This window comes from Brienomyrus brachyistius, chromosome 24 (genome assembly GCF_023856365.1).
Source record: "Brienomyrus brachyistius isolate T26 chromosome 24, BBRACH_0.4, whole genome shotgun sequence".
NCBI lineage: Eukaryota > Metazoa > Chordata > Actinopteri > Osteoglossiformes > Mormyridae > Brienomyrus > Brienomyrus brachyistius.
The window spans coordinates 3718572-3832042 of NC_064556.1; the positions used below are offsets into that span (position 1 = coordinate 3718572).

Genomic DNA, 113471 nt, shown 5'->3' on the forward strand with positions numbered 1-113471 from the left:
CATAAGGTGTGAGAACCGGCATCCGTATTAGAAATGCTCTTTGCTTAGCAGATATATTTCAGACTCGCGGGCGCACAAAAAATATGTCTTAGGTCATTGCTATGCCATTTGCAAGATGTGCTCAGATGGTTGTACATACATATGTACACACAGGGACGGATTATGGGTTGTGTGGCCCCTGGGCAAAACGTTCACGAGGGCCCCCCTCCCCCCCCCCCACCACCAGCACCACCACCACAGCCACCACAATTCAAGGGCCCTTGGCAGCCAAACGCCCTCCCTAGAGGGTCAGGGGCCCTTGTAGGCAGAGGATCAAAGAATGTAGGCCCTCTAAAATAGACAAACGAAAATACATTGTTGATAAGCGTTGCAAATTGTTTTGGGCTAGGGGCCCCACGGGCCCCCTGCACCCCAAGGGCCCCTGGGCAGCGGCCCCGCTGGCCCGGTCCGTAATCCGTCCCTGTGTACACATGCAACACACATGCAACACACACAAACCTAAACACCTGCATTTTGCACTTATACATACATATGTATGTATGTGTGTGCGTGTGTATGTGTGTGTCAACGGCTGAAAGTTGAATGGACACAAACATGCAATGGAATGATTTTTTTTGGTGATTTAAATATACATAAGACAGCAGTCTGAGTTACTAATTCTAAGAAATCTTTATAGCGAATGTAGCTTGTAGCCATTACTTTTGTGCCCATAGCGTTTCGCGCAAACTTGACTAGCCTACAGTAGGTCTCCGCCGCAATCACACAAGCATCTGCATTTTTATTAGTGCCAGAAATCCAAAGGCATCGCTTCTCAAACAACATGAAACAGACTGATAGAGGGGAAGCCGGAGCCTTCAGTTAGGGGATTTCATTCACATCAGGCAAATCCTCCCCTTGTAACGGAAAGGATTCGTCAGTGTGCTATATTAAGGCGCTGCCTCTGATTCGGTCTCCGTTCGTATAAAGTATACATGCTTCAGTCGTAGTCATTCAGTCCCTGTGATCTCCTTAGACGCAGCGCTGTCGTTTATTCAGGACGCGAAGGGAACTTAAAGAAAGACACGGTCTGCGCCACAATGAAAGGATAATCTCTTACGAGCGATGAGATGCATAAAGATATTTAAAAAAATGGAAGAAAGTAACAGAAAGATTAGAATGAATGATATTTATACAACCGTTACAACAGATTTTAACAGATTTGTTCATCTTCTATACTAATCGTCCACGCTGAAGCAAGTTTTTAGGATTAGTACAGAAATTTGTACTTTTGCATTTTCACCTATATTTGCAATTTCGACGTGTGCACTTTTAATTAGATTTTTTTCCGTCCAGTGGAAAAGTTTCGAGCATTGAACAGACCGACTTAAGTCTTATTTTACGGTGCGTGGCGTATCCATCTGGAACCATCTCCCGCAAAGTCTGCTGACTTCCAGCAGTCTCTTGATAGAAAGATCACGCTTCAATCTGTGACACGGTAGTAATAGCATATTTGCCAGGTCCCTCGTTGTCTGCCCGTCTCTCTGGGGAGTGTAGGTAGGGCTTGCAGTCACGGCTCTTTAACAGCTAAAGATAGCGCTGTGAGGGAGAGGAAGGAGCGCTCCAGTGTGTCTCTTGCTGTTCGGGGGACGCTCTCAGCGGGGCGATCGCAGAGAGACGCAATCCACCAGCAGATCTATGATTGCAATTCGGCTCCTTTTTTCTTTGCTGATGGTAGAGGAATCATGCAGCAAAGCTTTGCCGTGCTCTGCATCAGTTTTCTTGGGGTGTGTCTCGGTTCAAGTTTCCCAAGTAATATAAATATAGGTGAGTAAAACGAATATTGCGAAGACGAGATGCTGGAAGTGCGTTAATTCTGAAGTGTGTTATCGAATTGCATGGAGATATGCACGTGTAAGGAAGTTGGAATGATTTGGACGCTTAATGGATCCCTGCGTTTGTTAGTGCTGATTAATGGCTGTTTCTTTGTGGAGTGTGTAGTCGTGTTTGTGTAATGGTGGATTTGTTTTTTGTTTTCCCACACAGGGGGATTTTTTCCCAGCGGCTCACACGAATATGAGGTTTTTCGTTTTGCGCTCTTGCACCACCAGGATATACCTAAACTGGTACCTCACGTGGATATGGTCAATATCTCCGACAGCTTCGAAATGACATATGCTTGTAAGTACGCATAATGTTTGTTTAATGTTATTTCGCTTATTTTATTTTTATTTCAGTCTGGACATTTTATGATGGGAGGCGCGTCGACCGCTCGCCGAAACATTTCCGAAATGTCACTTATTATAATCTGTTGCGTTACCTGTGAAGTGAGGAAGAGCCGAGACTCCAAACTGTAATTTTATCATGCAGGCCTAGGATATTGTGATGTGTACTTTCTTGTAGAAGTGATCTCTGTAAGTTTAACTTGTGTAGTCGGCTTATTTTCTCCACATTAATATTTTAATTATTAATGTTTGTACTGACCTATTTTATACGTGTTGTTCTAGTCAGTCTTTTGTCTAATCATTTTCCAGTCAGTGCTTTCTGTACGGAAAGATTTCTGATCTGATCTGTTACGATCAGAGCACCTTAGTGTCAAAAGTATGAGTCCCCTTTGCTGCTGACTACGCCGTTGTGTAAAACTGTTGATTTCCCTATTTTTCCCTGAATCTCTCTGGATAATAGGGTTAGGAATGGCCGTGGATCGTGTTTTCGTGATGTATATCAGTAGGAGAGTAAGAGCAAATTAAAATATATGTCCTGTAATACCCGACTGTGACACAATCGGGCTGTATTTACGATGGAGACGCGCGGATGTACATTCTGTGCTCCTTTCCCGTTAAGTGCGGCGCCGGACTCGCATTTAACACTTAATAGTTTGTAAACCGCGATTTTCAGTCGATCGTACCACAGAGCCATGCAAGATTTCTCATTTCAGTTCCTGTATCACCCACTTCATGATTCATCTTGATTTATTCCTTGTTTATTTTGGGGGAAAACAGATAAAGGAATCATCCATTCGCGCTTATCGGCTGTTTTTTAAAAATGTGCTTTTAATAAAAGCCTTTTATACATATTTAAAATGAACTTGTATAGAAATACTGCAAGTATTTGGTTAAATATACCTCATGAGCCTTTGATATTGGTAACGCCGGCCAATCGCAAATGATACTGATTTGCTTTTAAATTGAGAAGACGAGTGTAACTTGGATGTTTAATTTGCTCTGCTGAAAAGAATGACATGTTTATGGGATGTCATCACAGTTCATTGCTGAGATCACCACGGGGAATTGTGCGTGTGTGACCGCGTCCTCGTTGGGTTGTCTGTCTGCAAATGGACTTCCCTGTGTGCAGATCTGGCTTAATGGCGTTCAGTCAAACGGGGCTTTAAGCGATCGAAAGAAAATCTCATAATAATATCCGTGATATTCATGCATTAGATGACTGTGCTAAAGCGGATGTGTCATCTGTTAATGTGATTTAACCACTGACAGGAAGTCCCTCAGCCGCTAACTGATAGGACGTGTACTGATTAGCCGTATGCTCGTGCCAGGCAAGAAACTCTTAAACACTAGTGCTTAGCAAACCACGAAGCATTAGTTACTGGCTGTAAGTGGGTAATGTACACACATTCAAATAAGCAGAGAGGCATTGGACCTGCACAGTAATTACGGCAGCGGTGGATAGAACCAGGGAAGCTGATGCTTATTCGCGCTGTATTGAGTGTCTGTGGTACCTACTCATGTGGTACATCGGTGTGGTGGAACTCTGAAGTTCTGGAAGGTCTTCCCATTGTATGATCGGGGTCAAGACGCATGAAGATGGTCGGGTTGGTGTATGATGGTGTCTTGGGGTCTCTTGGTGTAATGTTGCTTTAGAGGATTCTCAGTGATGCCGTAGGGTTAGGGTTGGAGGTGGGTTCTATGCCGTAGTTCAGGCCTCACCTTTACTCCAGGGATCATCCCACACCTGGTACCCGGCCTGATCTAACCGGCTGTGCCTTTGCTATTCTTAGAGCCACAACTCTCTCTTTGTCTGGATCATGTGTGAGACGCATATCTCACTGTGGTCCTGGCCGCTGGGCCGTTAAAGGGCAGCGGAGAGATGAAAATGAATTACTGCAAGTCCGAGTGTGACACAGCACTGCGTCACTGTCCTGGACACCGGCCTTGTCTGTGCGCAGCTCTGATATCGAGTCAGTAGACTGGAGGTCTTCACGTCTACAAATCCAGAGGCGTGAAGTAAATAATATCCCCCAAAGCGGCAGTAACTGTACTGGCTTGACACCCCCATCATGACAAGAAAGCCCTTCTTTTTACACCTGACTGGTTCTCCGCCAAACCCATTGCATTTAATGACCATAGAGTTCAAGGTGCTATCAGTCAGTGATGGCCATGCTTTTTGAGTTGAGTGTATTAAGGAATACCTCCATATGCGTTGAATGACAAGGATCCCGTCTCAAGTCCTTCAGAGTCTTTATTGTCATCAAGAAGAAGCCATGACAGGCGTTTGAGTTTCGTGTACGGCAGAAAAATATTTCCCGTCCGCCTGTGTGGTGTCAGCTGGTGCAGAAGTATGGCTTCACGACTTGCAGAAGATGCAGGAAAGAGATCTTCGCTTACGCCACTGAGAGCTAAGCTGTGCACTAGCATACTTAAAGCTGTATGTAAACCTAAAAGATAGTTGTATATTTAAATAAGCAGGGTAATTCATGTTGTGATCAGCTAGATAGAATTGATAGAATATATTCTATCTGACACTTTGACCAGAAGTACAGAAATGTGTTTAATGGCAATCTATGTGGCTCGTTGGGTTAGGACTTTCTGCCCATGACCAGAAGGTCATTGGTTTGAATCCTAGGGTACCTAGTTGGGCCCTTGAGCAAGACCCTTAACTCTATCAGTTCCTGGGACTGACTGACCCTGTTCTTTCAACTCGATGTCCCTTTGGATAAAATTCTCTGCTCAATACATGTAAAAAAACGTTTGTTATGTCGACTAAAGATGTACTGTAGGTACTGATTAATGATTAATCTATGGGTCGAGATTTCGGGAATGTGCATTTGGTCGCCACTGTGTCGGGATTGGGGGGACAGTTTGTATTACAGATCGTGTTTGTAGATTATAGAGTCTTTTTTTTAAACTTTATTTCCTGGCACCATTAGCTGCTAAAGAGGGCTGTGTTGGAGCCCTTATGTAAATGAAGATATCAGTGACAATGCCCCCAGTGAAGAAAAATTACATTACCATAATCTTCCAATGAGGGTGATTAAATTAAAAAAAAAGAAAAAAAAGAAAGTCAAATAAATTCAATGCCGTCCAATTTCTCTGGGCTCCTTACAGTCTGTGTCTGCTCTGTCAGATTTGGAATTTCTATACATCTGTATTACTTGGATGTTATTAGTAGGGGGTAGGGTGTGGTGTAATTAGTCGAGTACTTAATGCTTTTATAAGCATGCTGGCAAAGGCATATGAATGGGAAATGAACGTGAATAATTGTGCAGTGGAATCGAACGGCTTGAGGTTCGAGCAGCTGCTCTGGAGCACTCACACCGAAGGTTACGCCAAGTTAGCCGAAATGCTAAAACGGCGACAGCCAAGGATGGCGGGAGCGAGGCGCGACTTGGTGCAGGACGTATTCGTTTCTCTATGCTACCTGTAACCTTGGTGCTAGACAGCAGATTGGGATTTGCATTTAGCCCGAAATACATCTGTGAATGTTGTTACACGGCAAGCCTATTCAAGGGCTACCTATGACACACTTACACGGGTCTCTTTCCATAACCACATCTGGCTTGAATTTCAGTGTCCTGGTGTCCGCATTCTGTGTAGGCTTGGGTGTTACTTAATTTTTCGTACTGTCCAGACATTATACCACTGTATGCAGTGTTTTGATGGTGTTTTCAAAAACATCATTCCAGTAATATGCCCAAAATACTGCGATATACCCAAAACACTGTGGTATATATTTTAATACCTCCCAAGCCTAATTCAGTGTAAGAACACGTAGCAAAGAGGGTCAGTGACACATCTGCTCAGTTGTGTGCTAAGAACAGTACGGAATTTGTAATGTTTCATGCCAGTGTAACTTTGCAGTGTAAAGCAGAGTGCCCAGTTCAGACCCTTGCAAGGCTAGAGACCAGTTGTGCTTAGAATTATTACAACACAGCTCGACCAGGAGACCCCGTGAAGGAACTGCAGACAGGATTCACTCAAGAAAGCTGGTTATTTTTGTGCTTGTCTGCTTCTGAATTGTTTACACTTTCTGACAATGAGGTCACATCACCCTAAGAAACTTACCAGCCTAACGCAGAATAATCAGCGGCAATAATAACAAAGTTTCTATGAAAATATATAATGAGTTCTGGTTCGGTGATTGTCTCTTGGCAGCTCTGTTCATTCCAGCGGCTTCGGTTGTCGGAGGGAAAAGCATTCTCACATGTATGGAGTCCGTGTTCAAAGAGCATGTAAACGAACGTTTTTAAGACGAGCTGTTCCCTGATGTACTCTCGACAGTGACAGGCCTTTCGTTCTGTCCTTATGCGGCCAAGAAGTAAGACGTTATGAAATCGTCACATATCAGGACGTCCAAAAGAAATGGATTGATGCCTCATCCGTCATCTTTCAAATGTGCTGTCTTCTCTGTGACTTGCATTATTCAACGTATTCTGTGACAGATCTGTTGAACTGGTGTCTGTTGGCATGATCACTACTGCGCTGGTTCATCAGACGATTAATTTTTTATTTGCTGTTTTATGGCTGGTGTTACGGATATTTTAGTTGCACCAGAGTTTTAGAATCTCATTTAATTCTGTAAAAAAAAAGTTATAGGGGCTTGTGCAGAAGTGCATTTAAGTAAGTTTGGCACTGACCATTGTGAGTGGAAAATCACGATTCCGGGCTCAGCGAGCAGCCAGCATTGCTGTCCGGAGTCTCTGATGATCTTCCAGGGTCTTTGCATGCCCCAGGACAACTTCCAAGGCTGGGCGTCCAAAGCAGGGGAAAGTTACCAAAGTGTATATGCTGTAATATTTATTTTTTAAAATATTTTTTAAAATGTAGTTGATTGCGTGTTTTTTTTTTTTTCCGAGGTCAATTTTGTTTCCCATGAATGAATATAAAAATTGAGAAAAATATTTGCTGTCATTTTCAAAATTACCGTGGGTGGGTCGTCTCATTATGGCAATGCAACCTTTTACCAACATGCTGGAACGCTGAGAAAATTGTTTTGAGAACTTTGGATAATGAGTTCTAGTGATTTTCTTGCGGTCTTAATGAGCCCACCGTAATACATCCGGTTAAGTGTTTCCTGTATTTTTTTTTTAATTTCATTTACTGTTTTTGAATCATTTCATCATTCAGGATTCCATCTAGGCTCATTTTACCTGGGACACTCTGCCCATATTTTTCTGGAGAAATATTTAGTCAACTGGTTTAAATTGATAACTCAACCTGTTTCAGATAACTAGAGCAAATTTTAATAGTAATAAAACCGACTCGAGGATTATTGTAGCAGTTTTAGTTCCATGTTGCACGACAAGTCATTTTAAATATTTGTTCTATGAGTAGAAGTTCTGTCCTGCTGGGCCTCATGCATCACTGAGCACCGACATCGCGCCTGATTTCCGCGTGATCAATTCATCATGGTTGTGTTTGGTGTGAGGTTGATTAGTAATGCCTGGCTAATCACGGTTACATTGTTACATTTCCCGGTCGCCATGTTAAAGACGTGTACAGCAGGGGGGCTGTTAATGCTGAGGGGTTAAAGTCACCTTTCATCGGAACCTTCTGAAGGCTTCAAACTCCTTCGTAGATGTTGACACTCTGACAAAGGCCCCAGGAAGGAACACCCTCCACGGGACGGAAAACCACATTAAACGGTAATGATGCGAAGGTACATTCATGATTCAGTTAGAGTTCCCTGTCGCAGTTATTAATAAATGCGGTAATTACCTAATTGAGGCCCAAATTACCAATTAACACTTAAAGACATATTGAATAAATGTTTGTTAAGAGTATGTTGAAGGGCTCATAATAATGGTAGTAACAGAGGAAGAAAAATATGTTTTATTACAAATATTGTAAAGCAATCCTTGGGGTAATATTAATATTTGATGATGGGTTTAAATACTTGTGAATTAGACTTTAATCGAGATACAGGCTTATGTCTGGGTTTGATCCGGGAAGTGAGAATGTAAATCAAGTGGACGTATGTCAGTCCTGATATGGGAGAGGTCAGATATACTGTATAAAACCTCTATAGTTACAACACAATTGTTTGTTTTGGTTGTTTGGACACACGAATGATGAAATGTGTACACTAACGTCCATTATGTCTGCTTTGGACACGATGAATTTCATTATGGCTCTTATGGGTCGTAATCGGACATTGCTGGAAGGAACGCAAGTCGAAGGTTGACTGTGGTGTGATTTGGAGACAGGCCTATTGTGTCTATCGCTGGTTTTTCTGAGTAGCTTGCTTTCATGATTGCCTATTTCACACGGTGGAATGACAGAGAAGGCAGATTAAGAGAAAATATTCAGGACAGGCTCTCAAATCTCTCCAGCTTTGCTTTAAATGAACATTTTATCCTGTGTGGTTTATCCACTCATCCATCCATATATTCTTTTTCATTTCCAAGTATAGTTATCGCAAAGCACCTAACATCTTCCCGTGCATTATAGCTTGCATATGAATTAGTAAACTTCACTCTTAGAGCGGGGAACCATTTCTGGGAACGGCAGGTAAAATATGCTAGTCTTTTGCATGAATTTTAGCACTCCTACCCTAAAAGTCCATTATCACAGACGTGATCATTTATCCGGCTCTGATTCTTGGCCAGTAATGGTGCCGCGGCTGTGTAATTACACATTATTCCGCCCGTTCCGCTGTCTCTCTCCTCCTCCAGAGAGCGTTCTTACGCGGCACTAAATTTCTACAGCACCTGCGCCTGAGCCAATGTGGATGGTACACCAGACGGGGGGGTGGGGATAATGGTTTTATTGGATGTGAGGCATACTCTGATATTAGCCAGCGAGTAGCCAGAGCGGGGGTTTTCGAGTTATGCGCCAGTCCTCCCGCCCGCCCGCCCCACGGCGGCCTCCAGAGGTGCCCCCCCCATTCCGTCTCAGTGACACAGGAGCGAGAGATAAACACTGTTTTATTTGTCATTCCAAAGGCTGTTCAGATCTCCTAGTGTCTAACATTTGCTCACGGTTTCCAAAAACCCAGAGCCGTCTATAGAACGGGGGGGGTGACCAAAAGCCCCCAGGTGTAAGACATCGATAGAAAACCCCAGAACAGCCACTCCTGAGACCTTCCGGTGCAGCTCGCCAGGCAGCACCGCAGGGGACCGGCTGTTGTACCTTAAGCACTCGGGATGTCAAACGCTGCTTATGTCATTGGGCCGGACGCCACGGCGTGGGGGGGGGGGGGGGGGGTCCGGCTTGTTCAGGGCAGTTCGGCACCGATGATATGTGACAGTATCTCATTATCTTTCGACGACTTGCCACCTAGAATGAGAACAGCACCCGAGGGGAGGGGGTGCGTTATAGAGAAGAGCGTTTGGTCTGATATGGGCTGGGGAGGGATGAATAATGGGTAGGCTGGCATCGGTGCCAGAACGATCCGACGGGTGGGCCTGAGATTTCCACAGGGGGGCGCCAGTGATGTTACGATCCTAGGGTGGGCATCTGGATGTGTTGGGTGGGCAGCAGTGTTTCTGTCAATAGCATTGGGGGGGGGGAGGGGGCACTTGTCTGGAGCTGATGTTGCAATTCACAACACACTCTGGCTCGCCTGACACTGGTGGTCAGCAGACTCCATGCTTCAAGCTGATTGGTTAAACTGCGAGCCATGTGACCTGCTGACACACCTTTTTTGGAGAAGAAGCAAAGTAATGTTGGGAGGGAGCAGACGGCATTGGATATCACTTGTCGGATAATAAGGCCAGCCCGCATCTCGAGTGCTCAGGGTGTATCTGAAATCTGCTTAACACCGTTTACCTTCAGGGTTTGCGAAATTAGTCGACTTCAGGATCATTTTCCCTTATTTACACTCTGCCGTATGTTCCGTCTCCATGCCAGACGTTTCCACATAGTTGTAGAACTGCACTTGCGTATTTGCATATTTCGGCGATCTTCTTCAGCCAATTTTGATCTTGTGCTGGGTTTAAGGATGATTAAGGTTTCATGTGGGAAGTAAACCATGAAGATGCTGCTCATATATGTCGCTGCGTACGTGCAGAACCGACCTGCACAAGTCAATCTGTCTCTTTATGTTGGAACAATTTGCCCGTATCTATTCATCTCTGCACGCTGCGTCTTTTAACACTTTGGCCTTTGTAAGACCCTTAGCCCTATGCCTGAATACTCTTGACATTAAACTTAAGTGCCGGTCGCTGTGGTTTGCGGAGCTCGGAGTCACGCAGCTGCTTAAACGCGCGGAGGTGACACTCTGCATGTAAGTCGTGTTTCCCGGGGTTCCTACGTGCTTCCATGTGCCCACCATGCAGGAAGAAACCAGCTCATTCGAGGGGCTACTTCACACTGCCCACCCTGTCACCAACACTGTGGTGGGACTAAGGCCATTTCAGGCAACACTGTACATGGAGCAAAGATGTATCCTGCATCCTCTTTCAGAGGAATTAGCCAGCTGCTTTTAAGGGGTTTCTCCAATTTGAATTGGATCAGTGTTCAGCACCGTGGTCTCACATCTGAGTCGCGTGTTTGGTGCTTATGGCAGTTCTACTAATTGTTCTGAGGGGAGAACAAAAAAAAAAGGATTGGTTCTCTCTCTGGACCAATCAGATTGTAGCGGAGGTGGGTCCAAGCAACCAGAGGAGGTGGGACCAAGACATCTGACTTGTTGGTCCTGCCTCCTGTAGTTGCCTGGACCCACCTCCTTTACAATCCGATTGGTTCTCTCTCTGGACCAATCATTTTTCGTTCTACCATCAGAACATTTTTTTTTTTTTGTAAGTAGAACTCCCATGGGCGTGTTTGATTGCCACCTGTGCATGTGTGTGCGCACTTCCCTTACTTGCGTTTAGGACCTCAAAGTGGACCGATGGTCCTCTACAGTCTAGAGGCATGAATCACTATTTGTAAGTTGCCCTTAGTATACCGGAGTGGGTGCCCTCTGCTGTGCCCTCTGCTGTGCCCTCTGCTGTGCCCTCTGCTGTGCCCTCTGCTGTGGCTCCTGGGATTCACTCCAGCTTTATTGTAGCCCTGTAATGAATAAATGATCCTCAAGATGACTGATGATATATGGAATAATGACATATATAATGTGTGCGTGTGTTTTAAATGCCAGTGCTTACGGATTAGCACTCATGAGAATAAAGCACCCAGTGTTTTAGGTGGTAGGTATGGCTATTTATTGCATTTTGTGACCAATTATGTAACAATTAAAAGCGCATTATTGATATATAAAACACTTTCCCTGCATTAGCTGGTGACACATACATGATCTTATCTAGCTGTCAGCACTGAGTATCACTTAATTGGCTACATCATGTTTCATGCATGCAGATTAATGTGAGCAAAGTCTGACGGTCTTCTGGTGACGTTTAACACTGAGTGAAGGAACCTTCATGTTGTGGTACGTGTAGCTAATGAGAGCAACCTTCATGTCACAGTGCATGAAGCTAACGACAGGAACCTTCATGTTACCGTACATGTGGCTAACGACAGGAACCTTCATGTTACCGTACATGTGGCTAACGACAGGAACCTTCATGTTACCGTACATGTGGCTAACGACAGGAACCTTCATGTTACCGTACATGTGGCTAACGACAGGAACCTTCATGTTACCGTACATGTGGCTAACGACAGGAACCTTCATGTTACCGTACATGTGGCTAACGACAGTAGTATGAATAAAATGACTTTCTGTTCGATGCTTTTGGGATTGCAGAGTCTGTTGTGACATTTTATTTAATTTTTCATTTAAACTCAGTGAACCAATTACTGGTGGGGTGGGCCAATTATCGCTGATGCGTATTGCTCCAGATTCCCATTATATATTCTACTATGATATTCAGTTCAGGATTTGTATATATACACACTGTACCCTTGGTTGCATAGTTGCCCTGGAGTGCTTCATCTAACAGGTAATACTAGCATTTCACTAGGAACATCATTACAGTTATGTAATTAACGTTATGCAACTGTAAATGTGTTCTGGAAAATTCCAGATGGTCTGTGGGACAATAAACAAACTTGACAGTAAAGGTGGGGATTGTGAGAAGTGCCCAGCCTCCTAACACACCCAGGTGTGCTCACGCCAGTCCAGAACTCACCCCAGACCAGCGTGTTACTATTAGCTGAGCACGTCAGAAGCACTGTGGCAGACTCGCCTGACAGGTCTGTTTCTGAAGGCGTGGAGATCCCGAGGAGATCTTCCTTCCGGGCACAGAGGTAACCAGGGACCAGAGAAGGTCAGCGATATGACAGATATATAACGAATCGTGGGGAGCTGCTGTGACTGAGCCAAGCTTGACTAAAGCAGTAGATCTTCAGTCCTGATTTCAATGCCTAGTGCACAGAGGCTGCCCTGACGATGACCAACCGAGTGTTTTGTGTTTTAAGGACCTTTTCAATGAAGGATCTCCTGTTTACAATCGTATTATTATTCCCTTACTCATTACAGACACAAACATCAATAACAAGAAAGCTAACTATGCACACAATTAAGTTAAAGGTCAACCTTTCTCCGGCTGGTTGGGAAGAGGACTAACGGGCCAGGCGTCTTTGCCAGTGTCTCCTGCCTGTTCCAGCTGGCCAGCATCCCTCCGCAGCCTCTCTGAAGTTCTGGCTGGCGCCACCTACAGGAGCTGTTCGGGAGTAGTGGACGGTGCGAGTTGTACTCCGGCAGGTACCGGCGGCTAGTGTAGCATATAGCATAAAAGAAAAACGCCGCAGGTCTGAGTTGGAGTAGAAACTACCTTCAGTGCTCAAGGTGTCGGGGCAAATTTTGGGGGGCAGGCTGGTCTGAGTCAGAATTGGGGTGGAAATGAGTAAAAAATAACCCTCTGACGATGTACCATGATCGATCACTATGTGGTTCTTATTAATGGAGGCTTGATCATGATCCATTTATCTGTTTCAAGGTCGCACTTAGCTTGTCCGTAGACCCTTTGCCGGATACCCCCCCCCCCCATCTGAGTCAGAGAGCCTCTTTCTTTCTTCCAAGTTACACCGCTGTGGTCTATCCTGTGCGTAAGCCTTAATTTGTTTTTGTGCGTAACTTTCCCGCACTTTGTTCTACAACTTAGTGGAAGCAGGGAAGTGACCTTAATTCCAGCTCCATACATCCGCGTGTCTCCTGAGGACTCGACTCGCCAGCGTTCATGACTATATAGAGCACAGCTATTAAGGCTGTTGTCTGGCCCTTTCATTTCAAGCTAAAAGATGGTCAAAATGCTAGTTACATGGAAAGCGGTGAAGCTTAATTATCCCCCGTGGCAGTGAGCAAGCTAATTCTATACATTGACCTACATATAGTGTTTACACATTATAAGAATTTAAAACTGAACTAATTTAACAAAATATGGTAAGTTTATAGCACATCTGTTGTCCACATGGCTAGCTGACACTGGCTAACAACTTTAGCTTACTGTCAATAATGTTTGAGGCTGTCAAGGCATAGAACATAGTGATATAAAACCACAAATGATTTCAGACACTTCATTGCCGCAAGGAAGCCAGTTATGAAAAAAGGATTTCAATCTTAATTTGAACATTTCGCAGTGACATCACCCCCACATTTTCAAATCCTATTTTCTCATTGTTCCGCATTAGCCATTTTAACTGTGGTACTTATGTAAACACAGTGAAGTTGTTGTCAATTTTCCATGCATATGCAGGCCCTGTGGATCAAATGCTGAGTGTGGGTAGTATAATTTCTTATCACTTTACGGTTTTACTGTAATAAAAAGAGCATTGAGGAGAGAGGGAGTTGGGTATTTAGCGTGCGCTAACTGTGAGCGGAACAGCCTTGGCGTTGATGACCGAGACCCAGCTGTCGATGTGGGGGCCAGCGAATCGCACTGAATGAAGTCATTGACCTCCTCTTCCCGGGATGCCCCCCCCACACACACACCTTACTCCTGCACAGAATCCAATTACTGTCTTCATGTTTATTGTCTCCGCTACTTCCATGTGGTCTGACACATCGGAGCCCATTTGCACGCGCCCTGCTGGTGTAGTACCACTTCCACGCATGCGCAAAATTAATATTCCACGGGGCCCTTATTTAATAGGCCGGCGGAAGAACGCGTGTTTTTTTTTTATATATATGTATATAATGTGTGATGCGGAATAATAATTAGATTATTTGGACTATAAGCTGTAACTGGAACGTGAACAAGTGAGTCTCGTAACCTTCAGACACTTATGGGTGAAGTAATGCGAGAATAGCGTGTTATGGATTTTGTCGACAGTTTTAATTAGTTTATTAAAGGGATCCACTTTAAAAACGAGGTAAAATCACTGCCTTGATGTTTTTAAAGCTCTACTGAGTGAACATTGCATAGAGCACAGAGCACTAGGGGTATGCATCGCATAATAACAGTTTTTTTTGTATTATTAACAAAGGGCTGAATTAATTTAAGTCACTTTTAGGAATAATACAAAGTGTGTGTGCTTTTTACCGGAAAATTTGCATTTATTAATATGATATTTTGCCATTAATATGACAAAGTTTATTGCATAAAATCTCATATCAGCTCGTTCATCATTGTCAAAAATTCCAAACACTAATCACTGCCTTGTTATCAGCTACTTAATTTCTGCGAGCAATGTGTCATGAGCTTGAAAGGACGCGGGAATCTCTCCCGCACGGATTTCTCGTCTGGCCAGATCTGAGCCGCCTGTGAAATGTGCTGTTAGTTCTTTCCCTGTATTGGTACGTTGCGTGGATCGAGGCTTTCGGCAGCCTCCCAGCTCCTTACATAATCGGAGAGATGATGTCTGCATCAGCTGACTCCGCAGTGACTCACCTCCGCGTAGGTGTAACCCGACCACAGTCAGGTGCGAGCAGTCAGAGGCAAGGGGGTCGATCTGGGCTGCAGGACGAAGTGTGCCTTCCTAATGCGGGGGGGGGAGTTCTGACCTGTGCCTTCATTCCTGCACCGAAGATGCTGGATGTCGTTGCTTGTTTCTTTTTGCATTCTTGTACTTTATTTTTATTATTCCCGAGAACTCGCTTGTGTTATTTAAACGATGCACTGACCTTTACAGTTGATGTATAGAAGGCCCTAAGGTCAGGCCTGTGACGCACTGGAATGCCATCCATGGTGTCCCTCTCTGTACCCTGTCCTTCCTGGGATAAGGTCCCCGGCTGACCTCCACTATTTACATCAGTGTTTCCCAATCCAGACAGTTCACATTTTTGCTCCCGTCTGGCCGGGGAGCAAAAACATGGACCGGCTGTGGGTCCTCGAGGACCAGATTGGGAAGCACTTATTTTTCATGAAGAGTGGTGACGGACGGTGATATTGATACAGTTTCCTATATTTTCGTTACATTATTATCATCATCATCTTATTTATTATCGTGCTGTACTTATGATTATACTTTACCAAGGTTTTTTTTTTTGTCTTAAGTTTGTTCGCAGTTTTCCAAAGGAGTGTACGCCATCATCGGCCTCTACGACAGGCGGACCGTGAACATGCTGATGTCCTTCTGCGGGGCGCTGCACGTCTGCTTCATCACGCCCAGCTTCCCCATCGAGGCCTCCAACCAGTTTGTGATCCAGCTACGGCCCGAGCTGCAGGACGCCCTGGTGGCCATCATCGAGCACTACAAGTGGAGCAAGTTCGTCTACATGTACAGCTCACACTCCGGTCAGTGCGAAGCATCCCAGCCGGCGTCGCTTCAGAAAGCCGCGCGTTCCGCTTTATTTAGCGGACGCTATTATCGGAAGCAATGTACAATTGAGAGAGGATGGTGAGACAGATTTATCACTCGGCCAACCAAGGGATTTGAACCAGCAACCTTCCGATCACAGGCAGCACAACCAGTAGTGTAACCATATATAAAATATAACACGTACCATGATTAAACACTTGTAGAATACAGAACGTTCCGAGCCTCCTATTGCTGAATTTTTACTTATATTACCATAGTGTACATATTTCCTACAGGAAAATACAGGGCTAAGTGAGTATTCACACATCCTGGGTTTTTTTTTTATCACATTTTCTGTGAAATGTTGTGCAGATCAGGGGGAAAAAAAACAAATTAAATGCATCAGTAGATTTCTGAAGATGGCCAGGTGGCCGTAATGGAGGAGTGCTTCTGTCTGGCAGCGTGTGTCGGTGACGTCGTCCATTGTACTCTGCTTTTCCAGTGGCTGCCTTGTGTAATTAATTAATGCTCAGTCTAGAGCGGCAGCCTTCGCAGGTATGAGGAATTAAGTGAATGCACGGCCTCTGGATTTAATGAAAAGCGGTTTTCTGAAGTGTGCAGCTGCCAAAGGACTGGAAGTAGTTCGGGGTGTGTTCTCTTACGTGACAGAGAGCCGTTTGTGTGTGAGAGAGAGAAGCCACGCTTTACTGCTACCGATATTCAGTTTTCAATTATATCTTTGATCAGACTATAATCATTACGGAAAAGCTGTATCAGATAATGAAAGAACGGGACTTTCTGTAACACGGAAAAATCAACAGCTGATGACTTGCTTATGTTCATATTTCATATTTTTTCTTCTATACTGTGGTCCATTTGGCAATTTATACTGCAGTTCCATCCATCCATCCATTTTACAAACCACTTATCCTACTGGGTCGCGGGGGGTCCGGAGCCTATCGCAGGAGCAATGGGCACGAGGCAGGGCACGACCCAGGATGGGGGGGGCCAGCCCATCGCAGTACTGCAGTCCCATTGCACATATTTCTTACTTATTTGTTTACTCTTTCTTATAGTTCTTGAAACTTGGGAACTCCTATGTGAAATGGACTTATGGTTTGGAGCCTGTGGCCAGATTATTAGGTACAGCTGTTTGCGAACACAAACAGCCAGCCACTGCCTGCAGTGAAGCATGTGGCTGACAGTGAACACATTGAGCACAAAGATGATGTGCAGAAGTGCAGTTACTCTTAGTCTACGTCGTGGAATGGATGAGACTTATGATTCTAAGCAATCAGAATGTGCGATTGCTGGTGTCAGACGCAGCGGTTCTGGAATCTCACAAACAGCCACCATCCCGCGGTTTTCACCCGCCACGGTGCCTGGAGTTTACAGAGGACGGTGCAATAAACAGAAAACATCCAATCAGTGGCAGTTCAGTGGGTGGCAACCTTGTTAATAGGGCCCGGGAAGAATGACCAGCCTCATGAAAGCTAACAAGTGCAAAAATAACAGCTCAGCTCGACAGTGGCTTTGCTGAAAGCTTTTCTTAATACTCATCTTGTCTACCCTTGAGTGGCCTGGGAGGCACAAGTGGGTCCTACTCAGTACTAGCTGGGTGAGACTAGGTGGTCACTGACTGGATTTGTGTTAATTGGACGCTTCTAGCCCAGAGCTAGTGTGGTTGGTTGCCTTTTAGTGGTATTTCAGTATGTACTGGATCTGACTTCACGTGGAAGAGAATCGCATCTTAAGAGAAACAAAGAATAAAGCTGATTGCGGTAGTAGCACTTTACTTTAGGGGACTCAAGTAACTTAGTAACTCAGTTACTACTCAAGTACAAATCATGAGCAAATATAGCAACTGCATGAAATGCATGAACCGTCATGATTTATTAATGATGAACGAACATGGGATCAGTATGTAACTAACACTTAGTTACTGGTTAATTAATTCATTAAGTTGAGTGTACTGCTACATTATTTGTGCCCCCTTAAGTAAGTGCCCCCCCCCCCCCCATGGTTTAAATCATCTCTTCATCGACTAAGTCACATATCACGCACGTTTCTGAATTCCCTCTTTGCCCCGGCTTGTTGTTCATAGACTTGGTCGGCCTGTCATACTTGTCCACCATTGCCTCTCTTCCCCACGTTCCCCAAATTGAGACAACTGGATCTCCTAATGGACTCCATGTTTCATCGATCCCTTCGCGCCCTGCCGCTCCGCTCCACACTCACACTCGGGCTTGAAGGTCATCGATTCGCGTTCAATGCACCTGATCTATAATGCAGGACCAGACACACACCCTGCTGCGGTCTTCATACAGTAATGATCTCACGGCGCTCAGCGAGAAGGCAAGAAATCCTCTCTTTACGGTTTCCATAAACATTTTAATGTGTTTTTGTATTACATGGTCATGACTGATGAGGATTCACAACACTGTCCTTGTACTATGCACGTCTCACAGGATCTTATTACCGCCATAAAGCTACCTCAAACACAAATGCAGATAAATCTCCAGCCAGACTTTTATTTTTTTTTCTTCAATCTATTGTCCAGGGCACTTAGATTCAGGCAAATTGAAATATTCCTGCGGTTCTGCCCATGCTGGGTGGAGAATTGGTGTGGCCCCCCCAGGAGCTGGCGGGCACCACGTCAAGAGGAATAAAGCCGGTCTCGCACGTTTCGCCATTTTTCACACCGTTCGCAGGCTTCTGTGGCATGTCACGCAAACGGATAGTGGCTTTTGTTCTGCTCCAGAGGCGTCTATGGTTAGACTCCTCCGGCGGTCGGTTCATATTTATTTTTGCCCGCCTGAAACTATTGCACCCCAACAGCCTCCAGGAAATAGGTAGCTTTAGCTGGTAAATTATTGAAATGGCCTAATTTAACATGATGATGAATGGAGAGCGCTGACTGGATAACAATACTCATTAGTCACAGAGCAGAGAATGTTTATATATGTTAGGGTGGGGGGGGGGGGGGGGGGGGGCACCAACGCCAGAAGCATGTAGGGGAAAATGTACACACTCCGATTTCCCCAGCATGTTCGACTGAAGCGCCGACCAGGGTCGATTGTAGGATTGGTGCTGCTTTACGATAAACCCTTTATAAGGGTTAGGGTTATCAGTAGTTTATAATCAGACTGTTAGTTATTTTATAGCGCTTTGTAAATCATGAATAGACAATCATGAACAAGTTATAACAGTTTCCTTTTTATGAATGTTATTATCACAAGGGAGCATTGTGGATGGATGGGTTAGAGTACCCTAGGATTTAACCAGTAGGGTTTACACTCCCATCCCCACCACCCCCCCACCAATAATATTTGCGGAGCGGGGTGGGGGTGGGGGGGGGGGGGGATTCCCCGACAGTGCAGAAGGGTCCGGGATGAGTCCCATTAAGAAGAGTCTAGAATCTGAGGGATGTTTGCGGACCTGGGTGCTGGCAGATCATGTGACCACGCCGACCCTCCTCGGCCCGGTTGGCCCTGTGCCTGCGGTACCCGTCGTGCCCTAATAGAACCTTCTGAACCTGATTGCCGGCACCTTCCGATTTCCCAGCGAGCCGCAGCGCTGGTGCGTGACCCGCGCTCTCAAGGTGCAGGCGACGGCTTCCAGCTTATTTTCGAGATTCTGCTTCAAGAACGAAGATCAGTAATGTGGCTAAAGCTAGTCAGGTATGGAAGCCAAATTTCCGTTGAGGTGATTAACAGACTGACGGACAGACTAACACCCATGAATCAATCGTTTTCAAAAAACATGTAACATCAGACTTTTTGCTGCGTGCACCGTTTATTCTTTTACAAGATGATGATTAAGTGACTAAACAAATTGAATTGGCATCGTGACCTCAGCGCTTGATAGAGTAGCACTCGGAAGGTACATATGTGAATTATTTAATTGAGAAAGGAAATGAGAAAGAATAGAATATTATTATTATGTAATATTATAAATAAATCAGTTTCATCCTTAAGTCAGCCATCCGTTCATCTTCCGTCCGGCAGCCTTTCACTTAAACTATAAAACATAGAAACGTGACTATAGACAGAAGTGATTTTCCATGACTGCACGAGTTTTTATTTTTATTATAATCCTTTTTAAAATTTCTGTACTTGCAGTAAATCACAATATAATATGTTAGAAGGTAGATGGCAGGAGAAAGAGGCTGATATTTAAAAATGGATGATTTTCGAAAGCGTACAGACCTGTTCTAGTTTGTACTTAATGCTCTGAAATGACTGTTTCCTTTAGATACGTCTAACAGCTGTGATTGATGTATATGACAGGAGTAGCGTTCATTGACTGTAATGAATACTTTAAACTCTAGGAATTTGATAGATGGGCACTTAATTATGAAGCATATCAGTGTTATGAAAATGAAAAGTGACAAGTAAATTGGGCATGAAACAGCTTTTATTCCCCCTCATTCAAATGCAGAGATTTTGTAACAATATGCAAAAACATGGTTGCAAGGCAGAGCAAAATTGGACACAAACAATGGAGAGAGTGAAGGAGGTGGACAAACCTGGGTTTGTGTCGACAGACCGAGACTCAAGGCTAGAGTGTTCGCTGTGCTCTGTCTGACGCAAGAACAAAAACAAACGAATTATATTAGTAAAATAGTGTCATGTGACACGAAATCCCTACTCTATGAAATCAATGCTTTTCCCAAAATCTTATACGTGTAGTAATTTTTAAAAAGGCACCTCTCTTAAGTGTTAGACCAGACACATGAATGCAGAAGGATCAGGACTATTTGATCTATAAAAAAAGGTACAACCTGTATTTGTTTCGATGATAATTATGGATGACTCAGACTTATATCATCTTGTCTTGGCTCCGGCTAAGTGTAGCGGGGGCCGGCTGTGACTATCGAAGGGAAAAAGCCAGGTCTCAGGGTAAGAATGCTCAGCTAGGTGTAAGTGGGCAGTAAATTATAAATAATATGTGGTTTCCCTTTGGAACTCTGTGGTTCTCTGACCCCCTGAGTGAATCTTTGACTGGCTTGACTGGGTCCCCTGGGGGCTTCACAATACTACCAGTGACTTCCCTCCTGCCTGGCCTGCTGCTGTACCCCCTGTTCATCCTGCTGACACCAGCACCTGCCTGACCTCTGCGTTGAGACTCGAGTCTTAAATTTTTGGACAGTGTGAATTGGAACTTTGCCATCTTGCTCACTTGACTTTAACTTCCTCTGCTGCCCTCTGGAGGATGGGCTTCCCCTTTGAGTCTGGTTACTCCCCATGTTTCTTTTTTGCAGTTTCCTTGCCACTGTCGCTTCTGACTTGCTCACTGGGGGCTTTGGGCAGGCATAGTGTAAAGTGCTTTGAGGCGATGTAACGTTGTGAAAATGCGCTATGCGAATTGAATTGAATTAAATTGAACTGAACTCGACTCGACTGAACTCAACTGAACTGAACAGTAGTGACTGATCTGCTGGTGTGAAAACTCTGCTTCTATTTACGGTTGCTGGGAGCCGGGCCAACATTAACCAAAACACCGAAACATGACATGACGAGCAGTTTGGCATATGAATAAAGGCAGACCTCCTCCTCGAGAGGATGCAGTTGGCGGTCTGTATAAAGTGTGCCGGTGTTCCGAGGTTGGGGGGGGGCCCCCGTGGACCGCAAACTGTCGGCAGGGACCCCAAAAGTTACTTTTTCCGTGAGGCCCCCAGAAAGGGCAGACCCACCCCCGTTTAAAATCCGCATGGGCGTTTGTCTGCAGCTGGCTTCCCAATGCAGTGATCTGAGCTTGAGTAACACAGCTCATTGAGGAAACTGCGGCCTTTTGGCAGATTCGTACTATATTCCCTTTATGCTGCTGGATGGACACTCTCCGGTTACAGTCGTCTTTTGATGCCTTTTGTTTTTGAAGAAGAAGCTAATACTGTCTGAATTCTCCACGACCCTGCAGACTTCAAAAATTGTTGCAAACGTTTCGAAAGTAAAAGTGTCTTCTGTAACATTTTCTTGTACGATAAAAGTATTTCTCATGATAAATCATGGCTGTTATTTGACATATATATTAATAAGAAACTCTGTCCTGTTTTATACTGTCTTCATACTGCTTATGCATTTGTGCCTGACTGCTGTGTTTTATCTACTATCGTGCCTCTTTCAGGCATGACAGCTTTGCAGAAGGTTCTGGACACAGCCGCGGAGAAGAACTGGATGGTTACCTCCATAAACCTGCTGACTATGACGGAGGCGGCCTTTCTGAAGGTCCTCCAGGACCTGGACAAGAAGAAGGAGGGACAGATCATTATGGACTGTGAGCTGGAGAGGCTTTCCTCCATCCTCAACCTGGTGAATATCTCTCTCACTTTCTCAGTCGCTCGTTTTCTGTATCTGCTTCAATAGAGGCATGTGAGCCAGGGGTGTGTACAGGGGCGGGGTCGCAGGGTCACTGAACCCATCTGAAAGCTGATTGGCCCCTAGAGTGCCCCCTGACCTGTCAATCACTGATTCAAAACATGTCATTGGCTAATGATAAGGTTGACCTCCCAGTATGAATTATGTTCCCATTTCTGGATGGATGGATGGATGGATGGATGAGGAAAAGAGCCAAACATGTTGATGAACATATCCTTCCTAGGCCCATTTTTTACATTTTTTGTAAATGAAACTTGCACAAAGTCCCTCAAAAGCATCTATTCTGCATTGTGCTTTCAAAGTCCATAATTGCAAAGCAGGAACAGAACTGTTTCCAAACCACTTATAGCGTTTAGCAGTCAGGCGCAGGCAAAGGAAGTGGTTCCGCCCTTATACCTCTCCAGGTTTAATGAGGTTCCCTTCGGGTATCGCGATTAATATCGCTCGGAAGTATCAGCGTGTGTCCGGGAAGAGCGGCAGCGGGAGAGAGCGCTCGCGTATTCGACACGCTCACGTGACGCCAACCAGAACCAGCCTTTCCTCTCCTGTGATCTTCATGCAGCATAAAAACCCGGATGGTTTCCTTATGTTTTCATATGTGCGTCCCTGATGCGCACTGTCATTGTCGATGCCTCTGCAGCATGAACAAGCGATGATCTCAGAAACTCTGTAGGACATTTATTATGTACAAACACACAAGGTGTCATTTTTTTAAGCCCGGTACCTTGTGGAGGAGATTCCTTGCGCTTAGCTGTTACGGCCTGTGTCATTGTATTTCCTCTTTGCTTTTGACTCGGCCGCTGCCGGGGTTTTTACGGAAAGTACCATCCACTGGGTTCTCTTTTAATAATGAGTCTTCTCTCCTGTTGCATACGGCCACCTCATTTCTGGCCCCGAGGGGTGTGTCATTCCCGACTCCCTGTTAGTACTAGGTTACTAAGTGGTCTAATGTCAGTTTTTTTTGTGGTTCAGTGCTCAGGAAACTTTCTGTACTTCGTCTGCGGGGAAAAATGGGTTTTAAGTGAAATTGCCATTTAAACATTTTAAAGGAAGACCACCTATGACCTACACTATCAGGAAAATAGTACCAATTTGTGCCTTTAAGGGGACAATCACTGGGGCTGTACCCTCAAGAATCTGCCATTTATACCCTAGCTGTAGATAAATGTACCTTTTAAGGTACAGATTTAGACTCTGAGGAACATTTTTGTACCATTGGTGGTACATTAATGTTGTTTGTACCATGGGGAACATGACAGTTATTTGAATAGCTGTACAGGACTCTGGGTTTTAGTCTGTCATTATAATGAGTTTTACTTCCTACGCTGGGCCGTGGGCGTGAGATATTAATTAAATTTCTGATCAGATGTAATCAAAAATGACCTTTCTGTCACCGAACCATCCAAAATGATTGATTATTTAAAGGTGTTAAAGGCATCATCCATGAAGGATAATGTGTAATTATCTCTATTGAAACCCTGTAAGCTACAACAGAAGGGAAGAAGTAAGATGGAACACGACAGAATCGCTGTCTGACACAATTACCGTAATTACAGTCCCGACTCACGTGGGGGAAGTCGGGCATTCGCAATCGCAGGTTTGTTTTTGATCGCTGCGCGGCACCAGCACGCAGTCATTAAACCACAGAATCGCTGCCCCCTGGGTGCAGCGGTCAATCCCGCTTTTCCGTTCTGCGGCCAAACGTACCGCTGACCTCAGGCCCATGGGAAATATCAGGTATGGACGACTAGGTATGGAAAACCGCTTAGTGAGCGTGGCTCATGTGCGGCACAAGGACTGTTGGACGTACAAGAAAGTTTATTTGGGAAGCAGAAATGTTGGGATGGTGCGGTCTGGTCACGGGGGGGTGGCGCACAGACTCATACCCACATGTCTGTTTGCTTTTGAAAAACTCGGATATAGCCTCTTGTTTGTAAAAAGCAAGATATGATTGATTTTTTTTCATTGGTTTATTGGTTTGCATTAAATTATTTGTAGGTAATTCTTTTGTGATTATTCATCTCTGCATTCTGAATGATGCGCCAGTGTTGCCTCGTATTGATTGGCTGGGAGATGGGAGGGAGCAAAAACCTGGACCGGGGTAGGAAACACTGCCCTGGGTTAATTGTATCAGAGAAGCGGTTATGGATGGATGAAACATTAAGAACTGTCCATCGGAGCGACCTTCTATTAATTTACGGTAAAGTTAAAATTGGGACAGAATTTTAAAGATCTTAATTTTGAAAATAGTTTTTTTTTGTTTTCATTCCAGATTGCAGCTCAAGGGAGGAACCTGAAAAGCTACCATTACATACTGGCCAACCTGGTGAGTAGCCAGACACTGCGGATTGCCAGTGCCACTGTACAGTGAGACTTGGGGCCAGACGGACTCTCTCAGAAGACTGGGATGTGGGAACAAAAGGAAGCGAAACATTTTTCAACTGGCTCATTCCATTCAGAAACATCTGTAATGTTTCCTATACATGAGTCAACTATCTAACACTGGAACTGGATAGAATACATATATGGAACTGTTAACCTTCATAGCGATAAGACTGGAGTGGCCACATACATGTGTATTATTAGATAGCAGAGGTGGATAGTTCAGGTTCAGAAAGTAAAAATCCAGTCCATGATTTTGTTCCAACCAACCGGCTGAGTACTCGTTACTGAGACTCTTTATACTCAAATGGTTGGTTGGAATAAAATCTTGGTTGCAGTTTGTACTTTCAGGACCTGAACTATCCACCTCTATTAGCATAAAATACTTAAATCAACTCAAAATAAAAATACGTAACCTTTTGTTTCCTAAGGCCGTTTAGTTTGGAAAATTAGAGCGATGATGAGCAGTGCATGGCTGACTGACCTACTCTGCTGGCGAAGCCAGGCCTCTGCGGACTTACTGATTATATTTGGACGAAACCACGGCCTAAAGCAATGTGGAGGTCGGCTTGGAGAACACGTACGGACAGTTGGTGTATTTCGCGGTAGACGGAGAACATCAGCACTAGTAGGTATAATCAGAGTCAGGTGGTCGTGCCTGTGCGACGCTGTGACACGTCACGATGCTGGACGCAAAACACGTCGATTTAACATTCGAGTTCTGAGATCAATTTACTGTTCAATCTGTACAAATCACAGCTAGCAGCTGAAACCTGGCCATACAGTCCTAATGTGCAGTGCCTGTCGTGCGCAAAGATGGGGTTAAATATTTGACGCAGAGCAGTTTTATCGGCAGAAACTGAAAGTCGGCCCGTTGTTCCGCAGACAGCAGGGCGTGCATCACGCAGCAAAGACTGGGCCTAGATTCACTGGGCTTTGTAACCTGCCGTGGTGCCCTAGTCCATCCCGACCCACCTTTACTGCTCCTTGTGGTGGGTAATTAGCGGCTGGGGAAAGCAGAATATGGGGCGGGGAGGCTAGCTGTGTTCACTATTCATTATCCCGTCATACCCTGTGATTCTGGCATTTCTGGCCATTTCAATAAGAAGAAAGAGGAAAAGCTGCCGTAGCAGGAATCTAAGACGCGGAAGAGGACTGTCGGGGGGGGCGTCTCGTGTTCTGATTGCAAATAAACAGCGCTCACAATTTCCAGAGAGGGACCAGCGTGTAATTTGGGTTTAAGATCATTCCTGTTGTTTCCCAGGGCGTAACATTAAAATGTGCTGCTGACCAGACAGTTCCATGTTGGTTTTGCTTATGTGCGTGAAAGGAAACGACCTTTGTGGGTGATCGGCCCTGCGGGTCCCGCCCGGCCCTTTGCGACGCGCGGCTCGATGTGTAGCGTGCTGCCGTATGCTCCGAGCCTGTCTGCGTACAGCATGTTCTGCCCACGGCGTTTTGTAAAGGTTAGTTTCTATAGTAACGTCCTCAGTTGACTGCGGATAAGAGAAGCGCGCAGAATACCGGACCCTGTTTATATCGCTACGTCCAGGAAAAGGGAGCGATGAGGCGGCAGGGAAAACCATCAGCCAGAGAAGGCTGTCGGGGGGCTGCCAGAATTCCACTTCAGATGTGACTGCTGCCTCTGTGTTTCCCCCGAAACCAGGGGAGTGCAGCTCACAGGCAGCGCAGTGAAATGCAGGGGCAGCGATGCTGTAAACACGGCCTCCCTGGCACCACAGCAGCCAAACTGCTGCGTGTTAAACGGACTCCTGGATCAAAGGCTTATTTACTCCTACATTCAGGCATCTCGTGTCCTTTTTTCATCCAAATGCAGGAGTACTGTGCCAGTGTAAGCCTGGTGTCAAAAGCAGTGAGAGGAAGCCAGTAAAGGCAGTTACACAGTTACACTGTAACAGTATGAAGTAAGGGCAGTTACATAGTTACAGGGTAACAGTATGAAGTAAGGGCAGTTACATAGTTACAGGGTAACAGTATGAAGTAAGGGCAGTTACATAGTTACAGTGTAACAGTATGAAGTAAGGGCAGTTACATAGTTGCAGTGTAACAGTATGAAGTAAGGGCAGTTACATAGTTACAGTGTAACAGTATGAAGTAAGGGCAGTTACAGTGTAACAGTATGAAGTAAGGGCAGTTACAGTGTAACAGTATGAAGTAAGGGCAGTTACACAGTTACAGTGTAACAGTACGAAGTAAGGGCAGTTACACAGTTGCAGTGTAACAGTATGAAGCAAGGGCAGTTACATAGTTACAGGGTAACAGTATGAAGTAAGGGCAGTTACATAGTTACAGTGTAACAGTATGACGTAAGGGGAGTTGCACAGTTACAGTGTAACAGTATACAGTAAACGGAATTGCACATATACAGTATAATAGTACAAAGTAAGGACACTTATTCAGTTACAGTTTAACAACACACAGTAATGGCAGTTACACAGGTGCATTGTAACAGTACAGAGTAAGGGAACTGAAGTTCAACTGTGCACACTTAACCGTGCAGTATAAACATGCAGTGTGTGAAAGGAGCAGTGATACCAGGACAATCCCCTGAAATGACTATCGACTTGTATGTCATGCTGCTTGGTCTTTACTTGCAGGAGACAGAGGAAAGCCTGTGTCCTACATACATACTTATATTTTCTGTACTAATGCTCTTAAGTACGTTACCTTAATGAAAACCTGAGAAGTGACATCAGTGAACCAGACCTGGTAGGAAATAATATTCTCTGTGTAGTTGAAGTGCATAGTAACCTACATAATATGTGTCTTCTGTATGTATAATGTGTATAAGTATGCAGTTCAGTTTCCTATAATTCACCTTTTGCACCATTTATGCAGTTATAAGGTGTGATTATCCCCCTCTGATGGGACTTGCTGGCTTTTCCACCTGGGAATGTGGACGGGGTTCTGTTTGCTGGAATCTGACTGATCAGCATGATCTTGGCACAGGGAGGCCTCCTACCCGAGCAGCTCTGTCTCCATTAAGGGGGGGGGTCAGAATGGGGCTGCTTCTGTCCGCCTCCCGATTCCTGGGGAGGGATCCTCACTGCCTCACTGATGGAGAGATTAACAAAGTCACTGCTCACATGTAAACCATTTTCTTTCTTTTTGCACTAAGTATAAATTGATGAGATTTACAGCAAGTGCTGACTTTTAATTCCAGTCTCTTTGCAAAAAGCATACATTTCCTTTAACGTCTGAATGCAGCTGTAAAACTCTGCGGAACTGAGATAAACAGAAAGACGTAAAGCAAATCCTTTCGCGCTTCTCAGATTCAGACTGACTGAGTATAATAAATTCTAATTACATTGCACCAAAAATAGACGGATCGGTACTCGACTGGTGACTAAACTGAAATGTGATGTGAAATGTTGGCACGTGACTTGGCAGATGCACAGAAAAACCACGTATCTGCTTCAGGGTTTATTTGTTTGGGGTCTGTTCCAGCACATGGCTGGGGTCAGCAGAGAACAGGGCCCCCAGTCAATGGCAGGACACTTGCATGGTTTGGGTTATTTAAGGTCACTAGTTCATCATATGGCTCACAACTAGCCACCAAAACATAGCGAGAACATATGAACGTTCAAGGGCTGAGCCAATGTAAGCCCAGTGCAATAAGAGTTTCTGTTATGTTGATTTACCTTGATTGAGTTAGTTAGTTACAGCTTATTGCTAATGGAATTCACCCGCAGAAAAGCAGAGAGCACAGTCCTTATATAATCTAGGGGTGTGTTTCAGTCCAAGATGCTATCTGCTACTTCTTGGGTGGGATTATTCCTTATCGACCAAAATGGTCGGAGCTAAAATGAATCGAGGGCTTTCCCTTTTTTTAATTGTACAGGGTTGAAAGTGTTCTTCCATGTGGAGGTGACTCGCGTGAACTCCGGGCTTATCTCGCAGGGGTTCCTCGACATCGACCTGACGGAGTTCAAGAAGAGCGGGGCCAACGTGACGGGGTTCCAGCTGATGAACTACTCGGACCCGGATGTGAGCAGGACCATACAGGAGTGGCTGGAGTTCGACAGCAAAGATATCAAAGCCCCGAAGAAAAGGCTGAAGGTAAAAGCAGGGCCGTGTTCAGCTCCTGGCATTTTAACTTAATGTAAAAACAAGGAAAACAACAGCTTAATTCGGCTACTGTAAATACTGCATTGAGCCCCTAAGAACAGATTTAATATTTAATAACTTGCAGAGGCATTGTTTGCTTTCAGTTGGATTCTGGGTTGATTTGCAGTTACAGTGAAACCTGTGATGGTTTCTTCCTTTTCCAATGATTTTGTTTTGATTACTTGCACTGTCTACTGTCTATATGCACTGTCCTGAACTGCTGGTTACTTGTTTCCACTGTATGACTGTTGTGTACTGTGGAGTATTGAGTATTTTTTTTTATATAAGTACCCCTCCAGTGTTTTTTGTCCATTGTCTATTGTTCGGCTGTGTTCTCGCTGTCGAAGCTCTGATGAATTGCAGTGTCATTTTGTGTGCGAAATGACAGTGCAGTAACTTGACTTTGCCCTCAGTACACTGGCGCCCTCACCTACGATGGAGTCAGCGTTATGGCGGCGGCCTTTCAGAACCTCCGCAGGCAGCGTATCGATATCTCGCGGAGGGGCAACGCGGGCGACTGCCTGGCCAACCCCCCGGCACCGTGGGGACAGGGGATCGATATCCAGAGAGCCCTGCAGCAGGTAGTTCTGTCGAAAAATCGGGTCAGCCACACGGCCCTGGTTATCTGATACCGATTACCCAATACCGATTACCCAATACCAATTACCCGATACCATTTATCCGATACCGAGCACCAAATACCGTTTATCCGATACTATTTACCTGAGCCTGTCCAGAAACACAATAAAATAAATTACAAACATAACATAACAAGGAGTATTAACCCTCTGGAGTCGACGGCATCGTCGGCGATGCTGCGTATCTTTCTCATGTATTTCAGTTCATAACTCGCTGAAATCGTATTGTAGAAACATGAAAAAAAAAAACGCTGACTAAATCCGTAATCTGTGAAACTTCTTTTCAACGTCAATTGTCGGAAGTATTAAAGTTTTTTTTTTATTAAATCGGCTAAAAAGTAAACCATGTCACCTTTCTTCGTTTTACCTGCATGGGGGGCGTGTAGTGCCGCCCTCACCTGAAGATCGCTATTCGCATTATAAATAACTGCATTTCCGCTTATTCAAATCGCATTCGCATGGTAATTAGATGAACAACGCAGCGGTGAAACGCGATCCAGATACATCCCCATCAGCGCCATAAAAGGAGTGGAGGGGTGTGGCCAGTTGTGATTGGCTCATGCATACACATGAAAGTTGCTACATATTCAATGAAAGGAGCCAGAAATAGTGAAATGAGTTCGATTTTTCTTATGTATTTATCCACCTGAATGTTGCAACTACACCATTTAGTCACCTTCATGTAGCCAAGACTTTGGTGATCAGATATCTGGGATCGAAACAAACTGCCACCATTAATTACTATGTACTTCTATAATGTTTCTGCAAGTGTTCCAAACTGCATTTTGCAATGTATATACTTTGATGTCAAATTGCAAACTTCACATAAATCTGACATATTTACAAAGTACATATGTGTCAGTGCTTGTGTTCAAGTAAACCTGTAAAAGTACAGTACAGATAAACGAAAGGGCAGCGTAAAGGGGGCAGTGTTTGGGCGGCTCCCAGGGCCCCAGAGTTACAGGGACCCTAAACAAATTGCAACATTGCATTTAATTTATTTGATTTGGGGGTCCAGTATGATATGCGTCCCTGGGGCCCGAAATCTTGTGGTGTCCTTGGGAACACAATATTAACAGAAAAGCAAAAGAATGAGAATGAATCTAGAGATGGCAGCATCATAATAAATGATGCTTCCTTTTTTGAAAAATGGTGAACGAATAATGAGGAGGATGGCGCAATGCATTGTGGGTTAACTCCGCAGGTCCAGATCAAAGGGCTGACGGGACACATCCAGTTTAACGAGAAAGGCCGGCGGACGAACTACACGGTCAGCGTGATGGAGCTGGGGGCAGATGGACCGAAGAAGGTGAGCGGATAAAACGGGGCGAAACTCACGCCGCGTCTCTTTGTGCTCGTGAAGAAGGTCAGTCAAGTGCTCATGAGTGGCATTTTGCCGGCAGGTCGGCTACTGGAACGAGGAGGAGAAGTACGTCAGCACCGCCACGTACCCGCACGGCGTCAATGAGACCTTCGGCTTGCAGAACCGGACCTACATCGTCACGACCATCCTGGTAATGCTCACGGTCTTTGTTTAGAGGCCGTATTGAAAAGGAAAAACAGATGCTTGAGTACAGGTACATTAGAATGGACCTTTTTGTATATCGCATCTCGCTCTCCTTTGAAAAACACACACAGACACACTCAGCTGAGAGTGAAGCTTGGGGTCTGAATATAGGATATTGCCATCTATCTGGTCCCCTGGACCATCTTGGGGGATAGGTGCCTCGCTCAAGTGCCCAACAGACGTTCGTTTATCCCAGTGTGGCTGGGGCTCCAATCAGGCGCAGAAGCTTAACCTGCCCCCCAGAGATTGGTGCGTTTATGTACCTGTGCATTTCAAACCACCAGGACACTGAAGAACGTTATCAATGGTACATGACTAGAGGAACCTGTCTGTCAGAACAACCCAGGGCCATTTCTCCTTGATTAAACAGAGGGATCAGAGTGGCTCCCCCCCCCCCCCCCCCCATGCTGAAGCGAGTCCCAGTGCCGCTTTTTCGCTCAGCAGAACAGTTGTCTTTTCTTCTGCAAACAGATGGGCAGTGGGTGGGTTGGGGCAGGATAGCCACCAAAAAATAAGTAAGGGGTTGCTATAAATGAAGTCTTATTTTGTCATAACAGCAGCGCTCCGGCATCTGGGGCCGAGCGATATTAGACTGGCTTCTCTGTAAGGCTCCCTTCCTCCCTACTGATGCATTCCCTGCGCTGCCTTCACGTCTGCATGCGACCCGTTTAATTATTTTCGTCCGTCCCCGCAGGCACGCCTCCGCCCGGGCTGTCCCGGACACCTCCCTCTGCGTACACCGGGGCGCCGACCCATCGCAGGGCACACACACTCACTCACTCACACACACACACACACACACACACACACACACCATTGATAGTGGGATTATAAATCGTAATATTTTGCCAAACCTTTATAGCTGCTTTGCTTCTATGGTCTCGCAGTATTGTAGCATTTTCCTTTTCTCCTGTTCAAATTTTATTTTGGGCCTTTGACGAGGTGCTGTGCTGGCTAGTGCTGACGCCTCGCACCTGCGGGGCTGCGGGGCTGCGGGCTGCGGGGCTGCGGGCTGCAGGGCTGCAGGGCTGCGGGCTGAATCCTGGCTCTGTCTCTGTGTGTGAAGTTTCCTGTCCCTGTGTTTTTGCAGCGCGGGTGTCCAGCCGTTTTTACAGTGAGAGCCACTTTTACATAGAAACTACTCCGCTGAATTATGGTGGTCTATTTCGCTGACCGGGGGTTGGGGAGGGAAATGTATCACGATCAACAGATAAGATGCAAAAATCAATCACAAACAATAGCCTCTCCCCCCCCCCCCCCCCCACACCATCGTGGTTGGCCAGCACTGAGTTAAAGCATTACGCAATCGACCTGGAAGCACGCCACATGCAACCGATAGCTCATGATTGACAGGTTGCCCCCCCCCGCCTGACATACAGTCTCTGTGGATTATTGTCTCTAAGTTGGCCGTAGTCCTGTAGTGGGACTGACATCCCCTCCATGGTGCCCCCTACTCTGTACTTAACAGGATAGACTCAAGGCTCACTGCAGTAAATGGATGGATGGATCTTTGTCAATCGACTACATTTCTGTTGTTGATTATTTAGCCTTATTCCATTAATTCATTGAGGGCCATTTATTTTCCCAAACCTTTTCCATCTCGAATATCTGAGCTTTTCTCTCCGGCTTTAGCTGCGGCGCGTACCCCGTCCCTAATAGGTGCCTGCAGTTTTGACAAGTTGAATTGACTGAAAGCAACCATCAATGAAACAATTGCATTACCACATTATCACCCCTCGGCCATTACCTTTGCATTGTTAACAATTGTTCCCTGTCACTTCGATTCAGTGGAATCGGGGCCCGCATGTCCAACACTGTCTGCTTGGGCTGTAGATTGTGTGTGTGTCAGGATTGGCTGATGGCTCCCTGTTTTGGGACAGTCCCAAACTCCATATTAATAGGTATTAGCAGATCAAGTATGCATAGCAAGCCAGGGTGTGACTTAGTGGTTAGTCTGGTGATCGGAAGGTTGCTGGTTCGAATCCTGGGGCTGGTAGTCTGATGCCCTTGATCAAGGCTCTTAACCCCAAAATATGCCTCAGGGTCCCTGGATAAATGACCCTGAGCTCAGACCCCCCCAAGCCTTGCTGTCACCTTTGCATGTCTCGACGGAGAACTAGATGGGATATGCCTTCCGGTGTGTATGAGTCGTACTTGTCGTGCAAACGGCAAAAAGCCGTCATTTCATCATTGTAAAGGGGTTCTTGACCACAGAACATATAATGTTACGGCTCGATGGGCAACAAACCCAGGCATCTCCCTCTTTCCACCGTGAAGGAGTCGCCGTATGTGATGCTGAAGAAGAACCACGACCAGTTCGTGGGCAATGACAAGTACGAGGGCTACTGCGTGGAGCTGGCTGCCGAAATCGCCAAGCACGTCGGCTACACGTACAAGCTGGAGATCGTTCCGGACGGGAAGTACGGGGCCCGTGATTCCGAGACAAAGATGTGGAACGGCATGGTGGGGGAGCTGGTATACGGGGTAAGCAGTCATCCCTAATGTCAGTTAATGTCCACGTTGGGCAAAAAAAGTGTCTCTAGAAGGTTCTCTACGTTCTCTAAAATCTTTTACTCGGCAATGATGGAAAATACGAGGAATTTGTTTTGGTGTTTGGTGGTGGCACAAGGCGTGCAATTAAACATAGAATTAAGACAAAAAAACAAAAGGTAAAAGGAAGTTAAACATAGACTCGAAATAGAAATTGACATAGAATATAAATACGCAAATAAATAAGCATGTGGATGTATGAATAAAGGATGGGCAAATGGATGCTTTGTAGAAGCAGCTCTGGTTGACGCTTATGAAGTCAGTCAGTGGGTGATGAAATACGCTAATGTTCCGTAAGTGCCGGGGGGCTGTTCATGTCACGGGGCAAACATACAGCAGGAAGTAGGTGCTGTATGAAATAATGTCCCGCATCTTCTGCTTTGGGTCTTGGACAAAGCATCAGTGAACCTTAGGTAATTGGGAAAATGAGGTCGAATGCAGCAGCCATTTTTCATCGGGCTGAGCCACTTAATAACTGCCCTTAATCCCCTCGATCCAGAGTCTGAGTGCGTCCATCCTCGGTGGGCGAGGGGGCAAGGGCATGAGGCAGAACTGAACCTACAGGCCACAGGAGCACATGTTCATGGGAGCTTTCCCTCACACAAATGTACTGAAGGCAGAGCGAAAAAGGTTATTTCCCTGAACCAATCCTATCAGATTGTAGAGGAGGTGGGTCCAACCAATCAGATGTCTTGGTCTCGCCTCCTCTATGTGCTTGGATCAACCTCCTCTACAATCTGATTGGTTATCTCTCTGAACCAATCATTCTTTCTCACCTCAGAACATTTTTGTGTCAGTAAAACTCTCATGGGCAAAGCGTATACCAGAATTAATATTTTTATATGTGTGACCGACAAGATAATTTGTGGTTAATATCACACAGCTGAAAGTGACTAGAACAGCCGATTGGATATTAGCGCTATTTGCTAACACAAGCCTTTTTAAATTTAAAGTGTTTCTGCAAAGGTTTTTACACCAACACCTGTTCGCATAAAGGAATACAGGGAACCACGTTACCCTAAGGCATCCATTCGGCACTTCTGAATGGCAGTAGCTTATTAATAATAAAAAAGTGTTATAGCTTGTTTATAATTGTCTCATAATGATTTACAGTGTTACAACCTAATTAATAACCTGATTATAAACAGGGATGGACATAACTGGTACACAAATACGCATTCGCCTTTAAAAGCGATACGTGCGACAATCGATTGTTGTAACAGCGTGAATGCGTACGTATTTTATGTGCATTTGCGCCGATATGACAAGAAATTATCGCGCATTTTAACCTCTATACCGCAAATGAAGTACGAATTAGCGCTAATTTCTTGTCATATCGGCGCAAATACGCATTCATGCTGTTACAACAGTCGCTTGCCACACGCATCGCTTTTAAAGGTGAATGCGTAGTTGCGTGCCAGTCAATCCCTGATTTATGAGCCTTTATAAGGGTAGCCTTATTTTAAAGCTGTACAGTGATACCTGCAGTTTTTAAGAACTGTTGATAGTGTCGATGGCTTCTTTAGATGCTAGCAAGAAACATTTCATGCTGCAGCATTTTGATTCTCTGTGAATAAGGAGAGACGTTTGTTCCTCTAAGTTCCGGAGAGCTGTTCTCTGCTTTTCATGCTCTGAATCAGGAGAGAGTACAGAAGCAGAACCAAGATCAGAATGACAGCGAATCTGCTGTAAGGCCTCATTGAACATGCATTGATTCTGCAAGGCTACAGAAAGGAGTCATTAATTTTTTTGTCTTCTTCTTGATGTAATATAATAAGAGAGTCATATGAAAAAAATTTGCTAAATAGAACTAAGTATCACCAAATCTCAAAATGTACACCTTCCCCTTTAGGGCTCCACAAGGATGTGGGTTTGAACCCCTGTTTGGTTTCATGTCCCTGAGATGAGGCCCACAGCCCTTCTTCCTTTTGGGCTCCAGGAGGATGTGGGTTTGAACCCCTATTTGATTTCATGTCCATGAGATAAGGCCCACGGCCCTTCTTCCTTTAGGGCTCCACAAGGATGTGGGTTTGAACCCCTTCTTGGCTTCATGTCCCTGAGATGAGGCCCACAGTCCTCCTTCCTTTAGGGCTCCAGGAGGATGTGGGTTTGAAGCCCTCTTCTTTCATGTCTGTGCATATTATTTTCTCAGTCAGGCAGAAGCACGCAGCTGAAAATGAGCAGATAAAGAATAAATGCTAGCCAGGTGTGACCACATAAAGTCATTTGTTTCTTTTTAGTTTCACAACACTGTAAGTTTATTTTCTGTGAAGTTCAAATTGATTATGTATGATTGGATTTTTTTTAATTGGGCTAAATTAGTGGGGTGGTGCTGTAGCTCATTTGATAAAGACTGTTGCCTGACAACTCTAGAGTTGCAGGTTTGAATTGTGTTACTTCTCTGGGTAAAACTTTGCTTGTAATGATTTACATACTGATCTCATGTTCGTTCATCATTACACATCATTGCAGTTACTGTATTTGTTACTATATCTGTTAATTCTGTAAAGCTTTGTGAACTACTGAAGAAATTACTGAAGGAACCAGTCATGAATAACACAGGTGAAATACTGATCTCATGCTTGACCATCACTAATGAATCATGATGCATGTAGTATCTCAAGCTACTGTCTTTGATGTGACTGCGAATCTTTATACTCAACTGGTTGGTTGGAACAAAATCTTGGTCCGGATTTGGACATTGTGAACCTGGACTTTCCCTCTCTCGTCTCCACCATGTACCCTGTTCTTTCTGCAATAGGTTTCTGACTCACTGTGACCTTGAACTGGATATGAGTTCGTAAGATGGATGAAGAAGGATATCTTTCTTTTTTTTTTCCTCTGCAGAAATATTGACTAGAATGTATTGGGAATACAGCGGCTTTGGCTTTTTAGCATCTACTTGATGTCACATTTATGAAAAACCCTGGATTATCTTCAGGGTTTAGAGGTTTACGCTGATGTTAGAGTTATGTAAGCAGAACGTCCCCAGAGAGACACTGGCATCTTTCTCCTTAAGGGTGAAGCTCTTAATCACGCAGATACTCCGTAACACTCATTTATGGAACAATGATGAACAATGACGTGTTTAAGTTTATTTGAATCATCCACGTATCCGTCTTCTAACCCCTAGTCCTATTCAGAGTTGCGGGGGCTTGTCAGAATCATGCATATTAAAATTGACATACAGCTGCTATATTTGGATTTCTGGAAAATTCCGACATTCTGAGGCTGTATATTTTCTTTGATTTGAAGTCTACTGGAGGTATCGCATGTGGCTGTTTTCACTGGGATGTAGATCTTCATTTGAATGGAAGATGGAGGACAGATTCACAAATCAGGGGCTCCAAAGGGATTGATTCTGCCACTTGTGCAATACACTGTCAACAGTGTAAAAGTAGCAGGTAAAGGTCATAGGTGAATGTGATTTGGTTAGATATATTAATTAAATATAAAAAGTAATGACGTGAAATGAAATATAAGAAAACGATGGTGTTTTACATACATTGCATAAAAATAATATTAATAATATGAACAATGACAACAGCTATATTAACAAGAACACCAACATATAAATGCTGGTAGAATTATGCTAGAACTTAGTTAGAATAAATGCATTACAGTGTGTGACCCTTGTCATTGCAGATGTTTGGTTGTCCCAAGCTGGAAGTTGCTGTCGGTGTTAATTCACTCCCTGCCATTATCATGAGAGCCTTTGCTCTTTGTTTTGTCCGTTTTGACCGTATTGGCATCGTGGCTGACCTTTGACCTGTGCCCCGCCCCCGCAGAAAGCCGACGTGGCCGTGGCCCCCCTGACCATCACGCTGGTGAGGGAGGAGGTCATCGACTTCTCCAAACCCTTCATGAGTCTGGGCATCTCCATCATGATCAAGAAGCCGACGAAGTCTAAGCCGGGCGTCTTCTCCTTCCTGGACCCGCTTGCCTACGAGATCTGGATGTGCATCGTCTTCGCCTACATCGGCGTCAGCGTGGTGCTCTTCCTGGTCAGCCGCTTCAGCCCCTACGAGTGGCACGGGGGTGAGATGGAGGAGGTGGAGGAGCAGCAGTCCAGCCAGCAGCAGCAGCAGCAGCCGCCACAGTCCCCCGCGCTGGAGAACCAGGCCCAGGCGTCTCCGAACCATCCTCAGCAGCAGAGCCAGGAGCACACCAACGAGTTCGGCATCTTCAACAGCTTGTGGTTCTCCCTCGGAGCATTCATGCAGCAAGGCTGCGACATCTCACCCAGGTAGGCTACGCTCATGCGCTGATCCGTTACCATAGGAACATGGTGGGATGTTCATTTTGGCACGCAGGCTTCTCGTAAAACAAAGGAGAATGTTCAGACTGAGGCTGCGGCCTTCGGTCATTTCACCGTAATCGGTAGCCACTCAACTTCTTCGCTGCTCGATCCCCCTGCATTCTGAAAAATCTTCCCAGCAGGGTTTTCCAGTATATTTTGTGTTTCCTTGTGTATAGCGGGGGACCTTTAAAGCCCCCGTTACTGATGCGCAGCCAGTGTTTCGGACGTCATGGTTATAGCACTGGAGAAAAATTATGTGAAAATATCGACTTGGCAGCTCGCGTGGCGTGGGACGAGGGTGCGACGCGTGGTTCAGAGCAGCAAGGTTTGGAGGATAAACTCGCAAGCAGGACGAGAGAAATACCAAAAGATGAAGGAAAACGAGGACGACGTCAAAGAGCTTGCGGTGTTGCTCTACCTTCTGCGGTTTCTCAGCATGCAAATGTCATGCAATTACACTCAATGTCTATATTGACAATATACACACATGCATACACACAAAGAAGCAGCCACATGCATATTTGAATTCATATTCTTTTGGGGACCATCCATTGATTTCTAATCCCAGCAATGAGAATCTTAACCCCAACTCAGCCCTCACCTTAAGCACAAGTGCCGACTATATTTGTGTTCATCATTTGCCGATGCGTTGTATTTCAGGAGTTATTGCTAAGTAATTGTACCCTGTCAAGAAAAGTGTTGCCATTTATTGTATCCTTGCGCTCAATTCTGTTCATGGGAGCACTTTAGAAAAACGGAAAGAACTGAAGACTGTATCTCTCCCTGAGTGCACATTTATGCGTTGTATACTGCAAGGTCAGTTTTTAATTCTCGCTCTTTCAGCCGGGCCTGCAGCTGCTGCGTCTTTGGCCTTTACGCTGCCTCTGCCCTCTCGGCCGGATGCGATCCCATTCTGCTCTTGCCTCATTGGCCGCTTGTCATTTATTTAATTTTTTTTTCTGTCTGCACTCATTACTCGCGGCTTCAAAGAGGTCCAGTGCGCCGTCTCCCTAAAAGAGCATGCCGGCGGTCCTGGCCAGCGCTCGCAGATGTATAAATTTAGCGGCTGACATTTCGGTGGGGGGCACTTGCTGACATCGCTTGGGGAATCTCCGCTTTATAATTGATCTTCAGACATGCAGCTGTGATGCAGATGTTACCCTCTGTGTCAGAAATCCCACTTATTTACCCGGCTGCCAGTGAAAAGGGAAATGTCAACAGCCTCGGATTGGCATTCCCTTCGGCGGCACAGTTGCATCGTGGGTATTGGCGCATTGTTTCATAATCTCTCGCATTGCTAATTTTCCTTGCCTTGCTGTGAGCCTCTCAGTTGAAGGGAGCGGTTACTTGTTTACTTCTTCCCATCATTGACTGAGCTGTTCCTCCGCATATTTAGTTGCAAAGATTCTTATTTGTCACATATACATTTATACTCGGTACAATGTGAAATGCCCGGCAACTGTGAACCACAGAAATGAGTATACAAGACACAACATAGGACATCAATGGTAACAATTAAACAGTGATCACGGATACCCGTAGTGCGCATGTGGCAGTAAAGTAGCAAGTAGCGCAAGTCTAAGTATAAATAAGTATGTGAACTGTACATGTGTAAATTGAGTAGGCGTTCCTGTTCCTTACTGCTTTCAGCGTAGTTTACAGTTCGAAGTCACATCAAGTGCCTTGGGCCAGACGCTTCCTGTCCCGTCATTATGCTGCCGTGAATCATCTTCAGTGAGGCAGGATAGTAGGGAATTAAGTCACTGGAGTGGAGATGATTCCCGCAGCTCTGGCTGAGGTCGGCGCGGCGGCGGTAGGCCGCGGTCCACACATGATTCCGACAAAATTTTTTTTTTAAAAACGTGACTGGGCGCGTCTCCGGCTGTCCTCCAGGATCCGGAGGCTTGTTGGTTCTCGGATGTGCCTTGTGTTCTCCCATTCGAAGGCGACAGCCCCCCCACTCTCCATGTTACTGAAATAGTCCACTTGCGGAGCTGTCAGCGGTGCCGAATTGCCTGGCCGGCAGCCGATTTGCAGGAGTCCGGCCACGTTCACAAAACCGCGGCCCAGCTGTCTACTGACTGACATCTCTGGTTTTTTTTTTTTACCCCAACTTTATATTTTCAACATTTGTATTTGAATCGTCACTGAGAAACAACTGCCTTGTTTTAAGCTATTAGGACTTAGGCATTACTAATCGATCCCGATAGCTCCGTGCTACTAGGTGAGCTCAGCATCGTTAGGCTGTTCTTAATTTAAATAAAAAAGCGGTTTCATTGACAGTTCCCATTTTCTGATTGCACGCACACTATTCTCAGCACATTATTATGTAGAAGAGGTTAGGCTCCTCATAAATTTGCATGTCGTTAGTTATTAGCAAGTTTGCTGGAAAGGTATTACTGTGATACTGAGACTCGGAGCGTGCCCTGTACCGCTTCAGGCTGTCAGGAACAAAGGAGGCGTCAATCAGGGCAGGGAGGGAACAATGCTTTGCACTTGACTTGTGCTCTGTGCGGCAATTATCTGCCGCGAGTTACTGTTTTCGTCGCTCCCCCTCTAAAAAATCATCTAAAACCGCTGCCTTTCACGTCGTAATTAGGCTCCGCGAAGCATCAGTCTGTAGCTCGGCGTGTGCTAAAGATATGCGACTTTGTGAAGCTCGCATCCCCTCCAGTCCTCTGAGATGTACGCCACAGGTCGACCCCCCCCCCACGGTGATGATTGCTCCTTTTTACACGCCACAGATATCTAAACGATTCCAGAAGCTGACGCCGTGTCACGCAGCAGAACTCGGGCAGACTCTAGACTGTTTTTCTGGCAGAGTTTCTACGTCGGAGCTTTGCTTGGGCTGGTCGCCCCGATCGCAGAGTATTATCTTTGTTGCGGGGATGAGCCTTGCACTTCTAGGGGAACCATAAATCAAAATCGGGGGTGTGTGGGCCATTTTCCTCTCGATAGATGGTTCAGGTACCAAAAAAAGCAGGAGCGGCTGACAATGGCTGTCTTTGTTCGCAGGCGGAGAGCTGTGTGTGTGTCTGTATGTGGCAGGTGCTGAATTCTTACTCGGGGCTTCCTCTATGTTCTTATTTGGAAATAAATAAGCCTTGTCATTCAGCCTCTTAATAGTCAGTGCTGCAGCTCCATGGCTCAGAAAGTGTTTTTCCGAAGTCGACCAGGAAGTGACTCACATATGTTGCTCACCCATATTTGAACATGTTCCCTTATTATCATGTTATTTTTAAATGTCTTTTGAATCCACAGCCGGTGAGCCCACGAGACTCTGTGCGGATCGGTAGCCTAGCTGTGTTACTGGGGCACCCCAGTCACCAGGGGATGACTGGCAAACCCCACCCTCCCCCAAACGTAGTTCCAGGGGAGGGTCCCGGTAGTCCGGTTCCTGATAAGGTTCTCCGGCCTCTCATCGGTCTCTGTTGGATCGTTGGTTGGCTACTCCCGAGGATTCAGGAAGAGGCCGCGTGGATTTGTAGTTGCTCGTAGGCAAGTGGACCAACTCTTCTCCCTCGCTTGGTTGTGGTGAATATGCTGAGACCATCGACATGCGTCTTGTGAACTTGGAGAGGGCAATACGGCTGAGTTTCCTGGCTGCAGAAGGAGCTGAAGAATCACGGACTACCACTGCGTGCTGTTTGGTCCCTGTATGAAAGTGATAAGAGTCTGGGATTAAGTGTAAGTACCTTGGTAATGGTGAGAGGAACCGTGAGATTGGACGGTCTCGTGGCTGCAGGTTTGCAGCTCTGCGATGGGGAAGCAAAAGGTGATTTTTCACGCAAGGAGTTTGGTTTGCCAGTAACTCTGTGTTCCTCTTCTCACCTGTGCTCATGAGCTGAGTGCACAAGTGGGCAAAATGAGGTCCCTCTGCAGGAGTCGCTGGCCTCCCTTTTCGTAACTCGGCGAGAAGTTTGGAGGTCTGGACAGAGGCGAAATCAAGCCACTGCTCCTTCGGGGTTGAGAGGAGTCCGCTGAGTTAGTTCAGGATACCATGTGGAGGTTCCCACTGGAACTGCTCTGGGCACAGCCCACTGGATGGAGACCCTGGGGCAGACCCAGCACTGGAGGGATTACATCTCCAAGTTGGCTTGGCAACATCTGGGAATCCCCTAGAACAGGGCTTGTCAAAGTCCGGACAGCAGTAGGGATTGAGACCAAACCACAAATTAATCCAGACCAGCTGATAATGTAATTTATGATTCAATACGGATTAACATCAAACAGATTAACATGGGTTGAAGCACAAAGATACAGTATAGAACCACCTAATTCCCCCCTCCCCCATTAACACAGAGTCAAAATGATTAGCAAGCCTTAAGACGTTCACATTTTCGTCAAATATTGACGTCTGCATCTGAGGTCTTTGGCTCTGCGACTCAGGGTTCTGTGCCTGGGATTGGAAGGTTGTACGTTCAGCTCTCTGAGTTGATGCCTGATTTCACCTTTACCCCCTTGAGCGAGACCCTTAACTCTAACTGCCCTGCTTCTTCAAGAACGTGCATCACTTCGCGTGTCTGCAGTATAAATGAAACGTTAAAAATGATTAGAGTTGTTTTGCTGAGACATAGAAGAATCAGTCTTTGGGAGAAATGCCTGAAATCCCATCTCACAGGGAGATAAACTTCCTTTTACTTGGCAGTGTTCACGCGACGGTGATGTGAGACCTCCTGGTCTGGCATCATCGCATGCTGTAGCCGACTGGGCAGATTACCTGCAAGGGTGCCGATTCTTACAAAATGCTGTTTAGCGTCCCTAAAAGGCGTAGCTTTGAGATTGAGATTAAGATAAATAAGGGTGTGACAACTCATTAACGTGTTTTTTTTTTTTTTTACTTATTGCCCACTTATTTGCAAATCTGTTCTCTTAACACTGTTACAGTTTTAGGGATCAGTGCAGGAGATTCACACCTACAGGGGGTTCGAATCCCGCCCTGTGTACAGAGCTTGTACGTTATTCCTGTGACTCGCAGGTCTGTGTGTGTGTGTGTGTGTGTGTGTGTGTGTGTTTCGGCGTTACATCCAGCACGTAGCACTGCCTGGTGCCCTATTCTACCTGGGAGAGGCTACAGGCCTCAACACTGTGCTGGATTAAGCGGCTGGAAAATGGATGAACAAATGTTAAAATCTAAATATAATCAGTTGCTCTCAAACCATATATAAAGGTCCAAGGGGGGACGGCGGCCACGACAATAATTTCTGTCCTGGCAGTTCTTTGCACTTGATGCAAGGTTTACTTCCAACATCGTTTTAAATTCGGTGCCTGTTTCGAGCCTCCTGCCTTTAGCACTTCTGTGTTTTGGCCATTTCGTGCCTTTTGTTTACGCGCCTCCATCTGTTGGGCCTGTTTATTGACTGCCCGTGTTGCTTCGTGCCATAATATGTGTCAGGTATTCAGCTGAAATCGCTTCTTTAAAGTGTTTTTTTTTCTGGAATTGTGGTGTGAAGCCGCCTTGCTTTCTGCTCAAAGTGGAATTATTATTACTACTAATAATAAATGATAAATACAATGCAATAACATGGTAATTATATAGTACACAGACTTACACACAATATTACTGTTGTTGTATAGTGTTTCCCCTGGGTTTACAGCTTTGTTTTTTTTTTTGGGGGGGGGGGGGGGGGGGGGACACGGACACCGACAGGATTCATGATGTTCATGTGTTTCTTTTAATATAACAGCTGAACTAAACATCAGAACATTTCTTTTTATGACAATTATCCACAAAGCGTGCAGCTTCTGCCACTGCCGTGTATCGTTCTGGCTTCTGGAAGAGCGATTCTAGAGCCTCTTGTTATGGGAAGTCGGAGACGTCTGGCCCATTTACTGAGATCCGCATGCAGGCTGCAGGCTCCTTGCAGCCTATTGCGGATGTTTGTCTTGACCTGCATCGACATTAACTGTTAGGCTTTAAAAATGATAGCTGATAGTTTGAAATAGGGATAGTTTAAAGCAGAAGATCCCATTGCGGAACATATTTATTACCCTGTTAATTTTTGCCTGCTATTCAGGTGGTTGACGCGGCATGTTTTCCGACAATCGCTCTCTGTCCGCTGGTGGGAGTGAGCTCACCTTTGTGTGCGCACACGTGTCGGTACGTGCGCATTGGGGCGGTGCTCCGCCATGCACGATACAGAGCAGCTCTAGGAGAATTGTAAACGCGCGACCGTGTAGAGACAAAAAAATGACAAACTGTTGTGTAAATAAGATAAATAACATGAGGCTGTTTAGTTTGTCTAATGAAAGGACAAAGTATAGACCTGTTCTATAGGAAAGTTAACCTTAAATGACTTCTGTTGCGATCTGACACTATATAGAAAATAAAATTTAATAAAATTAACTTGACCGTCAAGGGGGGGGCGGGAGGTGCCGTTGGGGGGGGGCGGGGCGCCCCCCTAATATATCCATCCATCCATTTTCCAAACCGCTTATCCCACTGGGTTGCGGGGGGTCCGGAGCCTATCCCGGAAGCAATGGGCACGAGGCAGGGAACAACCCAGGATGGGGGGCCAGCCCATCGCAGGGCACACTCACACACCATTCACTCACACACCATGTACTCACACATGCACTCCTATGGGCAATTTAGCAAGTCCAATTAGCCTCAGCATGTTTTTGGACTGTGGGGGGAAACCGGAGTACCTGGAGGAAACCCCACGACGACATGGGGAGAACATGCAAACTCCACACACATGTGACCCAGGCGGGAGACTCGAACCCGGGTCCCAGAGGTGGATGGATGGATGGATGGATGGATAATCATAATAGACCTTCCTATCCTGTGTGTCCCCTGCCTTGTGCCCTGTGCTTTCTGCTAACTCAGTTTATGGAAAGTTGACATATGATTGAATAAGAAGTTATTTCTGACTCTGTGCCATTAAAAAGCATCTACCGTGTTTCATGACGTCGTGTCGAGGTTATAAAGGGCCTGCCTTTCCCAGCAATGGCGGGGAACAATCTCCTTCGAGAGCAGGAGGGTGTTATTGTGATTTAAAAAAAAAAAAAAAAGATTTTCCTTTGTATTGTGTGGCGCGAATTGCAAAGAAGAAAACAAGTTTCTAAGGGTTGTGTTAACTTTTTAAGCAATTTAGGAAAAGAATAATCATACTGTAAGTGCTGACAAGGTGCCCGGAATACTGGCAGCTGCTTCTGAAGGTAATTCAACTCTCTTGCTTAATAGGATTCTCTCATCCCTGAGGCCAGTTTCATGAGGCGAGATTGCCGAGTTAGCGAATACTTCTGGAAGTTATTGCATGAGGCTAGTTTGAAGTTGATCCCGGCTGATTACTACGGCAGCGCGATATTTCACGCTCGCCGTCGGCCAGGCTAACTTAGCGTATCCCTGACACCGTGGAAAAACCTTTCGGCCCGTCAGAAGCACGATTTTATATCTCATAAGCCAGTTTTTTTTTTGCCTTTTATTACTTATTTACAATCGTTTTTATTTGTCTATATAACATGTATTTTATGCAGCCAGTCCTTGTATAACACCCACCTTAAATCGTATTTGTACTTAATTTCCAGCAGCAATACATCTTCATAACATAACACAGTTTTGGCACATTTTAAGACGGTAGTTAACTTGTGAGATAAAAGGGTTGTGTTATTCTCTGTTTTCCATATGAATATATAAATATATATCTATATATATCATATATGTTACTGTCTCCCAATCCAGTCGTCAGGACCCCCAGACAATCGACATTTTCGCTCCCTCCCAGCTCCTGGCTTTTTATATGCATACGTGTGTTGTGTGTGTGTGTGTGTGTGTGTGTGTATGTAAATTACAAAAGGTGCAGCTTTGGCTCTCGCCTGGGTGCTTTTTCTTGTGTTCTGATCTGTACAGGCAGTGCGGGGGCTGCGACATGTACGGCACCTGCTGTGTTTTCAAAGCACCTGGAGGCTTGCATTTGCATGGCGAGGCCGGTGTCCTTGTGCCTCAGTGATGCAGCACATCCCCCCCCCCCGACACCCAGGAGTCGTGTGCCGTCTCGCTACGTTGCCGTGACGGCCGTACGTCTCCTTGCATGAACAAGGCGCACAGGTTCTGCTCCGTCGGCCCGCTGATGCAGTCTGAATCGCGCCGTCTGTCTCGTGGGCCCGTCTCACATGCTCAAACCGACTAGCGCAGTCCTGTTCAACCGGACCAGCGCCACTCGCATTAGTTATACGGTCGTCTGCATTATGTCCCCCTTGAACCAATCAAGTATGTCTACATTCTTACTGGCTGTATCTCTGATACATAGACTGTGCTTTTTAGACCAGCGTTTCCCAGTCCGGTCCTCGGGGACATACAGACGGTCTACATTTTTGGGTCCGGGAGCTGGGAGGGAGTCTCTGGGTCCTCAAGGACTGGAATGGGAACCACTATTCTACGTGAATCTGTTGTGACACATTAATTTGCTGTGGCCGATTTAGCTCCCCCTCCTTGTCCAGCGAGCTCCCTGCCCTGTGTGTCGTGCTTCCTCGAACCCTGTACTGGAGGGCGCTGCTACGACATGTCGTACAAGCATTCGCCATTCCAGTTCATTTCCTCCATCCTTACAGAGGAGACGGAGGGACGGGAGCCGGTTCTGCCGCCGCCCTTTAATAAACTCCGTCAGATCAAAGGGCAGACAGCCTGCCCGGCGAAGGTGTATCGCGAGGTCTCCCGCAATCTCACAGCTCCTCTGCCTCCTCTTCTTCTGCAGTTGTTATCTTCTGCAGAGTCTCTGCCCCCCCCGCTTCATAGCCATCTCCCTTTCCCACTACATCCTGCAGCTCCCCCCCCTCCCCAGCCGTAATTCCTTTACAGCCCCAGTTTCTCATCATTAACCAAGGTACACCTCGGCCTTTACTCCCATGTCGGTCTCATCCTTCCTTTGCATATTTTTGAGACACACACCCACAGACCCCAGGTCTCATAAACCTCATAAAAATCCCTTTTCTTTACTCCTGTGAAATTTCTACTGCCTCTCCTCTCTGATCGGTTGCCTTTTGCCTGTCTTGTGTCCTCATATCCGTTTCATGGCCCTGTCACTGTATTCTGACGATTAAATGCTGGCGATGTACCTGAGTTTCACTCAGTTCTGAGTAGGAGACCTGGATTATGCCCCTGACAGCTTCACCCGGGGACTCGTCCCATTGGGTGACTGATCGGGCCCATCGCCCGAGGCTGAAGCCCAGGGAATTTCATGCTTTGTGGAAAAGACATGGAGGTTCATGTCAGGTCGAATCTCCCCACTCATCACGAGCTCCGATCGGCGTCTCCCCGCCCCTGAATCACACCTTTTTTTCCCTGAATCATCTTTACACGCGTTAAACGTGACATAAGGCGAATGTGCAAACTTTTCTCACCAAACCAAAAACGACTTGCATCTGTTCACGGGTTTTTTTTTACATTTTTTTTATTTTATTACTATTTACGACAGTTTGCTCAACATCAGCTGAAAATTCTGGAGCAGTACTATCGGATATGATCCTATGTGACATAAAATTAAAAAATTATAATAAGGCAATCGGAGGAAGACATTTCCATCGACGTTGATGAAAATGACTGTGGAGCACTAAGCACTAAAACCAAAGCGTGTCAAAAAATTAAATGTAAGGAACCTCGATTTAAATTCAAAACTGCCAAATAGCAAACTCTTAAATTCAATGTGAATCCGCCCCCCCGCCCCCCCCCCTGCAGTCCCTGTCATTAGACATCTGTGGGGAACGGCACGGTGAGAACTCGTTATGTTCAGGAAACTGGCCACGGGGGTCTCCTTGCTTAATTCCGTCCCTTTCTGACATTTCTGCTCCTCGTCGCTCGTGCTGTGGAACGACCTCTTTTAGCCTGTTTTCAAATCATTTTGCAGTGAGGAGTTTCCTCGCAGATTTTCCATCCTGGAGACCTGTGCTCCCGTTAACATGCTGCACTGAAATGCATCCATGACAACGCGCCTTTTCGGCTAACGCAGGCGAGGGGCGTCGGAGCCGGAGGACACAATGCGCCAGCGAAAGGTTAAATTCCCTGTGACTGCGTCACGTTTTCCATCCTCAGATGGACGCTCGTATATATTTTTTTATTTCTTAGACGCAGCAAAGCCCCTGGGTTTGATTTATTCGGTAACATTTAAGGCCGTGTTTTTAATCATTTATAAACACATTTATAACACATAATGCATTCATAAAGAATTATAAACACGGCTATAAATATTTATCAAAAGGCATAACACATTATAGCCATGTTCATTATGCATTATAACTGCTTTATGAAGCTCTCATCTATAATGCACTATAGATACATTCATTATGCATTATAAGAAGAACATAAATTTAGAAACGAGAGGAGGCCATTCGGCCCATGAAGCTCGTTTGGGGAGAACTTAACTAAGAGCTTGCTGCCCATTCCTCCCCTGCGGGCCTCCTAGTACGCGGGTTGGCACCCCCTTAGTCCCTCGTGGGCTCCCTCTCGGGTTGGGGGGTGGTTGTCTCGGGGACAGGTGGCTGTGGACCCTTATGCCGTGGGGGCGGTGGGGTGGCCTTGGTTGCCTGGTTTCCCCTGCCTTTGTCTTGGGCTCGGAGCTGGAGGTGGGGTGGGGGGGGGGGTACTCTCACGCCCCCCGGCGGCATCAATTACCAGCACATCCAATGACAAATCAGCTCACACCTACACTTGCACATACAAGAAGGGGCGCATACGAGGCTGAGCGATCAGTATCATTATTATTACTGCTTTTTAAAGTTACTCATAGATATAGGAATACATGTATATTTCCCACCTTTATTATTATTATCAATTTTTTTCTAATAAATTACTTAACACGTGGCCTTAAGTGAAGTGTTACCATTTATGCTCTGTGTCCCGCTGTGAGGACAGACACTGCGAACCCTGTGTGTCGTTTTGTTTTGTTTTGACTTTGAAGTCTCCGGAGCCGAAAGCAGAGTTCGGCTCCAGCTCGGCATTTTCATGTTCCCCTTCAGTTCTCGTTTCTGAACATAATGGGCCGCAGTCAAATCCGCTCCAAGCGTTCGCATCCTCTCTAGGGAGCATTGAGTGAGCTGCGGCATCATGTATGACATAAACTGAAAACATTTTTTTTAATTCTTTTTAACTGGCGTAATGGTTTTCCTACATTAGAATTACTCCAAAAGAGTAATTTGCATTTAAGCAGGCACTTTTATCCACAGCAACATACATTTTTTTGTTGAGAAAGCTGGGATCCTGGAGCAACCAGGGATCTCGGGTCACTGTTCAGACCCTGGGATTTGAACCGACAAACTTCTGATCACGCATACAGCAGGCAAAGCCATTGAACCACACACCTGTACTTGCATAAGACCATCTTTGCTTTCGGTTCAAGCCAATGTCTTCGGGTCACTGTCTCTCAAAATGATGAGTCACCATTGTGTTGGCAAAAACCCTTATTTTTAATGGGGACCTTCACAGTTTAATTACTAGTGGATGCATTGTTTTGCAGAAAGGACACGATGAATATGTGTGAGGACTGACACCAGGCTAAATGTAATTTTGATAAGTTGCAGGGGTGATTTTAGGATTTTATAAGGTGGGAGGCATAAGGGGGCCATAACTCATATGGGGGGGGGGGGGGGGCGTGCTATCCTTATTATTAGCCATTGTGATGTTTTGAATTGGTGAGGGCCAATCAGCTTTCAGCTAGGGCCAGTGTATATGTCCCCTGGAAGGGAGAGCGTGTGTGTGTGTGTGTGTGTGTGTGTGTGTGTGTATGAAAGAGAGAGAGGGAACAGGCCATCTCCTGTAGAGTAGCTCCATCATGTCTGTCAGGAGTTACGTCCAGCTTTGGGCAGAAGCGACAGATTTATTCCAGGTTCTGTCGTCCCTTTGGGTGAAGCTTGTCACTTCCGCTCACATGTCCCTGATGGTCATAAACACACACACACACACACGCGCGCACTGGGGGCACGGAGGTCTCGTGTTGCAGGGGTCACCCTGTCACCACGTGTTGCAGGACTGCTCAGTGACGTGCTCCGGAGACAGCGATTCCCCGGCAAGCGGGGAAAACACTGCGGAATTAGCGCGGTTCCCCGTGGGCGAGTGGGATGGAACAGGAGCTCGCGAGGTGCAGATGTGATGTGCGTCGCGTTTCCACGACGAGCGGGAGCGTTATAAGGAAGGCAACGATTGCCACTTTCACGGCAAAAGTGCACCACGGTGGAAATGCTGCTGTTTTTTTTTTCCACCATTCCACTCTGCGTGAAAGGCGGCTTGATGAAGAAATTGTGGCGAAAAGTCGTGAATTTTCAGTTCAGATTGTCCTAGATAAAAGCAAGATGGCTGCAGCACGAGGATTAAGGCCTAGCCGGATTCTGCCACGAGAAATCCTTGAAAGGCTCACAGATGGTTCAGTGCGTTCCAAAAAAAGTAGATCTGAACATGCTTCTGGTAAAGTCTTTTATCTCCAGTACATCTGAAGATGTCTTCAAATGAGATTACTCTGAGATTTCAGATGCTTCTCTTCTCAGCCTCCAAAACAATCTAGAATTATTTGTAAATTATTTTTCCTTCCTTCAGAAGCGATTGTATGAGGTATAACTCAAACGAAACGAAAAATCTTATGGAGCTGAAAGCTTGAGAAATAAAGAGCAATAAAATCTGCCTGCAGCAAGAGCTGATAGATTTGTGTGTGTGTGTGCGTGTGTGTGTGTGCGTGTGTGTGTGCATGGGTGCGTGTGCGTGTGCGTGCGTGCATGTGTGCGTGTGTGTGCGTGTGTGTTCATGTGTGCGTGTGTGTGTGCATGCGTGCGTGTGTGCGTGCGTGTGTGTGTGTGCGTGCGTGCATGTGTGCGTGTGTGTGCGTGCGTGTGTGTGTGTGTTCATGTGCTCAATGTGAGTGTATTTTTAACGATCAAAATCCAAGAAAACCCCAGACAACAGCAACAAACCCTCAGCTGAAGCAGGGGAGATAAATGGGGAATGTGCACACCAGTCATTTCACAAATGTTGCGTGAGAAAGCATGCTTGATAATTAATAATAGATGATTAATATCAATCAGAATGGTATTGTTCATAGTAAAGTTTATGCTTTAGAAGTTGTAGAGGAGGTAATTATGGTGAGAGCAGATGCATGTATATATCCTGGGGGTAAATATAACAAAGTGTGTATGTAAAGAAATAAGCTGTTATGTGGGTTAGACTGGCGCGCTGTGACTTCGAACCGGCGCTGTGTCGCCGTTTGGTCGGGACCTCAGTGTTCCAGGTCAGCCGGGCAGTCCTCTTGCAGCTGCCTTCGCTCGCTGACTCTCCACCCCCCCCCACCCTCCCCAGATGGTGAATCGGTCATCCTAGCCAATCAGGCGCAAGTCACTGTCACAATGACCGATCTGTGCTTAAAGGCACCATTTATGGCACTTTTCATGAATCTGAGGCCTTCGGTGGATTCACTTATTCCATGTATCGCTATAAAATTCATATACTTGTGAAACTCTTTGCGCTTCACTCATCCCGTCTTTTTTATCCTTTTCATTCTTCAATGCATGTATGTATTTCATACATATATTTTTATACGGCGTATTTTAGGACGACAAAGGTGTTCTTAATCTTGTTTGTGAATTTAGGTGATGGCTGTATAAAGCCCATTCAGGCACGGCGGTCCCAGTTCTTGGCGTTTTACTGGTTTTGTTCCTTTAAATCAGAAACCAAAGTGTTTGTTTGTATGTAGCTTGCCCCTCCGCCCCCGACACATGTTCATGAGAGGTTGCCAAATAAGATCCTCTGATTCATCCTCCGATCTCGAAGTCCCATGGACGGGCTCCTGTCCTGAACATCTTGAAGTCTGAAACGAGAAGAATTTTTTTTGTGCCCTTTTGTATCACTTCTCATAAATGTGGTAAAGTTGCATTTACATAACTCTAAAATACTTTAGGCGGTCTAAAGAATAGCTCGGCTGAAGTGACAGGAGTAAACATTCTGTCTACAAAATGTTCCCAGCATGAAAAGGAAATGTGTTGAATAATATGGGAAAGTGCAATGGGGGACATGTTGCATCATTTCCTGTCTCAAATGTTGCATCATTTCCTGTCTCAAATGTTGCATCATTTCCTGTCTCAAATGTTGCATCATTTCCTGTCTCAAATGTTGCATCATTTCCTGTCACTGAAGATGCACAGTTACAGAAATAAGCTCCAGGAACAGTTTGGACAGTTATCAAACACCGCACGTAGTGTGCAGGACAGCTGCAATATTTATACAACACGAAATTTATTGGACACTGGTTTGGATATTTTTATTAACTTGGTTGCATAGTGCGAGACTGGGTGTCCGCAGTACCAGCTGCCAGTTCAGACTGGATGTGAACACGTTTTCCTTACCCAGGTCCGTGGAACCAACTGTGTTCGCTGGCTTGTTTTGCAGCTGAGCTCCTAATTTTGGAAGAGAGAGGTGTTGATTGAATTCTGACAGTGATTTTGCATAGCTCAACATTCCTGTTAGCCTGTGGGACTGTATCAGGGGTGTGTGTGTCAGCTAAATGGATGAAGGCGTGCTTGTTTGCATCTATCTGTTTGACATTACCACTTATCTGGTTCAGGGTCATGCGGAGTCTGGAGTCTATCCCAGTAAGGCAGGGCAAACAGCGGGGAAGATCCTGGATGGGATGCCAGTCCATCACGGGACACACATCAGCAGCAAGCGAGAGAGACAAACTCACCTGACCTCTTCCAGACCCCTGAAAATGAGAATCTATAAGAATTCGTTTTTATTTCTATTTAATTTTTTATTTTTTTGTCTGCATAAATCTCGAATGAACTTTCATTAAGATTTGAAAGGGCTCATTGTCCTTTACACTGTTACAAGTACTGAGTACAATAAGACGCTTACCTGTGTGTTCCGGCAGACGGACACGGGGCAAAAAGACAAAGCTAACAGTAACAGGACATGGAAGATCGGTTAGGAAAAATAAACATGAATATGTAAAATATTAGTATGGATATGGAGATATGGACGTATCTGAGAGAATATGGTCTGTACAATATACATGCACCAGTTATAATTCTAATATTACTATATTGATATTCTCCTATGATTCTTACCGCAATATCCAATTTTGTACACCCTTGGATGTGTCATCAAGCCGATTTTTGATGATAAAACTAAGCCAGGCACTTAAACCATGTCAGATTTTATTTATATATTTATAAGCAAAGTAGATCCACCAAACGGCACAGTGACCAATGTCACATAAACCATGTCAGATTTTATTTATGTATTTATAAGCAAGGTAGATCCACCAAACGGCACAGTGAGCAATGTCACATAAACCATGTCAGATTTTATTTATATATTTATAAGCAAGGTAGATCCACCAAACGGCACAGTGACCAATGTCACATAAACCATGTCAGACTTTCATATACTTACACACACAGTAGATCGAAAGTCCAGTTAGATTTAACACACAAAAAAATAAAGTACATTTAGTTGAGTGTTACCCAGTGATAATAGTATGTCACACACACACAAAGCCTATATTTTCTCTGCCCTTATCAGGTTTCGCTGTACGTATTCAGCCGCAGAATTCCTAGACATCGTGTTGTATATGCAATTATAGCTTCCCTGATAAGAGAGAATATTGTCATAGCAACCGTGGGGGAAGCGGAATATTTTAAAGTCGCTTAATTTGTCAGGTTCACTGCGACTCGAATGACAGCAGCGCGACAATGCTGCTTCAGAAATGAAAACGCAGCTCCGCCCGACCAGCGTTGCTGCTTCGCAAATGTCTCACCCCAGTTTTATTTTTTCTTGCAGACAACTTCGGTGTGCCCTGTTGAATGGCGTTTAGCGTCGTCACGCATCTCATAATGTCCGTGAATCAGTGTTTCTTTGGGAATTTGCGTCTTTCCTCCAAGGCTGAAGATCAAAGTCGGTAAAACTTCCCTGGCGTTTCCCTTCGCATTAAAACCACAGAAAATCGCATCGCTTTCAGTAGTGTCTGTAATAATACCCCTTTCATGCCCATTCTCCCATTAGCGCATATTTAAAAAATGAACATACATATTAATTTCTCGTAATAAACGAGAGTGATAAGTTATATTAACTACTTTAGCTGAGAGTTTTCCTGTGTAATTAAGCTGGTCTTATTTCCTCTGGAGCTTGTTTTTAAAAAAAATTGTTTCCATAAATATTTTATTATTTCTTACTTCTTTTTTAAATGAATTTGTCAGTATTTTTCAGGAACAATCCGAAATGAGTGCGAAGTTTTTGGGTGAGTTCAACGAAATGTCCAAAGCACTGAAACGCGATAGGATATTAATAGTTAGTAGTTAATTTAAGAACCATGGTTACTTCATTGGGGCGGCATGGTGGTGCGGTGGTTAGCACTGTTGCCTCACACCTCTGGGACCCGGGTTCGAGTCTCCCGCCTGGGTTATATGTGTGTGGAGTTTGCATGTTCTCCCCATGTGGTCGTGGGGTTTCCTCCAGGTACTCCAGTTTCTCCCCACAGTCCAAAAACATGCTGAGGCTAATTGGACTTGCTAAATTGCCCGTAGGTGTGCATGTGTGAGTGTGCCCTGCGATGGGCTGGCCCCCCATCCTGGGTTGTTCCCTGCCTCCTGCCCATTGATTCCGGGATAGGCTCCGGACCCCCCCACGACCCAGTAGGATAACCACTTTGGAAAATTTGGAAAGTTATTTCATTGCAGAAGTCAAATTTGCAATCATGTTAATCTGCATATATATAAAATTATACCCAATGGACTATCCTATATATACTATAGCCTGTATACAAGTATATTCATACTTGTCACAAAGTAAAGGGTTCATGAATCCAGGAACAGTCTGTGAATATCTTAAATTTTCATTACAAGAGCAGTTTTATTGCATGTGTGGTGTAACATGTTTTGAATTGTGATTTATTCAATCTGCAGCTGTGTAGCAATGAAAGCCAGCATACAAGCCGGAATCAGGAGGGAAAAATGGATTCATCTCATGCTTTATTGCAGTTTATGCAACAGCATAAGGGCCCAGGATCAGAACCAACAGCCTTAATTTTGTCAGTCTATGTTATTTGATGCATAAATGCAAGCCTTGGACTAGAGTGTATAAAGGTTGCCAAATAAGATCCTCTGATTCATCCTGCAATCCCGACATCCCCTTGTTGGGTTGATGGAGTTCAGTTTTCCGAATCCTGCTCTGCACAGGAGGTGTTTGGGTTAAAAAAAATATATATGTAAGATTAGATTTTTGTGTTTTGCAGCCTTTTGCAAGTTGTGTTTTATGCCTCCGAGGTGTAAATGTACAGGAAAACGTGGTGACATCTTGGGGAGAAGCTGTGTGAGGATTATCTTGGTGTGATTTTAGGCAAACATAGTTCCCTTAAAGTTAAACCCAGCTCACAATAGCTTAACGTCTTAAGTTGTGTTTGACTTGGCTACGCAGTGAATCTCTGAACATGACTATTTCAACATGGTCAGATTCATTCTTAACGCGAGAAGCCAGCTGGCCTTGGTATATAGGGAGCTGCCAAGCACAGTTTTTTTTTTTTTGCCTTTTCTTGCATTATCAAGACCAAGGGCATAACTTTGGTTTGAACATTGGGGGAGTCGAGGTCTCCACCCATGTAAGGGGAGACGTGATTCACACCTATGATCAAGACCCGCTCAATTGTTTAATAATAATGTTGTTATCGGATGACATTACTTGCAATCGCGAGCCAGCTTGTTTGTGTATTAGCCTATACCCCAGTCTTCCTCACATTTTTTAAATTTGGCGCTTGCCGACGTTTTCACTAAGCTGTCTTGTTTTATCAGCCTGCTACATTCTGTGTTCCTTTTTTGTTTCTCCTCGCTTGTTTTCTCCGCCTTATTGCACTCGTGTTGCCTCGCAAAATGCGCAGATATTTATTTGTACTATTTCTGCTTCAGAAACTCACACTCATTTGGTGGCTGTCTTTGCCTGTTTGTTCAGGGCCTCGGGGACCGCGCCGCACACCGCCGCTTGTTGTTGGGGGAGCCGCGGCCTCGGGGACCGCGCCACACACCCGCCGCTTGTTGTTGGGGGACCCGCGGCCTCGGGGACCGCGCCACACACCCGCCACTTCTTGTTGGGGGAGCCACGGCCTCGGGGACCGCGCCGCACACCCGCCGCTTGTTGTTCGGGGAGCCGCGGCCTCGGGGACCGCGCCACACACCCGCCGCTTGTTCTTCGGGGAGCCACAGCCTCGGGGACTGCGCCGCACACCCGCCGCTTGTTCTTCGGGGAGCCACAGCCTCGGGGACCGCGCCACACACCCGCCGCTTGTTGTTGGGGGACCCGCGGCCTCGGGGACCGCGCCACACACCCGCCGCTTGTTCTTCGGGGAGCCACAGCCTCGGGGACTGCGCCACACACCCGCCGCTTGTTCTTCGGGGAGCCACAGCCTCGGGGACCGCGCCGCACACCCGCCGCTTCTTGTTGGGGGAGCCGCGGCCTCGGGGACCGCGCCACACACCCGCCGCTTGTTCTTCGGGGAGCCACAGCCTCGGGGACCGCGCCGCACACCCGCCGCTTCTTGTTGGGGGAGCCGCGGCCTCGGGGACCGCGCCGCACACCCGCCGCTTGTTCTTCGGGGAGCCACGGCCTCGGGGACCGCGCCGCACGCCCGCCGCTTGTTCTTCGGGGAGCCACAGCCTCGGGGAACGCGCCACACACCCGCCGCTTGTTCTTCGGGGAGCCACAGCCTCGGGGACCGCGCCACACACCCGCCGCTTGTTCTTCGGGGAGCCACAGCCTCGGGGAACGCGCCGCACACCGCCGCTTGTTGTTCGGGGAGCCGCAGCCTCATGGACCGCGCCGCACACCCGCCGCTTGTTGTTGGGGGAGCCGCGGCCTCGGGGACCGCGCCGCACACCCACCGCTTCTTGTTGGGGAGCCGCGGCCTCGGGGACCGCGCCGCACACCCGCCGCTTCTTGTTGGGGAGCCGCGGCCTTGGGGACCGCGCCGCACACCCGCCGCTTGTTCTTCGGGGAGCCACGGCCTCAGGGACCGCGCCGCACACCCGCCGCTTGTTCTTCGGGGAGCCACAGCCTCGGGGAACGCGCCACACACCCGCCGCTTGTTCTTCGGGGAGCCACAGCCTCGGGGACCGCGCCACACACCCGCCGCTTGTTCTTCGGGGAGCCACAGCCTCGGGGAACGCGCCGCACACCGCCGCTTGTTGTTCGGGGAGCCGCAGCCTCATGGACCGCGCCGCACACCCGCCGCTTGTTCTTCGGGGAGCCGCAGCCTCGGGGAACGCGCCACACACCCGCCGCTTGTTCTTCGGGGAGCCACAGCCTCGGGGAACGCGCCGCACACCGCCGCTTGTTCTTCGGGGAGCCACAGCCTCGGGGAACGCGCCACACACCCGCCGCTTGTTCTTCGGGGAGCCACAGCCTCGGGGACCGCGCCACACACCCGCCGCTTGTTCTTCGGGGAGCCACAGCCTCGGGGACCGCGCCACACACCCCGCCGCTTGTTCTTCGGGGAGCCACAGCCTCGGGGAACGCGCCGCACACCGCCGCTTGTTGTTCGGGGAGCCGCAGCCTCATGGACCGCGCCGCACACCCGCCGCTTGTTGTTGGGGGAGCCGCGGCCTCGGGGACCGCGCCGCACACCCGCCGCTTGTTGTTGGGGGAGCCGCGGCCTCGGGGACCGCGCCGCACACCCGCCGCTTCTTGTTGGGGAGCCGCGGCCTCGGGGACCGCGCCGCACACCCGCCGCTTCTTGTTGGGGGGAGCCGCGGCCTCGGGGACCGCGCCGCACACCCGCCGCTTCTTGTTGGGGAGCCGCGGCCTTGGGGACCGCGCCGCACACCCGCCGCTTGTTCTTCGGGGAGCCACGGCCTCAGGGACCGCGCCGCACACCCGCCGCTTGTTCTTCGGGGAGCCACAGCCTCGGGGAACGCGCCACACACCCGCCGCTTGTTCTTCGGGGAGCCACAGCCTCGGGGACCGCGCCACACACCCGCCGCTTGTTCTTCGGGGAGCCACAGCCTCGGGGAACGCGCCGCACACCGCCGCTTGTTGTTCGGGGAGCCGCAGCCTCATGGACCGCGCCGCACACCCGCCGCTTGTTCTTCGGGGAGCCACAGCCTCGGGGAACGCGCCACACACCCGCCGCTTGTTCTTCGGGGAGCCACAGCCTCGGGGACTGCGCCGCACACCCACCGCTTCTTGTTGGGGAGCCGCGGCCTCGGGGACCGCGCCGCACACCCGCCGCTTGTTGTTGGGGGAGCCGCGGCCTCGGGGACCGCGCCGCACACCCGCCGCTTCTTGTTGGGGAGCCGCGGCCTCGGGGACCGCGCCGCACACCCGCCGCTTGTTGTTGGGGGAGCCGCGGCCTCGGGGACCGCGCCGCACACCCGCCGCTTGTTGTTGGGGGAGCCGCGGCCTCGGGGACCGCGCCGCACACCCGCCGCTTGTTGTTGGGGGAGCCGCGGCCTCGGGGACCGCGCCGCACACCCGTCGCTTGTTGTTGGGGGAGCCGCGGCCTCGGGGACCGCGCCGCACACCCGCCGCTTGTTGTTGGGGGAGCCGCGGCCTCGGGGACCGCGCCGCACACCCGCCGCTTGTTGTTGGGGGAGCCGCGGCCTCGGGGACCGCGCCGCACACCCACCGCTTGTTGTTCAGGACTCTAACCACAAACTGCTCCCGTTTCCAGTATAAAACCCAGGTTATTAATATTCAAAAGTTCATTAAACCTGCTGGTTACTTTTAAAAACTGAGTTTAATTCATGGAGGGGATTTCCCTTTGGAACACCCTTCCACATTTGAAAACCCTTCAAAGAGAATTTATTGCCTGTTTATGTCACACTGAATATGTATTATATTATATCTCAGTGCGATGCTGTGTGTTTTGAATCAGCATTAATTTCAGGGGGGCACGTGTAACATTATTTAGATCAAGGTTTCTTAAAGTGGGGGTTGCAAGATGATTTATCCAGTATGTTACTTAGAATTTTAAAGAGGAGGCAAGGAGTATGCACTGAGTACAGTGTGTCACCACAGCCACCACATGACAGGCCACCTCAGGGATGAGAACCTGAGTGCAGCCATGCATATTAAGGGCCTTGCTCAAGGACCCAACAGAGTAGGATCATTCCAGGCATTCAGGGGATTTGAACCAGCAACCTTCCAGATGATGGCAAAGATCCCTAGCCTGAGAGCCATCACTCCACCCTTTTAAAAATGGTCGGCAAAATCTTCCATGCCCCCCCCCCCCCACTACCCCCAGTCGGCAAAATCTAATGAGAGGGTCACAAGCTTCTTGCACTGTTATTTAGGCTGAAAAGTCTGGCAACCCATGATCTAGATCATTGTGACCTTAATTGTAAGTTATTCACTTGTTTAAAATAGCGTGATGCGATATGATTTTTCTTTATTGCACATTGCGCACAGTACTTCCAATATTTAGCTTACGTTTACATAATGGGGTGGCAAGGTGGTTAACACTTGCCTCACCCCTCTGGGACCAGGGTTCGAGTCCCTACCCTGGCCCTCTCTATGTGGAGTTTGCATGCTCTCCTTGTGTCATCGTGGGGTTTCCCTCCAGGTACTCCGGTTTCCCCCCATAGTTCAAAAACTTAACCAAGGTGAACTGGAGTTGCTAAATTGTCCGTAGGTGTGAGTGGTGAGTGTACCCTGCGATGGGTTGGCGCCCCATCCTGGGTTATTCTCTGCCTTGTGCCCATAGCCTCCAGGGCAGGCTCCATATATCCACAATCCTGTATATGACCTGTGGGTATGGAAAATACATGTTTACATAATGTATGTTGAAATTCATTAAATTGTTAAATGTATATATATATATATATATATATATATATATATATATATATTATATATATATATATATATATATATATATATATATATATATATGTAATTGACTGTAAATGTGTTTGATGTGGGACAAATGGACACATGAATCAGAGCATCCTTACTGTGTGAAAACAGAAAACCATTCAATCATTTCAAAATACAGCTTATGCCATTTGAAAATGATCTTTGGTTACATTGGTTAACAAGTAATTTAGGAATATCATTCAAATTCTCCCTAAAGGAGCCTCGGGGGCCCCTCTGCCTCACCTAACCTGCTCTGCCTTTTCTCTAGATCCCTCTCCGGCCGCATCGTGGGCGGAGTGTGGTGGTTCTTCACCCTCATCATCATCTCCTCTTACACGGCCAACCTGGCCGCCTTCCTCACCGTCGAGAGGATGGTGTCGCCCATCGAGAGCGCGGAGGATCTGGCGAAGCAGACAGAGATCGCCTACGGCACCTTGGATGGTGGTTCTACCAAGGAGTTCTTTAGGGTGAGGGAGAACCTCGACCATTTAGAGCAGCGCTTCCCCCACCCGGTCCTCCGGGACTCCCAGACGGTCCACATTTTTGCTCCCTCCCAGCCAATCAAAAACACAGGAGCTTCATCAAGAATGCAGTGCTGAAGAATCACAAAAAAAAATGTACCTACAAATAATTTAATGCAAACAGATAAAATCTTAAACGTTATAAATTTTAATCTTATATGGACTGTCTGGCAGGGAGCTGGGAGGGAGCAAAAACATGGACTGTCTGGGGGGGGGGGGTCCCCAAAGGACCAGATTGGGAAACACTGGTGTTTAGTATCCCTTTGGGAGCCAGTGACTACAACTGCAATTAATAGCAAAAACAGAAATGAATGAGTCAGTCAAAAAAAATATGACACTTAAAAAGAAAATGTCTATGCAGAAGATATGTGCAGATATGTTAAACACTGCTTGTCAACTGATTTTTGTCATGAATCATAGATTGGCTATATTATCATCCCAAGGCTCACTGTGGCAATCATGCTTCCAAAGGCTGCCTCTGTTCCAGATGTTTTTGTGAAGATGGGGCAGTTGCACTCTTTTGTTACGTACTGTACTGCAGTCCCCTTGGAAAAAAAAGCCTCCTCTTGCCACTCTCAGAGGTCCAAGATCGCTGTCTTCGAGAAGATGTGGTCCTACATGAAGGCGGCAGACCCGTCCGTGTTCGTAAAGACGACGGACGAGGGCGTGCTCAGGGTGAGGAAGTCGAAGGGGAAGTACGCCTACCTGCTGGAGTCCACCATGAACGAGTACATCGAGCAGCGCAAGCCGTGCGACACCATGAAGGTGGGGGGCAACTTGGATTCCAAAGGTTACGGCGTGGCCACGCCCAAGGGATCGGCCTTAAGGTACGGCACGCCGCCGGCAATGCCAGGCACACATCGGCTGTAACCGTGACCGCAGACGAGATGTGTTTACGTCAGCGACGTTCAGTAACGGCCCAGGTGGGCGTGTGATGTACAAGGTGTGCTGAAATATTGTTTTGGCAAAGCCCTACAGAAATCGCTCGGCAGGAGCTTTGATGATTTAAGATTAACATGAAGATAAACTTTATTGATCCCAGAGGGAAATTCTGGCGCATACAGTAACAATTACAGTATGTAGATCACAGAACATATATATAGTGTAAGATGGACAGCAAGTAAAGAAAAGTAAACCTGGTGCAAATTTTAAAAAGTACACCATACATAAGTAGAATATTCTGAGAAATAGAATAAAAGAAAATAAATATTTAAAAATAAGAGTAATAGTAATATTTAATGTACGCTTCATACAATACATACAGACCTGATACATGCAATTATTTATTCCATAGTGATAAAAATGTTAGTTTACTTGTAGAGATTGTATTATTATAAGTACGGCAAATCCAGGAAAATAGTCTAATTCAGTGTTTCCCAACCCAGACCTCGGGGAACCCCGGACAGTCCACGTTTTTGCTCCCTCCCAGCCAATCAGGAACACCGAATACCTGGTACAGGTGCGCTGGGAGCTGAGAGGATGCAAAAACGTGGACTGTCCGGGGTTCCCCGAGGACTGGGTTGGGACATACTGGTCTAATTGATATTCAAGCTAGATTTTAAATATTTTAAATATATTTATATATTAGTGATGTGAAGTTTCAAGAATAGTGTGAATATTCTTTTCAAAAACTTTTCATCAGGATTTTCCTCACCAGTGGTTAAACTTTTTTATTAATTGAAAGTAATAACTTTTTAAGAGCACAGCTTATCTGGGACTTACAGCCATATGAAAATAGATTCTTTTAGCCTTAACCAAATATAACCCACCGTAAATTTCTGCACCCTATTTCGAACTATCCATCCATCCATCCATTTTCCAAACCGATTATCCTACTGGGTCGAGGGGATGTTAAACTATATAATTTATATATAAAATCATTAATCATCTTTAAAGATTTTATTACCTCCTTGAAAGACAACTTCAAAGCAGTTACGTTGTTTTGATGCACCTGACTAGAAAGGAACTTTAAAGCATCACACATCTCATGCTAATTAGCTTAAAATGTGACCCAGGGAAGCGATCGCATTTAATCAGCAATAACAAATGACAACCAATAAAATACAAAAAAAATAAACACAGGGTTGGGATGATTGCTGCATGTTCTGTGATTTTTGTTTGTTTGAGGTACTTATTCGTGTTTTTGGTTGTGTGGAATTACGGGGAACATTCAGTCGGACGGGATGCTGGCAGAGAAGAAATGTGCTCTAGCTAACTAAACTGAGTGTTCATCTGACGCCATGTTCTTTGAGGATTCATCTAACATCCTGTTCTTATTACAGAACGGAGAAATAGCCAAAGCATTTGTGCAGACCATAATCCGTAGATGATAGGAATACCCCTCTAAATTAGCCATTTTTTCTCCGCCAGTCTCAACACTCACTGAATGTTCCTGCGATCTTGATAATATGTACGTATACAGCCAACGGTATTCTCGGCATCCAAAGTCACGCAGTGTCAACGTGTCTGTCCCATTCTTGATTATGTTTCGAGCCAATAAATGTAATCTCACGGGAACACAGCCACCTCCTTACCTACGGTTAGGATGTGGATTTTGCTGATTACACTCCAGCGTTCTTCCACGCAGGGAATATAACGAAAGTGGCTGTAGATAAACAGACTATTGCCGTTACCCTTATGGCTGCCCTGCTGCATCGCTAACAATACAGCGAGCCAGCTACAGGTGGGAGTGTCACAGGCTGAATAAATAAATAGCTGACTCATACTTTTTGCCCCATCTAGTTCTTATCCAGACAGCACAAAATGTCAGATCATGAAGGAAAACAATTTGAAATACCTAAGCGTTAATCATCATGTCAGTAGTGTTACGCACTGCCCTCCCACCTCGGAAATGAATCATTAAGTTATTTGAATATGGAGGTTACTTGTACCCAGTTAACCTTCGTATTTTGAGGACTGTTTATTAAGAACAACATATATCACGTAAACAGATCCAATGCTTAGCTAATATTTTCTTTCCTTTATTTTATAACTTCTCTACTGCGAGTTGTTTATTAACGTTTAAGGTTTAACGTCCAGGAAAATTTAATAAGTGTTAGCTGAGAAATATTTCCGATTGGAAAAGAGAATTTTTATTTTTTTTTGTAACGACGTTTATGGTTTCAGATTCTCACCGGCTGCAGTAACCGGATCAAGATTTTTTTTAGAAGTAGATTGTTTTCATATCTCGCCATAAGTTATCTCACTAAATGCTGACCAGTATTATTTTATCATTTCAAGAAATCCAGTAAACCTGGCAGTGTTAAAACTGAACGAGCAGGGACTCTTGGACAAATTGAAAAACAAATGGTGGTACGACAAGGGAGAATGCGGCAGCGGGGGAGGTGACTCCAAGGTCAGCCTGAGTATGAGCAATCCAGTGGTAACCACAACATTGGGGGGTAACCGGCAGTCACACTTGCAGAAACACGTCGGCTGCAAATCCCCACATTGCCTGTAGGGCGGCGCTGTTGAGCCACCAGGCACAGCAGTTGGCACCCACTCTCCAGCGCCGGGGCTTATTATACCTCGGTTCGAAATAACGGGCTCACTTGAGTTTGGATCGGCCTCTTTGCAACGTCGCTCAATTTGCGCCTGACGAAATCTTTCACCTGCTGATATTTATTGGCCTTTTACTGGGGACGAAAATCAACCGGACTGATCATGTCATTTGCATAACCGAGTGTTTACAGTGTGCCGGTTACCCAAAGTGATATAGTAATACACATCTTGCAGTAGGGAGGAAGGAAATAAGGCTAGATGGAGTATTAATTCATATCACTTTGTCGTTAACTTTCAGATTTTTATTATGCTACCTTTAACATGTAAATACGTAAAGAGAACCTATTTCTGTTTATTTGCTCTGTCCAAAATAACATAAAATAACATGGATAATGTTATTTATGTTATTTCCCTGACTGAAGAATCCCCGTAAACCTCGCGGTGTTGAAGCTCAATGAGCAAGCCGTCTTAGACAAACTGAAAAACAAATGGTGGTACGATAAAGGGGAGTGTGGAAGCAAGGACTCCGCAAGAAAGGTCAGTCCAAGAGTCGCTCTTTCCTAATACACAAGACGTCGTTAATGCCCTTAAAGAAAACGCTCTCCTTCCCCTTATCCCGGGCACTTTTCCACCTCATCTCCAACCTGCCATTCACCTCGATGAGTCGCTTCTTCATCTTGACCCCCGTGAGATGCTGCATTATGGTTTGGGCGACTGCGATTTGACCGATGCAGTGTCCCGCTATCAGTCTCATTCAGTTCCTGCTTAATTTGTACAAATTGTCCTCTCGACGAAGGAACATCTGCATTTTTAATTGCTCTGAGCCCGTAAATGCGTAGGGAGTCAAATAAATAACCCTCTTTGTGGCAGTTATTGAAGTACCAGAAGGGTTACACCTGTCTTTTGTGCAACTATTGACTAAAATAATAGCTTTTTTTTATTAATGGCAGATCATTACTTGAGTTTTTGTGATAATGTTGAAGTAATAGTCAATTATATCAAATTCAGCACAAATGTAAGTTCTTTACAGTTACATTTTTACATAAAAAAAAATCAAAAACCTGTTGCCATATTTGTAACTGTACATCTGAAACAGTCATTCCGTGATGGAAGGCACGCAGTTACTCGCTAAAAACATCTTAGCACCATCCGGGCACAAGCATATAAATGTCAACATGAGGAAAAAAAAATCAATTGATGCAGCCAGTGTTTAAATCGGCGGTAAATAGCGTACCGCTAACGCATCCTTAAAATGAATCTGCAAGCTTTCTTACGGAAGCGCATCGATTTCCTAAACTGAACACACTGACCGTGTTTCCTTAGCCTGGGTCGCAGTCCCCAAACCAGAATGCATGTCAGTCACGCCCACAGCCCCTCTACGGCATTGCCGTGATTACCGCGGCCACACGTAACGCTGTAGCCAGTAGTAACGCCGTTAAATAAACGCCCATTGAGCCTTGCTGCCCTCCTATTTCACAGCGAATGGGACGAGAAGCTTGGTCCCGTTAGCAGTTAGCGTCAGATTTTAGCTTCTCCTCACCGCATGGAATTAGCGAATCTGTCACTGAAGAACAGAACGTCCTAAACCTACAACCCCAAATTCTAATACTATGAAAATATAATTCCGCTATTTGAAGATGGAAAAAAAAAAACTTTACTTTTACTTTCATTGTTTAATCGTATTAATGGATTGGTGGTTTATGACTTGACAGGAAGCCCACCCAGGATAGTTAGCTAGAACCTTCTGATGCTAAGCTTGTGATATGTGCATGAATGCATGTTTCTCTCGATACCAAGTATATTTTGCTCGTCTTTTTCTTCTTTGACTTTACACTTTAGACATGGTTAAATATACCAGAATTACACGTAATTAGTAACGTGTTTCATATCTATTTTTTTTTTACTAGATTTAACATTATTCTTTATTTTCTAATTAAAGTTACTGTTTTTATAATTACAATGCATGCATTGGATGGCTTGATTAATGTATTTGATTAGCGAAGGTTGCATTTCTGTTCTGTGTGTCGAGGAGTGCGTTTCCACTTGCCTTTCTCGTGACCCCATGTGTCTCTGTCTGTAGGACAAGACCAGCGCACTGAGCCTGAGCAACGTGGCTGGAGTGTTTTACATCCTCATCGGAGGACTGGGACTGGCCATGCTGGTGGCCCTGGTGGAGTTCTGTTACAAGTCGAGAACCGAGTCCAGGCGAATGAAGGTGTCCGTCTGCGATCCTCAGACCTCTCACTTCATGTCATTGAGTACCTGTCACGTGTAGAACAGAGGGGACTACACGCTGGAGATGCAGAGAACGGCCTATTATACCAAGGTGCAGTGACGCAGTGCGAAAACTTCGGTGCGGAAAAATGCCACGGGCCGGGAGGTTCTCCATTGTCATGATCTCGGGCTAGGGTCCAATATCCAGAACAAAAGGGGCAAGACAGAACCCGTAAGGATCTAGGGATATTTCAGTAGAAAGCAGGCAAATATTCCAAATCGTGATGCAAGATCGAAATCCAAAAAGCAGAACAAGGGTCACATACAGAAGCTAGAATATACATGGGCCACTCAAAGGTAGCATAAACTAACCAGACATTCGCTCAGGTAGTTAGATATACAGTATATAGACACACACCCTAATGAGTACCAAACGCATGTAGTGTCCTGCTAGCTCATCAGTCAGATAACAAACACCTGTTATACCAAAGGCAGCTGGGATACACATTGCATGCTGGGAAATGGAGTTCCCTAACTCTGGGTCGTAACAGTACCTGTGCTGATGGTGATCCAAAGGTGTATTTATGTTTGTCCTCCTTATACCTTGTCATGAATTTCCTCTCCATTCTCACATTTGCGTGTCTCTCGTTGTCCCTGACTCTGTGCACGTTCTCCTTGTGCTGCACCGTATTGACTTTCCCATGCTGTGAATGTGCCCTGGGTATGTGTTGGTGCCCCGTGCAGGTAGGTGCGGACTTGCCAGAACGCACGGGTAGGCAGGCATCTGGGCCCCCCCAAAAACCTGGGGCCCCATGAAGACAGAATTTTCATTTTTGAATGTAACATAATATGATCATTTACATTATGTCTGTCGTCTGCATTTTTAGTTACAGATTTCAGGACGGACAAAGTTGCCCCCCTCCCCATCCCGGCCGTAATGGTCCAGTCCTTCTTGGAGATTTTGTGCTACCCAGCTTTCCTCTGACAATGGAGCCCACTGGCTGTTTCACTGCCAAGCAAACCGGCACAAAGTAGCCAAACAGAACATGAAAGCCGGGCAAAGATACAAGTCTTACAATACATATCCCGTGTCTTTGATACTATCCCGCTAGAATGGTAGACAAAATGTGAACAGACGTGAGGAGAGCACAGCTACCTGAACGTATTGTGCAAAAATTCAAGACTAACCTTAGCCTCTGGAGTGAGGTTTCGCAGGGCTGCAGCCTAAGGTCACGGCAAAAGGGGGTTCATTAAGCATCTTTAATTTGCCTGATTGATCCGTGAGCATGATACCCCCCCCCCCCCCCCCCGCCCCGAATGGTGAATTTTACCAACAGCTCTCCAGCCCCCACCCTGATCAGTAAGCTTTACTACTGACACCTCCACACTTTAATTAGCATATTATTGATGTTCCATCGTTTTTTAATCCTCCCTCATTTCTCTTTCGCCTCCAAAAATAGCTGAATGGCTTATATAGGGGGCACCTGACCCCTGTCACCCCAGGGCCCCCAGAGGAGCAGGGCCTCCCTTGTCCCTGGGACGGACTGGCATCCCATGCAGGGTGCCCCTCCGTCTCATGGCCAGACTGCAGGCTGACTCTGACTGTGTTAGATGAGCAGTTTGGCACATGGACAGATGGATGCATCACTTCCTGCTAGTGTAGGCATGGATACCTGATATTGCTGGGCGTTTGCCTTAAATCTTAGATAATTTAAAATAGCAAAAACAAACCTGAAGTTAGTAACTTGGGCCGTGTTTGTGCTTGTTTACTCTTTACTGGTCTCCGATGAAACTCATCAAAAGCACCTAATTAGATTGTTTTGATGGCTTTGTATAATAGCGCATCTTTTTGAGCAAATTGGCTGTCTGGTTAGATTGTACAAACACAAAGCAGAAAGTTAATGTAAACCTCAAATTAGATGGTCCTCACCAGTTATGGTGAATCGCAATCATGGAAAAGAGTAACGATGTGCTGCTGAGTTTTGACAGATAAGGCTTCTTGTGAGCAAATGTTGTCGGGAAGTAGATGCGTCTTACTGTGATTCTGAGTAATTTAATGAAAAGAAAGCAGTTTTGGGGCGATTATTTAGCGTGCAGAAGGATCTCAGTGCCAGGGACAGCAGAGGTTGCCTCATGTTCAGCTCTCGGTCTGACATGTCTGCGTTTTTTTTCTTCCATAAGGAGAATCTTTGTCTCAATACGTTCAGTGAAAAACATTATCTGTTCATCTGCCACGCGAGTGCCTTTTTCGGAGGGGCGTAGTCAGGAATGTATTCAAAAGCATAACGTATGCAGACCCGTGTATTTAAGTTGATAAAAGATACAGCCGGCAGCCGTAGAGAAGCAGAGGTGTGTGTCTGATGAAAGGAAGCGATGGTGATGATTCTGCCCCTGAACTGGCATCCCTCAGTGTTCCTGAGTGTCATTCGGCATCTGCATTATTCATGAAGTCAGGAACTCAATCCGGGATTTAAGCAGTAAATGCAAGAATCCATGCATTCAGCGGCTCGTCAGACAGAAACAGCCCCCCCCCCCATTTCGATTTCCTCCCTCTGCTTTAATCTAGGAAGATGGTGTGTGTGCATTGTGTCCTGCTTACCGGCCTGTGTTATCTACAGAACATGCTACCTGATGGTCTGCAGCCGTGCGATTTGGTGTCTGTTCATTCGGCTCGTCGGCACAAGCGTGACTTTGTAACGGCGTCCGTCACTCGCCGCGATCAAACTAATCGTCCCGCATCAGTTGAGAAGCAAGAATCTCTCGGATCCTTGAAAGCGCTGTTGGGATTATAAAATGTATACATGGGCAGAGTGCTATTAAACATACGGATCATTAGCCGGCTTCACACAGCTCTGGCAAGGAAAGTGAAAGTTGGCTGCAGGCAAAATATATTCTGCAGTTTCTCCTGACATCTTGCTCACAACTTGCTGTACAGACGCCCCAAAATCATTGAGATATATATATATATCAGCTCTTTCATACTGCTTATTACTTTCTAGAATGTACAACAGTCATCCTGAATGTAATTCTTCACTTTCTCAGACTTCGAAAAAGGGGCCATTACTTGTCTGGTAGCCATCGTTCGAAAATGAAATTCAGGCATTCGTTAAGAGGAGTTGAAACCGCGACAGCATGTTCCTCGGTAGACTTCTGGACGACTATGCGAACCTGGAAATCATAAATATGATGTTGGAGGAGAAATTCTGCTGTGCGAAATCCCGGCTATTGACCGCTATTGTAGGCACCCTTGCAGAAACTGCAGCAAAGGCCTTATGGCATTAACACTAAGCAGTCTGCACTGCAGTGGGTGACTGGTAGTTCCATCCTTGGCAGGGGTGTGTACAGGGGCGGGGTCACAGGGGCACTGGCCCCAGCTGGAAGCTGATTGGCCCACAGCATGCTTCCTCCCCTGTCACTCACCGATTCAAAACATATCACTGGCTTTTGATAAGGTTAGCCTCTCTGTATGAATTATGGCCCCTCTGATGCCCACCCCCCGCCTTAAAAAAAAAATAAAAATCTACAATCACCCCTGATCCTTGGGTTCTTCAAACCATTACATCCTGGAAGATCACCTTCATAGCATAGGAGAAACACTACATCATTAAAGGCAAACTATTCGACGGACGGACACCATATGGCCAAGCCATCTGCCTCAGGCCAGCCTAAAACTCGTGACGGGACGCCTGCCTCAAAAGTCAGCCTAAAACTCGTGACGGGAGGCCTGCCTCAAAAGTCAGCCTAAAACTCATGACAGGAGGAGCGTCAGCCTCCTGCCTCCAGCCACCCCATTGAGCTACGCGGCAGCACGTGGAGCGGGGAAACGTACCAGGGGAACACCAAATAAACGGGGAACAGACACGTCTGACAGGGGCAGACGGCCACCGATCCTGACAAAAAGTACGTCAACTTGTCGGTAGTATTATGAAGGGTAGTATTATGAAGTTGGTCCATCCTCTGTTGCTATGATTGACTGTAGGAAGGTCTTCTGTTAAATGCTGGAACATCGTTGGTGGGATCTGCTGCCACTCAGGTGGGACATTGAGGTTGTGTGATCAGATCCCTTTCTGTGAACGTGTGTAGCTTCCACTTTGCAGCTGAACTTCTTCTCAGACGCTTCCATTCAGTCACTTCACTTTCTTCACCGGGGCAGAAAGCATGCATGTCATTTGTCATGTGTGTCACATGTGTTTGGCAAATACACCACAAGGTAAAGCTCTACAGATCATCTTGAGGTCTTTCACTGGTCCACTGTGCTTTTTCACCACTGAACTCATCTGCTGAGTCTTGCCATCAAACTCCAGGCACCTGTACGTGCTGTAGGACTGACGTGATGAGAAGGAGTTTCCATCCTCATTGGCTTCTTTCCTTTTTTGTCTTCTCCCCTTATATTCACAATAAAATCAGTGCACACTGACTGGGGTGGGCGTTCGAGACCCCCCCCCCCCCACCTCCTCAACCCAACCCAGATGTTTCAAAGACTAAATAAATACCTAGCGAGTAGACTCAGAAGATCATAGTTAGCGAGCACTTTAGCAGAACATGCCGCCATAGCATCCCCTAAACAAGGAACGTCTATCTGGCATTTAACATTTGGTGTATTGACTTTTTGTGACCAACAGGGGGCTCCACAAAATAAAAATGTGGTTTGGGTGGTGGTAAACACTGAAGGAGGTATATATATGCTGCACCATGTTGTTGTCCAGCTCTGATCTTGCGTCCCTCTATTCCCCATTCAGCAAATCATCAACAACGCCATGCTGCGCTCCACTTTGACCAGAATGACCCGGAATGGCAGCGGAGGCGAGAACGGGCGGATAGTGACGCATGACTTCCCGAAGGAGGCACAGACTCTGCCGTGCGTGAGCCACGCGGCCGGCATGGGCATCGGCGTGTCGGGAATGTGAAGGTGCCCCGGCTGGACGGAGTGAGCAGTCGGCAGGACGAGCCACGTCCTGCCAGGCTACCACAGGCCCTGCCGTCGAGCGGATCCATGCCATGATCAGACAATTCACTCTGAACTGTGGAGAGAGAGATTTTGTTTTTTTTTTTTTTTTTTTAGAGAAATCGTTTTCATCCACTGCAATAATGAAGCCATCTGGACTTAGCGAAGGATCGTACGAGCGCGTGGCGAAAGAGGGAAATCCCCCAAAATCTAACTCCTGCGCTGTGCCAGCACACTGTCCTGCTTACCCCTGTCATCGCTTGTGATTTACTTCTTTTTTTTTTAACTACTGAGCTGTCAGTGGTGACGTCGCCGCTGCAACAGCGGGCTGTAGTCCAAGACGTTCAAACAAAAAGTCACTTGGCAGAAACCGATAGGCTCCTCCCACTCTCTGTTATGTTCTGCTATTCGTCACATCTTTAAGTAGATGATAAAAAGAATGTACTAAGAATTATTGTTGGAAGTAGAAAAAAAATTGCATAAATTGTCTGTTATTATTATTATTACTATTATTATTATTATTATTATTTACCAGAATCCCAGGTATGGCTGTACCCATCTCTATCTGCCAATTTTTAAACGTAGTATTTAAATGGATGAGTTGTTGTATTATTTTATTATTTTTACCACTTTCTCAGTAGAAATATGACGTACTATACAGTACAATTCACAAGAGAAAAAGTTGTCTGAAGTCCTGAAAGAGCTTTCGTGAGAAGCCTGAGGGAGCACGTCCAATCAGGTCCAATCAAGTCAAAGCCCAAGAGCAAAAGCCTTTGTTTGAAAATCGGCCCGAATTGGAGGATCTGTGGAGTGGTATATACCTCCGCGTCCACGTGCATGTTCACACGGACAGTTCCGGTATTCACATATGTGTTTGATATGACCGTCTTCATGTATGTGAGATTTGTCCCGGTATCTTGCATGCTTGTGAAGCCGTATTTGCAAAATTGCCGGTTTACCATCTGTACAATGGCCAGGTGAAGGAATGACTGCTCTTCTCAGCATATCTGCATATCAGAAAGATACATTTTTCATTTTTTCTGATATTTATAAATTAGTATTATTCTGGCAAAGATCTTTTTAAGAGGGATTGACTCAAGTCAGTCTGACACGTTTGTGCCGAGAGAAACAAGAACGACTGCAATTAACCCACCGCTGTACCTTCTCTACAATGTCTGGACACTTTTATTTTGTTGAATCTGATTTGGAAACAGGTGTATGACAGCTTCCGGTTTTCCGTTTATTACTTTTTGCGCTATATTTTGTCCACACACACACACACAAACTACTGTACACAATTCTGTATATAGTGGTCCACACAAACTGGACGTGAAAGCATAAGAATTGCACTTAGATGCCCCCTTAAGGCCCTCAGACATTAATCCGTGACACATAAAACCTTAAAAAAAGTGTAATTACTTCAAAAACATCACATCCTACAGTACACTGTACAGATATATATTGTCCATCACAATTAATTGATTAGAATAATCATGATTTTTGTTGTTTTTATGGCACAGCACAGAACTATATAAGCCCTTTTCAAATATATTTGAAACATATTCTACTTTTTAAAGAACATTTTTATACCCTAATGAATAAAGACATTGTATACAGAATACTTACGTATGTAAATCTTGTTAAACTTGGTGTTGAGTTAGACATGACACGTCGTGTTCAGTTTAGTTTGTTTTGAGTTTAGTCTTGTTGATTTCGTGACATTTGCAGGGAAATTAACGGGGTATGGGGTCCATTAAAAAAATATGGTTTCACGGTTTGTTTGCTGAAATGCTATTAAAAAAAAGGTTAATCTTATGTGTTCAGCTTCACGATATTGTTGTTTTTAAGACCACGTTGTTACTTTGTGATTTCACATATTACCAGTGGAAAATTAATAATAAACGTGTTCATAAATAAATGCGGCCTTTTCCAAAAGAAACATTTTGGGTATTACTTTTTGAACACTGTGTTATGTTCCGCGTTGTTTGAGGAAATATATGGAATGAAGTGGATTCTTATTGTTTTGTGCTGTACGATTTTACTTCTGGATCAAGCCCAGTCACTTTGAAAGTTAGTGTTTTTTTTTCTTCGTGATTAGTAGTTGTTCATTCACGCATGCACTTCTGCATTTGGACTAAGAGGCCCTTATGCCCGTCTTCATGTATGTGAGATTTGTCCTGGTATCGTGCATGCTTGTGAAGCCGTCAACAATCTTTCAATCACAAGCACATTAAGCATCATAATGCATTAAGCACGGGGTCACCACGTAATACGTCTAAGTATAATGTATGCAGAAGCAAAGTTTTTGCTCCAGGTGAGGCTCGAACTCACAACCTCGGCATGGCTCCGCTTGCACTGCTGTATAAGTACCGCGCGCTAACCGATTGCGCCACTGGAGCCTCGCTTTCTCCCTGTAAATTTCTCCATTACATTGGCTAATTAAATTTTTCGTAAGTTTGGAATCGTTCCAGTGCATGAACGCTGTATATAAATTTAAGTTGCGTCGTTTATCGGTGAATGTGCTAGAAATTATCTTAGTTGATTTAATAATTAAAGTGTCAAACTGGTATCCAGTGTCTTGGTATCGATTACAATAAATGCCCTGTAGCTCTTTGATTGCACTATTACATTTTTCATCTGCCCCTGAAGCTCACGGGGAGTTCTACCTTATTGACAGTTCTGCTCTGTTTAACACGGAAGCCTGAACCTGCACGCAGGACCGGGGGAGCAGACGAGGCTGGACCTGGATTTATCGGCAAAGTCTGAGAGCTGAATAGGCTTTGCTGTAGTGTGTAGCGGGCTACTGTGGCCTCGCTCTTTTCCGGTTCTGGGATTGCTATCAGTGTGTGGAGTTCGCATGTTCACTCTGTGTTGGTAGTAAAATGACAGGTTTAAACCCCCCCCCTCCTCACTGAAATTTGTTCGCTCCTAACAAGACACGTGGGCAGGCGGTAAAATTATGGGTTTGAACCCGCTGGGAGTTCAATTTACATAGAGGGGCCTGATTGCAAGGTTGCTGGACACCTCAGACATTTATTTCTGGCTACGGGCCTGGTTGGTGTATTTTTCAGTTTACGGTTTGGGGCATCGGTGTCTCCAAATTGCCCGTAGCGTGTGTGTGCGCTCCCTGCGAGGGATTTCCAGCACATGCCGGCTTTCCATCCCGGCTTTTGCTGAGAAGCTGACAGCTCACCATGACCTTATACTTGAAAAGCGTTGTGGAAAATAGATGGATGGAAAAAGTATGAGCAAAATAAATAAAGGAATGAAAAGAATATATAAAAATGCGATCAGTGTAGGCCTACATTTCGCTTATTCTGTGTATCGGGGACGTCGCGCACTGTGAAAACGGATCAGACCGGGCAGTGCCGGTAGATCCTCCAAAGCCAAAAGCTTGTGGCTGTTTTACGGCCGTTAAGCAAGATTGACGTATTGTGATTTACATATTTCTGTGGACGAGCGGAAGAACGAAAAGAACGAATCTCTGCAGGGAAGTGAACGTGAGTGTGTAGCCCCTGTATGGGACTCGTTCGCCGCAAACGACTCGTTCATTGACGTCACACCATTACTGTGCGATGTCTTTTGGATCCCCCCATGTCATAGGTGATATGTAAATCCGATATGAAGGATATTTAATGTACTCTTTAGTAAATGTTTTTCTCGGTCCTGAAATTTTTCTCTGTAGTGCCTGTATTAGCTACACTTTACTCTTTCAGACAGGAATTCACTCATTTGAAAAGCTCTAAACTTCACACTTGGAAATTCCAATTTCACTTTCTGTGATAAAATACGTATAGGCTACTATAAAAAAATATGTATCTCACAGTACGACATGAATAGTCTTTAGTCACACTAGTGCTTTCTCATATAGCGTTCCTCTTAAAATATTATATGGAGTTTAAAAACAACTATTGCAAAGAGTGTTTTCTTTAATTCCACTGGTGATATTTTATGACAGTTTTTAGCCTGCAGCCCCAAAACTGCTTGTGGGTTTATCAGTATTCACTGGAATACCAGATAAAATCCTGTGTAGGTGATAATCGCAGCACCCGTTTTTTAAAAAACAGTGCAATTTAGATATCGCGTCCTTCCGATCACTTTAACTTCCCCAGTGAAACAGAAAATCCCTCGTTTCAGTGCACAGTGGGAATTTGTTCTAGGGGAAAACGAATGAAAAAGTTAAGTGGGCTGGTTGTTGAGCAGCGAGACGAATGATCGTGTGCGCTTGCCGAGATGGGGAAAACTGGTAAGTGCGTCGGAGATTTTGAAATTTTTTTTCTTCTTCTTCTTCTTCTTCTTCTTCTTCTTCTTCTTCTTCTTCTTCTTCCTCCCAGAGCAAGTTGAGTAATGGGTGGCGTTTTTTCACAACTCTGCAACAGGTGTGTCTACTTTTCAGTGCTGAAAAAGGTATGTGCGTGTGTGCGCGCGCGCGCGCGAGCTTTAATCCAATCACCATCACGACTCAAAGCGTAAAAATGAATCATCCAAAAAAAAAAAACTAGAAATAGTTCCTGATCGTGTAACATAAGATGCAGCTCCCCATTTTCTGGCCCCATGACTAAGCCAGGAAAAGACGAGGCTTTTTTGGGCTTGACAATATGATTACCCAGGAGACTATAAGAAAAAAAAAAGCATGCTGTATTTATTTGGAGCTGTGGGCTGCATTGTCGTTCCTATAATAATAATTTTCTCTTATATCTGTCTTGTTCTATGTAGCTGTCAAAGAGTGATACGAAATAGACATCTGCTCTGTCAGTGTTCATTGTGAGGCCCACAGACTCTGCCGTTGCTTTCTTTCATTTCGCATAACAAGCTCAGAGACCTGGCAGCTCGCCGTCGTCAGAGTGAAATCTGAAAGGATTCGGATGGGACCTCATAATGGCGCATCCATTTAATTAGTGTTCACAATAGGCACCTCGGCGATTAATTGCTCTCCACTTCAGCGTGGGGAATAGGCCCATATCCCTGTAGCACGAGCACTTTCCCAGGCAACACACTCCGTCGGTGTCCCCCGCGGCTTGGGGAATAGAGGAAACCCACTGTGTCCATCTAAAATTTGGAGATGCAGTTTTCAAGTTGTCCGACTCGCTCGACGCACGTAGGCTTTCATTCGTTTTTTTAAAGTTCAGGTAGTGGCTAATGTTTTTTTTAATTGTATTTTTAGTTAGTTAACAACCATAACTAACCAAAAGTAAATAAATAGCATTACTGTTGCGCGATTCAAGCATGGCATTGAGACCAGACGAATGAGGGATGAGATAGCGGGAGAAAGAGCATAGGTGGATGAGAAATGTATAAGGACTGAAGACCGGGAGAGTGCAGCGTTTCAGCTCATTGCCTGTTATGTATTTTCCTCGTTTAAGAATTGTTTTCACTAAGCTTTGGTTTGTAGTTTTTCTTTCCATGCATGAGTACGTTGGTGGGAAAGCCGGGGGTGTGTTTATAGAGAATATTTATATTCGGCATTTTCTTTTGAGTTATTCTTTTAATATTCTAAAATGGCAGTGCTTTGTGCGTGCGTGCACCACGCCTGGTTCTCGTAATATTCGCTGATATGAGCACTTCTCTCAGGTCCATTAAACATGTACACCTAGCTGTTTAGTTCTTTTTTTCCTGTTTATTATTATTTCCTGTATTACGGGGAACAAACGAAGGTCGCTAAATGGGAGGCACTCGCCTTACTGTGTCCTTTGTGGTGATCCTGCTTTCAACGTGCTAGACCGGTGTTCAGAAAGGCCAGCATGTCGCATTTTCTAGAAATTAGAGAGGTTCATTTCTCCTCTCGCGATGCCCTGTGACATGGCGTTTTTATTTCATGCCAAAAAACGGCGTGTAAGCATGAGTCCTGTCTGCTTCGATCCCCGTTACCCGTAGTGTCCAGCGATGCCTTACCAAACGCTTGCCTTCTGTGGGAACCTAATGTAAATTTTTAATGTAAAGACGTTTGCCAGGGGAATCAAAACCAGTTAAAAACGACACTTTTCCCAAACAGTGGCCCATCTCGGAATACTATTCTGAAACTTTTATATATATATGTTAGGTTTAATATTAACAATGAATTTGTACTGAAGTGGGTGCATGTTAGCTTCTAGAGCTTAAAGATAGAGGAAACATACTTTCCCGCATCTATATTAAACACCTTGATCCAGCAATTGTTGCTTCTAAAAAGACCAGCAAGCAGCCAAAAAATATGAAAGTCAAAACTATTCTGTGTAGAGGAATAGATCTACACCGTCATGGTGATTAGCAAGATAGATCAATATAAAACATTTGATTGCAGTCCCCACCATTTTCTGCTTAGATTGGATTCACTTCACTTAATCAGTCTGACAGTTTTACTTAAACGATCTTTTGCTTGCTCAGTTAAACACAGTAAGTATTTTGACAAATGCTATAACAAAGAGCTGATGTGTGGCCTTACATCACACGAGCGTGTCTTGAAACTGTGACTCATTCTGTAATTAATCAGCGTGTCCACATTCAGAAAACTTTCTGCTTTACCTTTTCATGAAACCTCTTGGGTTGAATATATATGTCGCAGGCCCTTGCTAGCCGGGCGCGGGGGACGCTCCTCCTCAGAGCTGAATGCCCGGGGACGCCAGGCTGTAGGTGCCCGCCGTGGATCCCCACCTTCTCCTGGAGGCAGGGGATAGACAGGCCCTCAAAATGAGTGTGTTAATTTTCATGACAGAAGAACCTCACATTATCATGGTTATGCATGAGACGTCAAACTGGCAAAGTTTTAAGGGTCGCTGCAGATTTTCTCCAACATTTTAACAGCATTATAAAGAGAATGAGCACAAAAGTTAAAAAAATTATGCATCTGATATTCTTACATTACGTATGTGACACGTCCCCCACAAATGACAGAAACTACGTTGCGCGGTTTAACTATTAATACGAAACACTTAAGGAAAACTGAAAATGAAATGGGACATGTAGACATTTTTGAAACGGCTCCCTACCTCTGCTCGCAATATTTCCATGGTAATGTTGGTGTTTGCATGCTTCAGACCATTCTGCAACCATAATTATGGTTAGTGGTTAGAAGATGGATGGATGGATGGACGGACAGCCTTGTAATTTGGTTTACCTTAGTTTTTTCAGTTGCCATTGGTCTAGTTTGTAGATTCTGTAAGTAAAATGTCTGTCTGATTTCCAGATATGTTTTAATTGTCTCACGTTAGCCAACATTATTTTAATTTATTGATCCTATGCGAATCTTTTTAATGACTCGTGTTTAAGCAGAACACTGCAGAATCGTTAAAAGGGACCTTTTAAAACTTTGCCTTTATGTGTTGATCGAAACTGTATTAATGCCATTTGTCATTGTTCTTTTTCCGTTTGAGTACCAAAGACTAAAGTAAGATAAAAACTCAAAGGAAAAAAAGCAAAGAAAAACATGGGTGCAGAGGGACATGTGAATCCCAGGAGATGCTGAAGAGAACCTTCAAGCAATAAAAAAAGATAAACACCAGCAACAGTGTTAAAAAGTGTCCCTTTGAGCAGGCGCAGCGTAAGCGGGGGAAGTTAGGAGGGTTAAAAAAAACTTCCAACGTAATTGGATTGGTCTGGGTTGGGGGCCCAGTTTTACATGTTTTTATGTGCCCAAATTCTCTAGCGGTGCCTCTGCCTATCAGAATCCTTCTAAGCAGAAAAGCAGCCGTTTGTTTTCAGTAATCTGGTCGTGAACATTTCTGGTTATTGGTGGCTTTCGAAAGCAAGTTTGAGAAAAGCGAAACTCCAGTTCAGGTGAGTTGAATTGTAATAATGAGCAGTTCCGGGTTATTGGCAAACGGATAGAAAAGGCCAGAATGTTCCTACAGGAATTGTAAATGGCGGTAACTGATGAGACGATAGAGGAGGGGGGAGGTTACTGTTGGACAAACAGCCGAAGTGGGCGTGACTTGAGTGCGGGTCATGCTGCTAAAAGCTTGCTAGCATGATGACACAAGGCTGTTTGGGAACTTTGATGCAAAGGATGTGAACACTGACCAATCCAGAGACTGGAATAGGCTCCATGGCACAGACAAAGTGAATTTTCCATAGGCAGCATTCTTCTAAAAGATTAATAAATGACATGCGGGCGTGGTGTCCGTGTAGGAGGGATGGGACGCCTGGGAGGCAGCTGGTCGCGTGCCGGCTGAACGCTGACGCGCAGTCAGTAACGAAGCCTGTCGCATCGTATGAAGTTTGGACATATTTAACGAGTTTGCGCAAACGTCTCTGGTGTTGTCAAGTTTCAGTGCTGTTTGCTAGATCACAAAAACACTGCGATCAGAACTGTAACAGTTCTGCTGTTGTTTCGCGGCAGATGGAGCCTCTTTGTAGTAATGAGTATGATAGCTCGCGATGCGATTTGCCGGCAGTGACGATCATCGCTGTTCACATGGTTTCTTATCGTCTGGCAAAACTTGCTACGGTTGTAATTAGGGGGGTTACGAATACATTTGTGGCAGATTAATAACGGACTAGACTGCAATCGCCACTGGAAAACAATGTCAACGCGTTCTCGCTACGGTGGCAAGATTTCAATTAATCTTTTACATTTTAAACACATTAATGAACCACGAGCGTGGATCCAAACAAGTGCCCGCGAAACACTAGACCGAGACGCTCCCTGACTGCCAAACAAACCGCTCTCTCCCTGCAGCTATGATTAAGCACCACTGAATTAATTTCCATTTTGAATCACCAGACCCTGAGCAATGCTGCACCATGGACACACATGTAGTAAGCAAGTGGGGGGGGGGGCAGGATAATCGTGTATGTTCTTCAACACGATTACTGCATCCCTAAGTGTTTGCCCAGAAAAAAAGGTCATGTTTTTTATTTGTATTAATTTTTTTTGTAGTTGGTGTAATTTCAGTTGGTGCAATCTGTAACCCACCGTTTAACATTCCAGACAGAATCCGCATAGCCTAATTGTGTTTCCCACAAAGTTTTGGTTTTTTAATGCCAGAATTCCAAGCACTGTCTACATATGGAAGTAATGGCAGTTAGCGGGGCCACTCCCACCCTTCATTCACGCCGCACTGGAGCTCATTGCACTGCATGACTCGCAGTGTGAATGGCGGAAAGCATGCTAGCGGGACCGCGCACCCCATGACCGCCAGCTGCTCACTGCAGATTCTTTCCGCGTCCTTCCCGCTAACAGCTTTTCATTCTAGGAACTTTTACCGAACGTTACGATTAAGCGATGGAAATGTTCGATGTGTTCCCAGAACGTTATCCCACTACTACCGGTAAGACTAATGATATAAAAACCTACTCCAGTCTGTACCAGGGACTGGGGAGGACGGCTGTGAGGCTCTGAGGGCAGATAAGGAGGCGTTTGTTACGAATCTGTGAGCAGGTGACACGCCATCTGTGGTCCAGTGACCCACGTCCTGCCTACAGAGGGATGGAAGCGTTACACACATCAGAATCTGTGCCTCAGAGGCTTGCTGTCTGGGTGGGTGATGGGACGCTCCTTACGGGTGACACTGCAGGTGTGACCCGCTGGGCCGGCTACTTTGAGCAGCTGTTTAAAGCTGACCCTCCAGCTAGGATGTTGGACATCTCTGGGCCCACGGTTCTCGAAGCTGACCCTCCAATCAGCTGTGAACCACCCAGTCTGACTGAGTTTACATGGGTGGTGAATGAGCTGGGGGTAAGGAAGGCCGCAGGTATCTGTGGTATCCGGGGTGAACTTCTCCAGGCTGGTGGTCAGGCTGACTTCCTGGCAATGCAGGCAATCTTTGCTTCCATTTGGGAATCGGGCATCATCCCAACTGACTGGAAAATAGGACTTGCAGTCCCTAACTGGGAAGGGAAGGGTGAACGTCTGGATTGTGGCAACTACAGGGGGATAACACTGCTCTTAGTGCCGGCTATGGTCCTTGCTAGGGTCATCCTTAACAGGATCCGTGATCACCTGCTTGCCTGTCAGCGACTGGAGCAGTCTGGATTTACCCCTAAGAAGTCTACCATCGACCGCATCCTTGCACTGAGGGCTCTCATCAAGGTTCTTTGCAGCCTTTGTCGATTTTCGTAAAGCATTCGACTCAGTTGATCGAGTTGCCCAGTGGAACATTCTGAGACTTTGCGGGATCTCCCCCGAAGTTACTGGACGTCATGGCCGTCCTGAACTGTGAGTGCTGTGTAGCGCGGAGGGAGAACCTCTGCATTCTTCCCAGTTCTGGGGTTCACCAGGGGTGTGTTCTTGGTCCTACTCTGTTCAGTGCTGGTATGGACTGGGTGTTGGGCAGGGTTGTGGGGCATCTGTTGGTGAAAAAAAGATTTGCTGATCTTGACTTTGCCGACGACGCTGTGATCTTAGTGGAGTCAGTGGAGGCTCTGATCGGGGCTCTCAAGAGACTGAGCGAGGAGTCTGGGATTACGGGTGTCCTGGATAAAGACCAAGATCCAGGCATTTAATGACCTCTTGGGCACAGCCATCGGCAGCATGTCTGTCTACAGAGAGAATGTTGACTGTGTAGAGAAATTCACGTACCTCAGCAGCGACATTCGTGTCTCTGGTGACTCTTCCTGTGAAGTCAGCAGACGGATTGGGAGACCATGGGGGGTGATGAGGTCGCTGGAAGGGGGTGTGTGACGCTCCCGATATCTTTGAAAGAGGAAGAAGGTCCATGTCTTTAGAGTCCTGGTGCTCCCTGTGTTGCTGTATGACTGTGACAAGGACCATATCCAGTGAGCTGAGACGAAGACTGGACTCCTTCATTACTGTGTCTCTTCGGAGAATCCTTGGGTACCGCTGGTTTGACTTTGTGTCGAATGAGCGGTTGCTAGAGGAGTCCTGAATGAGGTACATTACCTGCATTGTGAGGGAGCGTCAGTTACGGCCATGTGACGCGTTTCCCTGAGGGTGATCCGGCTCACAGGATCCTCACTGCTGGGGACCCAAGCAGCTGGACCAGGCCAAGGGGACGCCCACGTAACACCTGGCTGCGGCAGATGGATGACCATTTCCGGAGGGTGGGACTGGATCGTGTATCTGCCTGGGGGATCGGCGGCCGGGATCCCGAGGAGTTTCACTGTGTGGTGGGTGTGGCAGCGTTTTCTGCCAACTTTGCGAAGACCTCCTCATGACTTTGGCTAAAGTTCTGGCAACGTTCCCTGTTAGCTGGGCTGGAACGTGTGCCGTGCTATAAGTTGGCGCCGTCGAAAATGACACGGAACCTTCATGATGCTTTTCCTCCGCAGTGGAATCGGCATGATTCGTGGTACCGTGGTAGACTTTGGTACAGAGATAATCTGACCGCGATACAGTATTAATAAAGTCCGAAGCAGATTGGAAATTAAAGTGGAGTTCTTTGTGCCACAACGATGAAAATAGGCAAGACTTCGGAAAAAGAAGCAAAGATTATATTCCAGTTTTAATATCCACAAAACATAACTTTAGCTTCTGTGATAAGGGAATGCACTCTGTTGTGTTTAGGAGATGCATGGAACAATGTCACATTTACTGTAAGCAATTTTATCTTTTGAGGAGGAGTTATAATAGCCGTGTCATTTTTAAATTCTCCAGTACTTTGTTAAAAATGCATGCATTTCACATGCATGGTATGACGGTGTTTATGATATTCCCTGCATCTCTGGGCCCGGAAAATGCCTGCATCTAGGAGATACGTTGCTTGTTTTTTAAATAATCAAGTGTAACTGTGTAGGCAGCAGTGTTTTATACTGAAAGACACAGCCGAATACATACAAAAATGTATGTTGCTGCTCTTCCTCCATTCTTTCAGTAATTTAAAGGGCAGTTCATTTCCTGTATTGCGAGTGACCCCAACAGCTTTGTGCCCCAACATGTTCAGAGCTGGATAATGTGTTTAGATGCTGCTGTTACTCTATATTTTCATGTACCATTAACTTCGCAGTTAATTTTCTGTCACAGAAAAGTAGTTATAGTGCAATTTACGTCTAAGGCTTTAACAATATCCCATAAATTCAGCACGGTTACCTCAGTCAGACGTTTCTAAAGTGTTATTTCTAATTGTATAGCTAGTTAACTAACTGGTGTCTTGGTGGAGGGTGGAGGCCCTGTGTGTGTGTGTGTGTGTGTGTGTGTGTGCGTTGGTTTTTATGATTTATCAGGACTTTTCACCTGATTACGTGCCGACATTATCGGGACATTTGGGATTATGAGGACAGGGACGGTGTCCTCATAATTCCTGTAATACAGATGCATTTATCTAAGTTAGAAAACCCCCCCTGCAAACTTTGGGGCCAAGTCCTCTTACACCACAAAACCACGAAAACCAGTTCACACAGTGTAAACTCTGCATTCAGCATCGCGCCCTCTGTAGGCTGGAGCCGGAGAAACACCAGAATAACACTTGCGTTAAGATTTACGGCTGCTGATTGGCTAGTTCTGGACTAGCCATCTAAGGTTGTGATTGGCTGAGAGGTATGTCATTCACTGCGAATCCTCGTTTCTATCGGTGGACTTCAGCAGGAGACTAAGAGGACACTACAATATCCTGTAATATCCAAGTCGTGGAACAGACTGTAATCAGGTAAGAAAATTGTTTTTATAATAGAATAATAGACTAAGTTTTCTTTTCAAATTGCTGGAGTTAAATGCAAATTCCAAGGGGTGTACCCATACATAAAATGCACGGTTCGATACAAACTTCGGTTTTGGATTCATGGTTCGGTGAAATTTCGGTACAGCAGGGAAAACAGAATATGTTTTTAAATTATTTATTTTTAATACTGAGACCACCAACTCATTTATAAGATTAAAATCTGTCGACGTGTCTGATTAACAAAACCCAAGAGACTTTTATTCGCACATTGTAAAAATAAATATGTAAAATAAATAAAAACATCTAAAATAAAACATCATAACTATAATGAAAAACTTCGGTTTTGGATTCGTGGTTCGGTGCAATTTCTTTACAGCAGGGAAAACACAATCCAATTGTCGCCTACTTCCGAGTATGGCCGCAGTTACGTAGCGATAATTTTTATGCCAGGTTAGAATTTTCTGGCAGAGCTGCTTAAATGCCATACGGAGAATAACTTGCGGAGGTTGTTTCTGCCTTTCTCTGGTCGCACATACACTTGGATGATGTCGTCTCAAATCAGTTAGCATGTCGGATATGTTTCCAGCAACCGAGTTGGGTATAACGGAGCCGGGAGACTGTCTTGGTCTCGCCGATTATACACTCTCCAGTGCTGGTGTACCGAAGTGATGTACCGAACTCTACGTGACGAATACGTGCACCGGCACTGCCTACACATTCCTAATCCCTGTTAATACGGAAGCATTATCTGCATTGCTTCGAAATTTACAATAAATACCAGATTGTCGATCGTATTCTGTTTCAAAGGTGAACACTATGTAGTCATTAAGTGCAGATAAAGCGATTTCATTGTGTAAATATTGCACCGAGGATGATTCGGTGTCGTGCGATAAGTCCTTAGGATAGTATGGCTGTATCTGTGCTCTTTAGGTTAGCTCATATCCAGAATTCATTTGGTAAATTCGATTTCCCAACAAACTTTATTAGTCATTCGTTCTTACTGAATTACATTTGTAGAATAAAAGGGATGTCATGCATTAAATATCTGCTTAAAACATAAACTAAATAATATAAACTGAATATATGAATAAACATCAATCATTCTTCACAGGAGGAGATGGCTTCTTCGAAGTTGAGAAGTAGAAAACTTTCTCCAAAACAAGAGGCTGCATATTTTATATCTGCATGTAAAGACAAAGATGGACTTTATGTGAAATATATAAATTCATATAAAGGTAAATTTAAAGTTTGTGTACGAATATTTGATTTTATCCAGGGTTTTTTTGTGTATTAATGTTATGGTGCTTATTGTTAACAGGGATCATCGTGCAGGAGCATTCGAGGCTGATCTTAATCTAGTGTTTGCTATCTCTTGTAGGCCGTGGGGTATACAGCAGATTCCATTTTGAGAGGGGAGATTTTCTTCTGGAATACAGAGGGCAACTCATCAGCAGGCATGAATGTGAAAGTAGACAGAAAATATATCATGATGCCCTCAAAGTGTTCATGTTTGAATTTTATTTCAATGGAAAATTGTTTTGGTATGTATGACATTGCATGTTCTTTAACATAATATAAGCCTTTGGTGACTGCTGACATACTCATTTTTAAATGTCTTTAGTGCTCTGATATTTACTAGAATATGGTAGTTTTTCTGACTTTTCACTTTATGTGATACAGCATTGATGCTGCCCGAGACGATGGCTCCCTTGGGAGACTGGTGAATGATGACCATGTTAGCCCAAACAGCAAAATGAAAAAAATCACCATATCAGGAAAGCCCCATCTATGTTTATTCGCAACCAGAAGCATTAGTCCTGGAGAAGAAATTACATATAACTACGGTGACTCTGACTGGCCATGGAGATGCAAGGTATTTAGACATGAAAGAACCATTTAGAAATAATCATCCTTCTGCAAAAGAAGGGTGAAATCCAGATATGTTACTTAAGTGATTAAAAGTATTTTCATTAGTTTATATTCTTTTTCTCAAGCCTTTCTCATTGACAATGATTATCGTATATCATAATATATAACTAATATTTACAGGTGGCTACTGAAAAAGACCAACTGCACCCAAAAGAGCAGAGCACATCAAGTGAGGTAGGGAGGACAGGGAAAGTAATTCAGTTAAACTCTTGTATGTGTGATTATTAGGTTTAAGTAGTTGGAGATATAGATGTGTGTTGAATGAGGATATGCAGAGAGAATGCTGGTAATTCTCTGTCCCTGCAAAAGGGAGATCAGCGTGTGAAAGTGTGCTTGACAAAAGCATTGTCTGTGAGGATATGGTGTTGATGAGAACTGCAGAGATTACTGGGATTTTGTGTTTGAACATTGTGTGAAACAATGCTTAGATATTAGAAATGCAGTTCTGTCAATGATAGTTTTATGTAATTTTTTTGTACTGATTTAGTTGTATAGTTTTGCTTATGTGTGGTAGGAGCATTTCATTTACTGTTAACATTCTGCTCTCTCCAGCATTCCTACCATGTGCAGTATGGAATTATATTTTTATTTGTGTTTCTAGAACATAACCGATGTGGGAATGACTACGAATGTCCAGTTGTTGCCAGAAGGACAGCATGCAGATGTCCTAAGAGAAGAGACAGAAGAGGTAAGTGTGTAAACACAAACCTAGTTTGGCGGTACACTAGGTTTTAAGAGGACCCTGCAAATGTGTTTCGGCGTAGAGTTTTATCAGCTGTGTGTGTATATAGTGTTTGACAGAAACATGGACTCGGGGGACTTCTTAATATGAAGCTGTAATTTATGTCATAGATGGCCTTTTGCTGTGTTTTTGAGCGGGTTCACCACACTGGAACGTAGACCACTTATAGCAAGCAGTGTTTTGCATGAAATATTGTTCTGAAAACTATTTTGTAGGCTGTTTCTGAGGGAGACCCCTGTGCCAATACTCTGATGGATAACTCATCACTTAGCAAAGAAATGGAACAGGTAATTTGCATTATGTGCCATGCATTAGGAGCTTAGATATTAGAAATGCAGTTCTGTCAATGATAGTTTTATGTAATTTTTTTGTACTGATTTAGTTGTATAGTTTTGCTTATGTGTGGTAGGAGCATTTCATTTACTGTTAACATTCTGCTCTCTCCAGCATAACTACTATGTGCAGTATGGAATTATATTTTTATTTGTGTTTCTAGAACATAACCGATGTGGGAATGACTACGAATGTCCAGTTGTTGCCAGAAGGACAGCATGCAGATGTCCTAAGAGAAGAGACAGAAGAGGTAAGTGTGTAAACACAAACCTAGTTTGGCGGTACACTAGGTTTTAAGAGGACCCTGCAAATGTGTTTCGGCGTAGAGTTTTATCAGTTGTGTGTGTATATAGTGTTTGACAGAAACATGGACTCGGGGGTCTTCTTAATATGAAGCTGTAATTTATGTCATAGATGGCCTTTTGCTGTGTTTTTGAGTGGGTTCACCACACTGGAACATAGACCACTTATAGCAAGCAGTGTTTTGCATGAAATATTGTTCTGAAAACTATTTTGTAGGCTGTTTCTGAGGGAGACCCCTGTGCCAATACTCTGATGGATAACTCATCACTTAGCAAAGAAATGGAACAGGTAATTTGCATTATGTGCGATGCATTAGGAGCTTAGATATTAGAAATGCAGTTCTGTCAATGATAGTTTTATGTAATTTTTTTGTACTGATTTAGTTGTATAGTTTTGCTTATGTGTGGTAGGAGCATTTCATTTACTGTTAACATTCTGCTCTCTCCAGCATAACTACTATGTGCAGTATGGAATTATATTTTTATTTGTGTTTCTAGAACATAACCGATGTGGGAATGACTACGAATGTCCAGTTGTTGCCAGAAGGACAGCATGCAGATGTCCTAAGAGAAGAGACAGAAGAGGTAAGTGTGTAAACACAAACCTAGTTTGGCGGTACACTAGGTTTTAAGAGGACCCTGCAAATGTGTTTCGGCGTAGAGTTTTATCAGTTGTGTGTGTATATAGTGTTTGACAGAAACATGGACTCGGGGGTCTTCTTAATATGAAGCTGTAATTTATGTCATAGATGGCCTTTTGCTGTGTTTTTGAGCGGGTTCACCACACTGGAGCATATACTACTTATAGAAAGTAGTGTTTTGCATGTACATTAGGTTTTAAGAGCATCGTGCAAATGTTTCAGCATGTCATAAATGGTCTTGTACAGTGGTTTTAAATAAGTTCGCAACAATAATGCCATAAGGATGCACTGGATGGTCATGGAGAATACTAGATTACTGATGAGTGACTTTAATTATTAATTCCACTAGTTGCTACTTAGAATATATATAATATTCCTTAGTTTTCTGTAATTAAAATAGCTTTTGATGAGTGGCACAAATTTAAAAATAGAAATAGATCTGCAAGACCTAAGTCTTACAGTACTATTGTTCAACTGATTCAATCACGTGAACTTCAGCTGATTATCTATGGGTCACCAGATCAGCAACCATAAGCATCTACTGTGTTTAGGAATAAGCATCTACTGTGTTTAGCTTATTTAGTTTATTTTAGTTTATTTTGCACTTTGTGTATTGTAGGAGCACAAAACGCCAAACTGATTCTCAGTTGAATTGGGACAGTGGGGAGGTACAGACACCATTTAATTGAAGCTGTTGAACTGTATGTTACATGTTATAGTTTTCTAGTTTTTGTAAACGATTTCATGACCTCTCTATATCTCCTTAATGATTCACTAAGTTTATTTATTCATATACTCCAATGAGTAGAAATATTACTTCAAGAAGCTGGCACATGGGGCGGTATGGTGGTGCAGTGGTTAGCACTGTTGCCTCACACCTCTGGGACCCAGGTTTGAATCTCCACCTGGGTCACATGTGTGCGGAGTTTGCATGTTCTCCCCATGTCGTCGTGGGGTTTCCTCCGGGTACTTCGGTTTCCCCCCACAGTCCAAAAACATGCTGAGGCTAATTGGAGTTGCTAAATTGCCCATAGGTGAGCATGAGTGAATGGTGTGTGAATGTGCGCTGCGATGGGCTGGCCCCCCATCCTGGGTTGTTCCCTGCCTCGTGCCCATTGATTCTGGGATAGGCTCCGGGCGACCCAGTAGGATAAGTGGTTTGGAAAATGGATGGAAGCTGGCACAAATAATTGCAAGAGTTGTTTCTGTTCCCATAAGCATGTGTTTTATGCATTGACATTGTCTGAGAGGTCAGTGATCTTGGTCCTAAGCCTGCCCAAATTATGAATTATGACAATGATTCTAGCAGTTTTTATTGACTGCTGGTCTAGATATTATTTTTTGTGTTTATCTGAACTTCTTCATTTAATCTGTTTTGAAGGTAGCCACCAAACTTGATTTTTGCAAGACAGGGGGTCACAGATCATCATTTCCAAATGAGAATGTTGAGAAGGTAATGCAAGGTTTTAATTATACTTGACATGTAGGTGTGCCATCTACAGAATTATAGTGAGATATTGTGATTTTTAGTGTCATTTTTAAAAAGCCTTTAAGAATTCCCACTCAGAATGTAATTTCCTTTTTGTTTTGTTCAGCAGCCCTGTAAGCATGAGGTCATCCATGCAAATTTTTCAAGCATGGACAAATGTTCTGCATGTTTTGGACCTGTGGCGCCACTCAAGTGGATTGGTCTGAGGTGTAAAGGTCAGTAACAGTCCTTGCAAGTATTTAAGATAGTAAGTAATATTATGCAGGTTTTTTTAAAGTGTTTCTTATGCAGTATTTGTCAAATTGTTACTTTGCTAGATTAGTGTCATTGAAGGTGATTTTGGATTGGTGGAGAAAAACTGGAAGGTGTAATTCAGGTAGTAAAGGTAGCATTTGCCCTGTGTTCTCTGACTTTGAATTGGGAATGTTAACACTAAATTAATTAATGATCGCCAAAGTTCAGATTGTCTGATCACCAGTCTCAGTTAGATGATTCATTTCCCATAAACACAAAGTGATATGAAGAGGTTTTATCATTCAAGCCAGGAATGTTTTTACTTGTGTATATGAAGGCACAGTAGTAGGAATATACCACAAGAATGCACCATAATAATACACAGAAACACCTCCAACAATGAAAAAAGGAATGCTGCTTTATCTGACAGTTATGCCATGCATTGCAAAATGTGCAGTGCAGAGTAACATTTGTATGGGTTAATGAGCCCTCAAATACAAGCATAAACAATGTGTTGTTTATATACTTAACTAATTTAACACCATAAACCAGTATACCTTTTCTATCACAAATAATGAAAAACCCCATATCTGAAGTCTCTCTACATGCTTTTTATATAACCCAGGTTACTGCCAGTTATCTTCTTTGCAGTGCACTTTGTCTTGTAGAGTAGTTGAGTACAAACTTCCCATTCAAATATTTGTTACTTCACAGCATCCTAAAGATAACTCACTATTTGCAAACATGATTGCTGTTAAGACCTGGCATTAGCTATTCATCAAAAAACTTTACTTTTCTGTCTCAAAATTACTTGGTAATATTGAGACAATGTATTGAGAGGTAATATTGAGAGGTAATATTACTTGTGTTTCATGAATCCTAATTGTGAGGAAGTGTATAAGCCCTGGAATCATCGCTTATGACTAAACTGTTTTATATTGTTACATATGTAATTATCATCCATAGACCCAATGTTAAACTGGCACTTTTTTAGCTAGGGCATTCTTTGTTTTTACATTTTTATTTATATAGTGCTTTTACATAAACTCAAAGACGCTTTGGTATTTTGTGTGTGTGTTTTTGTTATGCCTATCAGTTAAGGGTTTATCTAATCATGGCCTAATAGGGGTTGATTGTGGATTAAAGGAATTAGCCACAATTTGTGTCCCTATTTTAAATACATTTGAAATATGAGTACAATTTATTTCTCTCTTATAGTGTGCTCTAAATTTTGGCACAAGAACTGCTTTGCAAAATTTGAAAAGAATGATGAAGAACCACTTTCATGGGTGAGTACAGTATATTTACAGTTTTACTTATGAACCATCTCTCTTCACAAATGCTACATAGTGATTTTCTCTTTTCTGATACTAGGATATAGGATTTTCAAGTTCTGATGAGGAAGTGTCACTCTCAGATGAGGAATATGTCCCAGACTCAGACAGTGAATCGTGCAGTTCAGTGGAGTTAGCAGCAGGATATGTAAACAATGTCCAAAACAAATGTTCCTCAAATGAACAGAACGTGAAAGTTGCCACCTCAGAGTGCACCAAATCTCAGAAAACAAAGTTGAACCAGGAAGGTGTAAGCAAAGGTTCACAGTATTTGAAGGCCAGGGAAGTGTCTTGTTTAAATGAGGATGATTTATTTTGTTGTCTGGAGGAGTTGACAAGTGGAGAATCAGACAATGAGTCAGACAGTTCTGCAGAAGGGACAGATTTACTTTCAAGCACCAGTCAAGTTAAACGCCTTTCAGAGATCAAAAGATCATCAAAAGTTGACGCTTTAATTAATAGATCAGATCGTGTTTCTTTGCCCAGAAAAGACCATAAAACACCTACAAGTGAACAGCAGTTGGAAATAATAGGTGGTACTAGTGCACTTGATTTGCCTGGAGATTATAAGGATGTATCAGTGGCAGGAGCAAAGGGTAACATGGCTGGAGCTGAGAAATGTCTTCAATCATCAGACATTTCTTGTTCTGAAAATAAGAATTACTGTTACATTTGTGGGAAACCACAGTCAAAAATATCTCGTCATTTAAAAACCCATTTGACTGAAGTTGAAGTTGCAGAAGCACTGTCATTTCCAAAACGCTCAAAAGAACGCAAAAGACTACTAGAAAAAATTCGGAACAAGGGGAACTATCGGCATAATTCCAATGTATTAGAGAAAGGAAATGGGTTGCTTAAAGTAAAACGAAGGCCAAACAAAGATTGTGATTCAAAACAGTTTGTGCATTGTATGTACTGCAAAGCAATGTTTGGGCGTAAAGAACTATGGCGACATGTGAGAAGATGTTCCTCAAAGCCAGGTTCAGTAAGTGAACATCAGGGACGGACCAGAGTGTTGGGTTTGGCTGCCATGGCAGAGTCTACATCTTTGCAGCAGATATCTGGAGGAGTTTGGAAGCTCTTGAGTGCAATGAAGCAAGATGACATATCTTCTGTTGTACGCAATGACTTCTGCATTCTTCAGCTAGCGCAGTCATTCTTCAACAAACATGGAAATGACCCTACCAAGTTTGAATATATTCGTCAGAAGCTTCGAGAAATTGGGAGGTTTTTGATAACATTGCGCAGTGAGTCCTCTATATACAGCCTTGAGGAAGCTATAAAACCAGCTAATTTCCAGCATGTTATTGAAGCTGTGAAGAAAGTGTCAGGTCATGACGAAGAAAAAAACTACTACCAAAGGCCAAGCCTAGCATTGAAATTGGGCCACACATTGCAAAAGGTCTGCGAGCTCATCCACTGCAGAGGTCTAATGGCAGAAGATGAAGAGTTAATTAAGTCAACTGAGACATTCAGAAAGCTATATACCACCAAGTGGTCTGAGCTAATATCACACAGGGCTTTAAGCACAATGAATGAAGCAAAATTCAATAAACCGTCAACACTGCCTTTCACTCATGATGTTCAGCTCCTTCATAAACACCTGGAAACTACTGCCAATGCAGCATCTGAAAACCTGAAAAAAACATCATCATCACAAAGTTATGCAGAACTTGCAAAAGCTACCCTTGCAAGGGTAATTATTTTCAATCGTAGGCGTGCCGGTGAAGTATCTAAAATGCAGCTCAAAAGCTTCCAGGAAAGAGAGAACACACTACTTCACGCAGATGTTGCAGTAGGTCTTTCCAAATTTGAGCAGAAACTCTGTAGTCATTTTAGTAGAGTTGAAATCAGAGGTAAAAGAGGTCGAAAGGTTGCTGTCCTCCTCACACCAGATATGGTAGATGCCCTAACACTTCTGGTGAATAAAAGAACAGAGTGTGCGGTTCAGGATAACTGCTTCTTGTTTGCTAGACCCAAATGCCAGAGTCATTACAGAGGTCAAGATTGCTTGCGGCTCTATGCAACTCAGTGTGGTGCTCAAAATCCACAACATCTCAGGTCAACACATTTGCGCAAACACGTGGCCACTCTATCACAAATTCTTAATTTGAAAAACAATGAATTAGATCAAGTTGCTGACTTCTTGGGGCACGATATTCGTGTACACCGTGAGTATTACAGGCTTCCAGAAGCGACAACTCAGCTGGCAAAAATATCCAAACTTCTGCTTGCTATGGAAAAAGGGTGTCTCCCTAACTTTCAAGGCAAATCACTCGATGAAATTGAAATTGAAGGTACGCTTTTGTACAGTATCTACTTCTATGTCCTTTTCATGATAAATATGTGAAATCTGAGCACATTCATCTGGATTGGTTAACTATATGCACCTCAGATACTTTTAAAACATGAGCATAATATGTTTTGTAGCATCATTGTCCCAGTTTAGTTCAATTTGATTTCTTTGTTTAAGATGAGATCAACTTAACTGATGGCAGTGATGGAACTGAACCTGACAGTGATACAGAGGATGCTACCTTGGGCACACCAAGACTGAATGGTATTTTTAAAGTATTTTCATGCATTCTGCAGTGTTAGCAGCATATTCAGTTTATTTTTCTTCCATGTTCTACTAGAATTGTTTGCATGTATACTGACTGAGCAGTTCCATATTCTTACAGAAAGTCAAAGCATTCAGCCAGCTACAGAAGATAATGCTGGAGGCTCAACAGATTCCATCAGTGGTAACTTTCAGTATAATTCCGATTTTTTTATGGAAAGAAGCTTGATTACCGAGACAATAAGTTTGTCCACTGCTAAGTGGTATATTTGGCTGGCGTTGTGGCACATCTTACATGTTGCCATAGATTCTGATGCTTTTGGGACTTGTGGCAACATGAATGGTGTTCCCCAAAGCCATTTGTAGTAAAGGAGTGAGGAAGGGTCTGGGTTTTTGGTTTGCCTGCCAGAATCTCACAGGAGATGTCTCAAGGGGTTCGTATAGCTAGAGAAGACAATGCAACAGTTGTGACGTGTAGGATGGAGACTGGCAGTGGTGAACTCTTGTCTGTAAGATTCTCATCCTTCCTCCAAGGTTTATAGCTGGTATCAGCATCTATATATTAAAGACCAATTTAACTATGCCCAAGTTCTTGTTCAGGCATGCCCTACTAGGAAGTGAATCTATGTTGGGATTTTTTGGCAGGTGATCAGTGGCAAGAAAACCTTGTAGTCTGTACAATCATCATAAGAGTAAAGCAACACAATTGAGTCAGGACTTTTGTCACAGGTCTCTAGGGAGGTCATTTTTCTCAGTGAGTTTTAGTGGTGGGGGACCTTTGCTGAAAAAGAGCCATATGGAGAGCTACTCTGGATCAATCTGGATTTCCCTCTGTCTCCCATCAAGTAACATTCATGTAGTGACATTCATGCTGTTTCTCTTATTTGCAATATTCTATGTGTTGAATTCTTGCCTTATTTAGCCAGTTAATATGTGTAATTAATTTGGGTATGACCTGGGTATGAATCCATCTTTAAACCATTGTGAAGCTCAGCTTTCTAAACCTTGGATAACATAACTTTTAAATGTCTGTGTGCTAATTAAATGGAATAATGTTAAGTTTAACATTACTACAGATTATAGCACAGGAATTCTGGTGTCATTCTTCATAAATGACTATTTTTATATCCTTTGTAATTAATACACAAATTTAGCTTTTCGATACAGGTTGTATGCATTCTTTACTGAAAGAACTGCCCTACACATTCAACTGTAGTAAATTATATCCCAGCTCAACATTATCATTCTCAGCAATCTCATGTATAACTACTTCAGTTATTTGTATGTGTTTGCATCTAAATAATACTGACTGATTTGTTTTTTTTCTGTGACAGTGGGCCAGGTTTTTACAGCAGCAATTAAAACCTCAAAGAAGAAGTCGCGAACACAGTGGTCAAAACAGGAGGTGACAGCTGTATTGAAACATTTTAAAGATCATATAACCAAAGGAAAACTGGCAACAATGGCAGAGTGTCAGCAGTGCAAGTCAGCTGAGGACCCTGTTCTGGCAGGGCGCACTGTACAAAATATAAGAGATTTTGTTAGAAATAGAGGGATCACACTAAAAAGGAAAACCATGTCTAATTGAATATATATTATTTTCTATAGAGGCAAAAATGCCAAGGAGAAAAATATTGTTTATTTCTAATTTTTGAGGAGTAAAGAATTTGCCCTCGTGTCATGCACTCTTAAGTTGCAGAAAGTCTTTTGTTACAAGTTATAATAAAAAATTAATTATTTTAATATTAATATTTTAATTTCACGTTAGTACTTGTGCATAAGTAATCTGCATTTCATTAATCAGGAAAAAAGTCATTTTTGTTTTTGTGCATATTCGAGGTCCAATAAAACATCACTGACCTTCTAGCACAGTGAATGGACATGTTTGTGTGTGTGTTCATTTGATGTCCTGGAAAATCATGTATGACCTCACAAACAATGTTCTCGTCGTAGGAGGGAGTTTCTTGGGAGGTTCCCATATGCTACCATAGTGTCAGGTGGTAATGTAAAGAGCTTCATTTACTTTAGAATTAATATGAAGTGATATTTGTGTTGTGCAAAGCAAAATATTTTTTTTGATGTTTACAGCACTTCTCTAGAGCAAAGGGAAAGGTGGGTCCCCTAAAACCATGTTTCAACTGGTTTGGGAGGCAAAGTCCTCTTAAGACTTAAAAACCCGTATGTGTGTGTGTGTGTGTGTGTGACCAAATGTCCCCACAACCCTGATGAATACCCTTTTTTTTTCTTTATGGAGACCAAGATAGGAAAACTCTATTTTATAAAAATACGTGACTGCAACGAAAAGACTAAAAATGCTCTTGTATTTTGATGGGCTCCCCCTTTGGGTCTGGTTAGGGTTAGGGCTTCCTCTGCTGCCCCCTGGAGGATGGGCTCCCCCTTTGGGTCTGGTTAGGGTTAGGGCTTCCTCTGCTGCCCCCTGGAGGATGGGCTCCCCCTTTGAGTCTGGTTAGGTTTAGGGCTCCCTCTGCTGCCCCCTGGAGGATGGGCTCCCCCTTTGGGTCTGGTTCCTTCCAAGGTTTCTTCCTTCTAGAGAGTTACTCCTTCCCACCGTCACCTCTGGCTTGTCACTGGGGGCTTTGGGCAGGGATAATGTAAAGCGCTTTGAGACAAAGTAATGTGAAAATGCACTATTCAAATAAAATTGAATTGAATTGAAAGGCATGGTGGTGCAGTGGTTAGCACTGTTGCCTCACACCTCTGGGACCTGAGTTCGAGTCTCTGCCTCGGTCACATGTGTGTGCAGTTTGCATGTTCTCCCCATGTCATCGTGGGGTTTCCTCCAGGTACTCCAGTTTCCCCCCACAGTCCAAAAACATGCTGAGGCTGATTGGACTTGCTAAATTGCCCGTAGGTGTGCGTGTGTGAGTGACTGGTGTGCGACTGTGCCCTGCGATGGGCTGGCCCCCCCATCCTGGGTTGTTCCCTGCCTCGTGCCCGTTGCTTCCGGGATAGGCTCCGGACCCCCGCGACCCAGTAGGATAAGCGGTTTGGACAATGGATGGATGGATGAATTGAATCAGTTAGGGTTAGGGTTAGGGCTTTCAATTGGGATTAGGGTTTCACCCATAGAAATACAATAGTCCCCATTAAGATTTGAATACGTGTGTGGGTGTGTGTGTGTGTTTCCCCTAACAGCTGCAGGACTTACTGGTTTTGATTCTTAATAATCAATCCTATGATGGTGTGGCATCGTATCCAGGGGAAAATCCTGTCCAGTGCTTTCCGGGCCGCCTCCCTACTGTGACCCTGTACTGAGTGTATGGTTACGTAAAACAGACGATTAGATAACGGGTGGAATTTCTGCGTTATTGGCTGTGAGGGTGTCAGTCTACCAATCATTTGTTTTGTGTATCACCTATTGTTTAGTGACTGCAGTTCTATACATTTCATTGTCATTTTATTTTGATTACATGGGATTTAAAAAAAAAAAATAATAATCTGCGACCTGCTAATGCCGGAGAAGTTGTTTTCAGCGAGCTGTCTGTTCAGGGGGGACACTGAGTTCTCTTTTTTTTTTTTTTTTTGAGTTTTCAAACTTGTCGCCATGGCAACCTTTCAATCCATCATGTCTGCGAACCTTGAATCTGTCAGTCGACTCTAATGTAATGTTTCATAACAGCACCGTGGATGTTTTTTTAGTCTGTTTTACCTCAAGAGTTATGTACTTGGTAATATCTGCCCCCCTTCTGACCACTTCTCTGGGGGGGGCATAGAGCAGAAGGCTAGGCTACACCCTGCACAGGATGCCAGTCCATTGCGAATCACAGACACACACAGTTGTGCACTGGGGGCAATTTAGACACCAAATTGCCGGGACAAGATCGTACTGCGCAAAGGAACACAGGGCTGGCACAACTGCACCAAGGGTCCGTTGACAGCTATGGTTTGTTTAGCTGCTATTTTGCAACTAGTATCCTATTGAAAGTCTTGCTTTGTTTCTTCTATGGGATACGTACTTTGGGCGAAGCACGTCCAACATACTGCAACATACCAGATGAAGTCACTAATCATAGCTAATTTATGTGTGTAACTGCATATCTTTGGATTGCAGGTGAAATCTGCAGGACACACACCTTTTTTGAAAGAGATTTTGAGATTTGAACCCCTTACTCTGCAGGTAAATGGACTGCATTTATATAGCGCTTTTCTACTGTTACGAGTACTCAGAGCGCTTTACAATTCATGCCTCACATTCACCCATCCACACACCACATCCACACACTGGTGGCAGAGGCTGCCATGCAAGGCGCCAACCTGCTCACCCGGAGCAATTTGGGGTTCAGTGTCTTGCTCAAGGACACTTCGATGGAGACAAGAGGAACGAGGGCTCGAACCTGCAACCCTCCGCTTGCCGAACAATATCACTACCTCCTGCACCACCATCTGTGAGGGTACAATAAGACCCACTGAAGACTGTAGCTTTTATTTAAATTTTGTTTGCATTATAATGGGAAATGGGGACTGGGGAATTCAATTACATATGCAACAGAACCCAAATATAAATCACTGATTGCAAATACACCTGTTAAAAGAAATCATTTTCAGTTATGGGTAATTGGGTGATTATCGTGGCCGAACTCATCTCAGGATGACATCATAAACGGCAGCATTCCAAACTGTGCAACCATTCAGATGCACGTCTTTTGGCCGTTGTTTATATGCCCTGAATGCCGTCACCGATAGCATCTTGATTTATGCAGTCAAACATCTGGGGATTTTTGCGGAAATGTCACGTATGGATAATGCCTTGCATGATCTGCGATGTTTTGGGAATTGTAGTAATAATTATGTTTTTGCAGTATGCAGACGCACATTAGCGATATTGCTGTGGTGGAAGTGAAAGTCTTTTTATATTTGCACGTTGCTGAGCGAGAATGTTAGTTGTCCCTATCACAGATAGAAAACTGCCAACCCTTGTTGTTGTATTCCTTTTAGCATGCATAATGTCATTTTCCGATTTCTTGTGAAGCTGTGTGTTGTTTGTGAAAGAGAGAAATTAATTGACATGCATGTTTGATATTTATTTTGGTTTGGGATTCTTATGAACTTTGGGCAAATAAGAATGTTTGGGCAAGACCTGCGCAATATTGCTGCCCTTCTGTCGACTGGCCAGCCGGTGACGCATTGATCAAAAGAACGTAGTGACCTTTGCTGTTTGGGATTCTTCCTCTAAACCCCTCACGGAAGCCGCCGTCATCTTACGTTACGAACGGCTAATTGGAAGAAACTGGACTACTGAAAACGTGGGGAAATTGCCGCTGTTTATTACCAATGCTCCCCTCGTCGTTTAACGTTGTTCGTTGTCTACGACAGCCAAAAACCATTAACGGTTTGTTTATAGCTAGACAAAAAAGAGTGACTCATCAGACCAAAGGTCTTGCTCAAAGGTCCAGGATTTGTGCTTCATACAGCAGATAATGTACATTTGTACACTGGCCAAATATCAACCCTGACACATATTTTTTCCCGCTTTGTCAGTGTGTTGTTTTTATTAAAACTGGATCATTGACTTGCTGCTTTAGTTCTGTTAGTTTTCCAGGATGTACTTTTGTGGTGTTAGGACAATGTCTATCACGATAAGTGTCCGAACCCCCTTAACATGTTAATTTTGTGGTTTTTGCATTTGGCCACTTCTGAATTTTGCTAGTTGCATCACGTTGCTCTGAAATACCGACCTATCAAAGCGCTGATTGTACAGCTAGCTCCTACTGCTAACTAGCTTCCAACGTAACGCAAATCACTTTTGTAGCTGTTTATATTTTAGCTTTAGTTCCTTTGTATGTGTTGCTTCCCTTATTTTGTTCACCCTGTACGTTGACACAAATTGCGCATAGGAATAGACCAACTTGTCGATCCTCGAGTCCGATATATTTATCGAAATATTTTAATAAGACAGTTACTAAGGTATTAGCATGAACCCGGTGGCCGGTAGTTCGCAAGAAGCCATGGATTAATGTGCGCCTCTGGCTAATGCAGTACATGAAGAGGGAATGGATATAAACGGACATGAACAGGGTCTGTGCGCAGCTGCTGCTGCTGCTGACCCTGTGTGATACACATCTCAGCCATGAACTGAACTATACGACAGGAAAGCACGAGCTGCTGCTGTATATGTATGTAATTTGATATAAGAAGCACAGTTTAAAGACTTTAATAATGTGCAGTAGCTGTGTAGTTTTTTTTTTTGCTTCAGCTCATTTGTTGCTACAGGCCCTGTAACGCAAATTCTCTAAAGTCTGCAGGCCTAGACTGGTAGCACTACCTACAATATACCGCTTTGCAACCTTCCGTTATGCGGGGTTTTCCCTTAAATATAATTTTCAGATTGTTACATAGCTGAAGAGTTTAAGCCATCGATTAGTAACTTGTGGACTGTTCTCTGCTAGTTACATATACTGATTTAACCGAAGTCAGGCACAAACTGTAAACATGCATGCTGCATTAAGGTTTAACGCAAGGTACTTTGGTAATTTCTGTTGTTGTCTGCTCATGATAATGATTGCTAAATCCCACTTTATTTGTGTCAACATCTTTACCTTGTAGCTGTTCAGACTGAAACTTATAGCAGGACAGATTTTTTTTTTCTTCTGAAGTAGAATTTTACAGCTTCCGATACAGTATCACCACTTCTCCCCTTATCTGTTGAGTAACTAGCTTTTATTGCCTTGAAATGGAATGGGATACAGTAGATAAAATAACGGTAGTCTGGCCCAGGTCACCGGGATATTTGTAATGACACCCAGGTAGAGAATATACGTTACATGAATGCATTTTGTTTGGTCTAAACAGATACTTTATAGCGGTCCCTGGTTAAATTAAAGGCACACATCTCCATCTGGTGAAAAGCTCGTGTATTGCATCTTGTAGGTCGACTTTTGTCCCAAACATGCGCATTTGAAACATTTAAAAAAATTTATTAAATTTATTTGTTGAGGTTTGTCCATTTGAAAAGGACAAATATTTACACAAGTTTGCTAAAGCCGCTTTCGTCACAATTGCCACAATTGTTTGTGTTGCTTTTGCTGGGTCTGTCTCTGGAACTTTTTATTATTTTTTTATTTTGACATCAAATATTTTGCCTGGTTAAGCAACAACAAACAAACGGGCAGACAGGTATAAACATTTGCACACCAATTCGTCAAAACTAAATTTGTAAGAACGTAGTTGTTACAATAGTCATTCACTGTTAATCTCCAAGTCTCCGTGTTCCAGCTGCATTTTAATCATCTTTAATTAATTAACTGGATAATCAAAGGTGGACGGATGGATAAACGGATATATCTAGTCCATGTACCTTTGGTTCACTAATACACAGAAAATGTATGAATTCAAGGAAAGAGGCGGAACAACGATCTGTGCGCTGCGTTTGCCAGCCAGCGAGATGGGATTTTCCTCCCTGCTTGTTTTAATGAGAATCTTTTGTTACGTTTATTTTATCTAAACGTTTTTATCCAAAGCCACGTACGTTTGAGAAAGCAGGATCAATCTCCGGGGGCAGTTTGGTCACCAAGGGCCCAGGGATAAAGTCACACTGTATTCTATAGATGTTGGGAGTTGGTTACATGTTCGATTAAAAGACGAAATAGAATTAGGATAATTATTCTTCGAGCCACGTGCTTTCAGTAGTCGCTTATCCAGGTACAATCGGAGTAGATTTTATTTTTACCGCAAATCGTGTTGAAAACCGTATTAACGTTGAATTTATCTGTATGCTCTTTAGTCATATTTTTTTGGTTAAAATTGTAAATTACAAATGAAACAAACAAAATGTCGTCACTTTTTGTGAAAAAAGAAAACTGATGATAACTGAGGTTTAACAAAGTAACATTCTTCATCTAAAAAAATCCATGATATTATGAAATACGTTAAAAATGCGATGATTATTAATTCGATCGTCACTAAAACGAAGAATGAGTAAATAGTCGATTGTGTAACACACTCCTCCGTCAGTTTCCGTAGTGTAGTGGTTATCACGTTCGCCTCACACGCGAAAGGTCCCCGGTTCGAAACCGGGCGGAAACACTTATTACTTTTGAGCATGTCTGTTTTAAAATAACCCAAATATAAATAATGAAGCAAAAGAAGGCTAAGAAGTAGGTAGATAGATACTTTATTAATCCCAAAGGAAATATATGTGACAGTTATATAAATGTATTTTCACATTTTTATGGACGGAATGGCCCCTGATGCAGTGTGTTCCCCCACTGCCGAGTTGCCAAGTGTTGCGGTTCCCCAATGATAACTTTTGCCGAGAAATACATTTTACCGACCGGGGGAGGGGCGCATACCCCCCCCCCCCCCCAAGATAGTGCCCCGTATGCCAGATGGCCGGTTCTACGCTGTCTGGGGCCCATATTGTCCCACCTGTTACAAGATATCGCTAGTATTGTATTATACTTCTCCTTTTTTACCATATGTATCTCTGCCGCTACATTACTACTAAATGCATTCTCTCTATTTTACATGCAGTTAAATGAATATTTGTGGTCTAGATAGAGTATAGCACTACTGAAAACAATGGAGGTAATACTTAGTAGTGGAATATCTATCCACCCATCCATCCATCCATTTTCTGTAACCGCTCGTCCTGTTCACGGTCGCGGGGGTCCGGTGCATGGTTACCGGCGCAAGGCGAGTGGAATATCACAAACGACAATTCCGATCTGAGTATATATAGCGGGATCATAGTGGTGAACTGCAGCGAATGGCCGCCATATATAGCGTAGGTATATCTATGGACGCAGATGGTGCGAGATCAGTCCGTGCTGCACTCAGCTGTAATTACAATGACAATTATCAATATCAATAACACAGCGAAAGGCGTAGAAACCAGTGTTGAAAAGGTGCAAGACTATCATAAAAATAACGAAATCACATATCAAAATGGGATTAGACGCTACGTCAGCCAGTAAAGATTTTCAGTGGAAGGCTTAAATAACCTTGGTTCGTTGATTCGTTTGTCCTTTCAAGGGCACGCTTTACATATGTGTGTTTTTTTAGTGAGCTGGCTGGTAAGTACTTATAGGCTTTGTCATTTAGTGATGCAAAATGCAATAGCTGCCAAAAGGCGGATGAAGCCTTTGGGCGACTATGGGAGAGCAGCTGCGCCTTTGTGGGTCTTTGTCGCTTTAAGAAACGCGCTTGAAGGCTTTTTTTGTTCTTCTCGTGTAATTGATCGCTGAACTGTGAGCCTGTTTTGGGGCCGGAGACCCGTGCCGAAACACGGAGGAGCCGCTATATTTGAAGGAAATTGTATTTGCAGCCATTTCCCCCCCATTTTCTGTTTCGCAGGTTTAGCGTAAAAGGCTGAATAACGGCGCCGCTTTGAGACCCAGCACCATCCCAAATCCGGGTGATGCTGCGGCACAGCCCCTTCCCCCAGTAGCGGCACCGGCTAATGGACCAGCAGAACCAGCGGGTACGTGTAATTGCATGCAACTTGTGTGGCCGGCACGCAATGGACATTTTACAGCGATAAACCCGCGGATATTTTAATGCATTTGCTGCATGGAAGCTGCGCCGGTCCCCACTGCGATGCCATGCTTGTGTTGCAAAAACGAACTAAAACGGGGTTATGCGATACAGATGAATAATCCGGTTAATGTATACAGAAATGTATATGAAATTCATTTGGATAATTTCTCACATTATAACGGTATGTAACGGGTAGCCTGTTTGAGTAGTGCTGGTAGATAAACCCTAGCATCTACGGATTTTGGATTGGGTGGGGTGATGGTGCATTGAATGTGTAAGGTCGGGCGTTTTTAACGCAGGTCTAAGCTGTTTTTCAATTAAATGTATTTTATTGGTTATAGCCGTATTTCAGGCGCATACAACGGCGCCGTCTTAATGTTGACCTCACCCGTGACACGCCGCTTACTGGATTCATGAACAACTACAGAGCAATGATTTGATGATGAATTTACATTTTTTTGGGGGGTGCAATTTCAACGCCTGTTGTAACATAAAAAAAATCCAATATATGTTATTCCTTTACCACAGATGAATACGTGCACAAATATTTGACAGCGTTCTACGTACGCACTATGTCCTGAATTATTCATGTTATTCATATGTATATGTATAACAATGAATATGCACGCAAAAGATATTTGTCACCTCAAATGGTTAACTTTTAAAGCCAAGGGCGATGCAACAACAATGTTGCAATTGTCTACCCAAAACTCAAATCAGTAATGTTCAGCAGAGTTAATGTAACATTAAAAGTGCTAATATTATATATTAAGATTGTTTACATAGTCCTACCTAATGCCATAAACACTCCAAGTGGTAAATGAACACTATTAAACATCAATGTAAAAACTCCAATCATGTATTTAAAAAAATTACCAAATCAATTCAAGTAAATTCTTTAAAAAGGATCGGAGAATATTTCTTGAATAGCACGAGCGGAATGAGAAAAGTGATTAATTATCTTCTTATTTAGTGATAATGGAAGTGTGCCCTTATTCAGGAAGATAACACAATTATTCTCACTGAAACTTAGACTTGCTCTCATATCAGATTTCCCTGTGGGTGATATTTGTGTGCAGGGTTTGTCTGATGTGAGGTTTATATCATGTTTGTACGGCTCGCTTTCCTCCCTGACGGCTGCGTGCCCCTCATGTAGCATCTGCCTTGCTGCCTTGGACACAAGCATCTCCCAAACAAATAAATAACTTCATTGTAGTCAAATGTATCTATGTGGTTTGGGAATAAATACACACTATCATTTATTATCATAATAGATACTTGATGTTGTTGCTGTCCCTGTTATGAATATTGTTTATATTCCACAACTGTAAGTCTGCACCAGTGGCATTGGTTGCAAAAAAAAATTGGTAAAAGTGTAATCGATGTAGAACTGAACTGCAAGAGAAATGAATGAAAAATGGTAAGAGGAGCAGGCGTTAATGAATGCATACGCTGGCATTTATCTCCTACCAAACCGCTCGAGTGAATCTTGATTGTCTGTTTGATTTATGTGCTTTTGTCTGATGTGAGGAAAGTCTCAACTTTATTAACTGTGTGTTGATGCTCAGTTTCGCCTGGACGGACAAATTAGCCGTCTTTATGTTCCTGGGTGGAATTTAAAACTCACTGTTGGTTTCGTTGGGATTTCATGAGTGTTAGGCTTCTATTTACTATGGACAATATAGCTAGAAGATTTTATCCAATCATTCAGTGGAAAACAGGAATCGGCCCCATATAGGATTGATGGATGGATGGATTGATTGATGGATGGATAGATGGATGGATGGTTTAATAGACAGACAGACAGACAGACATATTTTATTGATCCCAGTGGGAAATTCAGCAACTTTTTACTGGGAAATAGCAGTATAGCGGGTAACAGGAATGTGTGAACAAAATGTCAAATTGCGAATATATTGTAAAATGTATAGCTAGATGCAGTGGGTGTCGTCGCTTCAGCAGACTGGATTTGACTTTTGAGAAAGTCTTTCTCATGACCGATGGTGTCGGTCCGCCCCCCCCCCCCCCCCCCGAACCCCCCCATAAGTACAGCAGTCTGTCCACTGATGGTGTCTGAAGCGGCTCCCTGGCAGGATGTGATGCTGTAAACACCGGAATTTAATTTCACAGCTGGCAGACGGGCCTCGCACCGCTCTCATGTAAATCTCACTCTCCCTCACTGCAGAGTAATTCCTGATTGCGGTACCAGAAGTGCTGCTGAATTTTGTGAGCGGCGGTTGAAGTCTTGCAGGTTTTTTTATTTTTACTTGAATTTATTTAATGGCTGCCCACTTCGCCGCATTCTCTCGAGGCACTTGAAATGCGCTGGACACAAGGGAGCGATCGCATGGATTTTACTGTATTTTTTTTTTATTGCTCCTTATCATATTTTATAGTCTTTACACCCCTCACAGACGGTTATGTGATTATTGGCAAATATCCGTATCAGTGGTGATTTATAAAAGATTAGTCATGCTGCTGGACATTTTACAGATGGATTTCACGCAGAATAAGGCTCATATTCACTTTGTTCCTAACAGACTTATTAAGAACTGAAACTTGAATTTATGTCATCGGTATTTTTTTCCCATACACTGTGCGTTAATTTTTTTTTCTCTGCTGTGTGACATCATTTCCTGTTGGTGGTGGTGGGGCTTCTGGGTTGTATTTTATATATGTTGGAAAAAGATGAACAGGTATAAGAACCTTAAACGGGGTTTGTGACTGCGCTGGGCTGTGACACGTGCTGCGGCTTCCCTTTCAGACAGCACCGTGAAGTGAACTTTTCGCTATCATGACGACCCAAGTTACCCTCGAAGATGCTCTGTCCAACGTGGACCTGCTGGAGGAGCTGCCGCTCCCAGACCAGCAGCCCTGCATCGAGCCCCCCCCCTCCTCCATCATGTACCAGGTACGCATCAGGAGGTCCCAGGTCACCACTCGTCATTATCTACTGTGGACCAAAAAGTTCTCTGCATGGGACGGTAAAGTCAGTCGGGCACTGGATCCTCGGACAGTATCAAGACTTTAACTGTTAATTCTTTGTGGCATTTGAGGATTCTTGTCGATTTAATATTTATTAATGTGAGTGTGAGTGCACCCTGTGATGTGCTGGTCCCCCCAGCTGTGTTTTACAGACTTAAGAATTAAGAATCTGATGAGATATGTGTCCGGTGTTCATCTGGTGCACTGATGGACGTGTGTCCGGCGTTCGCCTGGTGCACTGATGGATGCGTGTCCGGCGTTCGCCTGGTGCACTGATGGACGCGTGTCCGGCGTTCGTCTGGAGCACTGATGGACGTGTGTCCGGTGTTCGCCTGGTCCACTGATGGACGTGTGTCCGGTGTTCGCCTGGTGCACTGATGGACGCGTGTCCGGCGTTCGTCTGGAGCACTGATGGACGCGTGTCCGGCGTTCGTCTGGAGCACTGATGGACGCGTGTCCGGCGTTCGTCTGGAGCACTGATGGACGCGTGTCCGGCGTTCGTCTGGAGCACTGATGGACGCGTGTCCGGCGTTCGTCTGGAGCACTGATGGACGCGTGTCCGGCGTTCGTCTGGTACACTGATGGACGCGTGTCCGGCGTTCGCCTGGTCCACTGATGGACGCGTGTCCGGCGTTCGCCTGGTCCACTGATGGACGTGTGTCCGGCGTTCTTCTGGTTGCCCTGATGGACGTGTGTCCGGCGTTCTTCTGGTTGCCCTGATGGACGCGTGTCCGGCGTTCGCCTGGTCCACTGATGGACGCGTGTCCGGCGTTCGCCTGGTCCACTGATGGACGCGTATCCGGCGTTCGTCTGGTCCACTGATGGATGCGTGTCCGGCGTTCGCCTGGTCCAGTGATGGACGTGTTTCCGGCGTTCGTCTGGTGCACTGATGGACGTGTTTCCGGCGTTCGTCTGGTGCACTGATGGACGTGTTTCCGGTGTTCGTCTGGTCCACTGATGGACGTGTGTCCGGTGTTCGTCTGGTCCACTGATGGACGTGTGTCCGGTGTTCGTCTGGTCCACTGATGGACGTGTGTCCGGTGTTCGTCTGGTGCACTGATGGACGTGTGTCCCGTGTTCGTCTGGTGCACTGATGGATGTGTATTCCACAGGCTAATTTCGACACCAACTTTGAGGACAGGAACGCATTCGTCACCGGGATCGCCCGCTACATCGAACAGGCCACCGTCCACTCCAGCATGGTGAGCACCACAGGCAGGCGGGGTCTCTGAGCGAGATTCTCTGGGATGGGTTTCATAAGGGTGGGTTTCCCAGAAGCTCCCATTAGCAGCTGGCATAGTCAGGCCCATTCAGCCGCATGGTTCCGACTATGTGAGTCGCTAACGTAGTTAGCCAGCATGCTAACGCAGCCCGCGACAGTGAAGCCAGTGACCCGGCAAAGCCAGTGACCCGGTAAAGCCAGTAGGGCGTATGATTGGCTGAAAGTCAGACTGGAGCACCGGGGTGTCAAAGCAAGGGGCCATTTATAGCCCTGCTGTGCCTCGGGCTTCTGCCGTCTGCGACCCCCACACCACAAAAGCGCAGGGGGTTTCCTTTTCTGTTTATGTTGCTTCTAATGAGGCTTAATGAAGAGCTTTCAAAGGGGTGGAAATGCGAGCAGCGTTGGTGTTACTAGGTAACATCTTGTTGAGTTTGAATATGTTAGGTAAAGGTGTTAAAGAAGGGGATGTCATATCTTATGTTACATGTGAATGTTACAGTGTTTCTCAACCCAGTCTATGAGGACCCCCCCCAGCCAGTCCACGTTTTTGGTCTCTCCCAACTCCCAGCACACCTGTTCCAGGTGTTCGGTGATCTCGATTGGCTGGGAGATGGAAGGGACCAAAAGTGTGGGCTGTCTGGGGGTCCCAGAGAACTGTAGGGAGAAACACTGATTTTGGCTATATGGTGATTCAGTGGGCGGAATCTCTGAGCTGTGGGTTGGAGCCTGACCTTCTGCCCTCTGATCATGCAGAGTATAGAGTGCGGGTGAATCAGTTTCTGTAATTGAGCAAGTCTGTGTATGACTGTCTGGTTCAGGGTGTCTGTCACACTGGTCACCTGCTTTTGTTGGAAAAAAAAACACGCAATTGGTCACTAGTAGGGTGCAGAGTGGCACGTTTCAGGTTTGGTGGGATGTTAAGTTTCCGTAGCCCAGACAGCTAACATAAGCACTCGGTTAAAGTTCACTGGGTTCCTGACGGTTTCTTTGTCCCCCAAGAACGAGATGCTGGAGGAGGGCCAAGAGTACGCAGTCATGCTGTATACCTGGCGAAGCTGCTCTCGTGCCATTCCACAGGTAACATCGCCCTGGTTCACCGCCACTTCCTGTTTCGGGTAACAGTTTCCTGTTTAGGGGGGATGGGGACGTGAATTTTCATTTATACGGGGTGGTTTGGGGGGTACTAATTAATATTCGTGAGAGAAGACTCCTGATTGGACAGTGAACATGCTCAGGCATTCACTGGCCAATCAGGTGGCACGGAGATTCATGATGAGGACGGGGTGGGGAGGGACAATACTGTCGGTGAGCTTTATAAATAAGGCCATTAACTGAGGCAAAAATAATGGCAAAAAGAAATTAAAATAGACACCTAGTGGCTGTCATGCTCATAACTCAGGTCGACATGTTCGTAAACATTACTGGAAAAAACAGATCAAATTGCCTTTATGCCGGGAGAAACGACGGGTGAACAGTATTATTTCTGTAAGATTCACCTGTCTCCTCCTCGTAAATCGGGCTGTGGCATTGCCCACTGTTTGGTGCCATGTTGGTATTGTGCATTTGCTAACTTTTACAAATACGTAGCAATAAATCATGGCGTGTGACTCCTGGGTAGGCGATTTTCTCAGTCAACATCCATGGTTGAATATGTAAAGCCCTGAACTTGTGGTGAAATCAGTAAGCTGGTGAAGTGTTTCTGTGGATGGCCGACGGAGCGATGAATGTGACCGTGTCCTCTGGTCTTTAATAGGTGAAGTGCAACGAGCAGCCCAACCGAGTAGAGATCTACGAGAAGACAGTAGAGGTTTTAGAACCTGAAGTTACCAAGCTCATGAAATTCATGTACTTCCAGGTAATAATCCCGGGCTTCCCAAAGGCCGTGTTTTCCCATGCAAACAGAAAGTTTGGCTGCATGGCTGAGAGGCTTGACGGGGTTGAATTTCCGCCCTCTTGGCCCATAGAGGAAGGCCATCGAACGCTTCTGCAATGAAGTCAAGCGTCTCTGTCATGCCGAGAGGAGGAAGGACTTTGTGTCCGAGGCCTACTTGCTGACGCTTGGCAAGTTCATCAACATGTTTGCCGTGCTGGACGAGCTGAAGAACATGAAGTGCAGCGTGAAGAATGACCACTCTACATACAAGAGGTGCGCGTTTGCAAGCGTGGGCTACCTTCTCAGCTCCCCCCCCCCATGCCGGCTCATGTTAGCGACCAGCTAGCGACACACCATCTCTTAGCAACTTGAGGCCCAGATATACACCAGGTTTCCACCTCGATTTGGTTGAGAGGTTTTATATGATGACTCATATATATATATATATATATATGCAGTCCTCTTACATGACGTCTGATTTCATGCAGGGCGGCCCAGTTTCTGAGGAAAATGGCCGACCCGCAGTCTATCCAGGAGTCTCAGAACCTGTCCATGTTCTTGGCCAATCACAACAGGATCACGCAGGTGGGCTTCCTCGCATACAGCACGGCTTTCCGTCGTTCTCCATCCTACGCCGCATGTCCCAGTTTGCTGTCGCTTGTTGTTGCTTCCCTGCTCTGAGAGGTGTCGGGGGTCTGAGTACGCTTGTGGCTACATCCACACTGCTACGTTTGCGTGTAAAAACAGTTTTCAAGCGAAAACGATCTCCATCCGTATGACGTAGCTATTAGCCTAAGTTGGGCATGCGTGCATCGACCCAGTGATCGGTAAATTAGTTTCTTTTTGCGCAAATATGTAGCAGTCAGACTGTGCAACATGCTGTTTAGCTGCATACAGGTCAGCAAAGCAGCCCCTTCATATCTGCCTTGTTGGAATACTGTTTACTTCCGTGTAGGGTGACCAGGTGACCAATCAGAGGATGAGAGGGTCATGTGATGAGCAGGGACCAATTAGGGCACTTTCACTCATCCACACTGTAACACAGTCTTGAGTTTTTAAACAAAAACACAGTAGCGGGGACGCCCTCAAACGCATACGGAACTTTAGCCAGTGTTTTATCGCGACTGGACATGCTTCATTGTCTTCTCCATCCAGTGTCTTCACCAGCAACTGGAGGTGATCCCAGGTTACGAGGAGCTACTGGCCGACATCGTCAACATCAGCGTGGACTATTACGAGAACAAAATGTACCTCACTCCCAGCGAGAAGCACATGCTGCTGAAGGCCAGTCATCGCAGAGGCTGAGAGACGCCTCCATCTCCCTGCTGTTTCTCGTGGTGTTCTCCACACGTGTGAGGCTCACCACGGTTTCCCCATCCGCCCACGTTGCAGGTCATGGGCTTCGGGCTGTACCTGATGGACGGCAACGTCAGCAACATCTACAAACTGGACGCCAAGAAGAGGATAAACCTCAGCAAGATTGACAAGTTCTTCAAGGTGTGATCTGACGTTCGTGATCCGTCCCCTAGTAAAAAAAAAAAAATTCTTTCCTCTGACGGCAGTAGTCATTCTTAAGGTTTGTCTTCGTACTGTCATCTCCTAGCAACTCCAAGTCGTTCCCCTGTTTGGGGACATGCAGATCGAATTGTCCCGATACATCGAGACCAGCGCCCATTATGAGGAAAACAAGTCCAAGTAAGTGGAAAGATATTTAAAGTGAGCAGAGTGGGGGGGGGGGGCATGTTCAGGGGTGTCTCAGACTAGTAAAACTCTTTGCCTGCGATCAGGGGCTTACTGGTTCAAATCCCAGACAAATGTCACCCTTATCACCCACTATTGTTCCAGGGACTGCTATCGCGATTGTAGAACCAGTTTAAATTTGCCACACAAATAGTGCTTATGTACTAACTGGACTGAGTGAGTTTTGGAAATTCCTCTTCTCTTCTCATTTTGGTGAAAAACGAATCAGTTTGTGGGTACGAGCAAAGGAAGTGTTCCAATGACGTCGGTTGTTTCTGTCTCCCCACGCCCCCCCCCCCCCCCCCCCCCCCCAGGTGGACATGCACCCAGAGCAGCATCAGCCCACAGTATAACCTGTGTGAGCAGATGGTGCAGATCCGTGACGACCACATCCGCTTCATCTCGGAGCTGGCGCGCTACAGCAACAGCGAGGTGGTGACCGGCTCGGGCCTGGACAGCCAGAAGTCCGACGAGGAGTACAGGGAGCTCTTCGACCTGGCGCTCAGGGGCCTGCAGCTGCTGTCCAAGTGGAGCAGCCACGTCATGGAGGTGGTACGTATCACCTGGGGCTCTGGGCTCCGGAGCGCGCGACGGACAGGGACCCTAAAGGCTGATTTATGCTTCTGTGTCAAATCAATGCTGTAAGTACGTTGTAACCCTGGTCTTATGTCTGGGCTACATCCCACTGATTGAAAACGAAGCGCTATTTATATCTAACGTTAAATAACTCGCCCTGGGCATCGTAGCAACAGATCTACAAAACACTCAGGATGCCAGCGCCGATTTCACTTACCGCCATTAAGGTTATTCATACTTTACAAGGTTAAAAAAAGGGCAGTTAGTAGACACTAACTTTATAAGGGTAAATGCATAAAGAGCATAAATGTAGCGGCTCACCATTTTTCCGAAGTTTGTAGCAGCATAAACATACACAAGATAAATGGATACTTTGTTAAATGTTTGTTTGTTTTTTTTCAATTGCGTGATTCAACAATTCAATGTATCATAGTGTGGAAAGACAATAAATGTCACATCCGAAACTATGTATCACGTAGCGTTTTAGCGGGATAATTGCCGGGCGACACGGATACAGCAGCGCACAAGTATAAATACTCATAACGACGTTGGCCACTTGCGTAGCCTCGACGCAGAGCTATAATCAGCCTTTCCTGGCCTCATTTCATACTCCACTGCATGTATTTATCATTTGTTTACTCGCTCCTGTTTTGCATTGTTTGTCTTGCATTTGCACTTTTGTTTGGCCTTTTGGTGAAGGAATCTCAACAAGGGGGTCATGGGGGTGCATAAACTTGTGCGCACTTGACTGTTTGCTTTTGGAAAACTCAGACGCAACCTTCTGCCTCCTGAATTTTTTTGTTCTAAATCGTTGAAGCTCGGCTTGTGCTGCATACTGCGATTTGGCTGATGCTGTCCATGACGCGGCATTAAAAATACAGTCTAAAAATAGTCTATTGGTAGATTTCCAATCGCAGCAGTCAGTAAGTAACACTTGCTTCGCCTAAAAAAACGCGGTTTAAAAAAAAAAAACATGGATATAATTCCATCCATCCATCCATTTTCCAAACCGCTTATCCTACTGGGTCGCGGGGGTCCGGAGCCTATCCCGGAAGCAATGGGCACGAGGCAGGGAACAACCCAGGATGGGGGGGCCAGCCCATCGCAGGGCACACTCACACACCATTCACTCACACATGCACACCTACGGGCAATTTAGCAACTCCAATTAGCCTCAGCATGTTCTTGGACTGTGGGGGGAAACCGGAGTACCCGGAGGAAACCCCACGACGACATGGGGAGAACATGCAAACTCCACACACATGTGACCCAGGCGGAGACTCGAACCCCGGGTCCCAGAGGTGTGAGGCAACAGTGCTAACCACTGCACCACCATGCCGCCCCCATGGACATAATTTTCCTTTAAATTTCATATTTTTGTAATTGTTCATCGCTCCATTCTTCAGGTTTGCAGTCCAAAAGAATAAGGCTAAAATGATAAGGATGAGTAATAAAATATACACACAAAATTTTATGTTACAAATAAATATTACTATAGAGTAAATGGAGAAATAGTTCACAGATGGGGTGCGGATCTGGTTAATGCGGCTGCTCTGGGGAAGAAGCTATTGTGTCCTGATGTGGTGGTTCCCTTTGGGGGGAGCTTTGCTGGTCTTGCAACCATGGTCTTCCCAGGGGTGACACAGACGTTCTTTTCCCAGTACTCCTGGAAGCTGGTCCACCCCGACCGACAAGTTCTGCAACAAGGACTGCCCCGGCACGGCGGAGGAGTACGAGAGAGCCACGCGCTACAACTACACCAGCGAGGAGAAGTTCGCCCTGGTGGAGGTGAGGCGTGGTTCCGGCTGGGGGGGCTTCCTGCTCGTTCCCGGGCACGTCGCCACGGGCCTTGGGTCCGGTCCAGCCCGACAGAGCTCAGCTTTAATACGCAATTACAGCCTGCATGGAGCGCTGTAGGGCTGTTTCTCCACTGCGAAATGGGTTTAACCTCATTAGAGTGTATCCAGGGCTTCCAGGAGATACGATGGAGGTTCCTGCACTGCAAATCCTCTGTCCTCTGTGACTGTGACTCTTTATACTCGATTGGTCGGTTGAAACAAAATCTCGGTGTGGATTTTTACTTTCTTGACCTGAACTACCTCTTGTCTTTTATGACTGCCGTCTCGCATCCATGGTTCCACTTGCCCCGCTTTGCAGGTCATCGCCATGATAAAGGGCCTCCAGGTTCTCATGGGCCGCATGGAGAGCGTCTTCAACCAGGCCGTCCGGAACACCATCTACGCAGAGCTGCAGGACTTCGCACAGATGACCTTGAGGGAGCCCCTGCGACAGGCTGTACGCAAGAAGAAGAACGTCCTCATTAGGTAGCGCGGTAGCTCCGTCCTAGGACCCTGTGCCATGTAGGCGTCCGTGCAGGTGCCAGAGATAAAAATCGTGTTCACTAATAATCATAAAATGAAACGGTCAGCAAACACAATTTATGGAACCTAATCGGAGGGCCCAGGAGTATGAGGTCAGTGGTGACATCCTTCTGCTCGCTCATAAATGTCCTTCACGGCCATCCGTCTTCCAGGATTGCTGATCCGTAATAGTGTTGTGCAGCCTATCTCAGAGAAGAAGGCAGCAGGGCACCGTGGAGGATGCCAGTCAATTACTGGGTGCACACACACGCACACACACACGCACACACACATAACGGATCCACCTGTAACAGGATAATAATATTACAGTAATAAAATCACTGGCATTGCTGTGTGAATCA

At 45.0% G+C, this 113471-nt stretch overlaps 3 protein-coding genes, 1 long non-coding RNA gene and 2 other non-coding genes across 14 annotated transcripts; 5 read left to right on the forward strand and 1 right to left on the reverse strand.

Annotated features, from left to right (window-relative positions):
* The first annotated feature begins 977 nt into the window (after nucleotides 1–977).
* On the forward strand, nucleotides 978–72579 carry LOC125719920 (glutamate receptor 1-like). Of its 5 annotated transcripts, none has more exons than XM_048994813.1 (16): nucleotides 978–1803; nucleotides 2023–2157; nucleotides 15587–15826; nucleotides 21957–22141; nucleotides 24480–24533; nucleotides 28511–28669; nucleotides 29131–29298; nucleotides 30560–30664; nucleotides 30759–30869; nucleotides 33200–33406; nucleotides 37261–37718; nucleotides 59852–60050; nucleotides 60684–60931; nucleotides 64028–64142; nucleotides 65686–65820; nucleotides 70559–72579. In XM_048994813.1, exons 1-16 carry the CDS (start codon nucleotides 1722–1724, stop codon nucleotides 70724–70726), a joined length of 2769 nt encoding a protein of 922 aa, XP_048850770.1. In that variant the 5' UTR covers nucleotides 978–1721; the 3' UTR covers nucleotides 70727–72579. The 5 variants fall into 5 exon arrangements, 3 of the variants coding, with proteins under 3 accessions (XP_048850770.1, XP_048850768.1, XP_048850771.1); XR_007385245.1 differs by lacking the exon at nucleotides 64028–64142 and adding an exon at nucleotides 63345–63459 and having other exon boundaries at nucleotides 979–1803; nucleotides 65686–65931; nucleotides 70559–70693; XR_007385246.1 differs by lacking the exon at nucleotides 70559–72579 and adding an exon at nucleotides 63345–63459 and having other exon boundaries at nucleotides 979–1803; nucleotides 65686–65819.
* Nucleotides 72580–73070: 491 nt separating this feature from the next.
* trnai-uau (transfer RNA isoleucine (anticodon UAU)) lies at nucleotides 73071–73163 on the reverse strand. Its single transcript is given in 2 exon segments — nucleotides 73071–73106; nucleotides 73126–73163. It is a non-coding gene; the product is annotated as a tRNA-Ile (tRNA).
* A 9650-nt stretch (nucleotides 73164–82813) lies between these two features.
* LOC125719924 (uncharacterized) lies at nucleotides 82814–85608 on the forward strand. Its single transcript, XR_007385247.1, has 5 exons — nucleotides 82814–83282; nucleotides 84406–84529; nucleotides 84673–84835; nucleotides 84975–85167; nucleotides 85344–85608. It is a non-coding gene; the product is annotated as an uncharacterized LOC125719924 (long non-coding RNA).
* Nucleotides 85609–87356: 1748 nt separating this feature from the next.
* On the forward strand, nucleotides 87357–94738 carry si:ch73-269m14.4 (uncharacterized). Of its 5 annotated transcripts, none has more exons than XM_048994807.1 (8): nucleotides 87372–87909; nucleotides 88623–88694; nucleotides 88837–88945; nucleotides 90183–90253; nucleotides 90339–92595; nucleotides 92772–92858; nucleotides 92980–93042; nucleotides 94193–94738. In XM_048994807.1, exons 3-8 carry the CDS (start codon nucleotides 88879–88881, stop codon nucleotides 94444–94446), a joined length of 2799 nt encoding a protein of 932 aa, XP_048850764.1. In that variant the 5' UTR covers nucleotides 87372–87909; nucleotides 88623–88694; nucleotides 88837–88878; the 3' UTR covers nucleotides 94447–94738. The 5 variants fall into 5 exon arrangements, 4 of the variants coding, with proteins under 4 accessions (XP_048850766.1, XP_048850764.1, XP_048850765.1 ...); XM_048994808.1 differs by having other exon boundaries at nucleotides 88840–88945; XM_048994809.1 differs by having other exon boundaries at nucleotides 87357–88694; nucleotides 93588–94738.
* A 6090-nt stretch (nucleotides 94739–100828) lies between these two features.
* Nucleotides 100829–100901, forward strand: trnav-cac (transfer RNA valine (anticodon CAC)). Its single transcript has one exon. It is a non-coding gene; the product is annotated as a tRNA-Val (tRNA).
* A 1053-nt stretch (nucleotides 100902–101954) lies between these two features.
* On the forward strand, nucleotides 101955–113353 carry LOC125719922 (cytoplasmic FMR1-interacting protein 2-like). Its single transcript, XM_048994817.1, is given in 14 exon segments — nucleotides 101955–102297; nucleotides 105118–105264; nucleotides 106451–106540; nucleotides 107560–107637; nucleotides 108314–108415; nucleotides 108525–108706; nucleotides 108922–109018; nucleotides 109589–109717; nucleotides 109826–109930; nucleotides 110037–110128; nucleotides 110488–110725; nucleotides 112411–112431; nucleotides 112433–112537; nucleotides 112907–113353. Coding segments are annotated over 13 exon segments (1527 nt in total). The 5' UTR covers nucleotides 101955–102297; nucleotides 105118–105147; the 3' UTR covers nucleotides 113078–113353.
* The last annotated feature ends 118 nt before the right edge of the window (nucleotides 113354–113471 follow it).

What these genes read in the sequence shown, in the direction of transcription:
- LOC125719920 (XM_048994813.1), top strand. Translation starts at nt 1,722, where the DNA reads ATGCAGCAAAGCTTTGCCGTGCTCTGCATCAGTTTTCTTGGGGTGTGT. An exon ending in TCCAGAGAGCCCTGCAGCAG is followed by an intron (nt 29,299 to 30,559) that starts GTAGTTCTGTCG and finishes TTAACTCCGCAG; the next exon opens with GTCCAGATCAAAGGGCTGAC. An exon ending in ACATCGTCACGACCATCCTG is followed by an intron (nt 30,870 to 33,199) that starts GTAATGCTCACG and finishes TCCACCGTGAAG; the next exon opens with GAGTCGCCGTATGTGATGCT.
- si:ch73-269m14.4 (XM_048994807.1), top strand. Translation starts at nt 88,879, where the DNA reads ATGGACAAATGTTCTGCATGTTTTGGACCTGTGGCGCCACTCAAGTGG. An exon ending in ATGAAGAACCACTTTCATGG is followed by an intron (nt 90,254 to 90,338) that starts GTGAGTACAGTA and finishes TTCTGATACTAG; the next exon opens with GATATAGGATTTTCAAGTTC. An exon ending in CTCAACAGATTCCATCAGTG is followed by an intron (nt 93,043 to 94,192) that starts GTAACTTTCAGT and finishes TTTCTGTGACAG; the next exon opens with TGGGCCAGGTTTTTACAGCA.